The sequence below is a fragment of the Mesoplodon densirostris genome, chromosome 13 (assembly GCF_025265405.1).
Source record: "Mesoplodon densirostris isolate mMesDen1 chromosome 13, mMesDen1 primary haplotype, whole genome shotgun sequence".
In the NCBI taxonomy this organism is placed as follows: domain Eukaryota; kingdom Metazoa; phylum Chordata; class Mammalia; order Artiodactyla; family Ziphiidae; genus Mesoplodon; species Mesoplodon densirostris.
In genome coordinates, this window is record NC_082673.1 from 22,043,530 (window position 1) to 22,165,425 (window position 121,896).

Below are 121,896 nucleotides of genomic sequence, written 5' to 3' on the forward strand. Positions count from 1 at the left end.
GATTCCCTTGTGTGTTATTTGTTGTTTTTGCCTTGCTGCTTTTAATATGATTTCTTTGTGTTTAATTTTTGACAGTTTGATTAATATGTGTCTTGGCATATTTCTGCTTAGATTTATTCTGTATGGGACTCTCTGTGCCTCCTGGACTTGATTAACTATTTCCTTTCCCATATTAGGGAAGTTTTCAACTATAATCTCTTCAAATATTTTCTCAGTCCCTTTCTTTTTCTCTTCTTCTTCTGGAACCCCTATAATTCGAATGTTGGTGCGTTTAATGTTGTCCCAGAGGTCTCTGAGACTGTCCTCTGTTCTTTACATTCTTTTTTCTTTATTATGCTCTGCATCAGTTATTTCCACTATTTTATCTTCCACCTCACTTATCCATTCTTCTGCCTCAGTTATTCTGTTATTGATCCCATCTAGAGTATTTTTCATTTCATTTATTGTGTTTTTAATCGATGCTTGATTCATCTTTAGTTCTTCTAGGTCCTTTTTAACTGTTTCTTGCATTTTGTCTATTCTATTTCCAAGATTATGGATCTTGGAAATAGAATCTTGGATCATCTTTACTATCATTATTCTGAATTCTTTTTCAGGTAGACTGCCTATTACCTCTTCATTTGTTAGGTCTGGTAGGTTTTTATCTTGCTCCTTCACCTGCTGTGTGTTTTTCTGTCTTCTCATTTTGCTTATGTTACTGTGTTTGGGGTCTCCTTTTTGCTGGCTGCAGATTTGTAGTTCCCATTGTTTTTGGTGTCTGTTCCCAGTGGCTAAGGTTGTTTCAGTAGGTTGTGTAGGCTTCCTGGTGGGGGGGACTAATGCCTGTATTCTGGTGGTTGAGGCTCGATCTTGTCTTTCTGGTGGACAGGTCCACGTCTGGTGGTGTGTTTTGGGGTGCCTATGGCCTTTTTATGTTTTTAGGTAGCCTCTCTGCTAATGGGTGGTGTTGTGTTCCTGCCTTGATAGTTGCTTGGCATAGGGTGACCAGCACTGTAGCTTGCTGGTCGTTGACTGAAGCTGGGTGCTGGTGTTGAGATGGAGATCTCTGGGAGATTTTCGCTGCTTGATATTATGTGGAGCTGGGAGGTCTCTTGTGGACCCGTGTCCTGAAGTTGGCTCTCCTACTTCAGAGGCACAGCACTGACTCCTGGCTGCAGCACCAAGAGCCTTTCATCCACCCGGCTCAGAATAACAGGGAGAAAAAGCAGAAAGAAAGAATTAGTAGAAGAAAGAAAGAGAGAGGGAAAGAAAGGAAGAAGGGAAGAAAGGAAGGAAGGAAGGAAGAAAGAAAGAAAGGAGGGAGGGAGGGAGGAAGAATGGAGAGAGAGGGAAAGAAAGGAGGGAGGGAGGGAGGAATGAGAGCAAAAGGAAGAGTGAATGGAAGAAGGGAGGGAGGGAGGGAGGAAGGAAAGAAAAAGAAAGTGGAAAGAAGAAGGGTGGGAGGGAGGGAGGGAGGAAAGAAAAAGAAAGAAGGAAAGGAGGAGCGGAGGGAGGGAGGGAGGAAGGGAAGGTAGAAAAAAAAGAAAGAGCAGGTAAAGTAAAATAGAATAAAGTATGAAATATAGTAGCATTATTAAAATTAAAAAGTAATTATTGAAAAAAAAAAAACAGACCGATAGAACCCTGGGACATATGGTGGAAGCAAAGCTATACAGAGAGAATCTTACACAGAAGATTACACATACACATTCACAAAAAGAGAGCAGGGGGAAAAAATCAAAAATCTTGCTCTCCAAGTCCACCTCCTCAATTTGGGATAATTCGTTGTAAAAAGAGGAAAAGGGCGAGAAGTCTGAAATCTTGCTCTCTAAGTCCACCTCCTTAATTTGGGATAATTCGTTGTCAAAAGAGGAAAAGGGGGGAAAGTCTTAAATCTTGTCCTCAAAGTCCACTTCCTCAATTTGGGATGATTCGCTGTCCATTCATGCACTCCACAGACGCAGGGCACATCAAATGGACCGTGGAGCTTTAATCCGCTGCCTCCGAGGCTGCACAGAGAGATTTACCTGTCTCTGCTCTCACAGCTCCCGGGTCTCAGCCTTGGACCTGGCCCCGCCTCTGCGCGTAGGTCGCCGGAGGGCGTCCGTTCTTCGCTCAGACAGGACGGGTTTAAAGGAGCCGCTGATTCGGGGGCTCTGGCTCACTCAGGCAGAGGGGAGGGAGGGGCGCGCAGTGTGGGGCGGTCCTGCGGCGGCAGAGGCCAGCGTGACGTTGCAGCAGCCCGTGGCGCTCCGTGCGCTTTCCCGGGAAAGCCGTCCCCGGGTCCCGGGACCCCGGCAGTGGCAGGGTGCACAGGCCCCCCGGAAGGCGGGGCGGACAGTGACCCGCGCTCGCACACAGGCCCCGCGGCGGCGGCGGTGGCGGCAGCCCCAGCGTCCCACGCCCGTCTCCGAGGTCCGCGCCTTACCCGCGGCTCGCGCCTGTCTCCGGCGCTTCCCCAAGCAGCCCTCTTAATGCCCTCTCCTCGCGCACCAGGAAACAAAAGGGAAAAAAGTCTCTTGCCTCTTCGGCAGCTCCAGACCCTTTCCCCGGACTCCCTCCGGGCTAGCCGTGGTGCACTAACCCCTTCAGGCTCTCTTCCTGCCGCCAGCCCCAGTCCTCTCCCTGCGCTCCGACTGAAAGCCGATACCCGAGCCTCAGCTCCCAGCCCCGCCCGCCACGGCGGCCGAGCAGACAAGCCTCTCGGGCTGGTGTGTGCCTGAGGGCACCGATCCTCTGTGCCAGAATCTCTCCGCTTTGCCCTCCGCACCCCTGTTGCTGTGCTCTCCTCCGCTACTCCGAAGCTTTCCCCCTCCGCCACCAGCAGTCTCCGCCCGCGAAGGGGCTTGTAGTGTGTAGAAACCTTCCCTCCTTCACGGCTCCCTCCCACTGGTGCAGGTCCCGTCCCTATCCTATTGTCTCTGTTTATTCTTTTTTTCTTTTGCCCTACCCAGGTATGTGGGGAGTTTCTTGCCTTTTGGGGGGTCTGAGGTCTTCTGCCAGCGTTCAGTAGGTGTTCTGTAGGAGTTGTTCCACGTGTAGATGAATTTCTGATGTATCTGTGGGGAGGAAGGTGATCTCCGCGTCTTACTCTTCAGCCATCTTCCTCCTGGGCCTCTCGTATATATATTTTTAGCTCTCTCTGATGAAAACACCATGAGGTAGCTTGGATAGCAATGAGTCCACCTCATACCAAGATTCTGGTTTCTGAATACCATTATTAATGCAAGGAACAAGAACTCCATGGAGAAATGACTGATTCAAGGCTGAGACAGAGGAAAATAAAAATGGGTCTGGAGCATTTTGTGGTGTCAGAAAGTAAGATATTACTCCAAAAATTGTATGACCATGTAGGAAAAATATAGGAGACGGCTTGAAGGAGTACCAGTGACCAAATATGGAACACTTCAAGAAACAAAACAATTAATGATAGTAATAAATTTTAACCCATAGAATAAAATAAATATCCACAAGTTCACACTGATATATGTATACATATAAACAAATAACCAGATAAATACATAAATGAAGGAGAAGAACAGCTCTTTCTTATACTCAAATTATAGTTAATAAATGTAGAGGGAATGATGGGAATAGAAAATGAACAATCATCAAACACCACAGTAACTGGTGGAGCCAAAAATTACTGATGGATGCTAAAATTAGTATGGGAAAATTAAACAAGAAGCAGAATATTTAAACAATCTCAAATAATTACAAAGGGAAAAATAGTGATTTTTCAGCTATCATTATAACTAAGTCATCAAAGTTAGCATCACCAGTAGTGAGACATACAGATTTTTTTGTACCTCTAATATGTACAGAAGATGGCATAATATCTCTCCTGAAGTGTTCTTGTCAAGAAATACATATCCTCAGTCTAACCATGAGAAAATATCAAACAAACCCTATTTGAGAAAAATTCTACAAAATGACTGGCTAGGATTCTCCATTAGTTCAAGTTCATAACAGACAAAAAACAAAGACTGAGGAACTATCCTAAATTAGAGAAGAATGGGGAGATGTGACAAGCAAATGCAATAAGTGATCCTAGATTTGAATCTGAACCACAAGACAATAGGCAATATTTGAATACGAGTCTATAAATCGTTAGTAGCATTGTGACAATGTAAACTTTCTGCTTTCAATAATTGTACTCTGGTAATATAAAATGTTAACATTTGGGGAAGCTGAGTAAAGGGTACACGGGAACTCATACTACTATGTTTGAAGTTTTTTGATAAATAAGATTTGATAACACAGTTTTATAAAAACTTAGTTTGGACATTTCTGAACCTCTTTTTTGTTTCCTTATGGAAGAAAGCTGCTTGTTTAGGGTTAATACTAATTCAATGGGGGTAAGATTTACACAGGACCAACCCTAGCATTCATAGTGTGTGGCACAGGAAACAACTTTGAATAGCCATTTCAAGGAACAATATAATTAAGTGTATACAATGAGTAAAATGGATGAACTACACAAATTTATGAATTGAAAAACCATAGAATCATAGAATTTTCTCACTGTAAAGGCTCTTACTTTTCCAACTGCTTAACTTCAACCTCTGTTAAAGCACTTCAGTAACAGGGAGTTCTTGAGCTTAAAATGCGGTCGGTCCATTTTATAGTTGAAAGGCTCTACTTGTCAAAATATCCATCCTTTTATCAACCTAAACCTGTCTACTTGGTCTAAAATCTTCAGTGTGGGACAGTATAATCCCTTTTTCATAGGACAACTCCTAAAATAGTTTAGAGCGACCACCTACTTCTCTCCTGGTCTTGCTTCATCTCATCTATTCCCAGTTCCTTCAGTTACTTCTTATATAACAATATTTTAGATTCCAGACACTTTACTGAATTCATCACTTTTTTCAGTATAATAACTCATTTGCTGAATGTGATATTTTAAGCTTAAAAGGATTTGTTTACTGTTTTCTGTAAAGAATTAAAACATAAAATGTCCAATCAACCAATCATTCTTCACCTAACATGATTCATATACACCAAGTGATAAGGAAAATTTAAAAATTCAAATTACTTCACTCTTAAAGAGTGATCATAGTATGTACTTATTTATAATGTGCAGGAAATATGAATTTTCTTTCTGTGCATCTATAACATTGCCCTCTTGCAGGGTACAGAGGATACTCCATTGATGCTGTCTAATGATGTGTATGTGATATCCTGATATTTACTAAGAAGTTAGACATTCAAGAGGATTTTTTGTTCCCAACAGACATACATATATGAATTTTTATTCTCTATTTTTGTGTGTTTCTAACTTTTATTATTCATCTATTGACACTTAAGTACATTCACCAAACTGCATCATAAACATCAAAGCAGATTACTTCACTTTACCTTTTATGAGGTTATTATACTTATCAACCAATGTTTGTGCCCTTAATATGGGCAAATCGTCCTAGCCTGTTAAGCACAGAGGTACAGAGCATGGAGTTGAAAGGCCACACACCAAGATTTGAACAAATTACTTAATCTCTCTAAGTCTTCATTTTTGTATGTGAAAAATGAGACTAATTACAATGATTGAACTCATAAGGTGGGTGGTAGAAAACACCTAGGTGCTACATGTAAAGAACTTGTTTGACTACCTGGCAAAAATATCCATTCTTTATTAACTTGATGGTGATGATGATGACGATGATGATGAGGAAGATGAAGCTACCAGCAGGTGTCCTTATTAGGTCGGTAAGAATGGTGAGTAAGACACAAGATCATGTCTGTGAACATTTGCATTCTAAGACTACACTGCATTTGCCTTCCCAACTCTGGCTTCACTCCTCATCTGTTTAAACATCTCCCAAGATAGCTCAGGTCTTCTCTATGAAGCTATTCTGAACTACTCCTCTACAATGAACTTAAAATACATTGCTTGCACTTATATTAATTTATATCAAGTACAAACTTCTGCAGTGGAATTTATTATGCTTTATTGCAATTTTTGTCTCTATATCAACTTGCAACTCTTTTGAGGAAAGAATCTGGGTCTTATTCCTAGAAACTAAAACAGTGACAAGCAAATAAGTCATAAATGTCTAATTCAGCACATTGAAGTCATTTTTTTCTAGAATGTTAGGGAAATCACTTAAGGGGAAGTCAGATTCATGGTTGTTCACACAGTCCTAAGAATGGACTTTCTCATAACTTGTATAATTCTGTATGTAGCAAGTGAAGATTAATCAATGGCAGGTTTTCCTTCATTTATATTTATATAAACTTAAACTAATTTAAGAAAAGCCATCTCATCCTTCTGAGTTAAGTTACAAACATTAAGCATTTTAATATTTAAATAAGAGTGAGACTAGCTTTCTTCACAATTCTGTGTTCTCATATTTTAAAAGGATGTCAAAATTTAAACTTTTTTGACTATCATCTTCTTCCAGATTCAGTTAAAGTGTGGTTCTTAACATAATCCCAAGTTCTGAAACTAATGGAAGAAGGTTAAACAACTAGTGATTTCAACCTCTTTTGGTCAGCCTCAACATTTCCCTCAAAAATAATTCCCATTGTGCTTCCATGGTGGCGCAGTGGTTGAGAGTCCGCCTGCCGATGCAGGGGCACGGGTTCGTGCCCCAGTCCAGGAAGATCTCACATGCTGCGGAGCGGCTGGGCCCGTGAGCCATGGCCACTGAGCTTGCGCGCCCGGAGCCTGTGCTCCGCAACGGGAGAAGCTACAACAGTGAGAGGCCCGCGTACCACACACAAAAAAAAAAGTAAATAAAAAAATAATTCCCATTGACCACAATATCTATGTTTTCAGTCTATTTTTTCCTAATAAACATAAGAAAAAATTCGTGGTGACAGTTCCAGATCCATCCATGAGGGGGCAAACATGTCTCATACACACAATGAAGGGAAAACTAGTAATAAACTAGTTACACTGGGAAAAAAAATGGACATGGTGTCAATAGAAAGATTTGGCCCATATTAGAAAGAAAAGTGATACATATCTGTTTGAAGATAATATGTTTGTTTAATTTTTACATTTTACTCCTATTTTCAATGCCATAGGAAGAACACCTGAAGGATGGAGCTAGGTGTAATAGTCAAACAAACGTCTCTTTAGAGAAAAGAAAAGCACTTGAAAACATTGCAAGCTCTGTTAAACTTATTTCTAGTCTAACAACTTTAAAATTAAAAGAAGTCTTATAAAATTCATTTCTGAAAGACTTTATCAAAAATGCATACCTCACCTCAGATAATGTCACTGAATTAAGGATCAAGAAATTACAGACAGGAATTCAGCTGAAAGAAACATGGAGAATTCCTGTGTAACAGAGTGAAATGTGGAGGTTCTAGCTGTGTTTGCTCTTACCATACCATTATCAGTCAAGATTTTCAGTTTTGTGTTCCAACATACAGTTAAAATCAAGTGTAGTGCTCAAGGCGTAATTCCTCAGTTCTCTGCTTACCCTGATTAGAGCCCATGGTCTGTCATTAGAATCATTCTTTTGCATAGACACTGTGAAGTCCCTTGGCCCTCACTCTCAGTCTTACTGGCAGTGCAAAATGCCAGCCCTAGTGAAATAGAACTTATGCCAATTCAGCATCTGGGCCAAACAACTAAACATGGCTGGAGAAAAAAATGAGCAACCTTTCTAATTTGCCTCATTTAAATTCATAATCATTTTACCCCATGTGAACTCTTAGTAGTTACTAGAAAACTGATTGCTTAATCAATTCTCTTTTCTTCTGTCCTAGAGAACAATTTCATAACTCCCCTTTCTTTACATCTCTAACATGTCTTCCTCTAAATTCTCAGCTGCTTCCTAGTTCACTGAGAACACAGGAGGGATCAAAATAGAATATCCGTGAACTCCAAACACCAAGTCTGCCATCCTACCTGGATCTATCTGAAACCACATGTTCTGCCTTCCTTCTTCCTTTGGCGGAAGAAATGTTTGTCCTCTCTTCTAAGGCCGAATCCTCTACTCTGCACTGGATACCTCCCCTCTTGCCTAACCAGGGATTTCTCTTCTACTGTGTCTCCTCTTCCCTGTATCTTCCATTATTTGCTCCCTACCAGATGCTTTCATTAGCATGCAAAGATCTAATACCTCCCATCTTAAAGGGAAAAATTCTTTCCTTCTTCCCATATCCAATTCTCATCATTGCCCCATTGCTTTGCTCCTCTTTATAGCAAAACTACTCAAAAAATATAGCTCTATTTAATGTTTCATTTCCTTATCTCCCACTTACCTAGTTTTGTCCTGTCCACTACATAGAAACTATTCTTCTTAAGGTTATTAGTGGTATCTATTATATGTTGCCAAGTCCTATATTAAATGATCTGTTCTCATCTTAATCTACCAGTAGGATTAATAATAACTCCCTCTTCCTTCTAACACCTACCACTTGGCTCATGAGACAATTCCTCTTATCTCCCTGCTCACTTCTTATATCCTTTGCCGAATCCTCTAGATAATGGAGTGTCTCCTGGCTCAGTCCTTCAACATCATGTATTCTCTGCCTACACCTACTTATAAAGTGATTTCATCTTTAAATCTAAAGACTTTAAATACCATGATGATTTACCGATTTTCATCTACAGCCATGATAATCTCTTGCTGCTGAATTTCAGACTAGTGTATCCAGTTGTCTACTTCACATGTCCACATATGCCATAACAAATTTAGTATGTCCAAAAACAAATTCTTAATCCTCTAAAGTTCTCTCTTGACCATTGCCTAAAAGACCCTAAGTGATTTTTCGCTAACCTAGCTTTCTAACCTTATCTTCTAACAATTTCCCGTTTGATCATTTCACTACAAACAAACTAACCTCCTAGTCTCTGGAACACATAAAGTATAAGCCCACCCACCTGCATACACCAAGCCTCTTTTTCAGTGTATTCATATGGTTTGCTCCCATACTTCTTTCAAATCTCTACTCAAATGTTCCCTGACCACCCTATATGCTTGCCCTAAACCTTGCATCATTACGCTGCTCCTTCATGGTCCTTCCACTAATTAACATGCTATAGTTATGTATTTATGGTGGTCTCCTTCCACTGGAACATAAGGTCCATAAAGAAGAGATTTATTTGTTCACTCCTAGATCCTAGTGCTCTAGTGCCTAGAACAGCAGCACATATTAGACACTCCATCAATATGTGCTGAATGGATGGACATCAACTTGCCTGATGACCAAACACAGTTCAATGAAACTTACTTTTTAATCAAATTTAAATTTTCTCTTCTTATTAACTTACATTTGATTTGAAAAGTTGGATATTCATTTTTATTAAAAAAATGAATAATTATAGAGACATAATTCTTTATAAATACTATTTAATAATCTATTCATTACAATACAAAAGTTTTATTCAAAGTATACCTTTCTGCAGAAGGGACTTTTAGGTTTTCTTAGATTCTTTGAAAACTTAAGGTTAAATTTTTTTTATCATTGTTTTTTTTCTGCTTTATAACAAATTTAATCAGTTATACATATACATATGTTCCCATATCCCCACCCTTTTGCGTCTCCCGCCCACCCTCCCTATCCCACCCCTCTAGGTGGTCACAAACAACCGAGCTGATCTCCCTGTGCTATGCAGCTGCTTCTCACTAGCTATCTACCTTACGTTTGGTAGTGTATATATGTCCATGCCACTCTTTCGCTTTGTCACAGCTTACCCTTCCCCCTCCCCATATCCTCAAGTCCATTCTCTAGTAGGTCTGTGTCTTTATTCCTGTCTTACCCCTATGTTCTTCATGACATTTTTTTTCATAAATTCCATATATATGTGTCAGCATACAGTATTTGTCTTTCTCTTTCTGACTTACTTCACTCTGTATGACAGACTCTAGGTCCATCCACCTCATTACAAATAGTTCAATTTCTTTTCTTTTTGTGGCTGAGTAATATAACATTGTATATATGTTCTTTATCCATTCATCCGATGATGGACACTTAGGTTGTTTCCATCTCCGGGCTATTGTAAATAGGGCTGCAATGAACATTTTGATACATGACTCTTTTTGAATTATGGCTTTTTCAGGGTATATGCCCAGTAGTGGGATTGCCGGGTCATATGGTAGTTCTATTTGTACTTTTTAAAGAACCTCCATACCGTTCTCCATAGTGGCTGTACCAATTCACATTCCCACCAGCAGTGCAAGAGTGTTCCCTTTTTTCCACACCCTCTCCAGCATTTATTGTTTCTAGATTTTTTGATGATGGTCATTCTGACTGGTGTGAGATGATATCTCATTGTAGTTTTGATTTGCATTTCTCTAATGAGTAAAGATGTTGAGCATCCTTTCATGTGTTTGTTGGCAGTCTGTATAACTTCTGTGGAGAAATGTCTATTTAGGTCTTCTGCCCATTTTTGGATTGGGTTGTTTGTTTTTTTGTTATTGAGCTTCATGAACTGCTTATAAATTTTGGAGATTAATCCTTTGTCAGTTGCTTCATTTGCAAATATTTTCTCCCATTCTAAGGGTTGTCTTTTGGTCTTGTTTATGGTTTCCTTTGCTGTGCAAAAGCTTTGAAGTTTCATTAGGTCCCATGTGCTTATTTTTGTCTTTATTTCCATTTCTCTAGGAGGTGGGTCAAAAAGGATCTTGCTGTGATTTATGTCATAGAGTGTTCTGCCTATGTTTTCCTCTAAGAGTTTGATAGTGTCTGGCCTTACATTTAGGTCTTTAATTCATTGTGAGCTTATTTTTGTGTATGGTGTTAGGGAGTGATCTAATCTCATACTTTTACATGTCCCTGTCCAGTTTTTCCAGCACCACTTATTGAAGAGACTGCCCTTTCTCCACTGTACATTCCTGCCTCCTTTATCAAAGATAAGTTGACCATATGTCCGTGGGTTTATCTCTGGGCTTTCTATCCTGTTCCATTGATCTATCTTTCTGTTTTTGTGCCAGTACCACACTGTCTTAATTACTGTAGCTTTGTAGTATAGTCTGAAGTCAGAGAGCCTGATTCCTCCAGCTCCATTTTTCATGCTCAAGATTGTTTTGGCTATTCAGGGTCTTCTGTGTTTCCATACAAATTGTGAAATTTTTTGTTCTAGTTCTGTGAAAAATGCCAGTGGTAGTTTGATAGGGATTGCATTGAATCTGTAGCTTCCTTTGGGTAGTAGAGTCATTTTCACAATGTTGATTCTTCCAATCCAAGAGCATGGTATATCTCTCCATCTATTTGTATCATCTTTAATTTCTTTCATCAGTGTCTTATAATTTTCTGCATACAGGTCTTTTGTCTCCTTAGGTAGGTTTATTCCTAGATATTTTATTCTTTTTGTTGCAATGGTAAATGGGAGTGTTTCCTTGATTTCACTTTCAGATTTTTCATCATTAGTATATAGGAATGCCAGAGATTTCTGTGCATTAATTTTGTATCCTGCAACTTTACCAAATTCATTGATTAACTCTAGTAGTTTTCTGGTAGCATCTTTAGGATTCTCTATGTATAGTAACATGTCACCTGCAAACAGTGACAGCTTTACTTCTTCTTTTCCGATTTGGATTCCTTTTATTTCCTTTTCTTCTCTGATTGCTGTGGCTAAAACTTCCAAAACTAGGTTGAATAAGAGTGGTGAGAGTGGGCAACCTTGTCTTGTTCCTGATCTTAGTGGAAATGGTTTCAGTTTTTCACCATTGAGGACGATGCTGGCTGTGGGTTTGTCATATATGGCCTTTATTATGTTGAGGAAAGATCCCTCTATACCTACTTTCTGCAGGGTTTTTATCATAAATGGGTGTTGAATTTTGTCGAAAGCTTTCTCTGCATCTATTGAGATGATCATATGGTTTTTCTCCTTCAATTTGTTAATATGGTGTATCACATTGATTGATTTGCATATATTGAAGAATCCTTGCATTCCTGGAATAAACCCCAGTTGATCATGGCGTATGATCCTTTTAATGTGCTGTTGGATTCTGTTTGCTAGTATTTTGTTGAGGATTTTTGCATCTATGTTCATCAGTGATATTGGCCTGTAGTTTCCTTTCTTTGTGACATCCTTATCTGGTTTTGGTATCAAGGTGATGGTGGCCTTGTAGAATGAGTTTGGGAGTGTTCCTCCCTGTGCTACATTTTGGAAGAGTATGAGAAGAATAGGTGTTAGCTCTTCTCTAAATGTTTGATAGAATTCGCCTGTGAAGGCTTCTGGTCCTGGGCTTTTGTTTGTTGGAAGATTTTTTATCACAGTTTCAATTTCAGTGCTTGTGATTGGTCTGTTCATATTTTCTATTTCTTCCTGATTCAGTCTTGGCAGGTTGTGCATTTCTAAGAATTTATCCATTTCTTCCAGGTTGTCCATTTTATTGGCATAGAGTTGCTTGTAGTAATCTCTCATGGTCTTTTGTATTTCTGCAGTGTCAGTTGTTACTTCTCCTTTTTCATTTCTAATTCTATTGATTTGAGTCTTCTCCTTTTTTTCTTGATGATTCTGGCTAATGGTTTATCAATTTTGTTTATCTTCTCAAAGAACCAGCTTTTAGTTTTATTGATCTTTGCTATTGTTTCCTTCATTTCTTTTTCATTTATTTCTGATCTGATTTTTATGATTTCTTTCCTTCTGCTAACTTTGGGATGTTTTTGTTCTTCTTTCTCTAATTGCTTTAGGTGCAAGGTTAGGTTGTTTATTCAAGATGTTTCCTGTTTCTTAAGGTGGGATTGTATTGCTATAAACTTCCCTCTTAGAACTGCTTTTGCTGCCTCCCTTAGGTTTTGGGTCATCGTGTCTCCATTGTCATTTGTTTCTAGGTATTTTTTAATTTCCTTTTTGATTTCTTCAGTGATCACTTCGTTATTAAGTAGTGTATTGTTTAGCCTCCATGTGGTTGTATTTTTTACAGCTCTTTTCCTGTAATTGATATCTTGTCTCATAGCATTGTGGTCAGAAAACATACTTGATACAATTTCAATTTTCTTAAATTTACCAAAGCTTGATTTGTGACCCAAGATATGATCTATCCTGGAGAATGTTCCATGAGCACTTGGGATAAATGTGTATTCTGTTGTTTTTGAGTGGAATGCCCTGTAAATATCAATTAAGTCCATCTTGTTTAATGTATCATTTAAAGCTTGTGTTTCCTTATTTATTTTCATTTTGGATGATCTGTCCATTGGTGAAAGTGGGGTGTTAAATTCCCCTACTATGAGTGTGTTACTGTCGATTTCTCCTTTTATGGCTGTTAGTATTTACCTTATTATTAAGGTGCTCCTATGTTGGGTGCACAAATATTTAAAATTGTTATATCTTCTTCTTGGATCGATCCCTTGATCATTATGTAGTGCCCTTCTTTGTCTCTTCTAGTAGTCTTTATTTTAAAGTCTATTTTGTCTGATATGATAATTGCTACTCCAGCTTTCTTTTGGTTTCCATTGCATGGAATATCTTTTTCCATCCCCTTACTTTCAGTCTGTATGTGTCTCTATGTCTGAAGTGTGTCTCTTGTAGACAGCATACATATGGGTCTCGTTTTTGTATCCATTCAGCCAATCTGTGTCTTTTGGTGGGAGCATTTAGTCCGTTTACATTTAAGGTAATTATCGATATGTATGTTCCTATTCCCATTTTCTTAATTGTTTTGGGTTCGTTATTGTAGGTCTTTTCCTTCTGTTGTGTTTCTTGCCTAGAGAAGTTCCTTTAGCATTTGTTGTATAGCTGGTTTGGTGGTGCTGAACTCTCTCAGCTTTTGCTTGTCTGTAAACATTTTAATTTCTACATCAAATCTGAATGAGATCCTTGCTGGGTAGAGTAATCTTGGTTGCAGGTTTTTCTCCTTCATCACTTTAATTATGTCCTGCCACTCCCTTCTGGCTTGTAGAGTTTCTGCTGAGAGATCAGCTGTTAACCTGATGGGGATTCCCTTGTGTGTTATTTGTTGTTTTTGCCTTGCTGCTTTTAATATGATTTCTTTGTGTTTAATTTTTGACAGTTTGATTAATATGTGTCTTGGCCTATTTCTCCTTGGATTTGTTCTGTATGGGACTCTCTGTGCCTTCTGGACTTGTTTAACTATTTCCTTTCCTATATTAGGGAAGTTTTCAACTATAATCTCTTCAAATATTTTCTCAGTCCCTTTCTTTTTCTCTTCTTCTTCTGGAACCCCTATAATTCGAGTGTTGGTGCATTTAATGTTGTCCCAGAGGTCTCTGAGACTGTCCTCTGTTCTTTTCATTCTTTTTTTCTGTATTTTGCTCTGCCTCAGTTATTTCCACTATTTTATCATCCAAGTCACTTATCCATTCTTCTGCCTCAGTTATTCTGCTATTGATCCCATCTAGAGTATTTTTCATTTCATTTATTGTGTTTTTAATCAATGCTTGATTCATCTTTAGTTCTTCCAGGTCCTTGTTAACTGTTTGTTGCATTTTGTCTATTCTATTTCCAAGATTTTGGATCTTGGAAATAGAATCTTGGATCATCTTTACTATCATTATTCTGAATTCTTTTTCAGGTAGACTCCCTATTACCTCTTCATTTGTTAGGTCTGGTGGGTTTTTATCTTGCTCCTTCTCCTGCTGTGTGTTTTTCTGTCTTCTCATTTTGCTTATGTTACTGTGTTTGGGGTCTCCTTTTTGCAGGCTGCAGATTCGTAATTCCCATTGTTTTTGGTGTCTGTCCCCAGTGGCTAAGGTTGGTTTAGTGGGTTGTGTAGGCTTCCTGGTGGAGGGGACTAGTGCCTTTGTTGTGGTGGATGAGGCTGGATCTTGTCTTTCTGGTGGACACGTCCACGTCTGGTGGTGTGTTTTGGGGTGTCTGTGGACTGTTTATGATTTTAGGCAGCCTCTCTGCCAATGGGTGCCATTGTGTTCCTGTCTTGCTAGTTGTTTGGCATAGGGTGTCCACTGTAGCTTGCTGGTCGTTGAGTGAAGCTGGGTGCTGGTGTTGAGATGGAGATCTCTGGGAGATTTTCACCGTTTGATATTATGTGGAGCTGGGAGGTCTCTTGTGGACCAGTGTCCTGAAGTTGGCTCTCCCACCTCAGAGGCACAGCACTGACTCCTGGCTCCTCAATTTGGGGTGATTTGTTGTCTATTCATGTATTCCACAGATGCAGGGTACATCAAGTTGATTGTGGAGCTTTAATCCGCTGCTTCTGAGGCTGCTGGGAGAGATTTCCCTTTCTCTTCCTGTTCTCACAGCTCCCGGGTCTCAGCTTTGGATTTGGCCCTGCCTCTGCATGTAGGTCGTCAGAGGGTGTCTGTTCTTCACTCAGGACAGGGTTAAAGGAGCAGCCGCTTCGGGGACTCTGGCTCACTCAGGCCGGGCGGGAGGGAGGGGCACGGAGTGCGGGGCGAGCCTGCAGCGGCAGAGGCCAGCTTGACGTTGCACAAGCCCAAGGCGCACCGTGCGTTCTCCCAGGGAAGCCGTCCCTGGATCCCGTGACCCCGGCAGTGACGGGCTGCACAGGATCCCGGAAGGGTGGCGTGGACAGTGACCTGCGCTTGCACACAGGCCTCGTGGCGGCGGCAGCAGCAGCCCCAGCGTCCCACGCCCGTCTCTGGGCTCCGCACTTTCAGCCGCGGCTCGCGCCTGTCTGTGGAGCTCCATTAAGCAGCACTCTTAATCCCCTCTCCTCATGCACCAGGAAACCAAGAGGGAAGAGAAAGTCTCTTGCCTCTTTGGCAGCTCCAGAGTTTTCCCGGACTCCCTCCCGGCTAGCTGTGGTGCATTAGCCCCCTTCAGGCTGAGTTCTCGCTGCCAGCCCCAGTCCTCTCCCTGTGCTCTGACCGAAGCCCGAGCCTCAGCTTCCAGCGCCGTCCGCCCCGGTGCGCGAGCAGACAAGTCTCTCGCACTGGTGAGTGCCGGTCGGCACCGATCCTCTGTGCGGGAATCTCTCCGCTTTGCCCTACCCAGGTACGTGGGGAGTTTCTTGCCTTTTGGGAGGCCTGAGGTCTTCTTCCAGCACTCAGTAGGTGTTCTGTAGGAGTTGTTCCACATGTAGCTGTATTTCTGGTGTATCTGTGGGGAGGAAGGTGATCTCCGTGTCTTACTCTTCCACCATCTTCCCCGGAAGTAAGGTTTAAAAATTTGAAGAGCAATGCCTAAGTACATTGTTTTATTTCATGACTTTCACATGATGATTTTTTTTAAAAAGGGTTTATTTGAGAATTACTTACACCACACTATTGAATGTATCATATGCCATTTACCAAGCATCTCACTTAAGTAAACATACATTTTGCAATTAAATCTAGAGTTTCAATTATAGAATACTACCTGTATTATATAGATCTGGTATTATATGTCAACTCCTTACCAGTAAAAACAAGGTGAATTCTTAGTGATGTCTAAAGAAACAGTTACTGTTCTGTTTGTAGTCATTTCCCTTCTTCCATTTTCCTATTTCTGTTACAGATATTCAATATGAAATATCAATCTTCATATGAATGATCATTTTCTTGTACTCTTGTATCCATGCTTTCATATTAATGCAGGAAATTTTTAGTCCAGCTATAATTACTTGAACGCAATTCTATTTCTATTACTATAGCTTTGTCATCCCTGGACTACATTTGTGCATATTTTACATGATATACATTCTGGCCTCATTGAAAGGGTAGATGTTTATCATAAAATTTTAAGATTTCTGTAGAGTATGATTAATCAACCTAAGCTGAGCAGCTACCACACGCGCGCACACACACACACACACACACACACACACACAAAGGTACTATTATTGTAGAAATTCTCCTCCTACCCTTTCTCATAAGTCAAAATTATGTAAAACAATATTGATTGTCATGCAGTGAGTGCCCAATTCTTTCCTAGTAAACTAAGTTCCCAGCTTTAGGCAGACCTCTATGTAGTGAAGAGGGCAGGAGACCTGGCAGTCAGTGGATGACAGATGCCTGGGCCAAATCACCCTGACAACTCCTCTCCATAATAAATCTAAGAAGCTAATCTCTGCTAAATTGTTAATGGCTGCTAATCAGATACTGGATACATGGTTACTCCTCTTGATAGTATATTTGCATTTAAATGAGTCCTTTCTGGAAGGACTCCTTAACCCAAAGGAGTGGTTCTAATGCTGACAGCTTCAGGCACCCAGGGCCTCTGGCTCAGGTTTTCATATTGTCCTTTGTGGAGACCCATGATATCATGAGGCCATTTGATCTCTAATTCCAGAATATCGGAAAGGAATTACTGCAGACCTCAAAGTCATGATCCGAAGATTGTTTTTTAAAAAGGAGCTGTTCAATGAAAAGTCATAGATTAAAAAACTGAACTATCTCACCTCACCCTAGCCACTATTCATTAAATTAACTTATCTGGCATACTGGTGTATGTCAAGTTCCAAGCAGATAGATTCAAACTGTACATGTTGACGTAAGACATTTCTCATTTCATTTTTTTTCTTTCTCTTCCCCCTATGTCTCTCGCCATGGTATAGTATCTGAAGCAGTTAATTCCTGCTATTTGATATCTTTAATTTTTGTTTTTTCCTAAGCACCATCAACACTGATTGTCTTCTATGAGTAAAAAGCACCTGGCAAGAGTAATTTCATGGATGAAGGAGCCTGAATTATCATGAGAAACTATCTATACCTCCAGTGAGTCTGGCTTCACGGAGTGAAAACTATACAAGGAAGGACAATCCAATATGTTATGTAACTGTCCCAAATCGCCACACTTAATCCCCACTGTCTCAAACAAATTGAAAGAAAAGATTAAACATCTACTTTCACTCTTAAGGACAAGCCTGTGTAATAGCCATTCTTCTCCTTATTTCAAAAATGAGACAAAGTCAGGCTGTGAATGGAAGGATCCAATCCCCAGTCTGTTCAACTACAAAACCCCTGACCTTCAGGGTCATCCTTGTCTTCTTCTCATCCTCCGTCAACCTTATATGGACCTTTACTTCCAACACTGATACCTAGCAAATCCTTCCACTACATTATAAATTATTAACCATAAGGTTTAGCATGTTCTCTCTTCCAAGGTATTTAGAACTTTAAAGGAGAAAGAAGCCTGCTCAAGTGGACAAAGCTAACACTTATCAAGCATGAGCTCCCAACATTTGCACCAGACAATTTCACATCATCTCATTATAAACTGACAATAATCTTTGTGAGGTTGAGATCCTAACCTTCTTTTTACTGTGGATCCCTTTGACAATATGTGTAGCCCATTTAAATAGTCTTAAAATAACACTTTTAAATTCATAAAATATAATATATAGAATCTCAAAAGAAACTAGTTACTATGTTTTAAATGCAGTCATTAGAATATTTTAAAAACCAAATTTGTGATATAGAAATGAATGGGTATTTAAACTCATTAAATAACAAGATATAACAGAGACTCTGTTAACTACTATACTTAAAAATAGTGATGTTGGGGTGATGGGTTAACAATTCTGATACATGTGTACTGAAATTGAACAATTAAATAAATAGATGGTGGATGGTGGTAGCCACATTTCTCAATATTGAAGTATGAATTTACAGATAAACAAGAGGAGGAAGCTAAAATAATATCAGCATTAATGGATTATAGTTGCAGACATCAGTATACACTCAGCTCAATATAGATATAGATAGTCATATATAGAAATATTTACTGATATGTGTATATACATGGGTTAGTATACATATATATTTCTTTGTTCTCTCAGTTAAGAGAGCCTAATCAAATAATACCCCATTAGCAACAGCACATCTAGAGTCCAGATCTTGGTTTCTATTACTACTCTCCAATAAAAGGAATCAGGGTCCCTCAGAGAAATGACTGATTCTAGGACTGGGGCAGGAAATACACAAAATGAGCCTGGAGCATCTTGTGGTACCAGAAAGTCAGAAAGTGTTAAACACACACATAAACATGCATGCTAAACACATATACACACAGATACACACACACACACAAACTCACACACCCCAAAGGGAGTATGTCAAAGAAGCACAGGTGCCAAAAGCAAAAGCTCCCAATGGCCAAAGCTGGAACAATTCAAACAACAAAATAAAGTAGTATTGGATTATAACCCAAAGGATAAAATAGATATCCATGAGTCTATACTGATATAAATAAACATCAATAATTGAATAAATTAATATTTAGGGGAAAATAGACAAATCTGTGCAGAAGAATTCCAAATACTTTATGTACATACTCTGTCCTCAAGGAGGTGGATCATAACTCTCCACTCTTTGGGTTTGTGCTTCACATAGTGACTTTCTTCCAGCAAGTGTAGTGTGGGAGGGGTGGAGGAGTAACTTTACAGTGGAGAAATCTGAGACACTACCTCAGCCAGGTTATCAAGGTCAACATCAACAGTCAAATCACATTGATAGCATGTACCCTTGATATGATGTTATAAAAAAGGCACTTTATCTAGTTGTCCTCCCAATAAACCATAATCCCAGTCTTACCATGAGAAAAGCATTGGACAGATTACATTAGTGAGGTATGCTACAAAACACTTGATCACTGCTCCTCAAAACTGTCAAGGTTGGGGCTTCCCTGGTGGCGCAGTGGATGAGACTCCGCCTGTCAATGCAGGGGACATGGGTTCGAGCCCTGGCCTGGGAAGATCCCACATGCCAGGGAGCAACTAAGCCCGTGCACCACAACTACTGAGCCTGCGCTCTAGAGCCTGTGAGCCACAACTACTGAGCCCATGTGCTGCAAGTACGGAGGCCCACGCACCTACAGCCCGTGCTCCACAATGAGAGAGGCCACTGAAATGAGAGGTCTGCGCACTGCAACAAAGAGTAGCCCCCGCTCTCCGCAACTAGAGAAAGCCCGCGCACAGCAACAAACAACCAACACGACCAAAAATAAATAAATAAAATAAATAAATGAAAAAAAAAACTGTCAAGGTTATCAAAAACAAGAAAAGCCTGAGAAACTACCACAGCCCAGAGGAGCCTAAGGGGACTTGATAACTAAATGTAATATGGTGTCCTGGATGGAAGCCTGAAACAGAATTAAGGACACTAGGCAAAAGCCAAGGAAATCTGAATAACGTACAGACTCTGGTTAATATTATTGTATTAATATTGACTCATTAATTGTAAAAAAAGGTACCACACTAGTGTATGGTGTCAATAATAGAGGAAATTGGGAATGAGATATATAAGAACTCTGTATTATCCCCTTAATTTTTCTGTATATCTAAAACCATTCTAAAATATATATAGTCTATTAGATAAAACAAAAAAGGTAATGATGATTTGATTGTAACATCAGAGAAGTGATACTTTGAGATATCTATAAAAACTGCCGTAGGAAATTGTCTGTGACATCTGCTGGTGATATAGTCACAGGTACTCCTAATATTATTGTGGTTTGTTGTCTGCATTTAGATTTAAAGGAAATGCTAAATACTAAATTCCAGTTAGAGGTTAGTGAAATTAAAGATGTAATATTCCCATCCAGATTCCACATACACTTTGATACATATTAAGAATTCCCTGCTCTTTGGTGAGGTCTACTTTTATGAAAGTGAAACTCAGAGAGATGAATTAGGTTGTCCCAGCTTTTAAAAAGCCCGCATTCTAGGGTCAAGAATTCTTACTGAGCCTTGTTGAAACTGTTTGCTAACACTACCTCCTAATTTTGGAACTGCTAAACAGAGAGTTGGGAACTCTTCCTAGATTAAAAGTACTGCCTTGGCCTTGTGCAATTATACTGTTTAGGTTGCTGGACAAATCCAAGGATAAAACTGGCCTGGACCTAGTGATGGGCAATTCCAAAAGCAAGCTGAATGTGAGAAGTTCACTCACAGAGAACTCTAGTGTCAAAGAGCCTCTCTACTTGGGGATGGCTCAACACTGGGAAAATAAACCCTGGTTCAGCTGTAAAGAGAGCACATCCTTGGCTTTTTTTCCCCCTTAAGTCCGGAAACTGATGATCTGGTCAGCTTAGGAGAGGGGGGGAGGGAAGGAGGGAGGGAGGAAGATGAGAGAGAGAGAGAAACCTGTTAATAGCTGGTGCCGATTTAAAGAGAGAAGGAAAGGGCTTATTATATACGTATATGCTAATATTATTCCTAAAGCCAATTCTGATAAATCCTTCGGGAAAGAAAGAGATGCAGCCATCTGTTCATGTGTCTTCAGCTTCTTTGTTTCCAAATGTTACAGCTGTCACCAGACCAGCCATTCCACTTGGGGCGGGGTCAGGGGGTTAGAGGGGGAACATCTGTCCACTAAGGACACCACTAAACAGCAACAAAATCTTGGGGAGACCCCTCTCTCTTTCCTCGAGTGCTTTCGCTAGCCGGTCCTACTTCCCCACTCCTTTGGGAGTTTCCTGTTCCATTACGTAGGCAAGAGGGCGAGAGGACCCAGCTTTCATAATTGTGAGTGGTTTGGCTGGGTGTGTACGTGCGAGTAACTGTGTGTGTGTGTGTGTGTTGGGGGAAAGTGGAGCTTGCTACAAGGGGCTTAGAAAAACTAGTCGCCAATTTAAAATATTTTCTGAGTGTTTGAATGATATCTTAAAAGCTAAGCCCACTCTCAAATTCAGCGAAATGAACAATACAGATAAGGAAGATGAAGAGGGTGGAAAACCCACACAGCAGAATGGAGCTGTCCATGCCGCGGGAGTGACAGGGGAGCGCTCAGAGGAAAGGCGCTCTGCAGAGAAAGTCACTCTGGCTCTTCTCTCTCGGTCCACCAGCCGGCGACGCTTCTTCTGTAAAAGCATTCCTAGAAAATAACCCTACAACCGGGAAGTGTAGCGATCGTTGAGCGCACTTTCCAGGAGCCGGTCCCCGCAGCCGGGAGAGGTCCCTCTCCCCCCGCGGCTGGCGCGGAATGTGGCGATCCGGCCCGGCGCGGGGGATGACTTCATGCGGCCGGAGCTCGGCGGCGGGAGCAGCTGCTGCAGCTGGCAGGTGGGGTGGGGGCCGGCCGACCTGACCACGCACAGACCCGGCGCGGCGGCACTGCGGCCCCGGGGCAGCCGGCGCCGGGGACATGCGCTGATTCGATCCCTCCGGAGAAGGTAAGCAGCCAGGCTATTCTTAGCCTCGGCCACACTGCGCGGTGCTTTCTGCTTGGTTAGTAATGGGGTTTGTAATACAGAGGGAAGAAGGGGAATATCCCTGCCGCCTTCTGCAATGGGAAGCAACAACTGGAATTGAAATGTTAATCAGCCAAGTGCTTGAGATTATTGGAGGAGCGGTGTTACTGGGCAAACAAAGAAGGCGGTCAACCTCTGTAATCTTAAAATAATCAACCATTGCTGTGCCACACTCGCTTAGATATTGAAGAGGATTCAGAATGTAAAATAATTTGAGTTGCACTTTTACGTTGCTACCTGCAACCTTCGCTTGGTTAATTTCTGCTTTGCGAGCAGCAGGTTCTTGTCAGCAGCCTGGAGAAGTAATCTGAAACCTTCTCTCTCCTTTTGCCTTCCTCAGTCTTCTCCCTTTCCAGTTATCAGAATGGGTCTGCACATTGCAACGTCAAACACCCACTTTAATACTGAACCTTAAGAAAGAATCTCAAATTAGAGGAGAAACTTACCTCCTGGAGTTCAGCTTGGGTTGAGCAGCACTTGTCCCCACTTCTCTCTTCATTTACCATCTTCTCTTGTCAATCATTTCATTGATTCCCCCCCCCCACCGCCCCCGGGGATGCTGTGCCCATTAACAAGCCAGGTCTTGTCAGCTCCTGTCCACCACCTCTGTTCCGTGACTGATTTTTCAAGGACCCAGAAAGGGCATTGCCTTATACCACGTTTGGACTATTATCTGTGTCCTTCCCCAAAATGCATGGCATGAAAAAGCCTTTAAGCCCAGTACCAACATGGTTTCCGATAACTCCCTTCATTGTAGTCACTGCAGCTACCAGATGGGTTTCGAGGACAGCAGAATCTGTTGGGGTGTGAGAAAGAGGGCTATACCCACATATTTTGCTCCATGTGCATAAGAATAGGTGGAAGTAGAAATGCAAATGTCAGTCTATCCCGTTTTTCTTGAAGCTTTTTTAGTCCAGCTAGGTTTTGAGACACCTAGCTGGGTAGGATATGGGGCAAGTCCTCCTGCAAAAGCAAGCAGTGTGTTTGTCCTAGGATTCCCCCAATAACCTCAAGAGTTTCCAGAGAGGCTTTTCCCACAGGCAGTCAGAAAGCCAGGGGAGGTGGCCAAGGTAAACCTCAGGTTCTTTGGGCATCCTCAAGTTAGTCTCCCCTTTTAGGGGTTCTGACCTAGGATTTCCCCACAAAAGCCTTGCTGCTGAGCTCAAGTGCCCATTCTTGTTGCCCACCTAGGGATGTACAGTTGAATGCTATTCTGTGAAATGTTGAAGATTGCTATGGTGGGGATTGCAAATGTGCCACTTCACCAACAGAGAACAGTTGCAATAAGCCAGACTGTGTGGTGTCTATGTGCCAATATTCCATTTAAAAAGAGATTTGTTATCTTTAAATCTGAAATTAAAGAGACAGTTTGACTCAAAAGGCCATGGATTTTATTTTAACAAATTAAAATAGGAGATCAATGAAAAAGAGGGCCAGGGTTTATAGCTAACCTTCTTATCTTCTTTTTTAAATATTGCTTTTAGAACAAGATACTGGTTCTGAAAAATCATGTTACTTCTATTATATATCGTTATTGTTTTTCTGATTACATATTCTCTATTTATAAGTACACCTTGGAAAGATTTGAGTTGGTTTCTTTGTCTCTATCTTCAGTATAGGAGGCAGAAGGAGTGGAGGGGGTTGGCAAATCCCAAATGAATGGCCCACTCAAGGAACTGTTCCCCGGACCATGCAAACCTCTGGACCGAAATTTTTTTGGCTTGTTGTTATTATTATTTTTAAATGTGGTTTGGGTTTGAAATATTAAATTTTCAATATTCTAAAATTTTGACTCAGGCACACCAAGTAGAAGAGAGAACAAAGAACAAGAATAGCAAAACTATTTTCCACCTTTCTTACCTAATTGTAAAATATTTAATTATATGAATAATTATTCCAAATAATAAGTGAAAAACATATTAAAATAATAATTCATTGTTAATAAAGTAGCCCAAGGTTTATGAAATAAAGGTTAGTGCAATTGATCTTAAGTACAGTAAAAATTTCTGTAATTTTAAAAGGTGTTTTTATGTTGAGTATTAGTACATGAAAATATGCTAATGATGGTTAGAAATTGAAATGTCTGTTACTTGGTTTCTGAAGAAACTGAATTCTTTGGCAAGAAATGGGTCAGGATTAGGGGACTGGCCTCATACCTGCCAGTGATTTTATAGGTGAGATGAATGCATTAAGTTATGGATTAGGGTTGGAGAAACCTTCTGGGGAAGAAAGAAAACAAGATAGAAAATATAATTTGTTATTTTAGTGCACCTAAGAAAATTAGATTTAAGGTATTTCTGAATTTGGACTTCGTTATATTTAAACAATTTCTGAGGAAAGTTTCTAAATTCAAAGCCCTAGGTAGAAATAGTTGTATGATTTCCTAACCGAAACTGATTTATGACTTTATTTCCTTTGTTAAAAACGTTTCCTAGAGAAAGGAAAAATTAATTGCCCGGTGTTAAGGAGGAGTAATACCAAATAGAAGGATGTACGCTATTAGATGCTAAATGAACTGTAGGAACTTTTTTGTAGATTTGACAAGATAGAATTGAAATCAATCTGTTGCTTGCCAATCACATAAAAAAAACAGTTAGTCTGATGGGTGGTCAGTGTTATCAGTAATTTAAGACTTGAGTACCGATTTAGGATTCAAAGTTGCCCTCTCCTTACAAAAGGCATTTTCTGGTGCTGCATTACTGCCATTAGCTACAATTGAAATAGACTTATCCTGAGATTTTGAAAAACAGAAAAAGAAATAGTAGGATTAATAAGGCTTTGCCTGCACTGAGAATGGGTAGAAAAAGTGCTATTTTGAAAGTTATCAATGGCCTCTTAATTGCCAGATTTCTGCGCTGTTTCAACCTGTTCTTTATGTCTTTATTTTTAAGTTCTCTTCTAAGTTATTTTTAAAAAATTTTACTGCTTAGTGTTTTATTCACTAAAATAGCATTTTTTTTTTTTTTTTGCGGTATGCGGGCCTCTCACCGTTGTGGCCTCCCCCGTTGCGGAGCACAGGCTCCGGACGCGCAGGCTCCGGACGCGCAGGCTCCGGACGCGCAGGCCCAGCGGCCATGGCTCACGGGCCCAGCCGCTCCGCGGCACATGGGATCCTCCCAGACCGGGGTACGAACCCGTATCCCCTGCATCGGCAGGCGGACTCTCAACCACTTGCGCCACCAGGGAGGCCCCCTAAAATAGCATTTTTAATTGAAGTATAGTTGATGTGTAATATTATATACGTTACAAGTGTAAAATATAGTGACTCACAATTTTTAAAGGTTATACTCCATTTATAGTTATTATAAAATATTGGCTATATTTTCTGTGCTATGCAATATATCCTTATAGCTCATTTTATAATAATAGTTTGTACCTCCTAATCTCCTATCCCTATATTGTTCTTTTTTTTAATTAAATAATTGTGTTCAAAAATATTAATAATAAGTAATATATAAAGAGATGTCTCTTTAGCTAGTTTCTCACTAATCCCCTTAAATTACTTCATGACCAGCCTAGAAAAAGTGATATTTAGTTCTACTTTGTGCCTCATGGTATCACGACTATATGTCTTCATTTGTTCCTTTCACTCACCCTGCTACACGTTGAAACCTTGCTCACATCATACATTGCCTCTTCCATGAACCCTTCCCCATACCCACCTTCCTTCTCATTTCAGATGTGTTTCTCCCTTGTCTGAATCCCTATGGCACTTTCTATTTTGGTCTATCCTTTAGTTTGAACATGATTTGCTGTTCTAAAATAACCATAGAGAGCAGAGTCTTTGACTAACAACTTTTTATTACCTGCAACTCATAATACAGTGCCTAGCTCTGTATATACAAAGTAGATGTTCAGCAATTTGATTTTAGTGAAGAAATTAGCTAGTATTTTCCAGGGGTGTATATCCACCTACTCTAGTATCCAAGTTAGGCTCTAAATACTGTGTGCAATACATTTTAGTTTAAAATCCCTATATAATAATATAGTGAAAGTACATTCAGTTATATTCAACAAAAGTTACTGTGAGCTTACATGCCCTTAAGTGGATATTGGCTCATCCGTATCAAAAAGCATAATAAGCATTATCAAACAAAACTTTAAAGAAGAAATTGTACCAGCTTTCAGTATGCTTTCATTCTACCGAAAACAAGTAAGCAGGGGAAGATGTCTTGCATAAATAAGTACTAGTTTTAAAGCACTCTGCTAGGTACTTGCATCTATGGTATATAATTTCATCTTTCTACCATATGCTAATTTTACACTGAGACTCAGAGATCTCACCTAAATGGCAGAGATTCTTTCCACATTAACATGCTGTTCTTTGAAGTGTTAACAAGTGAAGGAAAACTATAAAAACATAATCAGAAGAGTTTAAAATTGTTTTGTGATCAGGGTTTCCAGTGCTTTTTAAATTTTTGGGTCTTAACATCCCCTTTAATAATTCAATAAAGGCTATACATCCACTCCCCAAGTACATACACAGCACACACACATAGAATTTTGCCTGTAATTGCAGGTGTTTACGGACCTGATAAAGCCCTCCTTTGCAAATGCTTTAAGGACATCTACACTGGGCTCAGTTTTTCTTTTTGCTTGTTCTATGCTTAATATTTATTTTTGTACCTATTAAAATTAAACAAATTGTTATCTGTTATAGACTGAGATATAAACCTAAGCAGCTTCGTACTTTACAACTTTTCTTTTTGCATTTTTGTATTCTGTCCTTCTCTCTCACACAAACATACACATTTATATAAATGAGATCAAATAATACTTTTTTGTGAAGAGAATGCTTAGAATTTATTCTTAACGATTTTTCTATATACCACACATCAGTGTTCGCTATAGTCATCATGTTGTACATTATGTCCATAGTATGTATTTATCTTACAATTGGAAGCTTGTACCTTTGACCATCTTCCTCCAATTTCCCCTCCCCTGACCCTCTGTCTCCTGTAACCACAGGTCTGATCTCTTTTTCTATGATTGTTTTCTTTTTTTTCTTTTAGGTTCCACATATAAGTGAGATTATATAGTGTTTGTCTTTCTTTCTCTGACTTATTTAACTTAGCATAAAGCCTTCAAGGTCCATTTCTGTTGTCTCACATGGTAGCATTTCTTTGTTTTCTTATAGATGAATAATATTTCAGTGTGTGTGTGTGTGTGTATATACATATGATATGTATATATCTATAAATATATAAAACAACCTCTTTACCCATTTGTCCATCAATGGGCCCTTAGGTTGTTTCCATGTCTTGGCTATTATAAATAATGCTGCTATGAACATGGGGGTGCAGATACCTTTTTGAGTTAGTGTTTTCATTTTCTTTGGATATATTCCCAGAAGTGGAGTTGCTAGATATATGTAGTTCTAGTCTTAATTTTTGAGGACCCTTCATACTGTTTTCCATACTGGCTTTACCAATTTACAATCCCACCAACAGCACAAGGGTTCCCTTTTCTCCACATCCTCATGAGCATTTGTTATCTCTTGACTTTTTGAGGATGATTGTTCTAACAGGTGTGAGGTAATATCTCAGTGTGGTTTTAATGTGCATTTCCCTAATGACTAGTGGTATTGAGCATCTTTTCATGTACCTGTTGGCTTTTTGTGTGTCTTCTTTGGAGAAATGTCTATTCAGGTCCTTTGTTCATTTTTTAATTGGGTATTTTTTTTTTTGCTATTGATTTGTATGAATTTTTAATTTATTTTGGATATTAACCCTTATCAGATATATGGTTTACAAATATTTTTCCCATTCTATAGGTTGCCTTTTCAATCATTTTGTTGATTTGTTTTTGTTTTTGTTTTTCTTTGCTGTGCAGAAGCTTTTTAGTTTGATGTAGTTCCATTTGTTTATATTTTATTTTGTCATTTGTGTTTTAAGTGTCATATCCAAAAAGTCATTACCAAACCCATGTAATGAGCTTTATTCCTATGTTTTCTTCTGGCAGTTGCATAGTTTCAGGTCTTACATTTGAGTCTTTAATCCAATTCAAGTTAGTTTTGTGAGTAGTGTAAGATATTGGTCCAATTTCATTCTTTTACATGTGAATATCCAATTATCCCAGGGTTCCCTTGTATGTAACTTCTCTCTTTTCTCTTGCTGGTCTTAAAATTCTTTCTTTGTTTTTGATGATTTAATTGCAATGTGTCTCAGTGTAGCCCTATTTGAGTTCAACCTATTTGGGCTTGTTTGGGCTTCATGGATCTGGATGTCCATTTCTCATCCTAGGTTTGGGAAGGTTTCATCCATTATTGCTTTAAATATACTTTTTTTTTCCCTTTCTCTCTCTCTTTTCTTCTTCTGGAATTCCCATAACATGAACATTGTTTACTTTATTGTGTCCCATAATTTCCATAGGCTTTCTTCACTCTTTTTATTCTTTTCCTTTTTGTTACTTTCACTGGGTAATTTCTAATGTCCTATTCTCCAGTTTGTTGATTCTTTCTTCTGCATAGTCAAATCTACCTTTGAAACTTTCTATTGAATTCTTCAGTTCAGTTATTGTATTTTTAAAATCTAGTGTTCCTGTTTTTTTGATATTGCTATTTCCTTGTCAAACTTCTTGTCTTGTTCATGCATTGTTTTCCTAATTTCACTTAGTTGTCTGTGCTTTCTTGTAGTTCACTAAACTTCCTTAGGAGGATTATTCTTAATTCTTTGACAGTTCATAGATCTTCATTTGTTTAAGGTCAGTTATTGGAGTTTTATTACTATCCTTTGGTGGTGTCATATTTGCCTAATTTTTGTGATCCTTGATTCCTTACATTGGTATCTGCATATTTGAGTAATTGGGCTCTTCCTCCAGACTTTACTTGGTATTATATTCAGTAGTAGTAGTAGATGGAGCTATGAATTCGTTTCCTGGCAGAGAATCAGAGCCTGTATAGGACCTGGTTCTGGACAGGACCCAGAGCCTGTATAGTTCATTGCTTGGGAACCCAAATCAGGCCAGATTGTGCACTTAATTCCCTGGTCAGGTGAGGACACTGGTTTTGCCCTGCAGATGAGGGAGGCCACAGGCTGTGCTGTCTATTCAAGTACCACTGTATCTAGGGCTGTTTAATGGGCTGTACAGCTTCCCATGTTCTCTGGTTAGGTTCCCCAGTTGGACATGCTGAAGGCTGTATTCAGTGATGAGTAGGGCTATGAATTAGATTTCCTGCCTGGGTGCAACAGGAGAAGCAGCTCTAAAGCCAGTAAAGCTCTTTGTTGTCTTAACTCAAGCTGATCTACACCCCACGTTCTGTGGCTGAACAAGGCCACTGGCTTTGCTTTGCAGACTATCAGCTCTGCCTACCCTTCTCTAGGCTTGAGCACTGCTGGGCCACACAGTTTCTAGGAGTTGTCACCAATCCTTCTAGTCAGATGGGCCAGGAAGACACTCTCCACAGCAGATGGGATGGGGCTAGTCCCAGTTCCTTTGCCTGGGTGGGATGAGGAGGGGCCACTCAAGGCTACTCTTAATTTCTCAAACAGCCTCCTCAGTTGGGAGGAGCTGGGATCTACTCTCAGCCTTGGATATGAATTAATCTCCCTGCCTGTGCATGGTACAGGATCCCTCCACACCTGGTACTGGCTCTGCTTTGTACCAGAGCCAGTGATGAGCTCTGGCTGCCTGCCTCTTGGCTGGAGCATGACCGGGCCAAATAGCTTCCAGGAATTACTGCCAGCCCTTTTGGTCAGATGGCCAGAAGACACTCTCCACAGTGGGTGGGCTGTGACTCTGCTCTTTCCCTGGGTATGGGCAAACCAGGCTTAAGGGCCAGATGCGTATCAGGTGGATCTGTACCCTGCTGAGTTCCCTGGTTGTAGTGCCCCGCCAAGCTGGCTCTGTAGATAAGCAAAGATGCCAGTTGTGATCACTACTTGGGCACTGCAGGTATGAATTCCATCTGTCACAATCTATGTGCTGGCTGTTGCATGCCCCTTCCCCCTTCATGACCAGTCCAACTTTTACTGGTCAAACCCTGGAAATTTCCCTGCAATCCCAGTGGAATAGATTAGAGCAGTGGCTCCCACAAAGAAACCCCAATGCTAGTGGTGGTGCTTGCTGTCCCCCAGTTCTCTTCTCCTACTGGAGGAACCAGAGGTTCAGGGGAGACCTCACCCATGGTGCTCCACTGGCCTGGGGGAGGGGCAATGTGGTCAACGTGTAGCTCCTTCTCTCACCCTTCTAATGCAGTCTGTCTTGGTCTCTGTGGTGCACAGGGGTGCTTCAGCCTCGCCTCCATGTTCTAGGATTCTCTCAAATAGTGTCCTGTTTCCAAATAATTGTTAGTTGTTCCTTCTGGGGGCGGGGCGTGGAGCCAGGAATGACCTTGGTGATGTTACCCCACTCTGGGCTTACTTTGACAATATGTGTGTCCTTTATAGCCCAGACATTTCTGGTACTTGAAATGAGGTCCTCCTTTTATTGTTCTCCCTGCTTTAGGACCTAAAATGGGAGCTCTTCATTAGCAATGGCACAAAGGCTGCTGAGATGACTAGGAAACAAGTGCCAAGGAGAATAGTGAATCAAAGAACCTTGATTCATGGAAAAGGAATCCCAGAAGGAGCTCTAAACGTTACACATTCCAAATGATTTATTCAGGGTTTTCCAATAAAAACCATTTTTACAAATGAAACAGTTCTCAGACTTAGAGTACTATACTGCCAAGTATGTAGAAGAACATTGCCAGCAGTTGAGTGGTGTGGTCTACTTTGAAATATATTCAGTTTTCTTAGGATGGACATATGTCTACTTCAAAGTTACTATTTCTTTCTAGTAATGCTGTCTACAGTAATATATTTGCTTTTGCCAAGTTAAGAAAACAATATCCCTCCCAGGTTCTAAAACAATTACCAGCATAAAAATACATTAAAATTTTTAGCTGATACTTAAGGAAACCAGTACTAGCTAGCATTCCTACTGATGCTAGTATTCAAAGAGAGGCGTGACAAAACCATTAATCTAGGAAAACCCAGGTTGGAAAGATGGAGAGAAAGAACTCAAGAGGACTACTTAAGCTGTTGCTTTCTTTCTTTCTTTCTTTCTTTTTTTTTTTTTTTTTGCGGTACTCGGGCCTCTCACTGCTGTGGCCTCTCCCGTTGCTGAGTACAGGCTCCGGACACGCAGGCTCAGCGGCCAAGGCTCACGGGTCGAGGCGCTCCACGGCATGTGGGATCTTCCCGGACCGGGGCACGAAACCGTATCCCCTGCATCAGCAGGCGGACTCCCAACCACTGCGCCACCAGGGAAGCTCAAGCTGTTGTTTTCTTTACATGTCCCCAAATATGATAATAACCATATAAGCTCCTAAAATAAGTGCAATTTTATGCAAACTTCGTAATACGCCTATTATGAGGTAAATTTTTACTTTATTTTATAGTATATTTTTATTTTTTATTTTGGTAAAATGTCCCATAATGTAAAATTTACCATTTTAACCATTTTAAAGTGTATCATTTATTGGTATTAAGTACATTCACAATGTTGAGTAACCATTACCATTATCCATTTTAAGACCTTTCTTATTATCCCAAACAGAAACTGTACCCACTAAACAATAACCCCTTATTTCTCCCCTCCCCTTAGCCTCTGGTTAACTCTATTCTATTTTCTGGGTTTATAATTTGCCTATTCAAACTACCTCATATAAGTGGAATCATACAATATTTGTCTTTTTGTGTCTGGCTTCTTTCACTTAACATAATGTTTTCAGAGTCCATCCATGTTATAGAATGTATCAGCATTTCATTCCTTTTTAAAGCCATACAATGTATAGTGATTTTTAGTTGCAAAACACTTTTAGTACATTGTGTTTCTATTATATTAATGATATCTAGCATATATCACTACCATATTATCTTTAGTAGATGCCCAGTAATGTGTACTATGAGTGAGCCATAATTTCATTCAGTCAAAACACATTGATAAACATTTATTAAGTTCCAAACAGTTTTATGGTTTCAAGAGATGTGGTAATGGACATAGAGGTTCATGTCTTTATGTGCTGGAGCTTTTATGGTGGAAGAATTCTTGGAGTGGCATGGAATGGTATTGTTGGGTGAGAGATTATGCAGAAACATTTATAATTTGGATACATACATTGACTATAAAAACCATAAACTTCTTCAACAGATAGTATTCCTGTATTTTATGTAACCATTCATTTATGACTATCTTAAAAATGAATGCAAGTATTATAAGGGAATCCATTTAATGTGATTTGAGCAAGGAAACATTCTCACTTTTTTCATTTCTAGTTCATGGAAGAAAATTCCTATACACAAGTATTGAAATATTTCAAGTCTCTGGATCACACATTTCATCATTTCAAAAATATTACAGAGTACATCACAGATGTCAGTCAAGTCTTGTAACAACAGTGTAGAAAACTAGTAACATTTATAGCTGGTTTTTTTTTTTTTAAGCTTCAGCAATGGATCATTTCTATCCAGCCTAATCTGAAATTTTAATTAGATTAATTTTTAAAATAAAAAAGATTAATTTTTCATCTAAAACTATTTTTAGTTCATATTTATGTTCCTGCATTATGGTAAATATTTTATTTTGTTGGGGTTTTTTTAGTTTCTCTTTAGAGTATCTTTTAAAATTTATTTTTAAACAGAATAATTAAAGCCCAAAGTTGAGAATGTCTCATTTAAGCTAAACTAAAGAATGTTCGAGGGCTTCCCTAGTGGTGCAGTGGTTGGGAGTCCACCTGCTGGTGCAGGGGACACGGGTTTGTGCCCCGGTCTGGGAAGATCCCACATGCCGCAGAGCGGCTGGGCCCGTGAGCCATGACCGCTGATCCTGCACGTCCGGAGCCTGTGCTCTGCAACGGGAGATGCTACAGCAGTGAGAGGTCCGCGTACCGCAAAAACAAACAAACAAAAAAATGTTGGAATAGCTGAAGTATGAACACGATTGGCAAAACTTTTCACTACCCTCCTTAGAAGAAGACTGTTTTGATTTGCATGGTCCAAGAAAGGAGAAACAGATAACTTGCTGGGGATTGCATCCTGCTTTACTTAAATTAGACATTAACAGGCTAAAAGGGCAAGGATGAAGCAACATGTTTATAACATATTTTTGAAAAGCTACTTAAAGGTGAAGGGTTGCAAGAACCCAGACAGACAAACCCTAGACATTTCACAACAAAATTTTAAGGTATGCCTTTTCTTTGGTTGCTAGGGATGGAGAGACCTATTAATAAACATTTCTCCTATTTACTTTTGTCTTTATTGCTGTCTAATCAAACCCTCATTAAAAAACAGACATAAAACAAATAAGCATTCTGACTTTTGCCTGAATAAGCAACAACAAGCTCACATCTTAAACAATGGACTGCAATGGCTATGAGACTGAGGATCCTTGGTCATTGCAACAGTAGCAGCAACACAACCTGTTTTGTTCCTTCTGTTGTATACTGCAGAATCTGAGTAAATAGAGAGAAGTCAGTGATACCTTTAGTGCCATTTCTTACACTCCTCTCCATGATCTTTCACACTCAGGTTCTCTGGTAATCTCAATGTAGTGAAAAACAACCAGGATGCTAATACCCTCTATCCATTCACAAAATTTAATTCTTTTGAGACTTGCAGAAATAATGTTGAATCTGAATTGGTGGTACCCAATAGAGTCACTAAGAATAATCCGTCAGACTCACCAAATCCAAATTCAGATTTAAAGTCCATCAAATTTTAAAGATAACAAAGATTTTAAGATTTCAATATTTGTTATATATGGTCATATGTAAAAATTTAGAAAAGTAAAATTTTATGTATAAGTTTTTAATTATAAGCTTTATTCACTAGACAATTAATGCATTTTTAAAAGGATTCATTCTGAAAAGATTACATTAGCACTTTTTTTAAACTACTACCCTCAAAAATAAATTGTGACAAATCATTGTTCATCCAAGTTTATCTCTCATCTCAAGGAAGTGAGTTGTTCTTGGGGAAATTGATTTCATCTAATTTGTGCTTTCCAGCAGTGGATCAAGCTGAAATGAAATGGGGCTGACATTCTTAACTATTATTACATGCCCACATTTACCAGAATTACCTAATGATCAGTACCAAATAGTTTTATAATAAATAAATATGTACATACTGAGAGTCTCTACTGATAAAAGTTAGTTGAGACATGGCTGGTGATCCTGTAGAAGAGATATCCAGATTATATTTCTTACATCATCTCCATATTAGAAAGCAATCCAGGATTGCAAAGCAAGGCATGAGACAGCAGCATTTGGTGTATTTTATAAATGTTTAGATTTCTAGGGAGCTTATTGGTATCATATATTATGGTAAGCACTCAAATGTAAACTGTTACTTTAAAATAGTAAAATATCAAGAACGTAAAAATTTCTGCAAGTTAAACGGTCAGTTTGGTATTTGGCTTTATTATAGGCATTTGCAAGATATTTATTAAGCAACCAAATGAATCAATACCATTTAATTTTGAAAACTGCCTTCCTAATCCAAAAGAATTGGTATTCTACACAAGTTCCTCGTGATTATTTTTGTAGGTGTGGTGGGAATGAGTTATGGATGGCACTACCCTTTCTCCTGTTTCTTTTCTGAGGTTTTGGTAAGGTGGAAATTAGAGGTGATGGACCTTAAAGTTTGAGCAGTTCAAGACACTCAACCAGGAAGTCAGAAAGAGAAAGACAAATACCATATGCTAACACATATATATGGAATCTAAGAAAAAAAGAATGTCATGAAGAACCTAGGGGTAAGACGAGAATAAAGACACAGACCTACTAGTGAATGGACTTTAGGATATGGGGAGGGGGAAGGGTAAGCTGTGACAAAGTGAGAGAGTGGCATGGACATATATACACTACCAAACGTAAAATAGATAGCTGGTGGGAAGCAGCCGCATAGCACAGGGAGATCAGCTTGGTGCTTTGTGACCACCTAGAGGGGTGGGAAATGGAGAGTAGGAGGGAGGGAGATGCAGGAGGGAAGAGATATGGGAACATATGTATATGTATAACTGATTCATTTTGTTATAAAGCAGAAACTAACACACCATTGTAAAGCAACTGTATTCCAATAAAGATGAAAAAAAAAAAACAGTGAGTAGAATTCAAATAAGTACTAGTAGATATAAAAATAATAAAAAAGAAATTTTGGCAATTAAAAAAAAAAAGACACTCAACCAAGCACAGTCCATTTACTCAGGACAAGGAAACATATGACATTAGTCTTCTTTTTTCAACTACAATGGATTTGAACTTTTAGAAAATTGAAAATGCAAGATACCGATTTTATTTATTTTTTAAAGTAATTTATTTATTTATTTATTTCTGGCGGTGTTGGTTCTTCGTTGCTGTGCATGGGCTTTGTCTAGTTGCGGGGAGCGGGGGCTACTCTTCATTGTGGGCACAGGCTTCTCATTGCGATGGCTTCTCTTGTTGCAGAGCACGGGCTCTAGTGCACTCCAGCTTCAGTAGTTGGGGCGCACGGGCTCCTTAGTTGTGGCTTGCGGGCTCTAGAGCACAGGCTCAGTAGTTGTGGTGCATGGGCTTAGTTGCTTTGTGGCATGTGGGATCTTCCCAGACCAGGGTTCGAACCCGTGTCTCCTGCTTTGACAGGCGGATTCTTAACCAGTACGCCACCAGGGAAGCCCAAGATACAGATTTTAATAAGAAAATATTAGTCAACAGTTCTCTTATCTCTATGTCTTTTTCTATCTCATCGATTGTAAAGAATACAATCATAGCAAAAGCAAAATCTACATCCGTTGAAATTTTTTTCCACCTGCATGCATGTTATAGTGGATGTGTAACATCTTCACAGGGTTTGTGAAATCACTATTTCACCACAAAAATTAAATATGACACTAAAATGATCTGACACTAATTAGTCCATTGAATAAGGGGAGGAGGATTGGCATCTTGGTCATCATTTAGAAGAAAAGAAAAAAAATCATTAACCTGTTAGGCAAAATACTTGTCTTTAAATTATCACTTAATAAATATAATAGAAAATGAAATAAAATGGCAGTACAGTGTTATGAAAGGAAAGCAATTGGGTTGATCTCAAAGTGAGTGAGTATAAAAATCAGTGTTTTTTGTTTAGTTTGTTAATAATTTTATTCTTAGATCTCTCAGGCAGCTAGCTTTTGGTCATTTTTAAGATCAATCAAAAAGTTCTAAACATTATTTTTAAGGTATGCAGATCATTAGGCCCTCCTTCCCTCCTTTCTCTCTTTATTTTAATTTTTTAATTTATTTTGGGGAGTTTTGGCTACCATTTATGTTCTAATCATATTTTTCAGGAAGTGAATTTGAACTTTGAACCTCACTTAGTTTGAATCCTACCTCTATTGTTTTCTATCTCTATGACTTAGTGTAAGTTACTTAACCACTGTTAATTGTTTCTGGATATTTAAAACAGGAAAATCACAAGGTTGTTGCGAAGATTAAAGAAGATAACATAAAAGGGAACTTACTGCAGTGTTTGAGACATAGTAAGGGTTAGTAAATATTTCCAATTTTTATCTTTCTAATTCTCGTGAGCAGTTTACAATGAGATCTCATTACCACAGATTTTCCCTAAAATTATGAACCTTTTCCTACCCCTCTCCATTTTAAACCAAACCTTGAAATGACTGAACCTCATAGGAAGATGTCTCAATGCAGGTAATCCCAGTAGTAGGAGAGGTTGAAGCTACCACAATGCAAAGTTGTCAGGCTCTGATCTGGCAGTAGCTGCAGGAATTAGTCTTAACTTCTATTTTTAACTCTGCAAGGAGTTGATTGGATGACCTGGGAAAACTCAGTTGGCATCTTATTTTCTTTCTGAATTTCTTTCTGCATCTTATTTTCTTTCTGAATTGTACCATTTGTCTAATCACTCTTTTCACTGACTCATTATCAGAAATGATATCAAGGTTGTTGAATAAGGATGTTGATTTCAGAAGTAATGTTATAGAAAATGGGAATTGTTCCCTTTCTTAAAAGCAATAGTTGACAATTTTATTTTATTTTTTTCTGATACAGTGTTGAAGTTCCTGGGAGAGGGCAACTTTAATTTATAAAGAGTTGTTAACATTCACTTCCTGTAACAAAAGCCTTTAAAGGTAATACTACTAATTATCTGCCTTGTACCCCAATCTTTTTTTTTAATATGTAACTTTGAAGTTTTTTAATGTTAATCAATATCATTAAGTTGTCCAAAAAGGAAAATTAATCTGTTACTCCATTGTACATCATATACAAAGGAATCTTCTTGGTATATGATATCTTTCTATTTTACTGAATCTCAATGAATTTAGAGAGTACATGTAAGAATTTTAATATTCAGAGTCTTATTCATAAATGTGCACTACTAAGTAGATTCAATCACTAGCAACACCTTTAAACTGAAATCAAAACTAGAGCTTCAATTAATGTGAAAACTTTAGTACCAGAAACACCTGCCTATAAAAACTGCACTGTTAGTACACAGACGAGCTTTAGTATGATAACATTTTGTTGGGCTTAAAAAGCACATAATTTTACATTTTTTTCTTATTTGACTTTTTATCATTATGTGGACCATTTAGGTCTAAGGAAACAAGTACAAAAACTGCCTAAAGCCTTCCATTTCATATGTAAGCCATAGTTGTCCACAAGAGAGAATTTTGTGGTGATCAACAACTCTAGCCAAATCGGCAATAATTTATTTCAATTGGTAGAGTCTAATCATGTGTACCTATCTATGTTCTTTTAAGTAAAAAGTGTAAAACATTTTTAGTAGTAAGTTTGTCCTGAATTTCCAAATCAATATTTTTAATCCCTGTTTGAATACTGAATTCATTAGCTATTCACCAAAGGCTTGAGGCATAGGTTTTGGGCATAGTCTGCTTCTAAGATGAGATGTAGCAAACGGTCTAAATTCCTGTTTTAAATATAAATGTGCATACACGTATATGCATATATTATACAAAAATTTATATACAGACATTCCCCGAATTACAATGGTTCGACTTACCAATTTTTCAACTTTACCATGGTGCGAAAGCGATACTCGTTTAGTAGAAACTGTAGTGTGAAGTTTTTCTAAGTATACTTTGAATTTAGAGTAGAAACTGTACTTTTCCCAGACTACTGATATGCAGCATGATGCTCTCTTGTGATGCTGGGCAGCAGCAGCAAGCCACGCCTCCCACTCAGCAACTCAACTCGATCACAACTGACACACTTAACAACCGTTCTGATTTTCACTTTCAGTACAGTATTCAATAAAACAAATGAGTTATTCAACAGATTATTATAAAATAGGCTTTCTGTTAGATGATTTTGCCCAACTTTAGGCTAATGTGATTGTTCTGAGCACATTTAAGGTAGACTAGGCTAAACTATGATGGCTGGTAGATTGGGTGTAGTATAAACATTTACAATTTATGATATTTTCAATTGATGATGGGTTTATCAGGATGCAATGCCATAGTAAGTTAAGGGAGATCTGTATTTCATGTGTATTATATATATTAATTATACTTAGCCAATTATGTGTGTAAATATATATATATGCATGTATATATGTCTGTTTTCATGAACATTTGCCTTCTATTTCAAATATTTGATTATATTTATTTAATTTTTATTTTTATTTTTTTATTTGATTATATTTAAAATAAACACACAAGTTCTTGGAGAAGCATTTGAAGAACCTTTGTTTCCAGAGTCAAGTTTTTCAAAGAAAACTTATTTTTTCACTAGCTGTTTATTTTTTAATAGTTAAAAAAATATTTTTAAAATTTCAAAGTGATTCTTTAATATATGAATATGAACATGTATTTACTTCAGGTGCTATATATGTTACTTATACATATGTGTATTTATATATATTTAAATGTTTTTAAACCTGATCTTACTGGGTTATAACTACTATCAAATTATGTGAGAATAGTGATATTGTTCCCTTTCAGCTTGGGACATGCTTCTGTTTCATTTGATTATATTTTATCCATTAAGTGCTCTGGCCTTCCATTAGCTCTTTTGCTTTGAGGAATACATTTTATAGTGCATTAGAAATATTCTTCTATTTTTCATGCCATAATTTTCCAGTGTCTCACAAAATCCTAATCTGGAATGTTCTGACTTGAATAGTGTTTCAGAATAGAGACTTGTCCCTTTTGGAATCATCAGATCCGTTGGTTAGGTACAGTATTTCTTATTTTTTCTGTTGGGGAAAGGGAGGAGGGAAACTGCACTATGGAACTTTCCAGTTTTTTTTTTTTCTTACACTTATACCAAAAAAATGCACTCTTCTAGTAAAACTAGAAACACTAGAGTGGCAGTTATATAGTTCCAAATTAAGACATCCTAATATACTGTAATTTTTTCAAGTAAGAGAATAACCCAGGTAGTATACTATTAACTAGATTTTTTTTTTAAATAGCCATTTGTTGATTAATAATTCTATTATTTTTCCATTCTTAATTTCATAACATTTTTACACAAAGGTTTATATTAACAAATGCCATCAGTTGTATTGTTGGTTTCCTCCTGCTTTCTGATTAGTTCTATAATTTAAAAATGCTTAAAGTCCAGACTTCTCAACTAGAAAACATAAGCACAGTAAAAGCAGTGTTTTTAAAATTAATTCTGGAATATATTTCTCTTGATGGTAAAGACATATAAGATTACAGATGTGTATGTTTGGATGCTTTATAAACAAAAGTAATATGATTAATCATGTATTAATTTATACTACCAGAAATTCCCTCTAAATCCTTTCTAGGACACAAATATTTATGACATTTCTATATTGTTCTCATTTTATTATTTTAATGAAATATTACACAGGTAGTATTTCATAAAAACACTGAATCAATTGTTATACTAGTTTAGGAATTTTAACTTGGTATGTAAATATACTAACTTCTGTTGAAATTGCTATAGCTTAGGGTAAAAATTAATTTGAAGGTTATTAGTGTTATTATTCTGGTTTTTATTAGCTGCTGTCTCAAATTAATTATAAAGACAAAAATATCCCTGGCTTAGAGTTCCTGCACTATTAATGACATACCGAGATGTCTCTTGGGTATCAGTAAATTATATATTTTAGAGCATAACTTATGAAATGACTTGCTGGTTGGCAGACCACCTTTGACAATAAAATATATTTGATAGTCTACCTTTGCAAATTCATTGTATCACACAAATGTGATCTTGGTAATTGACATATGACTATGAAGCTTCAATCATTCTCCATAATATTCCTATTGCCAATTATTAACAGAATAAAAGGGAGATAACAATTCTATAGTATTTATTCAGAGTTTTATTTAAAGTCAAGTATAATCTATATTTCTATAGTGCTTTTTTTGTCTAACACCTCACTTAAGTAGAAGGAAGTGTTCTAGAGGTTTGTTATCAGCTTTTAAATGAAGTAATCTTTAACTATCTTTTATTTAAAAATACTAAAAAAAGTTTCATGGTCTTTAATTAAATATAAATATTGGAATTGTCTATGAAACTTTTGAAATGGTCAATCACTTAAAAACATAAGGATATCCTTTAAAGCAGAGGTCCCCAAACCCCTGGCTGTGTTAGGAACCGGGCCGCACAGCAGGAGGTGGGCGGCGGGCGAGCGATCAGAAGTTTCATCTGCTTCTCCCCATGGCTCGCCATCGCTTGCATTACAGCCTGAACCAACTATCCTCGCCCTCCCACCCTGTTGGTGGAAAAATTGTCTTCCACGAAACCGGTCCCTAGTTCAAAAACAGTTGGGGATCACTGCTTTAAAGCATATGAATTTCTAATATATTTATTTGGGTTATATATGCTGAACTTTTTTTTACATAATAACTCATAGGTAACCTTCACTATTAAGTATTTTATGATGCTTAGAATCGGAAACAATACAGAAACTAACAAATTAAAATTGCTTTTTTGTAAAATGTCAAGTGAGAAGAGAAGAATGGTAAATAATAAATACAGCATATTCACAACTTGGTTTTGAATATCACACACATAGAGAAAAAAGACCCAAAGAAAATCTAAAAATTATTTATCAATGGTTAACTCAAGAAATAAGAGAGTCAGGGTGACCTTTACTTCCTCCTGTTCTCATTCTGTATTTCCAAATTCATTGCAATATGTATATATTACTTTTAGAACTGTTTAAGAAGAAATGTGCCAGTTTGGGTAATTTTTTTTTAACATCTAAACATTGCTGAGTGTTGTTAAAATGTTCAGTTTTTATGTAGCTTTCTGGAAGATCTAGCTGGCCATAAAAACCTGAATATATTAGAGGAGGGGGAGTTTTCCCTCATCTTGAAATAATAATGATAAATAATATTTTTAAAGCATTAAATAATTTTCAAAGCATTTTTATATACATTTTCTCCTCAGACCATCCTAACTCTCTAGAGTTGGTAGAAAAAGGATTATACTCATTTTGCCCAGGGTGGGGGTTGGAGGGTGGGAATTGAAATTCATGAAGTTTAGCAAATTGCCCATTTAAGCTGTACACAGTTATTAAGTGGCAGGGCCAGAATTCTAACCTGTTTCATGCCATGGCCAATCTAGTGCTTTCCTCTATGCTGTAGAAACTGGACATATTTAAGAGGTAAGCACAAAAATAGAAATAGGTCTGAATCTTGCTCTAGTTACAAATTTGCCTATAGACCTCACTGGAGACTGAACCAGGAAAATCTATATGAATTTCTTTCTTCAACCCAAAGAAATGGCCATGTTAAATAATTCTTAGGTTTAATTTTAAAAAATCTATACTGTCTGTTTTTTCACCATATTCCAGTTTGTGTATCTTGTGTCTATAAACTTCTTCAAAGAACCATGCTTCCTACCTAAAGGATTGCATTGCTTAATAAGCAAACATTGACAATTCTGATGTTAACCTGAATTAAATAATATACCAATCATTTATGAGATCCGCCTTAGTATTTTTACGCTCCTGAAATATCATCTCTATAACCTGCTTTTTAAAATAGTCTGACACCTACCGAGTACTCTTTCAGTTTCTACAAGAAATCAAGAAAAAGAAAGCATTTGTGTTTTTAATTTTAGTGAAGGGTTCTTGATTTAAGAATTAGTCATTTAGTGTCATTTGAATTTCAAGTGTGCCTCAAGTACTTACTTGAGGTTCTTTCTGTATGACTTCTCCAGAGTTTTCACATATATATCATCATTAATTTCATCTTTCACTTGGGATTAGTAGAAGTTTTATTTACTACTATTTCTTAGTTTTCTTCATTTCAAATATTCAGTGCCTTGTCAAAAATAATATTATAGTCTTATACTGTTCATTGATAACAGATAATACCAAGAAATGGTGATTCTGGTTTTCAGTTAAAAAAACAAAATGAGAAACTAAAGAAATAATTACTTTAACAATTGTTTTCTTCATTTAGCAAATCAGATAGTCACATCAGTGACTGTTAGATTTTGAGATGATGAATCCCAATACTAAATGTTTTATATATTCAGAGAAGTGAAAAATAACAATTATTATCCTTCCTCTGTGCTAAATACTGTTTTAAAACCAATTGGAATCCCCCCTCACAACAATTCTAAGAGGTAGGTACTCTTTGCACCTATTTTACAGCCGGACAAACTGAGACACAGAATGATTAAATTATTCATGGTCACACAGCTAGTAAGGTGCAGATAGAATATTTAAAATCAAGTCTGTTTTTGTGAGAGTCCACATTCCCAACCCCTGTAATGAAAGCGTGTGATCCCTACTATTTGCTATATACCCATTTACTTGCTTTGTGAAAAGAAAGGGAGTGAGGGAAGAGGAGGGAAAGGGAGGGAGGGAAAGAGGAAAAGAAGGCGGAATGGAGGGAGGCAGGAGAATTGTCAGAATTCTGCCAGCTTGTTGATACTCTGTGTTATTTCTTACAATAAGGTTGAAATTAAGGACTTGTAGAGATTTACATAGAATAAATAATTTTAAATTTCCTTAAGGGAAGTCTCTGGTAATATTGTCAGATGGAGACAGCAAGTGAATTTGTTTAATTCTATTCATAATTAAAATGCTATAGCAGGCTCATATTTGAAACAAACACAGTTTTGGTAATTCTCATAGTAATAATTCTACATTTTCTTAAAATTGTTATCATATTTTTCACCCTCAACACTCAGCTTATTTAATTTTAGTACCTACTCTTTTTCAAAAGTCCATAAATTTTAGTTAGGCTTAAATCATAGGAAAATTGAAGAAAATTTAGAGCCTGTAACAGAAGGAAACCACCCCCTTCCCACCCCGAGAGCCCAGCTCTGTCCATTTCTATCAGAGCTACTCCACCAAGAAAGGAGGAATTATTCTGATTGGTCAGATTTATGACACATTCTATTACATAGGGTGACTGTGTTTGTTTAGAGGTACAGAGCAACAGTTCCCACATTTCTTCTTGTCCGTTGCCTGGTCCTGTGAAAGCAGGTAAGTGGAGTGAAGATCCTCAAAACCTAGACCTCAGTCTCTTGTTTCTGCTCCATTCCATTCACCAGGGTGAGCTTAATCCAGCAGAAGAGTGAGCTCTTCTGTGTTTCGCTGGATGTTTCCATGCAGATGAGTCAAGTTCCATTTTGAGCCTGGAAAATCTTGCATGCTCTCTCACCAACTTCTTCCTCTTCTGAGTATGTATTCAGAAAATGGTAACATACCCCCAGTAAGCCTTTACCACAGCTCTGACTCAGGGTTATTAGGAAGTAATTCCAAATCTCAGACATGTTCTGTATTTAAATCAACAGATAACTTGTACTTACAGTTAACATTTACTCTGGATTATTCACGTGTTCTTATGCAGTTGGAACCTATTTCTGTCTTCATGTGCTTAAAGCTAGGATGAGTATGGATATTAACCAAGATAATTTAGAAATTTTATTAAGTGTTTCTTATGTGGCAGGCACTATTCTAGGTACTGGTGATAGAGTGTTAAACAGAGTGGTTACAATCCACACTCTAAGAAAGGGTACTTAACATTAAAATTCAAATAGGAAAGATGTACAGAAATCATACGCAAAAAACAAGAGTTAGTTTAATATGCATGGTTGGCATTTTGGGGATAGAAGAAATCTAACACAAAGAGTTTTACAAGACGGATGATATATAGTCACTTCAGTTGAACTTTGTTTTATTTAAAACAAGGAACATTTTTTCAAACCAAGTAAAAAAATTATTGACAGTAATTGTACAACTTTATAGCTCCTTATTTAGTAAAGAGGGGGTGCTTTGACTTATGATATGAGGCAATTTCAGTATTTTGATAAACTAACCTTCAGCATTTTAGAAATTAAGCTTTTTCATTGATGGAAATTCTGATATTTGCCCATCAGTTTTATTTCATGCCTCCGAAATTAGATTAAATTTTCCAATTTTAAGTGGAAAACTGACATATTATCTGTTGACACTACAGTTCCAAGTTTTATCATAGGAAAAGGTGGGTGAGAGGAATCCCCAGCTCAAAATCCTATCCAAATTTGAATTCTGAAAGTCTGTTTTTGATTGATTAGTAGGTGTTGGTATCACATTATTTGCAATGACAGAGGACACTGTCAAGTTGTTATTAGCATTCATTGCAGCACCGGCTTCTGAGAATGTAGTAGTCTTTTTTAAACCACGTTTTCTCCTCTTGAGCCATGACTCCAACTCTAAAAATATCTTGACTCATTCATACATCATACATTCAAGAAATAATTACTGATCGCATATACTATTCCAGATACCAAGCTGGTCACTAGGGAGTCAAAATGACTAAGGCAGAGGCTTGGCTGTCAAGGAGACCCCAATGTAGTGAACCTTTGCTTCTTACTCTTCAAGTGGCATTGATCCTGTATAATCAGAAGTAATAGGGAATTAAGTAGCATTCATATTGTAATTAAATGTAGATTGAGCCAGATGATTTTCCAAAATCAGGTTTAATCAGAGATAGGGCAAGAATGTTCTTTGGGATTTTTCCTTGATGAGCATTGTTAACTATCCTTGAGATGCAATAATAGAAGTCAGTGAGTAATTTATCAGTTTGGTTTCCTATGGGAACCAAGAAGAAGGACGTTTTCTCCTTTAGTCATTGACTTTCTACAGAGATAGAGAAGGCGCTTCAACTTTCCCAGACAAGAAATCACCAGTAAACAGCAGTGATGGTAGATGTGGGTTATTTACTACCATGGGGTTGAGAATATTAGTGAGCTGCATTTTGACCACTTGTCAAACATTTTGACATCTTGGAACAGAAAGTGTTATTTAAATATAAAAAGCATTTTCTGTTGAATTGCTGTTAGTCATCCCTATGAGGAAATGATCTATTAAGTAATAGATCGGGAATAAGATTGATTTCTGCTAAAGAGTCCTTAAAGTAGCTACATGTTTCAATTTGTGGGGTTTTTTTTCAACCATTTGTAAGTTACTACAGTAAAAACCACATATAAAAAGCTATCTGAATTTACTTTCCAGCATTCTTTCCTGGGCTTTCTCTATCTTTCCCCCTCTCCCTCTCTCTCAGATCAGAAGGAGAGCAATAGGTTTCAAGCTTTAGTGAGAATCAGAAGGCTTGTCAAAACAATGATTTCCAGAGCCTCAGCTGGAAATTTGCATTTCTAACAAGTTTCTAGGAGAAACTTCTGCTGCTGTTACATATTTGATGGACCACTGCTCAAGTAAAAGGAATGAAGTACTACTTTCTACTTTCTACGAAGTAGAAAGATCCAGAGCTATGAAAAGCTGAAGTCAGCCTCTGACCTTCTTCACCAAGCTGCCCAAGCTATTGGGAAGATAATCACTACTGCCCCAGGGAAGCCTATTGAAAGTCACACGGATTAGAATGGGCATCATCAGAAAATCTACAAGCAACAAATGCTGGAGAGGGTGTGGAGAAAAGGGAACCCTCTTGCACTGCTGGTGGGAATGTAAATTGATACAACCACTATGGAGAACAGTATGGAGTTTCCTTAAAAAAATAAAAATAGAACTACCATATGACCTAGCAATCCCACTACTGGCACATACCCAGAGAAGACTATAATTCAAAAAGATACATGCACCCCAATGTTCATTGCAGCACTATTTACAATAGCCAAGTCATGGAAGCAACTTAAATGCCCATTGACAGACGAATGGATAACAAAGACGTAGTACATACATAAAATGGAATGAACTTGGGTCATTTGTAGAGACGTGGATGGATCTAGAGACTGTCATACAGAGTGAAGTAAGTCAGAAAGAGAAAAACAAATATCGTATATTAACACATATATGTAGAATCTAGAAAAATGGTACAGATGAACCAGTTTGCAAGGCAGAAATAGAGACATAGATGTAGAGAAGAAACGTATGGACACCACAGGGGGAAAGTGGGGCAAGGGTGGTGGTGGTGGGATGAATTGGGATATTGGGATTGCCATGTATACACTAATATGTGTAAAATAGATAACTAATAAGAACTTGCTGTATAAATAAATTAATTAATTTAATTTAATTTTTAAAAAAAGTAATTGGCCCTCCTCTGAGTAAGTGATTGGCCGAGGGCATCATGTAGAACACTCTTGACTGTCCTACTCTTAAGCCCAGGTTTGCAGTGAATGAGCCATTTAACCCCTTTTTACCCCAGTCTTTCTCAGATTCAAAATAGTAACGGTAATTTCCCTTCCCTCTTGTTAAAAAACAAGACAAAACAAAAAACATGCAAATCCTGATGGTGCTTTTCCCTTTGTGGAAAATTCTTTGGATTTATCCATCTATTACTCTGATGCAGTAAAGAAGAAATTTAGAAAAATTTCTCTCTGTCCATAAAGATTTTAGGCTTTTAAGCTTAACTCTTTAGCGAAAACTACCAAATGCCTATTCTCCACTGCCTGGGGCTAGACATTTCCTTGATTCTGTCTAAGAGGTGGGGAGCCACAAGGGAACAAGTACTTAAAGAGACTCTTAAAAGCCCTATCTATTCTGCACCCCCTTCACCACCACCAGCTATCCAGTTTATCCACTGCTCTTCTCACTCTTTCCACACCAGGAACACCAGCCTCTTAGCTTGTACTTTCAACACTCAACGTTCTCCCATCCAAAGGCCCTTGCATTTACAATTTCATCTTCTGGAAATGTTCTAGAAAAGTAATCCATACACATATAAATAGAATATGACACTAGAGGTTATGATAATAGATAGGATATGACTACCTTCAAGTCTCTGGTCAAATGTCACCACATCAGTGAGACCTTGATCACTCCATAAAAAACAACTGTTGTGCATCTCCATGCAGGTGCACACATTAACCTACACATGCTCTATTCCATCTCTGATATATTTTTCTCCATATGTTTGTTCCCATCTGCCAAATAATATATCAATATTTTCATATTGGTTTATTTTCTATCTCTTCCCTAGGTAGAATGCAAATTCCATGCAGGTAGAGTCATGGTTTTTTCACTGCAGAACCTACAACAATCATTGGCACATAAGAGTCACTCAGTAAATATTTCTAGAGTGAAAGAAAGAAAGGTGATATATCTTTACCTTAGATTATCCACTGCAAATTTTGGTATCTTTTGCATTACTTGCTCAAATGATCTTATACTCCAGTCATACTTACCTATTGGCAGTTCTTTAGAACCACCATTGCTCTTTATGCCCTCTTGTCTTTTTTAAATTTTTATTTTATTTTTTTAACATCTTTATTGGAGTATCATTGCTTTACAATGGTGTGCTAGTTTCTGCTTTATAACAAAGTGAATCAGCTATATATATACATATATCCCCATATCTCTTCCCTCTTGCGTCTCCCTCCCACCCTCCCTATCCCACCCCTCTAGGTGGTCACGGGACATATATACACTCACTACCAAATGTGAAATAGATAGCTAGTGGGAAGCAGCTACATAGCTCAGGGAGATCAGCTCTGTGGTTTGTGCCCTCTTGCTTTTTAAATCTTGCTGTAGCCTCTGCCTAGAATGTTCATTTCTGAAACTTTTTTGTTGTCTTTCACACTTCTACATTACCTTCAAAACACAAATCAGGTGTCCTGTTCTTCAAAAATATTTCATGATAAACTCGTTCTTTCTCTGTGTCCTCCTTCCCACCCTGGCACCCTGTCCTGGCACTTATCTACTCATTATGTTATACTATTCTGTCCAGTTGAAACTCCTCCCAGCTTTAGCAGAGACCACTTGAAAGCAGGGACTGCTTCTGATATCAAAAGCACAATGTCCCAATGCCTGGCATATGACAGCTACTCATAAATAATCAATAAATGAACAACAATCCACCTTATTCTTTTTTCTTATCATAAGAAGTTACTCTTCATTGCTTTAAACTTCTAAAATTGCCCTGAGCGATATAATAGTAATAAGTGTTCCTGAAAATCAAGAGAATGGGCACTTATGATAAGTAGCTTGAAGATCAGCCAAGTGAAAACTGGAATAGCTCTCAAACAAGGAAGAGGAGTGAAGCATTCAGGCTCCTTTAAGAGTAGCAAGTAACAGTGATGCTGGTGTTCACACTGCCATGAAGAAAACCACTGTCACTTGAAGCTCCTAACACGAGTAAATATGTAGTATCTCTGAGGTATGTGATAGTATGTGATAGTAGATCATGACAAAACTCTTCAGCAACCTTGTTTCTGGATTTTACCTCATCCAGCATCACTTGGTGTATGTTGAGGTAATGCACAAATTTTACTAGGTAATTAGTCTAGGAATTATTCCTCTAGGGTAGAAAGATGCTATCTTACTCCAATCGTGTTGCTATAACAAAATACCACCAACTGGGTAGATTATAACAACAGCAATTATTGCTCACAGTTCTGGAGGCTGGGAAGTCCAAGACTGAGGTGTTAGCATGTTTGCCTTCTGGTGAGGACCTTCTTCCTGGTTCATAAGCTGACACCAACTCCTTGTGTCCTCACATGGTAGAAAGGACAGGGGATCTCTCTGGAGCCTCTTTTATAAGGCATTCATTTAATTCATGATGGTTCCACTGTTACGACTCAAGCACTTCCCAAAAGTTCACCTACTAATACTATCACATTGGGCATTAGAGTTTCAACATAGGAATTTCAACATAGGAATTCGACATATAAAACATTCAGACCATAGCAGATACTTGGGAGTCAAAGCTTGTTCTAAACTTTATAGCTGGGAAGACTGTATGAAGGTAGTATGTGTGGCTGAGTCATGCATGTTTGAAGATGATAAAAGACCCATCCCAGCTGAAAAATCCTACATACAACTGAGAAACCACTGGGCCTTGTGAATGAGTGTATTCCTTGGCAGAAAGATGTTACAGCTCTTCCTCCTCACATCTGTGAGTGAATTATGCATGATATTGCAGGAGGACTTTTTAAATATGAGCAATTTGAAACAAAAATGACAGAAAAGAGAAGTGCAAAGAAACAAGGTGAGTGAGTATTGAAAGGCAGAAGTGGTATATTGGTAGGCCTGGAAATCAACTGTCAGTAATTTAAATTGATTAAATGTAGCATAGAAAATGTACAAGGAAAGGTTGACGGGATCAAATTAACAGGCAAAAGAAACAATTTTCTCAACAGTAACATTTTTGCTGTATCAAAGTGAAAGCAATCCATAAGAGATTGAGAAAATGAGTATATTTTCTCATTCCTTTGTCATGTGACAAAGGAATAAAATAATTCCTTTGTCACATGACTAGATCTAAGGTGAAAATTAGAACTTTATCTCAATATAAGGAGGCAGTCATTCTTAGGAAATGACATTTAAATTGAACAAGAAAAAGGAGATCAGAGTCATGAACCAAGAGATAAGAACTTGTCTCACTTATTCGTAAACTATGGGGCCCAACTGTCGAACAGTAATCAGTATTGAGGCTGCAGAGAACAAAGTTTTATTTGGGGTCTTAATAATTGCAATCCTGGAGACTCAGATTCAGGTAAAACCCAAAGATGTTTTGTGGAAGAGAAAGAGTCAGGGACTTATAAAGATAAAAGGTACAAGGTTGTTAAAGCTGTCTGGCAGGAATTATGATTCTGACACAGGAAAGGAAACATTTGTCCTTAAGGGATTCTCTGTCACAAGTTATTTTAGGGTAAGGGTCCGATAAGTATCTTGAGTTTCTGGAATGTGGGCAGATGCTCTGGATGCCTATGTCAAAGCAATAGGCATTCAAAGTTCAGATTCCATCTCGGCTGAGATGTGCCTAAGTCACACTTCCTCAGTGGCTTCCTCAGAGGCTCCATTTGAGAGAGCTCTCCACACCAGTAATGACTCCATTTCTGTTTTCCTTTCACACAACTTACCTTCACTCCTCAGATGTGTTGGGAACTGATAAGCATATTCTCACCATAGTACTTGTCGCTCACTTGCATTAAAGTGTACCATATCCAACATCAATAACTGATGATTGAGTTTTGTTGTATTTCTCTCAAATTCAGAGTTATTTATTTTAAAGCATCAGTAAGCACACTATGGCCCACAAGTCAAATCTATCCTTGGGCTAAGAATGGTTATTACATTTTGAAAAGGTTGTAAGAAAAGAAAAGGAAAAAAAGAAAGAATATGTGTTAGGGAACTATGTAGCTCATAAAGACAAAAATATTTATTACCTGGAGGGCTTAAATTTAAGGGGATAAAGTTGATATTCTCATTCATTATATACATATGAATATAATAAATATATTATGAATAACAACTGAATATAATAAAGGTATATAATGAATACGAAGGTTTATATATACACAGTTAATTATAAGAGAACAATTTTGTCTTACACACTGTGGGATTTCACACCCTAAAGGGTGGATTTCTAGATAAGAGAAAGAGAAGATATATATTTACCACTTCATAGTTCATTGAGGACTAGAAGGAAGAGGATTGAGGCAAGTTCACTTAATTTTTACAATTACAACATTACAGAGGAAAATGAAGTAAAAAATGTGAAACAGAAGCCTGATTGTGGAAGATGCATGAAGGGAATGAATAAGGTAGTGAAAGGGTATAAACTACTTTGAGAGCTCTGATACCAGGAGGAAAGTGGAAAGTAGTAATGTATGTCCCTGCAGGTATTTGTAGATTGTCTTAACACTCTGAGATTTCTCTGCTGCTCCCTCTCCCCTAAACAAGTGTCAGAGAGGATTGGAGCTCTATCTTCACAGCGCTTGCTGACTTTTCAAGAGAAACATCGTACAGATAGACCCACAGACATACTGAAATAGATATCCACAGCTCTATTGGATGTGTAGTATTTAGCTTCTTCAGTCTGTGTGTGAAACACTTCTAACATGCTTCCCCTACTCCAATGCCCGCAGGGCCACCAGTTTTCAACCTGTTTTCTCTGTCCTGTTAAACACACCTCTTTTTCTAGCAGCTGAATGGGAAGGAGGACCCCCCCCCCTTCAGTTGTTATATTCCTCGAAGCTGTTCATTCTAAACAAATTCTAACATTTCCCTTCTGAATCTATTTACCATCTCCCTCTATGTCCAAACTCCTCCTGATAGACAAATTTATTGAGCGCTTAAATGTATACCAATTACCGTTTGTCAGTGACATTTAACCCTCACAAATATTATCCACATTACACAGTTAAATATTGAGACTTAGAGAAAGTAAGAAACTTGCCAAAAGTTGCACACTTAACAAGTGACATGTCTAGGATTCAGGCACAAAAGATTTGAGCCCAGAGGCCATGCTCTTAACCATGAAGTTAAACCCTCTAGGAAGAAGTTAACACCTGTTCAAGGGAAATGGAGAGTCCGAAACTAGCTCCCTTATTTATACCAGCCGCCAGAGGGGAAAGGTTAACAGAAAAGTGTTCCCATTTAATTTTTCTATTTCTTTAACCATTGATTAAACAATAACACATCCTTCCTAAATGTAATCTCTCTTTGATTCAAGCTTTCTGATTATTTCAGAAACTTCAGTGAATAGTTTATATCTTCATAATTTTTTTCTTTAATTTCAGAACTTTGTGAGAAGGATAATGCTATTTTCTTTTAAGTGATTAGATAATTTTGTAATTTTCTATGCTAAAAAGTATACTTATAGATATAGTATAGTATATATAAAATTCTATGTATTTAATGTATACTTTTGTTAAAGCATTGTAAAATAACAACTGAATTGTACTCAAAAAAATACATCATTTTCCTCAACATTGACTTAATGTGCACTATAGTTCATATTTTTTTCTGATTAGTTCAGAATTATCAAATTAGAGAATTATCATTTCGAGACTGGTTTTTACTACCTCTAACTTCCATGTTCCTAATGAATAAACTAAGCATTATTTATCCTTAATATTTTCTGACCTCTTCACTTCAATTGAAATCTGGATTGTTTCAAATGATTCCCCTACCATCTCCACCACAAATTTAGCTTTCTCTTTCTCTAGTATAAGAAGAGCCAGCCTGCTTCTTACATTTATGCTACTTTCTGATTATTATTCTATAATCTCTGTATTCCCCTAATTTTCACTTACTGTTAGGAAGTAAAGTTGGCCCTCTCTCTATTCAAACCACTCCTGTATCCTCCAGAACCAGTGCCCACTTATACTTTCCTGAACGAGGTCAACTACAGTTCACCAAGCTTACCATTTTTTAATTTTATTTAATTAATTAAAAAAATAATTTTATTGAAGTATAGTTGATTTACAGTGTGTTAGTTTTAGGTGTACAGCAAAGTGATTCAGTTATACATGTACATATATCTATTCTTTTTCAGATTCTTTGCTCATATAGGTTCTCATAGACCAAGCTTACCAATTTTATAGTTTCATTGCCTGTCCTCATCTGTGCCATGACCTCATTTCTCATTCACAGCTCAAAATTAAACTTTCAGAACTCTATTGCAACAATGATCAGTGGCCTAATGAACTTGTATAAGATGACCAGAAGTTGAAGTATTGTAAGCATTAGTAATATAAAAGTCCAACTACTGTCTGTTCTGCAAATGAATATGTTTAATACTAAATATATGTTTAATACTAAAAGATTCACCATGGTAGTGTGAGTCTTTCCAAAATTTATTACATTCCTATTATATGCCAAGCACTGACTTACTCTTTGATTTTATTTTTCCCCCAATTTTGTTTTCCAAACACAGAATGACAACTTGGTGAAAAAAACCCTGCAGTATATACCAAATACCAAGATGTGCATCCTCTGCCCATCTTCATTTCTGTATTCCCACTGATCCCATCGTAATTAGATTCTGCCACTTTTCTCCTCAGCCCTATAATAGTCTCATGTCTACTCACTTCCCATCTCTTCCCCGTCTTTTAATCTCAAATACAGTTCATACATACAGAACGTCACCTGAATGATGTTCATAACTGATGGCTGCTTGCTTTCTTAAGAATGCTTAAAAGATGCAGTGTTGGAAGAGAAAGCTGTCACCACCTGCTGACTTGTGCCCAAAGTCTCAGAGGCTGAAACTTCTGCTTTCATAAATGGGGAGGCCCAGCACAGAAGTGAAATGAAGAAGTGCCATAAAAGAGCTCATGAGCCTTTTAAAGACTTCCCAGGAGATACACACACACACATACATGTACACAAGATGTTCAGTGTGATTTCAGAGAAATTCTCAGAGACCTCATATGTCTTGAACACTGGGTAAGACCTCTGCTTCCAGACATTCTAAAATTTCCCCTTGAATAATGCAAGCCAGAGAGCTGTGTACTTGGACCAAATTACTTATATCCCTTATAGTATTATTTCTGGCAAATTACCCCATCTGCTTTTGGCTTGCATAACAGACAATTACAAGAATTTCTTTTCTATCTATTAGTAGAGGTCCCCTTCCATCACATCCTTTATACAAACACTATATAAATGCACATAATGTCTTACATATTATTTCATAGGGTTAATAGATACTTGGTGTCCAATGTAGAATAACATGGACGATGGGCTAACAATGTTCTATAAAGAATAAAGTAGTTCTTTGTAAACTAGACTGTTTATATATTTCATACACACTCCGTTTCTCAGTTATTCTATGTTATCACTTAATAAATTCTTTTGATGTCTTTTCTATAACATTTGTACTAAAGTAAAACAAAGAAAGATGTTTTTGATTGCTCCATACCTGGACAAAAGTGTTAGAATGGAAGCCTAGAGGCTGCTATGGTGGTAGTAGTCATAATGAAAATGAGAGAACCCCTAAATGGATGTGGTTTTCCTGCTTCAATTACCTGGAGATTGTTTTCTAGTGCTGACACCAGGATGTTCTGAATTTTGCTTTAGTGAAAGGAATTAGTGTTTCCTCTACAGTTTTAATTATAATTTTGTTTCCTCTAAAATTGCTACGTTATTTCATTGACCATTGAATTAATACAAAGTGGACTCCTTGGCCTGGCCCTCCAGGCACTCCAACTGTTCTAACCTATCACTGCTGTTCCATCACCTCCCCTTCTACACATGGGCCTGTGCTACCATCAAACTGCACAAACCTCTCTTCTCTCAAGTGCTGGGGAGTTTTCTAATCTCTGTGTCACTTTTCATTCTGCTGATTATGTCAGGAATTGGATTTTCTTAGATGTGATGCATATTAAATCTACTTTACATGTATAACATGCTTATATAGTTAATAAATTTTACAAAAAATATTAAATGATACCTAATGATGACTACGTTATAAAATCATATATATATATATGCTTTTTCATATATATTCATGTCTTTCAACACTAACCTCACCCTCTACATTCTCATAATACTTAAAATATGCTTGCTTTATGCTTTCCAGGCCATTGCATGTGGTACTCTCTTTGCCTGGAGTTCTCTCCTTCCTCCATACTTCTATTTGCCACCACTTCCCCATGTAATGACCCGATTTGGAGAAGACTTGTTTCTGCCCCTCTTATGGGTTCCCTTAGTACCCTATTCTAAGTTCTATTAATTCACACTGCATTGTAACTCCCTGTTCATTGTCTTACTTCATCATTGTGTCCCCAATGCCTATACAGCTCCTAATGTTTGAAAAGTACTCAAATAAATGAAAGTTTGTGACATTGAAATACATGTATAACTGGTTTAGAAGAGTTAAATGATAATTGTTATTGAAAGTCATAAAGATACTTAACCCTTTGACCCAGTAATCCAGGAGTCAAAATTCAAATGCTTTCAAGTTCAAGCAAGTAATCTAAATGTGCAATGCTGGCCTGGCGGAAGGCAAGGGGGAATACAGGTTACTGTACTTGTCTCACCTAAACACATTCAGATTTACACTTTTATAAATACTGTCGATACAAGCCAAACAAACCATAACCCCTATCTCATTCTAAAGAAACAATCCTGTAGAGGAAAAAAAAAATATTCATAATAATGTTATTTGTGAATCTATCTGTAATAAGGAAAAAAATGAAGACAAATAGCTAGTAATAGGGATCTGATTAAATTAAATATATATTGTATCCATTAAATATCATGTATTCTTTAACACTAAAATAATCCCCCAATTGTAATATATGAAAAATGCTTTCGTTACTGGAAATAGCGAAGGAATAACACAAAACCCTGTGTTTGCTGTAATTACAACCATATAAAAATGTACATCCTTGTTTAAAAAAAAAGGATTATGCAAATTGAAGATAACTGTGTTAGGGTGCTCAAAATAGAAATGATTTTTTTTTAAATTCAGCATTTAATAATGCCGTCAGTTTTCCAATCCCAGTCTCTGGAGAAAACTTCAGCAATATCTCTTGGAGTCTTAGAAGATGATACCTAGCAAGCAGAACCAGGTGACTTTGGGTAAAAGCTGAAGAATATGAATTGTGGGCTGAGCTACAAATAACATTGTCATAGCAACCTCCAAATATTTCATAGAAAAGGCATGACATGGATTTCTCTTTTTTTTTTTTAAAGAAAATGACTAACAAGATCCCTTTTGAAACAGTTCCAATATAGTGAGGGATAAGATACAATACGTTTGCTAAAGAGTTTTGTTGAGAAATTGGGATAAAGTGGCATAACCTTGAGATCAGAAGTGAGACTCCCTAGTGTAGCCTTAGCACATTTTTTGTGTGTGTGTATTGATTAGTTTTCAGTGACGTAACATTTATGTGATGCCAATCTGCCTTCCCTGCAGATAATAATTATTTATTTAATAATAAAATATTAGGAACAATATAATAATTCTATAATGATAATAATGGTTATTATAAGTAAAAAAGTTCAATTCTCCTTGTTAAGAGACATTTAATATATTTCTCTGATTCTTTATAAAGGCTTGATTATCTATTCTCAGGGTTCTTCTGTGATACTATGTATAAACTCCTGGAAACAGAGGGCTGTGGAAATACTGATAGTATCAATGGAAATCATTGTAACTTCTTCCTTGGAAAGGGCATATTCCATCAGTCTCATTGTCTCATTTGTTAAGCTGAATCGCCATCCTAAGTGACAGATCTTTTCAGTGTCCAAACTTCCTGCAAGGATTTATGTATTAACCTCATTCTGTTTGAGTTTAGATCAGGAGTGTCCCTTAGGTTATTTTATGAACCCAGGTTTCCTGTAGTTTGCAAAAGCTGGCCCAGCCCACTGGCAGAAAAGCTGCTTCTGATAGCATAGTCCTGCGGTAACAACTTTGGTATCTTGCGCAAATAAGCAGCCTTGATATAGGTCCATGTGGTTAAGGAGGAAGACATTGTCAGTAATTACTTTTACGGGGGAAATTCTAGTTAGCAATTTTTTTCCAGTTCGAGGTAAACATGTAAATCTGGGCTTATCATAAATAACAATATGTCCAAAGTATCATTCTCAGACTACACACAAAATTTCGACTCTAGCTTTCTGTGTAACATTAGAAAAACAAACAAACAAAAAAGCATAGTCAAATCACCTATTACCTCAAAATAAGGAGCTGTGTGGCAGCATCTGGAAGCATAATGAGTTAAGCCAGAATTAACAAGTAGCAGGGCTGAGTGTGAAACCCCTGCAGTTCGGGCCTTATCATTGAAACTGGCACCTGATTGCCCTTACAAGTAATACCTGTTCACTCAGTTCTTGAAACAATCAAATATATACCATAAATATCATGGTTCCGCTAACACCTTTTGATGTTTTCTGAAGCCACTGGTAGAACTAACCTTTTTAACCATATGCTGAGGACAGAAGTCACGTTATAAGTCAAATGGAACTTTGAGTTCTATTTCCATTTCTAAACATTGGACCACAAAATAAACCTCAGATTCTTAAAGAAGAATTCAGTCTTCTGTGTAAGTGGGATCTGTCCACTCGTTCATTCAACATTTACTGAGCTGCTGCTTCATGTAGAATGTACAAGTCGGTTAAAAAATGTTTGAGGAGATTACTGTCTCATTAGCCATCCAACTAATCATCACTCATGCTGAAGTTCTGAATCAGAAAAAAAAAAGAGTTGAACCAATATTTGTTAAATTTTGCACACAAATAGCCCTAGGGAGCACAGAAGGGAAGACTTTTTCCATTGAAAAAATGTATGATTTTTCTGAATAAATTAATATGTATCTTAATCATCTATGTTTCAAATGAGGAAAAAATTAATTTAACAGAATCATTCTGTAAAACCCCTACTGCTTTGAATCATATGAAAACTTGTTGCTAATTTGAGGCTTTCAAATTTAAAGTCATAAGATAAGCTGAGCAATCAATAACCTTGAAATTTAGGAAAATGACTGACATGGACTAGCCAGAACGTTTTTTTCAGTAATTTGATATATAACTCTGCCCTAATCACTCTTAAAAACCAGCTAGACAGCAAAAAGTTCTCTACCTTCAAACCACTTGATGAAGTTTTGCAGATTAATCTGAATGGGTTTAAAATGTGATGAAAGGATGGAGAGCATCTAAATTTAGTTTCTCTGGATAGCCACATGCAAAAGAATGAGACTAAACTACTATCTTATACCATACATAGATATCAACTCAAAATGCATTAGAGACTCCAATGTAAGACTTGAAACAATAAAACTCCTAGAAGAAAACATAGGCAGTATTCGCTTTGACTTTGGTTTTAGCAATATCTTTCTGCATATGTCTCCTCAGGCAAGGAGACAAAAGCGTAACTAAACAAATGGGACTATTATCAAACTAAAAAGCTTCTGTACAACAAAGGAAACATCAACAAAATGAAAACCTACCAAATGGGAGAAGATATTTGCAAATCATGTATCTAATATCCAAAATATATAAAGAATTCATGCAACTCAACAACAAAAAAGCTAACAATCCAATTAAAAAATGAGCAGAGAAACTGAATAGATATTTTTCCAAAGAAGGTATATAGATGGCCAAGAAGCACGTGAAAAATTTTCAACATCACTAATTATCAGGGAAATGTAAATCAAAACCACAGGGAGATATCACTTCACACCCATTAGAATGGCTATTATCAAAAAGACAAGAAATAACAAGTGTTGGAGCGGAAGTGAAGAAAAGGGAACCCCTGTGCACTTTTGGTGGGAATGTAAATTAGTGCAGCCACTATGGTAAATGACATGGAGAGTCCTCAAAAAATTAAGAATAGAACTATCATATGATGTAGCTATTCCACTTGTGGGTGTTTATCCAAGGAATACAAAAACATTAATCTGAAAATATATATGCACTCCTGTGTTCATCACAATATTATTTAGAATAGACAAGATATGGAGACAACCTAAGTGTCCACTGATGGATGAATGGATAAAGAAGATACACACACACTTACAATGGAATAATAGCCATAAAAATATGAAATCTTGGCATTTGGGACAACATGGATGGACCTTGTGGGTATTATGTTAAGTGAAATAAATCAGATGGAGAAAGACCAATACCATATGATTTGACTCATATGTGGCATATAAAAACAAGCAAAACAAAATGAATGAACAAACCAAACTGAAAGAAATAGATACAGAGAACAGAGTAGTGGTTACCGGAGGAGAAGGGGGTGGAGGGAGGGCAAGATGGGTAAAGGGGGTCACCAATATGATGACAAATGACAACTAACATTTTGGTGGTGAGCACACTGTAGTGTATATAGATGTCAAAATATAATATTATACACATGAAACTTATGTGTTATAAACCCATGAAAATATAAATAAATAAAAATTTAATAAATAAATTTACTTTCATTAACTTATGAAACAACAACATACTTTGCCCAGTTTACTTAGCTTCAGAATTTTCATTTGCACAATTTGAACAAGAAGAAGTACGTTTACTGGTCTATTTTTTTCTAAAATTCTAAGACTAAATTGTTATTACAATGTCTTCATAAAATTATTAATAGAATGCTTTCATGATTATCTAACATAAATATTTAGATAAATAGCTATATAATAGCTGAATTTTCTCAAACTGTTAAAGTATTATTTCTAAAGGTATATTTCAAGTTAAGAAGGATTAAGCTGCACAGATATAATGTTTAATGATATTTCTCAAGTGATAAGAACTTACTATCAGAAGCATGTAATATATTAGTACCCTCATTATGGAGTTCAGATTCTCTCTTCAGCAGAAGATGCTCAGGGCATATATGAGTGATGATTTTTTTTTTCTATGCCTATATTCCTATAGCATTTCTTATCATGATCTCATTGTGTAACTGAATTTAAAGTGTGCTCTTAGGGACTTCCCTGGTGGCGCAGTGGTTAAGAATCTGCCTGCCAATGCGGAGAACACGGGTTCGAGCCCTGGTCCGGGAGGATCCCACATGCTGCGGAGCAACTAAGCCCATGCGCCACAACTACTGAGCCTGCGCTCTAGAGCCCACGAGCCACAACTACTGAGCCCTTGTGCCACAACTACTGAAGCCCACACACCTAGAGCCAGTGCTCTGCAACAAGAGAAGGCACCGCAATGAGAAGCCCACGCACCACAACGAAAAGTAGCCCCCACTCCCCACAACTAGAGAAAGTCCGCGTGCAGCAACGAAGACCCAACGCAGCCAAAAATAAATAAATTTTTTAAAAAAGATGATTCTTTAATAAATAAGTAAATAAATAAAGTGTGCTTTAAGCATTTGCCAATTAAAGAAACAACATAAAGACCCAAAGACCCCATCTGAGTTTGCTAAGCGATGCAGTGTTAATAAAACTGTGGCTCATTGGAATCTAGTGTGTTACAGGATTTTTTGCACACTTAGTTCTTCAACTGATTTAGTTTGGATTCTAGTCAAATTACTTGGTACCTTGGTTAAGTGGGCTTGTGAAAAATACCTGATGTATACAACCACTTCATATGGAGCTAATAGCTATGTATTTGCTAAGTATTTGTTGAGAAGAAAAGATCAGAGAGCAAAGAAAGCTGGATTTCCTTAAAAGCACTGAACTGTAACATGTATGTAAAGACTGGGTAATTACTGGGCAGAAACAGGTCTGCCAGTAAAAGCCAAATATATGCAGCTCCCTTCTTTTGCTGAAAATCTGTCCTAGTTTCATGTTAAATTATATAATAAAAGAATAGTGCATTTTTCTCTAATGATGTTTTTATAATATAGAGGGTATGTTTCTGACCAAAGACTCTACATCCAAAATATATGATAAAAGCAAAGGTATAACTATAAAATATCATACTCAGCTCATTTAAGTAGTAAAGTATATTCTAAACCTCATAATGGACAAATAAAGGCACTGTGAGGTGGTTATATAAGTTTCTAATATATTTTAAAAAGGTATATATCATGTTCAAACCAATTTCTACCATATCTTAAATTATAACTATATAAAATGAACACATTAACTTTCATGTAGCATGAGGAGGTAATCAAAATCATTCTCCCATATTTCCTTAATTCTAAGGTGCCATATGTTGTATACATCCTTAAGTTAGTGAAACTTTTTTTGGAAAGAAAAAGCAAGTACACCAAATGCGCACATTAGAAGGAAAATTCTGGTTTTATAAACTTTATAATGAAAAAAATGAAAATGGAATACATATTTTTATTTACCTTAGAATTAAATTTGAATTTAAGCTTAATTTCTACAGTAACCTTTAGAAATTTTTATTATGCAGTCTTTCTTGATGATAATTTGTAATTTGCTATGATTGATTTAGAATTTCCAAATTTCCATCAATTTTTAGAATTCAAAATTTTGGCTAAAACCATCAATTATTTGAAATCCTCTCTCAATCTAGACTGAGCATGAGGCCAGTACCTGAGCTGATCCTCTAGAGAGCTTCCTGGAGAGTATAATAAGGGGAGCCCTTGTTGAGTAATTTATACTTGATTAACATCATCATGAATTGCTCCCAACTTTATTCATGATTCTGAACACTTGAGATAATTGAAATACCAAAAGAATGAGTATAAAGCTATTAGGACAAGTGGATACTTGAGCATACTCACAGTCTCTTTGAGGCAGAGGCTCATTTTGTGCATAAGTGTAAAGAAATATATTTTTGGAAAAATAATTCTAGTTCCAGTTAGAAGATGGTGAACTCAGAGATTTCATTTATCACTGCTCAAAGTGTTTAGAGCCACTGAAAACATTTCCCCCTAGACATTGACATGATAGACTTATTTTAATCAGCAATTACAAAAGTTGACCAAGTGCCAGGCATCAGTGAGTAGATTATTGGGCAAAAATCAGTTTTTTCCCCCTTGTACAATACCTGGATGCATCCTGTCCAAGGACAGACTTAAACAGGCAAGGAAAAGTTTATTCAAAACTATTGCAATTGGAGAGAGAGATTGGACTAAATTCTGCTGAAACAAAAAGTGGGAGAGTTTATCAATTCTGGAGTGAGCTAGTGGACTGGTACTGGAGGACATTAGGAGGAGACTGGTTAATGTGATTAGGCCATCTGTGTTTGCTAATCAGCACTTATTGAAGTTAGACTCTTGCCCTCCCACAGAGAATGCAGTGCTATCTTTCTTGATGATTACCTTTCAAAAAATGGCTCCCATGTCCTTGAGAAAGACATTCCTGGGTTGTAAATCTGGCAAGATTACTAGAAGAAGATTTATGTGTCAAAGGGGTGAAAAAAGAATTTGCATGTTTTTTAGAGTAAATGTTCTAAATAAGGGGAGGTCAAGGGCCTATAAGTCAGGAAGAAACCTGTCTAAAGTTTTATTAAGCTGAAAGGAATGTTAAGGCTGTCTTGGTCAATCTAAACCTTGAACACAGGTACAGATGTTTGCCAACTCTAGAGAAAAGCCAACAAGTATGGCAAGCTCCTTTACCTTTAATCTCTCATCCTCCCTAATCTGATTTAGATATTTCACTTGTGTTGTCACAGGCTTACCAATATCACAGAATTTATCAGGTCAAACTGCATTTTTTTGTCTGTTTACTACTCTTGACACTAGACTATAAGGTACCTGAGAACAGAGATCCTGTTTACATTTGTAACCACAGGACCTACTGTAATTCCCCTTACCTCAATTAATGCCTGCTAAAATAAACTGAATTCTAAAAAATTAACAGAAAAGTAGCTGAGATAGGAAATAAGAATGTGGGAATTACAAAAAAATTAAGAGACTTTAGCTTAGTAAAATGAAGATGGTAAGGCAATATGATCAGAAGCCATATATTCCCAGAAGGTATGAAATTTTCTAGTAAATCCTAGAAAACTAGAAGTTGACCACACCCAGTGGAGATAGGAAAGAGGGCTCACATTTAATGTACACTATATGGTAGACACTATGTTAGCATATCAAATTTAATCCTTTATCTGTGAAGAAAGCACTGCAAACCCTATTTTATAAGTAAGAAAACTGATATCTGGAGTGGCCATATACCACCTACAAAACAGTGAACCAAGATTTAAACACTCACCTTTATGGCCCCAAGTCATAAAGCTATTAAACTTGGCTGCCTTAAACATAAATTATAATAGTTTAAGTTTAGGAGAGAAAAATGATCAATACTTTTAACTTTGCATATGAGATGATATCCCTAAGAAGGGATCACCCTCAAAATATAAATAGAATCAATAAGTATCAGATGTATCTTTAAATACTAGAGACAAGCAAGGTTGTAAAGAAAACTGGTGATGTTTGGGGGTACCTTCCAAAATTTTTGAAGGAGGTGTCACCACAAGGAGACTCTGTCTCTTGGTAGCACCATCAGCTCTGCTTCTGGATTGGATGGATATTGAGATGACATTAGAAGTGCTCTTCTCTTAGAGTTAGGACATTCTCTGATTCTTTAGTAATGAAATACCTTTGATTCTTTGCTTTATCACCAAAAAAGATTGTTTAAAGGAACAACCTTTTTGTTTTTCCAGATACACACTGGGAATGCTATTTACTAACTCTCACTACATGCTAGAGATATGATGGTAGTCCCCTTATATATCCCAGAATACCATACAGAAAATATTAAGGCTACTGGCATCAGTCCCATATGGTTAAGTAAGCTATTTAAAGGAGGATATTCCTGAACTGGAGAGGGATGTCTGGGACAAGAGCAAGCAGGATGGAGAGGATTTAATCAACAATTTAGTTTTATCTGGAAGCCTGATAAAATTCAAATACCCATGTCTCGCTTACATGGGACTTATTTTTCAACATAATATGGCTTGACAATTTTTCTTAAGAATTTGGGATGAGAAGGAAAAAATAATAATTTAATCTAGTCAATAAAAGGAATATTAGTGTTCCTCATATTTCTTTGAAATACTTTGGTAAATTTCTTGACTTGTCATCTGACTGATTTTTACCCTTTTCTAGAAAAAAAGCATACCAGGAGGAAGTAAGACCTAATGCTTTTCTAGTGAACTCTTGGCATTCTCCCAACTCTTCTGGAAAACATCATTCTATCACTTATATTCCTGTAGAACTGAAAGTTGAAATGAAGAACCCTCTTACACAGCCTCTTAGACAAAAGTATCAAGATATTCTTAAAAAGACCCTATCCAAACATAAAATAATTATTAGTTCATCATCATGCCCCAACAAGACTGCAAGGTTGCTTAGCAACAGAATCAGGCACCCTTAACAGGAACATGCATGGGAACAATAGTAAAAAGTGATCGAGATCTTACAAAGGCAAATTCTTTGAATTAAATCTTTGTGAAAAGACATCATGGGGAAAATGAGTTTTTTAACCTAAGAATTGTTTCCTGAGATTGATACATTATTTCATAGCTAAACATCAACCACTTTCCATAGAATAGATAGAACAATGGAACTTTTAGTCTTTACATAATTTAGGGCACTTACAAAACATTTATCAGTGTTAGCTTGAAAATGAATAATATTTCTGTGTCATCCCATTATCTTTAAAACTGTATAGATATATAAAGAAAGGAAGTTACTTACAAAAATAAATACTACAAATATATTTGATTAACGGCATGTTCTATTTTTGTGTCATACATAATTAGACTATAAAAAATTGTATTCTTTTAAATTTGAACAAGATATAAGTGTATATATATATATATATATATATATATATATATATATATATACACATACAAACACACAAACATGCATTATCTATCTAATTCCCATTTCCAGTGGAAAAAAAAAAAGAAAAGAAAAAGCCTACAAAGCATTGTCTCTTTGGGACTGCTAGATTGACTAATTTTTGACTAGTTTGACTGATTTGGGCTGATTTTATACTACAATATATGTAAAAGCACTAACTTGCTTCTATTAGTAAATGGAAGAAAATCCAGTACATATGAGTTCTCTTGATGCAATATGTAAACACCCAGCAAGTTCAAAGAGTAAGCTCAACATCCTGGCAGAAGACCTCAACTTTGCCCCTAGTCCCATCTCTGGCTTGAACAATTCACTTAACCACCATAGACCTCATTCCTCATCTATAAAAGGAGGCCTCCAAGATTATTTTCATCTCTAGAATTCCTAAAGTTCATGTCCATCAACTCTAAGTAGCATCACTTTTTTTTCTCATAGAAGAATTGTTTGTTTTACTGTACTGGTTATTTGACTACTGTCTTTATGTAAATATTAGAAGTAGCAGGCTTGTTCGCCAATACATTCACATATCAGGCAGAAAATTTTCAATACTGGCTCTTTGTTTGTTTGTTTTTTTCTTAATGTCTGATTGCATGTTGCACAGCTGATTTTTAGTTTCTGGAAGTTAAAAACATGCAGGTGCAGATATAATATGCTGTGGCCATTTATATCACCAGCCATAATGTTTTAAAACAACTGGCTTTTTTGCATAGTCTTTAGAAGAGGGTTAGATGAGCACTTCTGTTTTCCTTTTCTTGAGAAGTTTTATAACAACACCAAAAGGTCATCTTTAAAATGTCAGACAAGATTAACAACAAAATCTTGGAAGACAGCCAGTCCACCAAGGAAACAAACCCAAAGGACTACTTACAGATGCACACCTTAAATAAGCAACAGAACCTGAGAGTGGGGTGAGGGCAGGGGAGAAAAATACTTTGTAGCAAAGAATTACTTTCAAGAGATGCCCCATGGCATTGAACTGTTGGAAACCAGTAGCAGTAAACAAACCTGGCCCCCAGCAATTGCTAAATGGCACATTCATCAGGAAGTTGGAAGCAACAAGTCTAAGATCATGAGTCAGAGAAGCAGAATCATGAGCCGCACCCACACTGGGTTCTATATGTTATTGTTAAAACAAAGAGAAGTTGATGTAAATATTTTAATTGCAAGGAATTGAAAAAGTGGTTTTTAATCCCACTAGTTGATGCCAGGCCAGGTTTTTGATTATACAACTGAGGATGTAGCTCTATAGTCCTGACAGCTGAGTAGTAGAGAAGATGCTGTTTTCTTCCCACAAAAATACTACTTCTCCTACTAACAATTCTAAAGGGAGAGAAAGCCTTTAACAGAGAACACATTAAAGGAGAGTCACAGTTATTTAAAACCAGAAACTTAAATATTGGTGTAAGAAGCAAGTAGGTTTAGGAAGAGAGCAAGCTACAGAAATTGATAAAAAGCTTTGCACTTTTAGTTGACATTTTTAAAATTATAAACAGAAATGGAGAATTCTCTGCAATTTGTATTTTATCCAGTATTCAACTAAGTGGCCTATTAGTTTAGTAGGATGAAAAGTATCTTGCTGGCAAATGTGGAAACAAATACTGAAACAAAAATATAAGGCAGAGACATATTTTTTGTAGCAAAGGATTTCACCAGCTTTGTCAAGGTTGACACCAGAATCATATTATAGTTATACTTAATATAAATGTTAGATTATGAAATACATAAATGTATATTCAGGAGAAATAGTCAATAAATTGTACATAATGTACTACAGTAGTAAATGTTAGGTTCTTTTCAATGAATACTTTATAGTGTTTTTGTGATCTTTTTAAAGAGCCTAGTTTTTAAATAAATACTGTTTCAAATTTGGGGAATGAGAAGTTTAAAATAAGATGAACCAGATTTCTACAATCCATTTTCTGATGCTCAAAGTAGGCAGACTACAAAATGGAGCATGGCTGAGGCCATGTGGTAATCTGTGTGTTCCTTGCACTCTTTGAATTATATTATACATCTGTAATATGAGGGGCACAAATCACTCATAAGTTATGCTTTTTAGGTAAACTTTTACACATGAATAACAACTAATTAGAATAGACCTTAGCAAAACCGTGATGTTTGCTTGTTTCATCAAGCTCCACTTTCTGAGTTTCCCCTGTGAGTCTATTTATTGCTCTGTCTTCTCTATTCCCTAATACCCTCTACAGAACACTTATACCCTCGAGTTCTCTTCCCTCTTACACATCATCAAAACTTGCTTTTGGATCATTCAGGCTGGGGTAAAAATGGCTACAACCTTAAAGCACAACCAGTATTTGAATTTTAATGGGAAAAAAAGATTTAAGGTAAAGGGATGAGATTCAGAGATAAAGGGATGAGAGTTGAGTGCCAACCATCAGTTAGTAGATGAGAAGACATTTTTAGGCAGCAAAACTTTTCTGCATCTCTAATCATAATACTAATTCTGCAAGCTATATAGTTGGAGAGATGCAATCATATGAAAGGCTCAAGATACCAGAAAATAGAAACCCAAACTATTTCTTCTTAGTTCATAAATAGGGTGTAGGTTTACTAAAGAGGACATTAAAATTGCTCCCTGTTTCCTGAACCCAATCCATCCAGCAAGGGAAAGGAGTTGAGTAATGTGACATTTGAGTTGGTTAATGGCAGGGAGAATTCAGAGTGGAATTACAGATGTAAAATGGATATCAGGATGTTATTTGTGTGTATGTGTCCATTGTGTATGTGTATAGAATCCACCTCTGTCATCTAGGAAAATACATTTAAATCTTCCAGAGTTATTAAGTCACTGAGAAGAAACAATAAACTTCAGCATCATTTTGTTGCTAAATTGGGTCATATTTGAGGGATGAATCAATAACAATGATTTCCTTGAAAGGACTCTCAAGGCTATTGATTTTTTTTATGGCACTGGTATGCAATGGGGTTGTTCTGAAAGGACACAAACAGGTAATACTCTTTCAAGAATTTTGGTCGTAGTAGTTGAGCAAAAACTACAGTATGATAGAAAGCAGTTAGTTTCCTTTGTCTCATATATAGAGTTAAAATAAAAAAGTGAAAAGACCCTACGTTTTATCATTTTATATTTAACACTTATCTACATAAGTGTTAAAACAAATTGATCTTACTACCCATTATGATTATTAAGGTACCAAAAATATTCACTTTGTAAACGATTCCTGAATATGGATACATTTTGTATTCAGAATCACATGGAAAAAGAAGCCTCTTAACTTACATGGGCCAGTGTCCCATAGTTATTGATCATCATTCATGGGAAATACATTAATTTTCTAACATTCCATCATTCACTCTTTTGTTAACAAAAGAGGGATTTTATTGTTCAGCACAGGGAAATATAGCCATCATTTTATAATAATTAAATGTAGTATAATCTATAAAAATATTGAATCACTATGTTGTATACCTGAAACTAATATAATATCGTAAATCATCTATACATCAATAAAAAAGAGGTATTTTAGTTTTCTTATCAGCTGTTCTCTTCTTTGTTAAGAAGTGAGAAAAAAACACTTACTGATTCTAAGGAGGTCAGATCCTTGATTTGCCTGATGATTATGAATATGAAAAATGTGTTCTCTACAGAACAGTAGCTCTTAATAAAAAAAAAGCCAGCTCTAACATATTCTACAAAGAAGATTGTGCCAAGATATAGCAATCCTTTTTGATTTTTTTGAAGTTTAAACAAATAGTGTACTCTGCATGAATTTTATCTTCAACTAAATCATTCTACTGTGGAATTTATGATGCTATAGTATTAGTTTATGAAGAAAGTGTAGTAGGCTTCACATTATCTCCATATCTTATATTGATGGCATTTAAATTCTAATACCAAACTGTTATTGTTTCATAAACTAGAAGAAAATTGCGCTGATAACAAGCAGGAGAAGTTGGCAGAAACAATAGATTTTCCACTCTTTGCTTTCTATTGTTTGTAAGCTTAATTACCCTAGTTGACCAATTAATGAAAACACATGACAAAATTTTCCTGACTGCTAATTAATTAGCTCTAATTTCACTAGTTTTGTTACTGCTAAGGCTTCCACTAATTCTTTGCGTGAATGTCTTCTTACCCTACTCATCCTATTTTCCTCTTTGAACTTCCTCATATGTAGAGAACCCATTTGATTGGCTTAAGAGTCAGAAGATACTTATAATCAGAGAAAAAGCAAAAAAGAATGACTATAATGCCAATTAGTATAACTATTAATTAGAAATTATGTTTTGAGGATTTTCAGACAGAAGAGGGGTAGAAATAATACTAGTTTAGTTTCAGGAAAGCTGTAGTACACAAATAGGACCCCAAATCACACCACAGATAATTTTCCAGGAATTAAATATACCTGATATACACTCAATTTGTGCCCATGAATGGTGGGCAACTAGAAGTAAAGGAGAATCACATAGTTACATTTCTGGACAAATCAGGTTATCAGAATGATGTAATAATGGCAGTTTACCTCGATCACTTCTTAGGCTTTCTTATTTACTATGCTAAATGTTAAATGAGATTTCTGAATAAAAGTAGTACAATGACTTCAGCATTGTGGGACATGAAACACAGAGAGAACTCAGAGCAGGGAAGAAAATAAGTCAGGTAAGAAGAAAAAATAATTGAAAGAGCTGAAAGGTGCATTACTTGGCTGTCAGGTGTTAGGAGAGTTTATTTGTGCTTTTTCTTAATCTTCATAACGCTCTTGTCAGAATGGTAGTAACATACCCATTTTTTTTTTAGATGAGTGACCTTTAACTATAGGTTTCACTTGATTGTCTGCCAGGTTTTCAAGTCTGTGATGGGGACAGTAATGTCAGAAATTTCAATCCCACTCAAATCAAGACCTGGTAGAAACACCATTATGGAAGTGCATAGTTTTGACCCAAATTTGACCGCATTAAAATGTTGTTCTTTCTTCTCCAGGATGATAGTCTATATTTCAAGAAGAATTATAATTCTTGCCCATTAACAATTTCTCTGAGCTCTTTGTGCCAACTAAAGCCTTTGATTGATTTTCATATTAGCAAAGCCCTGGAATTATATGCAAAATACTATGAATAGTTGTCTACCTATCTAATTATTTTTAGCAAAAGGATGCAGAGCCGTTACCAGATTCTCAAAACTCAATCAGATTATCTAACATTAAATGAGGTAATGAATGCCCTTTCTGGATCCAAACATTATAATATTTTTAATCCTTACTGTGGTCCCTGAAATGTCTATTATCTCTAATTATCAGTAAGGGAACTGAGGCGTAGTAAAGTCTAAGTAAGTGAGAGGTCTGGAATTCAAATCCAGGTCAGTTTCAGTCTTGAACACCACTAATTCTATAGCCTACACTGCATTCTATACTCTCACTGTAGATAATCAATAAATGTTCATTTATTTCCTTTACCCCAGTTGGGGACAAAGAACATGGGTGTGTGAAAGAAAGTACAGATTAGTTTTAATGTAAATGACATAATAATAATGCTAGTCAGCAGTTACGGAATATTCATATTGTGCTAGAAGTTGAGCATTAAGTACTTTACAGGCATTCTTTTATTTAAAATCTCATATATATAATACCTACCTTAGGAAGTAGGTAATATAAATGTGCCAAGGTGATTGAAATAACGTGGTCATGTACAGGCAATGAAACTGGGAAAGAGGTTTCTGGGCTGATGGTTGAATTTTGGCCAAGGCATTAATGGGAGAAGGGATGAGCATTGGTGGGGAGACTGAAAACTTATTCATCGTAGGGAGAAAGCACTGGTGGAAGGATTGTACTGCTTGCTTAAGAACTGTTACCCTCATAACCCGAAAACTGAGGTTTTGCTGAAAGCTGAAGGCAGATTTCTTGCAGTGTGAAAAAGAATTTACTGATATCTATTCATATCTATTCATCTCTTCATGTTTGAACATGACTGTTTTGCAGATTTGTTGGAATGACTCAAGTTCTCTTTCAGATCTGGACTAAATGTCTGTATCACAGCATTAGGGCCCATGGAGCAGCATCTGCAAGCCCATACTCACCTCCCACCTTTTTAGTGTTTTGCACTCTGGAAAAGCAAACAACAGCAACAACAATATCTTATTTCCTTTTATCTATAGTTATTATTAATCTTGTCAAGAAACCCAATTTGATATATTTATGCTAAAATATAAATGAAATTTTTCCAGTTTTATTGAGATTTAATTGATATATAATATTGTATCTGTCCAAGGTGTACAATGTGATGATATATATATATATATATATATATATATATATATATATATATATATAGTGTGAAATGATTACCACAATAAGTTTAGTTAACCTTAATTCACATAATTACAAATTTTATTTTTGTGATGAGAACTTTCAAGATCTACACTCTTAGCAACTTTCAAACATAAAATATGGTATTTTTAACTGTAGTGACCAAGCTGTACATTACATCACCATTACTCACTTTTCTTATAACTAGAAGTTTTTATCTTTTGATCATCTTCACTCATTTTCCTCACCTCCAACCCCCAGCTCTGGCAACCATCATTCCATTCTTTCTATCATGAGTTCAGTATTTTAGATTTCACATATGAGATCATAAAGTATTTATCTTTCTCTGTCTGACATTTCATTTAGCATAATGCCCCCAAATCCACCCACGTGGTCAAAAATAGCCAGATTTCCTTCTTTATCATGGCTGAATAATAGTAGGTTATATGCACCCCATTTTCTTCATCCATTCATCCACAAAAAAAACACTGAGGTTGTTTCCATGTCTTGGCTACTGTATTGAGTTGGCCAGAAAGTTCATACAGTTAATGAATACACTGTTCAATAAAACTTGGTGAAAATGAAAAATGTGTCTTCTATTTTTACTTAAAATAAATCTTTGACAAAGCCAGCTAGGCATCCCTTTGAGTAATGACTTATATCACATTGAAATATTTTAAACATATGAACAGTAATAGCTTAAATGACAAATGTTACTAATATGGACACAATTTATCAAGGAGAATATGTTAGAATATGTTAAAATGCAGATGGACAGTGAAAGAACAAATATAACTTTTAACTAAATATTGTCTTGATATTTAGACCATTGGTTAAGAACATGATAACAGGTTTCATCCATTTCAAGAAAGTAGAATATTTGCAGATCACTTAACATTTACTAGGTATGTTCTCAGTCTGGAAGGATATATTTCATTTACATGTGTCATTTAATTTAACCACATCCCTCTGTAATAGATAGTGTTTTCCCTATTTGCAGATAGGAAACAGGCTCAGAAAGATTAAGAATGTTACCTAATTCTAGTAAGTAGCCAAACCTAAACTGATCTAATTCCAGGGCAAAGCTCTTTCTGACACATCAGTGTGGGTCTTTATCTCTTTGAGAATTGTTGAACATTAAAAGCCTTCCTCCAGGTAAATGCATAAAGCAACAACATGAGCAATGATATAACAATACAAGTCTCACTAAATAATTGGTGTGTTTGGCCTTGCTTTTGCTGATGGATCTTTTGCAAAATTGCTTTTCTCTGAGATAGTGGACTTTAAATATTTTCTTTGAAGACTTTCCTAAATTATACCTATCAGAAAGCTACTTTGCTTTAAGGCTAAAGAAAAATGAAAGCTTACTTAACTACACTTAGGTGCCAGGGTCATACTATGAACTCTACACCTGTCAGGATTCACGCTAAGATAGGGTGGCTCCGCAAACTGTCCATAGTACTGTGATTTCTTTCTGATATTTTGAAGTAGAAATAATTTAATAACTATTCACAAAAGAGAGAAACACTGTTTCTTGGTTCTCAATATCATACTGCTGTAGGCTAATTCTTTCTCTCTTTTGTTGCCCCTTGGTATAGAGTGTGTTTTGGGGACCCTCCTTCATGATCTTCTCCATTCCAAGAGCATTTTACATAAATCCAGGACTTCTCAAGCAGCCAGTTTTGCCAGATGGTCTTAGGGTTGGTTGTACCCATGTATGTATAATCCTGAACTTCTCAAGTAAGGTCCTTATAGAGCATAATGGCTAAGAGAATTGGTGCTGATACTAGACCCGAGTCCAAATATTGCCTATGTCCCTAACTAGCTGTGTAACCTTGGAGAAGTAACTTAAGCCCCTTAAAGGGATTAGATTTCTCACCCGGAAAATGGTATAATAAATGCATCTACCCCATATGGTTAGTGTGCAAATTAATGTAACTTGAGATGGTGCATGTTAAGCATTAGCACAGTGCCTGTCTCTTGTTAGTAATACCTGCTTTTATTATTAATTATTCTCTTTATATTCCCAGTTTCAGCTAGGTGCCTGACATATAATAGTTGTTCAGCAAATATTTACTGGATTGAACTAGCTCAGAAATTTAAGCATTGGGTCAACAGCAAAGTAGTCACTCCACCATCATTTCTCCCACAGAAGGGGAGAATAGATGGAAGCCAGCCATCATACTTTCTTTTCTTATTCTAAACTTCCCATCCAGCCCCAGAAATAAAATAATCTTCCTGAACCCCAGCAATTTCGAGAATTTTTCAACTCACACTATTTCAAAATAGCTGGGTTTCCCTAATCTAATATGTCCCAGTACCCCAAGGTCACCAAGCTTATATTAATGAAGTCTAGTTAAGATAAATGATTACAGTTAGTAAACCAACTGCTTATGAGCTCATTGGGCTTTTTAAAATTTACCATCTGCACTTCATAGAGACACAAGTATTTTGCTTTTGTAGGACACTCAACAGTCAAAGTAGTCTTTTAAAAAGCACAAATCAGATGCTATTATTTCACTGCTTCTAACCTCTAAAGGCTATCTATTGTAAAGAGATTAAATTTTCAACTAGTTAGCCAGGCTCACAGGGACCATGTGCTCTGGTCACTTACTACATCTTTCCCTGACTTTCACGGGGTTCGAGGCACAGTCGTCTTTTTCAGTCCCTCAGATGCAACAAGCTCTACTTCTTGCTCTTCCAGCTTTAGATTGGCTAATCCTTCTACCCAGACCAATTTCCCTCTGATAATTAAGGTCTCGGTTCAAATGCCACCACTACTATCTTGACCAAAGAGACCTGCCTCCTCAGTTCCTCTCCACCCCATTGTCCGGTCGTATTTCTGTCACTGTACAAAATTTATTTACATGTTTACTCTGTCTTCCTCCACCACTGGACATTTGCATAAGAGCAAGGACTTTGTAATTTTTTGCTCACCACTGAATCTTCCAAGGCTTGCAGCAGACACTGGCACATAGAAGGTGTGTAGGAAATGTGTGTCTAATAAGTGAATAAATACGTGAATGAAAAAAAAACTGTGAAACACTAACACAAGAATATTCTTCTTTCAAAAGAATAATGAAAAATAATTTCATTCAATAAGAGTCATTCTTAGTTACTGATACATGACTTAGTAGTTCCCATTCAATTTAAAATGTTCCATTTTTTTCTGATACTTCACAAGTCATTAATTAAATGTTGCTCACTTTTAAGACCAATCTGTGAGACATTATTTAACTTGTCTACTCTAAAGTTCCAGCATTAACTCAGGCGGGGCTTCGCCAAGTACTGATCATGTGACCTTGACCTCTCATTGCCTCAGTTTTCTCATTTGTAACATGGGTATAATAATAGGCTTATTTCATAGGCCTATGAGGAGGAAAACCTCATATATATATATATGTGTGTGTGTGTGTGTGTGTGTCTATATATATGTATTTAAACAGTGTCTTAGAATAGTGTCTGGCACATGATAAGCATTATAGAGTATTGACTGCTGCTACTAGTACTGTTATTATGAGAACTAACTGTTGAAAATAATCCTTCATATAGTGGTTTATTCCACTGAAGATAAAGGAAACTAATAGAATATTAGAAATCAGATTAAACACAGAAAGCCAGTAAAATATACCAAGACAGAAGATGATGAGTGTGTGAAAGCATAGAAGAAAAAAAAAACGGTTTTTGTTTTTCTTTTTCTTTTTTAAAGAAGGAAAGAACCTAGAAATAGGACAAAAACTATTCATTGGCTATACTGACACAGAGATCGCTGGTGACCTTCATAAGTAAAATTTCAGGACAGTGGGCAAAGAGATTACAGTGAGAGAAGTCAGATGGATGTAAATTATAGAGTAAATGGGACGTGAGGAAATGGAAACAATATATGAAGATAACAATTTTGAAAAGTTCAGACATGAATTGGCTAAAGAAGATATGCAGGGATTAGGGGAGGAGGGAGGCTTTCTTGTTACACGTATAGTTTTTAACATTTTAACTTGGAGTTACTAGTCTAGAATGAGGTTGAATTTTGACAAGAATCATTCATAAGGAGTAGATGGGTTGTAGAAAATGCAGTGCTGTGACGTACTTGAGAATATGAGAGAAAATGAAATGCTATCTGTAGTGCACATGGCCTTTTAACTTTAACTCCTGTAGTAAAAGGGAATACAAAGATCAATGCTAATGTTAATGAATTAATGGATTTGGCAGTGGACTATTTACTGACTTCTATGTTCTTAATGAGTTATGAAGCACCGCACCAGCTCAGAGTGAAGGAAGTAGACAGGATGGAGGAAAATTTGAGGAGGGTAGGTAAAGCTTCTAAGAAAAGAGTCCTTAAAGGTGAATTAGAAAGAACTTACTGTAAGTCAGAGCAATATTTCCAGTCTTGAAAATCCATTTGAAGTTGGTGATTATTAATTTATTGGAATACCAATTTGCCCTGTCACATGATTTTTCTCCAGCTACCTGGATATATGTTACACAGAGGCAGAAAAGAGTGAGAAATAATAATCGAGGGAAAATACAATTAGTATTTTTTTTTTACCTTTTTCCACTTCCCCGCTCCAACTCTGGGAAGCCTTCACGGACATGGCTGCACTCCCAGCCTCCAGCAGCACTCTGTTATCAAAGAATTCAAAGAAATGGAACATAGGTTTCCAACTTATTAATTTAGCAAAATCAAAAATTATATATAATGTCTTCTGTTGGCAAAGATTTTTGCAATATAATTTGGTTCCATCTTTTGACAAGTAATTTGGTAATGTCTAGCAAGATAAAAATGTTAATAGCTTTTTACACATTAATTATAATTCTGGAAGCTTATGCCAATAACTAAGTTATAATCCAGAAAATTATTATATAAAGATGCTCATTGTCATGTCATTTGTAATAACAAAAAATCGGAAACACCTTTAATTGTTAACAATAGGAAAACAGTTTAGGAAATTATATCCACTTAGTAGAAAATTACAGTTACTATATTATAATTACAAGATGATGGAGCAAAATAGAATAATGCTGAATAAAGAAAGAATGAAGAAAGCTGACTTAAAATTGTGTCTTCCTTATGACAGTAATTATGTAAACATATAAATATTTATTAAAACTTAAAACCAAAATAAAGTTTTAAAAGCTCTGTGCCAATAATGGGGATTTTATGTTTGTTTCAAAATATTTTTTAACATAACTCTTAAAATTCTGTTTTTTCTACTCCTTTTCTTAAGAATTTCTGATTATTACCTCATTTTTCATTTCATAGTTTCAAATAAAGTCAGCAATTTTATCATCAGAGAAGATTAGACTTATTTGACAGTTCATAATTCCAAGTTATTTGGTATAAAAAGACCATATATACTTGTAGGTGCTTTCAAAATAAAATTTCGAGAATTTCTTTTTTTTTTTTTTTTTTTTTTGCTTAGTCTTTCCTAGTACGGAGATTAAGCAAACTACCTAAAATTGCTAGCTATTCTTTTTTCATTTTTCTCATTTTATTCATTTATCTTGCCCTTCACAGAAATGATAACAAATGAGTCTGCAGTTGCATCTGCCAATTTCTTAAATCCTTTATTATCCACATTATGAAATCATACTAATATGAATGCTTCCAGGATTTTCAGAGCTCTTTAGTTATTATACTTTAGCATTCTGTATGAAGTATCTTATGTAACTGTAAAATTTAGACTCAACTTATGGAAGCTTTTGATTTCTTAGTTCAAAAGTGAGAGATCCTTAGTTCAGCCATATGATTAACAATTACTTGTATAGTAAGAAGCTCCTAAATTATTGTTTTATGGTTACCTGGCAATTTTCTTGCCATTTCTCAGAAGTTCTCTATTAAACACATTATCTTTCTTTCTTTCTTTCTCTCTCTCTCTCTCTCTCTCTCTCTCTCTCTCACACACACACACACACACACACACACACACATTGTGATTAAAAGCACAGACTTTGGCATTATGAAGTCTAAGGTTCAATTTCCAGTTCTGTAGTTTCTGGGCCACTTCACTTTAGGCAAGTAACCTAATGTCTCTGAACCTTGTTATTTTCATCTGTAAAATGGAGATTACAGTTATATCAGACAATCCTCAGAACATCCATAATGATTTTAGAGTTTCAGAGTCAGGTACAAGCAGGCACTCAGTAAATGGCTAGTGCTTTTATTACTTTATTATTATTTAGGTCTTGGTTTTCCTTGAGTCTGTGAGTCCCCATAATGAAATGTAATTTCCAGTAGATTGAGTAACACCTGTTTTCACCAAAAATTTTAACTGAGTTCATTACTTTCTGTGCAACCCAGATTAGTTTTCTGCCTTTTTTTCTGTGCCATATGTATGTGTTCAATAGATTTATTTAATAAATGTATGAATGCATGAGCACGTAGATGAATTTTTAAATGCTTCTTTTTGAGAAGGTAGAACAAATGTGACACAGTAGAACAGATAAGAAAATAGTCCATGGAAAAAATGGCACAGTCACGTATGTGCCCAGGGCCAGCCTAAGAAGAATTGCTTTTTTTTTTTTAAAGGAAAAATGTGTTGAATAGCTTATTTTAATTATTTTTAAAAGTTAAGTACAGGGACTTCCCTGGTGGTCCAGTGGTTAAGACTTAACCTTCCAGTGCAGGGGTTGTGGGTTCAATCCCTAGTCGGGGAGCCATGGTCCCACATGCCTCACAGCCAAAAAAACCAAAACATAAAACAGAAGCAGTATTGTAACAAATTCAATAAAGACTTTAAAAAGTGGTCCACATCAAAAAAAAAAAAGTTAAGTACAAAAATTTGCTAATGATTTACATATTTAGCACCAATAAAATAATGTGAGCTTAGCTGTACTAAAACAGAATGTTGAGCTACATTCACATTAAGTGACATTATATACTCTAAATTTATGGAAAACTTCTGAGATGGCTGATAAAAAGTAAGATAGTGAGTGACCTTTGAGCAGAAAAACACAGAAAGAGAAATGGCCTTTTCTACATTCGATTGTGCCTCTAAGTAAAATGCTTGGTAATCTAGCTACAAAGCTATATGTCATTTGGCTTTAGGCACCTACTGTGATTTACCTTGTGAAGATCAGATTTTGCCATGGAGAGGATTTGTAAAAGTATCACACATTCCAGTACCATTGGCAACCACAGCTACCAAAAACTCCTATTTAAATTGATGAACCTAATATCAGATGATAGTATCGTTTCCTTGTGGGTGTTTTGGGAAAAGGTGGGTAGGAAATGTATAAAAGTGAATACTTTATTGACTGAAATAGCAATTCATCATTTTGAAATCATAAAATACATTAAAGTTGTTATAGCATCATGCATTAATATTTCACTGTACTTTAGACATTGCCTACAATCAATGTTTTCTGCCCTTGAAACAGAATCATGCTTGTGGTATGCATTAATCATATAAAAGATTAAACACTGAAAAGAAATTCAGCCTTTAAAGACAATTTGCTTTGATTTATTCAGTGGGCTCTTCCAAAAAGTTAATACCAAGAATTATTGCTTGTTGAATCGGAGTTACAAATTCTTTCAGAGTTACTTAGTATTTTCTTTAATATCAGTATCAAGGAAGGTAAAGCAAGTTTACATATTTATTAGGAAATACAGGCACATAATCATAAAACAAGAAAACACAACGTTTTTATAGACTTTATTTTTTAGATGTGTTTTAATTTTACAGAAAAATTGGAAGATAGTATAAAGTGTTTCTATATACACTATACCCATTTCCATCTATGATGATCAACTTATATTCGTAGGTTACATTGTTACAATCAATTAACAAATATTGATACATTATCATTTACTATAGTCCATACATTAGTCCAGTTCCTTAGTTTTTACCTAATGTCCTTTTTCTATTCCAGGATTTCATCCAAAACATCACATTACATTTAGTTGCCATGTTTCCTTAGGCTCCTCTTGGGTTTGATAGCTTCTCAGATTTTCCTTGGACGACCTTGACAATTTTGAATAGTTAGGTTTTTGTAGGATGCCCACTACTAGAATCTGTTTGATGCATTTTTCATGATCATATTGGGATTATGTGTTTTGGGGAGGAAGACCACAGAGTAGAAGGGTTATTTTGTCAGATCACATCAAGTGTACAAAGTATCAATATGCATTATAAATGCTGAGGTCGACCTTGATCACCAGGCTGAGGTAGTGTTTTTCAGGTTTCTCCAATGTAAAATTACTGTTTTCCCTTTTTCATACTGTACTTTTTGGAAGGAAGTCAATATGCTCAGCCCACAACTAAGGAATAGGGAGTTATGCTTAAAATGGAGTACTACATAAACTATTTGGAATTATTTTGCACCAGAGATTTATCTATTCTCCTGCATTTATTTATGTATCCAATTATTTATTTATATCAGAAGAACTCATGGATTTTTATTTATTTATTTATTTATTTTTTGCGGTATGCGGGCCTCTCACTGTCGTGGCCTCTCCCGTTGCGGAGCACAGGCTCCGGATGCGCAGGCCCAGCGGCCATGGCTCACGGGCCCAGCCACTCCGCGGCATATGGGATCCTCCCAGATCGGGGCACGAACCCGTATCCCCTGCATCGGCAGGCGGACTCTCAACCACTGCGCCACCAGGGAGGCCCTATGGATTTTTATTTTATACTTTGGGTTATAATCTAATTCTACTTTAGTTACTTTGTTCCTCAAATTGCTCTAGTCCTGACCCTTGTGAACTCTTTTCACTTGGCTCTTGTGCCACTCTGATGTATCCCCATCCTCTATTTTTTTTTTTTTGGAACTTCCTTACTTTCTGACACTATAAGACGGTCTTGTATATAAATCTTGTATATTTACTGCCCCAGTCCTAGAATCAGCTATTTCTTCAAGGATAACTAGGTCTTTTTAGTGGAGAACCGTATTAGACAGCAGGATCTGGGTGTGGGGTGTGCTAGTAGCTGCTCGGATGTCATTGCTTCTAGATCTTCTCAGCTGACAGAGCAAAGAGATAATATGTGTGTACATTACCCATGTATATGCACATATCTATAAGTATCTCTCTACATAACATTTGTATTAAGGTAATATGAAGCAATATTAAGCTAACCATGAATGTATATTGATGTTTCCAACTTTAATCTGTTACCACATAGATCATCTTAGCCTCATCTCTTGCTTATCTATAAATTTCAACTCCAGCAAAACATTTGACTTTTAGAAGTATGAAAATCAAATTGTAGCAACTTTGGGAAGCCACATCATCTAGCAGGATAATTCTTAAAGGACAAGGTGTATATCATCAAATTTTAATTTACAGTCAGCAGTACTTTTTAACATCAATAGGCCTCCAGACCTCTGCTTCCAAGAAGATGAAGTAGCCCATTTCTCCCGGTTTCTCCCACTTAAAACTAAAACCCTGAACATAACAACAAACAAATATAGGAAGACACTGAAAGGTGGAAATGAGAAGGCAGACTTAACTAGAGATTTTGGGACTTGAGGAATAACATGGTGATGAGTCCCCTGTGTTTCCTGTTGCTTCCTATACATCCTGGAGAGGGTATTACAGGAACCCCCAATCAATAACCACCAACAGAACAACAGACAAAAAAGCTTCAAAAAAAACCCTGTTCCCCCTAGCCAAAGTATGAGGAAAGGGGTTGCTAAAGACAGAAAACCATTTGGGCAATAATATACACACTACTCAAGCCAAGTGCCAGTGGAATATTGCACCCATCCCCTATGTCCTGTGGTTTCAGTTGGGCCAAGCTAGGATTTGATCTTCCACACCACCCCACTCCTGCCCTCCAGAAGAGGCAGCACTCTGATTCTCCACCAGGTTTGTTTCAGTGTGGTCCAGTGGTGAGCTGAGCCTCCACCCCTTTCCATTAGCAAAGAGACTTTAAAAGGTGGTGCCTGACAGGCTAGTTAACACTCGGCTGCCCTCACACAGTCGTGGGGTCCAATGGTGGAACTTAGCCTCTGTCTCTCCCTGACATCAATAAGAATAGGATGTTACAGGTTGGAGGGAGTAGGCACCCCACTAACCCCCAACACGTGTCAGTGAGACCCACTGGGGTGCTAAATCCTCATAACTATCCTGAGGCAGTAAGACAGAATGAGATGGCACAAACAGGGCTAGTTGTCAGTTCTCTTCCTCTTACCCTGGTGTCAGTGGGGCCAGCAGGTAGCTGACCCTCTACTCACACCTGGCATCAACAAGAAAGAATGAAGTGGGAGGAAGGAGAACAAACACTTCACTTCTCCCCTCCCCTGGTGTCAAGAAATCTACTGGGGAGATGAACTTCCACTCCTAATAAAAGGCAACACAATGATATTAATGTTCCCACTTTTGGGGGGAAGGTGTCAGAGGGCCAATAGGATAGCTGAACTTCTACTTGATCTGTCTGCAGTGAGAAAATGTAAGTGCCCACTTTTGCTAGGGTATTGTCAGTAGGGCCCAATGGAAATCTGTACGTAAGCCCCCAGTCCTCATACTACACCTCAAATAGGATGACTTCCTTCTAAAAGGTAATAATAAAATTAAATGGGATACAGAGTCATATAATAACTCACAATGTTTAGAATACAATTGAAAAATACTCATGACACCAAGAACCAGGAAATCACAGAATAAATGAGAAAAGACAATAAACATACACCAACACTGAGATAAAACATCTATTGAAATTATCAGACAAGGATTTTAAATAAGCTGTCACATAAATGCTTCAATTAGCAATTATGTGTTCCTTGACAGAAATGGGAAAAATAGAAAGTGTAAACAAAGAACTAGAAGTTATAACAATAAAAACAAATGAGAACAGTAGAACTGAAGAATACAACAGTCAAAAAATTTGCTCAAGAGTAGAGTGGAGATTACAAAGCATAGAATCATGAATTTAAAAGAGACCAATACAATGTACCAAATGTACAGAGAAAAATAGACTGAGGGGTAGAGATGGGAGAAAGAACAGGATCTCAAGAACCTGTAAACAGTAACAAAAGCACTAACATTCATATCATCAAAGTTCCAGAATGAAAAAAGAGAGCAAGTAGGACTGACAAAGTAGTCAAAGAAATCATGACTAAAAAGTTCCCAATTTTTTAGAAGACATAAACACAAATTCAAGAATCTGAGCAAACCCAAAGAGGAAAAACACAAAGATATCCTTGCCAAGATGTGTCATAATTAAACTTCTGAAAAGCAGAGACAAAAAAAAAATCTCGAAAGTGGACAGGCAGAAACAATGTATCACTTATTGAGAAACACCAATTCCAATGACAGCATATTTCTTGTCTAAAACTATGGAGTCAGAAGCACTGACATAACATTTTTCAAGTACTAAAAGAAAAGAACTCTCAGCCACAAATTCACACTTTTTATATCCACTTTCTTGTTTGACTTATATTAATGGACTACTAACTCATCTTTCTATATCCGGGACTGTCATCACCCTTCTCCAAAAATCTAGTCACAGTATTTCCAGAGTGATCTTTCTGAAAATGAAACAAATTTTTCTTATAAAAATACCTGATTGTGTTATGAAACTTTTCTCTCTTCTAAGTTACCAGTTAAAATCCTTCAATGGATTCCCATCTTTCTTGGAGTAAAATCTCACATCCAAACTCTCTTTGTCCTTTTGGGCTGCTGTAAGATTATACTGCAGGATGGGTGGCTCATACACAACAGGATTTTTTTTTCTCACAGTTCTGGAGGCTGCAAGTTCAAGAATAGGGTGCCAGTATGGTCAGATGAGGGCCCTCTTCTGAGTCACAGACTTCTCATTGTATCCTCACATGACAGAAAAGCTTAGGGAGCTCTGTGGGGTCTCTTTTACAAGAGCACTAATACCATAATCATTTCCCAAAGGCCCCACCTACTAATACTATCAATCACCTCTGGAAATTAAGATTTCAACGTATGAATTTGGAGGGGAACACAAAGACTAGACCATAGCACTTACTATACATACATGGACCATTCATGATCTGGCTTCTACCACCCTCTCCATTGTCTTCTTTTCTTACACTCCAGTGAGCATTTCTTTTTCTTTTTTTTTTTTTTTTTTCCGGTACGCGGGCCTCTCACTGTTGTGGCCTCTCCCGTTGCGGAGCACAGGCTCCAGACGCGCAGGCTCAGCGGCCATGGCTCACGGGCCTAGCCGCTCCGCAGCATGTGGGATCTTCCTGGACCGGGTCACGAACCCGTGTCCCCTGCATCAGCAGGCGGATTCTCAACCACTGCGCCACCAGGGAAGCCCCAGTGAGCATTTCTTATACTGATTATGAATGGAACTCTTTTCTGGGCTGATCCTTAACCATTCATTTTCTGGCAACCATGAATTTATCTTCTCTTTTCCTCAAAAATTCACCCTTCCTTCATGTTACATATCCATTTCAATTGCCTTCTACAGGAAGCCCTACTGATATCCCCCATATACTACTGTCCACATCATGAATTAAGGTCTTACCGTGTCTTCCTATAGCACTCTGTAATAATTTTTACAGTAACTATGAATCTTCTTATTTGAGTGTCACAATACATTGAATTCTAGGTGGCACAATAATGATTTTAGTAACAGTAACACTGGTGCCTAGTTTAACCCATGGCATACTTTAGGTGTTCAATAAATGTTTGTTGAATGAGTGAATGAATGAATGGTCAATTTGAAATCTTAATCATGTTACTTTTCAAAAATCTGTTAAAAGATACCCACAGTTTTCCAGAAGATTAGGGACTTAGGATCTTCAACTTGATTTAATAGAGGAAATTTTTACTCATACATCATGCTTAAATACCTCAAAGTAAAACCATTAACCCAGGAATTTAAGGTTATCCATTTGGACTTGCAAGCCAATAATTAATATCTCCTGCCCCGACTGTATTAGATTGTTTCAATGCTCCACTCATATCTCCCCAGCACTCATCATTCCAGTATATGCTGATAGAATCATGCTACCACCTGCAACTATCCACCTTAGGGCAGTCCAGAAGTTACAGGAGTTAATGTATCTGGGTGTAGCTTTCAACCAAGGACAGAGGGGTCTGGAAGATAAGTACTTCAAGTTTCTCACCGATTCTTGGGATAACTCTGAGATATGTTCTATAGAGTTTGACAGAACTGCCCTGAAGTACTGGCAGCAGTTCCTTGCAGGAGTAATTTATTCAGTAATCCACCTCTGTTGGCTTCCTTCCATGCCTCCATTCTCAATTCCCACTCCACTTCTGAGTTTTCTGGAAGCACATCCCAGATGAACAGTTTGCATTCAAATTATTGCCTCAGGTTCTGCTTCTAGGGGAATTCAATTTATAGCCTCCTAACAATCCCGTGCTCCTTACAGAGCCATCACTGGTACAAGTATCAAGGCATGGCACATTATGTATCACTCCTCCTAAATCCTAATATTTTTAAACAGATAGGAAAGAGCATGACCTTGAAGAGAAAAATAGTTTATATGAGAATGGCCAATGGATAAAGGGAAGGAGAGACAGTGCCATTTGTTTTCCATTAATGATAGTGTGAAATTTATGGGCAGATGGTCTAACAGGTGTGACTATAATTTGAGGAGCCTGCTCCCTTGGTTACAGAAGACTGCTGTTGTTATTATTATGGAACCACAACCTCATGACTTTATTGCTTCACTTGATGTAGCCTTTTCCTTTACCCTTAAATCTTTCTACATCACTGAATTGCAGCCAATAGATTTATTTTCTCCCTATGGCTCCATCACAAAAAAAGACACATGCACACACACACACACACACACACACACACACATAGTTTTGTGTATGCCAGTGCTAGAAAAGACAAGCTCATGGTGCATGTATGCAATGGATATTGTACATTATGGATCTCTGTGAAATAGTCTTCTGCAGGTTCCTATGTTTATTTTATGAGTAATTAGCTTTAGTAAAGTTAATTTCCTGAAGATCTTGATGAAGACTGAAGAAAGGAAGTAAATTTTAAAGAAAAAGACTTAGAAACTTGCCCTTTTTGCCCTCTCTTTGTGTCTTAATGAACAAAGGATAACTGGGCCTTTTTTGAAGTCTTTGCTTGAGTTGAAGACACAAAATGCAACCTGTACTCTTATCATAATATGTTCAGTTTATGAGTACACAAACTTATAAACCATGAATTTCCCTAAAGTTATTATACCATTTAGAAGATGTTTGCTTGGACGTTTACTTAAAGCCAAACAATTGAGGTCTATATGTCCAAATAATTGCCTTCTCTCTTGCTGTCTCCATTTCAGTTTCCTGAGTTTCTGGGAAGGCCTGGTTTCCCCAAAGGAACGATTTCCGGTAGAAGTCTGAAGGTCTGACCCAAGAAAAATAATCCAGTATAGCCAATGAATTGAGGACAAGAAGGTTTCCAATCAGGTAGGAGCATTTAATCTCATACATTACAATCACCTTAAGCTGGATATGATTTACCTGCTTGGAAAAAGATGCATATATAACCTACCCCACAAGAAAGCTGTTCTCAATTCCCTTAGAGGTTGTGGTGTTTATCAGAGAGTGCCTTGGGGGAAAATGAATACAATAACAGTATGATGCGTTTTTTTTTTTCATTTTTAGCTCATTGTTGCCAAGTACACTTGGTGATCTTGGTGCCTGTGGTTTAATCCCAGGAGGTTAGACATGTGGAACAGCACATTAACCCTTTTTAGTTATTTTCTCCCAAGACAAATCATTCTTATAGGTTGTCTCCATGGTCTTCTAGTTGCTTATCAAAATTAAGCATCAAGTCTTCTAAGTGAGCAATAGCCACAGTCAGTGTGAGGAAATCAGCTTGGTTCTTATTGGGGCACATCTTCTTGGTCTTGGAACAAAGTGAGTTCACATAGGGAGTTAGAAGGAGGAGAATGGGGCATGTGAAAGGGAGTTATGTGTTCTCACTTACCTATGCATGTTGAAACTCCACTAACAGTTTTATTTTCATTAGCAATTTGTGATAAAAACTTAGGGTAAAGGGAATAATGAAGCTGTCCCATTATATGGCAGGACAAAAGATAGTAGTGACATCAAAATCAGGGCCTATCCATCTCATTTGCAGTTATATACTCAGTGTTTAGCATAGCATTTGACCCCTCATCAGTATTCAATAAGAAGATGTGTGTTGAATGACTTAGGGATGAATTAATGAATGAAAAAAGTTAATATGGTAGAAAATGTGTTTTATCCTTGTATTTTCGTGTGTTGACTTCTGTATTTCAAGGCCCAGCACTGTAACTGACACATAGAATATAAGCAATAAAATTTGTTGAAAGAATGAATGAGTCCCCACAATTCTAAGAATAATTTTAAGAACAACACAGACCCCATATCTGCCAAGGTCTATGAGAGAAGTATCCAGAGATGGAAGCCTGGATCTCAGCTAGTGGTAGAGCTGACAGAATTTATCTAGTTTTAATAATTTACAGCTCATCCCATTACATTTAAGCATAGTACCTACATGAGCCATACAATTAAATGTTGAATGCACAACCTAAAAGTTGAGAATTATGTTTTATTTGGAGGACATACTGAGGACTTAAGTCAGGAGACAGCCTCTCAGATAGCTCTGAGGGACTGTTCTGAAGAGGTAAGGGAGGGCACAGGATATTTAGGGGTTCTTGCAAAAAAAAAAAAAAAAAACAGGTAGTTGGAACATCAAAAGATTACTGTTAATTAAAGAAACTAGACATCTTAAGTTAATAAATTTAGCACTTTTCTATATATGGTGAGATTCAAGAATCTGGTCTCATGGAAATCATTCCCTTGATATGCACTTTAATTATCTAGGGCCAGTATCCTGTTTTCTCCATCCTGAGTCCCCTCAGGGTGAAGCTTTGGGGGTGGCTTCAGTGGCTGATGGCTTGATGGCTATGACATCCTTTGTTACTGATAAGACAGGCTACATTCTTTGTCCACATAAATGACTCGAATATGGATAGTAAATCTGTGGATTTGCAAAACGTAATTCTTGGAGCATTTTTATAAGGACAAAGTTAAGGGCAATTTCAGAATCACTAGCAGCTAAAATTGTTATTTACACTTTTCCACCCGTAGGTAGTAATCTGATGTTGCTATCTTCAGTATTCCCAAGGGATAACAAAAGCCATTTAATTCAAGAAAGAAATGTAAAATTTAGCACAATGCAGCTTCCACAAAACCAAACACACAAACACACACCCAACTCTCGCAGATATGAAGTAATAATCTAAAATAGAATCCTGGAACTAATTGCAAAAAAAGAGCAAATGCACTCATATTGGATAATGTTATTCTTTTATTAATGTTTGATATATATGTATTTATTAATAAAATTCAGAGTTGCTATATGGAGAAATAGCTTTGTACCAATATTGTCTTTGTATGTGTTTATGAATAATGTATGAGATTGCCTCCTATGCTCCTTTTCCTTTATTCTCTTGCAGGCAGTAGATGTAGTTATCAGTTGTTTTTAAAATTTCTAGGCAGCCAAAGGACTAGTATCACTTAAATAAAGAAGGCAAATTGTCCCAAAGTAGGAACAATTTTCCTTCATTATGGAACATAAAGTCCTCATATGAGGGGGGAAGAATTTCATAGCTAAAAGCTTTCAACTACAGAAGAGTTATGAGTAACTATGTATGTTGTTTCAAAGTGGACTCTCTATAATTAATATCTAGTGGTTATCTTTGGTATACAATGGATTTCGATTTTTTAAATATTATTAGATAATATACAAAAGAATATATTTAATTGTATGTAAGTTATGAGAAATAATAAAAAACTCCTGCAAACACACCACCAAAACTAAGAACTAGAATCGAAACTGCTGAGTCTTCTCTCTGTTCTCTACCCTGATCCCACCTTCCTGCTTTCACCAAAGAAATCACTCTGATCTTGGCTTTATGTTCAACATCCACATAATTTTTATCTGATTTTGCTAATTATTGAGATTTATAAAATTGATATCATACTTTAGTCTTCTGTGCTTGCTTTTTTTACTCAACATTATGTTTCTAAGGTTCATCCACTTTGCTTTAACTAGTGTTCATTCATTTGTACTACTGTATAATATTTTATTGTATAAATACAAGAAAATGTGTTTATTATTCTATTAATGATATTTGGGTTGTTTTGGGCCTATTATGGACAGTACTTCCGTGACCATTTATTTTAATGTTTCCTGGTACACATGTGCAAGATTTAACATAAGTAAAAGAGTAGACATACTAAGAGTAGAATTGCTGAGTTGCAGGGAATTCAAATATTCAACTTTAAAAAATAATGTCAAAATGTTTTCCAAAGTTATGGAATCAATTTTCAGTCCTTTTGCTCTATAGCTTCACCAGTTAGAATGGCCAGTCTAGTCTTTTGTTCCTTGTATTGGTCTGCTCAGGTTGTCCTAGCAAAATACCTCAGATTCAGTGGCTTAAAAAACAAGAGATTTATCTTCTCACAGTTCTGGAGGCTGGAAGTCCGCGATCAAGATGTTGGCAGTTTTGGGTCCTCCTGAGGCCTCCTTCCTTGATTTGCAGATGACCACTGTTTTCTTGCTATGTCCTAACATGGCCTTTCCTCTGTGTGTATACATCCCTCGTATCTCTTCCTCTTCTTACAAGGACACCAGTCATATCAGTTAGGGACCCACCATTATGACCTCATTTAACCATATAATGTTTTTAAAGTCCCTGTCTCCAAACAGCCACATTGGGAGATGGAGCATCAACATACAAATTTTAGGGAACACAATTCAGTACATAACAATTTTAATTTGTATTTCTCTAATGAACGATAGGTTGAGAATCCTTTCATTTGTTTAATAGTTGCCTATGTTTCCTATTCTGTGAAAGTCCAGAGAATATCTTTTGTCCATTTTTCTACTGTTTATCTTTTTCTTACTTATTTCTATTGTTCTTTAAATACAAGCAAATAATCCTTGGTCAGCTATATATGACACAAGTAAGTTATTTCATGCCTTCTCACTTTTTTAATGTTGTCTTGTGATAAATAGCAGCTCTCAATTTTAATGAAATCAAATTTATCTTTTAGCTTAGTGTCTTTTTGTTCTACTTAAAATGTCCTTCCCTCGTTTAATGCTACCCAGATATAGTATATTTTCTTCTGAAAGTTCTAGTGTATCTTTGTTTTATATTCAGACCATTAATGCACTTACAATCGACTTGTCTGTATTATCCAATTTCTTTGTTTTCTTATGAATAATTAAGTTTTCCAGGACCATTTTGGAATGAATGGATTTTTTAGGTGTGTCTCAGCTCTTCTTGACCATTCACATAAATTTCAGAATTGGCAATCCTGTAAAACCTCTATTAAGTATTTTTATTGTAATTGCATTGACTATATAAATTAAGTTGTGGAAAATTTATATCATTATGATGAGTCTTTTCTATCCATAAACAAGATGCATCTCTCCATTTATTTAAGACTTCTCTAATATCTTTCAATAAGGTTTTATTTTCTTCATAAATGTCTTGCACATTTTTATTTAGATTTATTCCTAGGTAGTTATTTTTTTCCATTTTAAATAATTTTTAAGCTCTCTCTCTTTGTTCCTGGATTATAGAAATCCAATAGATTTTTGCACCTTGAGCTTATATCTAGCCATCTTGCTAATATCGTTTTTTAGTAAGAGAGAGGATTTTCTTAACAAAGAGGAATAAATGTAAAATTAAATAAAAATGTTATGGGTCAGCTCTGGTCAATAGAACTTTCCATGATAATGGAAATGTTCTTAGTGCTGTCAAAAACTATAGCCATTCGTCACATGTGTTTTAAAAATTTTAAATGTAAATTCAATAAAATTCAATAAAATTAAAATTGCAGTTCCTAAGTCAAACTTGCCCACATTTCAAGTATTTAATAGCCACTTGTGACTAATGGACACTATACTGGACATTGTAGCTCTAGACTATTAGACTGTGAAGCCATGGCATCCCAGGATTTTATCTTTGTCAATGGCATAGTGAGATCTTTCATGTGACAGTTATTCTGTTATTAAAAAGAGAAGCTACTTAACCTAGTCGTCCCTAACTTTTTGAAATAATCCAACATAGCTTTCACCATTCATGAATTTCTTGAATCATATTTATGTTTCTAAACTATTTCTTGCATCAAGTGTTCACTTTGTAGCAAGTTCATTGTCCTAAAATGGCACATACCAAAGTATCAAGAGGTTCCCTTATTCCTGATAAGCTGTGATTGGATGAAGAAGACCTTGTTACCCTACCTACCTGATTTTTGTTATAATCAGATGTTAATCTGTATCAGTCTCCATATTCAAAATTCACCTTCAAAATTATATGTTATTCACATGATGGTTGTCTTTATTTCATTTAGCTAGTATCATGACCTTGTAAATGCAGTTTTGGTCATTTTCTCCTAAAATCTCATATTTATCCATGTGGAAATACATCTCCTACTTCTTTGCCCTCTTATAAACTCTTCCTGTAATTTAATCCTCATGAGCTTTATTTCCCCTAATTTTAATTCCTTAATATTTTTTTTTGTAAAATATTTAAGAGATCACTGGTGTGCTCTTTTTTTCAATCATCTATACATTTAAACAGTGTGTTGCAATAAGAAATAGTACTGGTAATCGTAAGACCAGAGTCCTAGTTTTACCCATAAAAATGAACTATATGTGCATTTAAATAAGGTTTATATAAGGTTATATAAGGTTTATTCTGATTCTAAAATTGTTATGATTATTTAGAAAATTATGTTTGAAATATGACATTCAAAACCAATAAAGGTTTGAAATCTATTAAAAATTTACAAAGAATTCAAGTATTTCACCTTTTTCCCTGATTTGATATTAAACTGTAATAATTCATCTTTCACTTACAGCATGCTGTAGCTGCTGTTGACACAAGGACAAAATATAATGTCTAAATATTGTGTACTTGTTTTTTAAATGAATACTTTTGTTTAAAATTGTCTTTTACATAAATTCTTGATTTCCTTTTCACAACTTTTCCATTCCCTATGTTACTGCAATCAATCACTCATGATAGAAAAGTATTCTCTTTTCTGTTTGCTAAAGCTCTTTTTAAAATACCAAGTTTCAAATTATCATCAATTCAAAAAACTTTGGAAAATGAACTTCATAATTTCCAGAATGAATATTTTGTTTCACTGGCTACCAGGACACCATCCTCTCCTAGATTTCTCCCCTCCTCACTCACCATTCCTTGGCAGTCTCCCTTGGTGATGCCTCCCATCCCTCAACGTCTGTTAGAATGCCCTATGGCTCATTCCTGGCCCCCTTCACTCTCCACCTACCTTAACTACTCATAAGTTTTAATCTAGACCCATTACTTTAATGGGAAGATGACTCATGACTCCCCAATTCATACTTCTAGCCCTCACCACTCACCTAACCTCCAGACTCCTAATTACAATTTCCCACTAAATATCTCCAATCTATGCATAATAGACATTTCAAACTTAGCAAATAAAACTAAATATTTTGCTTTGATCCATCCATTGCACTCCAGTTTTTCCTGACTCCATAACTCATCCAGTTGCTCAGGCCAAAAATGTTAGATTCATCCTTAAACTCTCACTTTCCCACAATTCCTATGTCCAGTCCATCAGAAATTCTTGCCAGCTCTAACTTGAAAATACATTCTGTATCGACCTGCCTCTCACCTTACTCTTGCCATCTTTACTTACTCCAAGCCATCATTGCTTGCCTCATCTAATGCAATAGGCAGCCTCTTACACAACCTCCTTGCTTCTTCCCCTCTTGTCCCAATCCTTATAGTCTATAACCAACACAATAGCCAGAATAATCTAAAAAAATAAATAAATAAATAAATCATATCACATTATTTCACAAAACCCGTTCCCATCACTTTAGAATAAAAATTAAACTTTTTACCTGTCCTACATGCTTTATTCAATATTTCTCTGCCCTACTCTCCAAACTCATTTACTACTACTATTCTCTCACACACACACACAGATTTTCTTTCTGCAGTGGCTTTCCCAACATCAGGGCCTTTGCACTTGCTATTCCCTAAAACCTGGAAGATTTAAAAAATCTGTAAGATTCCTCCAAGCAAGATCTTAGAAGGTATTTACATTTCATTTTGTAGAGACACTTGGTAGAAGACATTTTTGCAAAAGATAGATACATTTTACTTTGGCGGCTATTCACACATCTAGCAATGTCCAAGTTGGTTAAATAACAAATGTGAATTGATGAAGCTAAAATAAAAGAACTGTAGTTGGTGAGACCTATGTGTTTTAAACCGTGAACTTTGAGGAATTGTAGACATGCAAACTACACCATGGTTTCAGTGTTAATGTGTTAGAATTAGCTAAGGTATTTTCCAAATACTCATTACTCTCTAAAGAGCTTCTGAGCAGGAAATCAGAACAGGGCCTGTGGACCTGAATTTTATCAAGTACCTCAGTTGATTCTGTTGCAAATGGTTTTCAGTCAGCCCTTTGAGAGACACCAAGCTGGGGTATTTGCCCAGATATGATTACCAATGGTCATGCAAGTCACCAATGAGATACAATTGAGGATCAACAAATGACTGAAAAGAGTGACAAAAGAAGAAGAGGATCCAGTAAGGACCACTAGAGATGCTATCCCAAGCACTCTTGGCTAGGAGTTTTACAAATCCATTCATATAAATAGACTGATAGTTAACAGCCAAATGGCACTGCATATATTTTTAAGTTGCTGAGCATTAAAGTGTATGGATAAACATCATAAGTTTTGTTAAATTATATTTTGGTTGCTATAAAATTAGGTGTACATTGTGTGTCATAGATGTAGGGATATGGATGTGTAAATATATGTCGTTGTTTCAGTTCTTCAGCTGATACTTCATAATGTCTTTGTAACTTCTAAATGAAGGACCTCTTCAAATATTGTTTAGAAAAAAAAGATACCTGTTCATCCCTGTCCACCTCCCTTTCTTCATCCCCTTCCTTGTCCCTTCCCTTCCTTTTTTTTTATATATCTTTATTGGAGTATAATTGCTTTACAGTGTTGTGATCCCTTCCCTTCTTGAACAAATTAGCCCATTAAGTGAGGTAAAATAACCCTTTGTCAGCATGGGGGAGGTGGACATTCAAGGAACCACATGACTTGGCATTGGGTCTCAGAGTCTGAGAAAGGGGAGAGGATGTCTGCATAAGTGAGCCTGGAGTTGACTGCTGAAGTCTGATTCGTGTGAAAGGGCATCCACATGAGGAAGTGGCCTTGGCAACCACTCTGTACAGAGAGTCATAACCCGTGCCAGGTGGAGAAAATGTGTAGATGGGAAAGTGGCAGCTACAAGAATTTACTTAAATACAGGAAGATTGATCAAATAAGTAAGGATATTAAGGATATGGTAATCAGTGTTATTTTAATATCTGTGGAGGGAGCTAAAATATGAAAAGGGCAAAAACTAGAATGAAAGGGTGTTGAAAGGGAATGGAGGATGTTAATGTGAACACATGATTTTCAATATAAAGGCATTATAGAAATAAACATAGACAATATGTATGCATATGTTTATGAATATATGTTTATGAATATGTGTAAATGGTTATGAATATGTGTTTTCATATGTGTGTATGCATATATGTACATAAATCCCCTAGCTCTGCCTATTGAGAGTACCTGGGACCACTACTTCCCAAGAGCAATGAATACACCTAGTGTCCAGATCCTGGTTTCTAAATACAGCTCTCCAACTGAAGGAACTAAAGCTCTTTGGAGAAATGGCTGATTCTAGAGCTACTACAGGAAAAATATAAGATGACCGTAGAACATATTATTGTTTCAAGAAGGGATCAGCCATAAAAAGAAATGAAATTGAGTTATTTGTAGTGAGGTGGATGGACCTAGAGTCTGTCATACAGAGTGAAGTAAGTCAGAAAGAGAAAAACAAATACCATATGCTAACACATATATATGGAATCTAAAGAAAAAAAATGGTTCTGAAGAACCTAGGGGCAAGAGAGGAATAAAGACGCAGATGTAGAGAATGGACTTGAGGACATGGGGAGGGGGAAGGGTAAGCTGGGACGGTGTGAGAGAGTGGCATGGACATATATACACTACCAAATATAAAACCTATAGCTAGTGGGAAGCAGCCACATAGCACAGGGAGATCAGCTCGGTGCTTTGTGACCACCTAGAGGGGTGAGGTAGGGAGGGTGGGAGGGAGGGAGACGCAACAGGGAGGAGATATGGGGATGTATGTATATGTATAGCTGATTCACTTTGTTATAAAGCAGAAACTAGCAGACCATTGTAAAGCAATTATACTCCAATAAAGATGTTAAAAAAAAAAGAAAGAAGAAGGGAGATATCAAAGAATAATTGGGAAACATCAAAGGATATATAAGCCAAACTGACGGCGCTTCCACTGGACAAATCTTGAACCATCTAAGCCTCAAAATAAATAATGGTAGAAACATATTATAGTCAATTGAATAAAATAGGAGTCTATGAGTTCATACTGATTTAAATAATTAAATTAAATAAATTATGTTTGATGAGGAACAGGATATTTACATAATTACAAAGTGTCTTACCACAAAAATTATTAATAATGAAGGAGAAAAAAATAACTTTACAATGGAGAAGACTGGATGATACACCTTAATCAAATGAGTAAAATAATATTCCAGTAAGGTTACAAGTTAAAAGTTTGCCGAAATTGTTTGATAGGAAGCAGTGAGAAGGACAGAGCTTCTCCACTGTGTTATTCCTGCCAACTACACATATCCTGAATAATCATGAGACAAATACAAACAGCTAAATCCTACAAAATAACTGATCCATATTCTTTAAAATTTTCTAGTTCATGAAGTTCAAGGGAAGCCTGAGAATATTTTCCAGATTAAAAAACTAAAGAGACAGGACAACTAAATGCAACATGTGACGCTGGGATGATCCTTTTATTATGAAGGACATGATTGGGATAATTGACAAAACTTGAAAGGGATCTGAGGATTGGTAGCACTGTAGTTATGTATCAGTGTTAATTTCCTGATTTTCATGATTATATTTGGATATATGTTTGTAGGAAATACTAGAGGATTTGGGGGAGACATTGCATTGTGTTGGCACCTACTCTCAAATGGTTTGGGAAATAAATTATTTTTATTGTCATTTCAACCTTTCTTTAATTTTTGAGATTGTTAAAAGAAGGCAAAGAAAGAGAAGACCCCTGAGTCAGGTAATCCTCCCTTTCCTGGCGACTCCCATATTTAAAAGCTCAGTTTACAATGGTGGTCAGTTTTTCAGTCTATTTGTGGTAATTTCAGTTACTAACAACATAGCATCTTATTTTCTACTTGAGGTTTTTGGATTTTTCCTAATTATGCTTTTGCTTTTTATTCTATCAAATGTCTATAAATTTGATAAAGTCCTCGGTATTAAAACAAAATCAGTAAGATTCATAAAAATAAAGTTCTTGGAGAAATTTATAAATTTCTACCTGCATTCAAATTGGAGTAAGTTGGCAAGAAATTTATAAGGGGAAAATACTATAAGGAGCACTCTCATTCAGAAACTCAAAATGGTTGCATGTGTTTATCCTGTAAGAGGTCTGTGATGAAACAGCAGGATGAAGGCTATATGTCCAAACTTAAATGCAATCTTTTAAATCACCTTTCATGTCAGGCCATGTAAGGACTGGGCAATTCCATAAGTAAAGTAGAACAATTCTTATTTTCAATAATTTCTTAGGTCAACACTTAGAATAATGAAAAACTTATCTTTAACTCCAAGAAATCTGGACAGTTATTAGTTAAAGCAAATGTGTTGTCCTACTGGCCTACACCTGGTTATAAACAGCAGTACGACTTCAGAAAACCCTGGACACTGAGTGGACTTTCTAAATGTAGCTTTTTCTTTCTATAAAGGTGTTTTACAAGAATGCTATCTTTTGTGAAAATGTGGCCTTTATAAAGGGTACACAGACACTAAGATCTGTGACTTTTAGACCTAGAAAAGATTTAAAATATTTTCTTAGCCTGGGAATCCACATTTTAGAGGCATAGAAAGAGAAACCCAGTGAAATTAAATATTTTGCCCACCATCAAATGGCAAACAAGTAATAATGACAGCACTAAAGCCTCTGTCTTCTAAATCCATTAAATGCAGCATAAATAGATTGCAATAACTGCTTATTTTCATTGTCCTCAACACTACATTTCTTCTGTGCCTTATCCCTCTTCTTTTAAGAGGGATGACAACGTTATCTACAAACTTTATCTATAACTAAGTTTTTTTAATTTTGCTGTTTTGTAACTCATTTTTGAAAAATTCTGTTTCTATGTTGAAAATGTGTAAGGACATTTACCTTCTTCTTGAAACACCTTTGCCTGCATTTATCACATTTTCTTGTTGAACTATTGTGTAGTAATAAGTACAAAAGCACGTCTAGTGGAGGAGATAATGTCAGAGGCAACAAGGTGTGTGTATGGGGGGCGGGGTTAGAGTTGACATACCTTAAGGGAGATGAGGAGAGAGGGAAGAGAATAGAAATTTTATTTATTTGAAAAAATATGATGGCAAGTTAAACAATGTTTGGCTAAACTTAATACAATATAGCTTTCCTTAACTTAAATTCCGGGTTAACGTCCACTGTTTACATTGCCACAGACTAGGGAATAAACAAAGCAAAAAGATTTTTGGTACCACAATTTTGTGTTAATTTCATAAAGATTTCTACAAGACTTTTTAAAAATAAATTGAAAAACGGAAGTCTTGTCTTTAGCTCATTTTCCCTGCATGCTTGCACTTTAATAAGTTGATAAATGACATTTAAACTCAATAGTTATGATTCATTCTGTCCCACAATTTTTAAAAGCACTGGGGATTGTGTGCGCATGCATGTGTGCACCTTTACAACCAGTAAAATAAAGTTCTTGATCAAAAAATTATTATCATTTAGACTATTGAATAAAATCAGATATGATAGAGGGGCCAGCTGTTGGTAGGTTTAAAAGTCACTCTAGGTGATTAATTCATGCAGCAGTGTTGCAGGTCTCTCTTTAGATGAAGCACTTAGAAGTATAACCAAGCATGCCTCTAATTTCATATCTGAGACCTGTTTTGTTTAGAGTTCTTTGGCAAGTGCTTGCTCTATGTGTTTTTATAGTCTCTGGTTGTGCTATAAAAATATCAAAATTATGAATTAACAGATATGCAAAAGTGAAATCCTAGAAGATAGGATAAACATGGAGTCCTCTAATTATCACTCAGATAAGTTTGGTTGACACAGAACTGGGAATCAGATAAAGACATTAATAATTCATAATGCTGAAATTAAAATCTTCTAGTTACAGTACAAAAGAAATCCTAATTTGTACCACAAGGTAATGAATTCAGTACTTTTCATTTGTTAAATATTTGCTTATTACCCTGCACCATGCATATAACACTGTTCCAAAATTTGGAGGGCAAACAGGAAAAACAGAAACTCTCTACCCTCAAGTTGTTTATACTGTAGGCAGTGAAATTTCTCTACTTTGAGATCTTTTAATTCCTCAGTTCATTGTAACATCTTCTTCAGATGAATAGTTTTTTATTTGTTAAAACCAATGTTTAGCACTTTACATAGTTTCTTCAATGTTCCTGATAGTGAAATAGAGTCATAATGCTAATTTCCAATACTAATTATAGACTTGATAGGAGAAATGCTCAAGATTGATAGTAAAGTGATTTCGATAATCTACAAAATGTCTTGAGGTTTCCCAGATAACAACTTGTCTCCCAGACAAAAATGCACTTATTATTTATATTCCAAACTTATAAAATTTTTTGTATTTTAATCATACAGAGATTTTACAACATCTTTTAATTCACATTTTAAGATATTTTCTTCAGTAGATTATCTCATTTTGAAACTATTGATTTATATATACATACTACGTAAATATTAGTATATATTTCTCAATGTCTAGATTAGTGCTTTCTTAACTACTTAAATTTGTTTAATTCATATTGTTGTTCTTCAGCATTTCTTTTACTCACTGGAGCCTATTCTACTGACTTCAAAAAGCCTGAAAAATCTGAAAATCCCATTTAAAGTAACTGTATGGAAAATCTTTAACATAACATATAATAATGGTAGAGAAGAAGAGTATTTAACATTGTGCTGAAGATCATTCCAGTAATAAAGAGATTAATCAATAATTCTAACATTCAGACATATCATAAAAATGAAAAACATTAATCATAATACTGAGCAATGACATTTTAAATAAAGGGAGATATTTAATATTGTATAGGAAACTAGTATCTGCAAAGCAGATAAGTTGGCAATGATTATACATATATTTAAAATATGTTGAAACAGTCATAGACAGTTTTTCTTTTTGGCTGAAAAGAGGCATATTGAAGTGTTTAAGCACTACTTCAACTGGAATAGATATTTAGACACTATACAGAAAACACATGATTGCAGAAGAGCAGATATTAGCAGGTGTGTGAATGTGTATGTCTTTAATTAATTCATTTTCATTCATTCAAAAAGGAGAAGAATGCCAAATTTACTTTAAAGGTGGCATTGTGATATGTTAAAGTTCCATTCTTAGACTTTTGCTGCTGTTGCTGTTCCTTTAGCATTCACCAAAGAGTACCGTCCTGTCATTTATCCAAGTTAGAAATCTAGAAGCAATCCTAGGATTCTCATTATAGGGTCCCCTACCTTCAGGCTCCCCACTCAATAAGTAACAAATACTTGGCTCTCCTGTATAGGAAAGCTCTCTCCAATATACGCCTGCTCTGTCACTCTCCGGGTCCAGCATCTCTGCCTCAGCCTCCCATTGAAGTCACTTCTAGTTCATTCTGTGCAGGGCCATTTTTAAACCTTCCTCAGTCCTAGGCAATTGCCCTTTTAGAAGCTTTACCCTAAATGTTATCAAATGCATTAAAATGTGCCCAAGTCACATATCCAATATAATTTATAGATGACTATATGAAAGCTGAGTAACATTGCTGTTGTAGTAATATTAGTTGAAAATATTAATTACACAAGTTTTTATCTCAATTTTGCAGATTTTTTTTCATATTCCGGAGCCATTTTTTTCAGGTGTCAAACAATTTTCTAAGTCCTTCTCAAACTCCTAGTTCCTAGTAAGTGTGCTTTTACTGTCACAGGGTTGAACAGCCCAGACAGCAAGATGGCTGAAGATGAAGACCATCACATGGATGAGTAAATCAGATATGTGGAAGTTGGAATGCAAAGTGTTTGTAGAAAAAAATATACAAATCAAGGAAGAAATTGCAGTGTCAATTAATATGATGTATATCATATGATAGTATTAAAAAGCCAGGTTCTGTAGGGATGTCAATAAAATATCACCCTACACAGCAATGTCTCAACACCACAGTATGTGAACTTCTTACATATTAAAAAAAAAATAGGGATGGCAAATCATCAGCAAAAAAATTAAGTATAGTATGTTCCAAAATTAATGTTGGAAAATGGCAACTGGTTTTGTAAGTGGTTAAATCACCTATCAGTTTCATGACAGTATTTCTAAACCTTTAATATTCCATCTTTAAAACTAAGATAATGAACATTCGTCTTCGATAAATTTGTTGATGAATTTAAACTATACAATTCACATAAACTTCTTAGTGTTGTATCTGGCAAATACTTGATATTTTTGTTATTATTGATAAATAATTAGTAAACAATAGCTGTTTTGTTATTATGGTTATTATTACAACTTAGATCAGACCAGAACAGACCAGAAAATATTACTGAGATTGATTTGATCCTTCATTGTGCTTTTAAAGATGGAAAAGTTAATAATGAGTTACTTTGAGAAGAAATGTGTCGATGTTCTAACGTCCTTGCAAAAACTAAATATTTATTGGATGTAGAAAAAATAGTCTTAGTTTAATGAGAAGGTATAGATTTTAAAAGTATCTTGGACTCATAGAGAGCCAGAAAAGGAGATTAAACAAAGGATTTAGAAAGTATAATATAATAAAGAACAGCACCAGCTCTGGACTCTTTTTTTTTTTTTTTTTTTTTTTTTTTCTGTGGTACGCGGGCCTCCCACTGCCGTGGCCTCTCCCGTTGCAGAGCACAGGCTCCGGACACGCAGGCTCAGCGGCCATGGCTCACGGGCTCAGCCACTCCGCGGCATGTGGGATCTTCCCGGACCGGGGCATGAACCCACGTCCCCTGCATCGGCAGGCAGACTCTCAACCACTGCGCCACCATGGAAGCCCCAGCTGTGGACTCTTAATGCTTTTGTGGTTTTGATGTGAATAACCCCAGGTCCCCATTCTGACATCAGTACTACCACTCACTGTGTAAGACATGGTCAAGTCGATTAACCTCTCTCTGCTTTAGTTTCTTCATCTGTAATGTGCAAGTAATATTACTTGTCGGTTGCCAACCAGCAGTACTTCTTCAGCTAACTGACTGTCTCAGCAGGGATGCTGCAAAGATTAGCTAATAAATGATTTATAAACCTTTTGAAATATTAAATAAATGATGTAAAAAGCCTTAACAAAAGAAGGACAGACAAATCATTCCATGCATTAATTCGCTACTTTAGTCATGTATATTTTATAAAAAACTTAAAAAGAGGTAACCTTCCGTAAAGTGAAAATAGGATAGATTACTTGGAATTCTAGAGTGCTTTTTGTTGCTGTTATTTAAAAAAAATCTTCTGTCATAATTAAGAATACACAGAAGAGGGCTTCTCTGGTGGCGCAGTGGTTGAGAGTCCGCCTGCCGATGCAGGGAACATGGGTTCGTGCCCCGGTCCGGGAAGATCCCACATGCCGCGAAGCGGCTGGGCTCGAGAGCCATGGCCACGGAGCCTGTGCTCCGCAACGGGAGAGGCCACAGCAGTGAGAGGCCCATGTACCGCAAAAAAAAAAAAAAAAAAAAAAAAGAATACACAGAAGAAAAAGTGTATTAGAGGAAATGATTACAGTTCACCTCTTTATATTGATGATAAGTATTATGAGATAGGAAAATTAAATGAATAAGAATAAAGAAACATGCTTTCTGAGCTATCAATACTTTTACTATTGACAGTGGGATAACGTTGACAAATTTACTTTACCAATAAAGATCTTGAGTATGATGATTAAAAATAAATCTACAATATACTTTTTGTAGATGTAAGAACAACATACAAAGTCCTGTGTCAAGCATTCTGAGGGGACTCAAAAATCAAAGACCCAGATCTCAAGGAACATATAATATAGGAAGAAGAGCAACATGAAAATAATTAATTCTTGCATAGTGCCAAATTAAATAAATATTATAATAAAGTTATTTATTTTACCTGGAGATGGGGAGGTGTTGTGGCTTATAAACTGGGTTTGAAAGATGAGGAGGATTTTGTTGTCATTGGGAGAGAAGGTCACTCCAGGTTGAGAAAAACAGCATGAGAAGACCATTAAGAGAACACCAGAGATATAGCAAGTGTTTGCTATGATCTAACTTAGTATACATGGGAGAGATAGTATAGGGAAAAAAGCTAGTAAATTAGGTTGGGTTCACATTCTTGAGGGCCATGCAAATAAAGTTACAACTATGTTTTGAGGGTTCCCAGGAGCCACTGAAGATTTTTGAGTATTTTATGTTTAATAAAGTTAATTCTGGTGAAAGTGTAAAGGGTAACTTGGAAAAGGATAAGTTTAGACAAGTAAGTAGTTAGCCTATAATTGCAATAGTCAAGAAAGAGATGATGATGGGAGTGACCAAAGAACGGAAATGAAGAATACTTAAGAAGTATTGAATGGATAGAATTAAAACAATGAGGTTTGAGAATTGATTAGATGGGAAGAATTAGTGAGATGGAAGTAATTGAACACAATTCTAAGATTTCTATTAATATCATGGATACCTAAGAAAATACCTAACTAAGAAAATAGTAGTAATATACACTAAAATGATAAGGATAATAAATAGTTTGGGGGGTGGATGTAGAGATGCAGCAAAGAGATTCCATTTGAACTTACTGAATTTGAGTTTTTAAGGACAAACATGGGGGAATATCCAATAGGCAGTAAAAATTCCTAAGCTACGCTTCAGAAAAACATCAGGCCCCCAAATTATAGATTTGATAGCCGTCTATACACAGTTGGAAGTTAAGACAATTGGGGTAAATGGGATTACCAAACAGAACATAAAGAGAGAAAATATATTATTTAATAGTTAAGTGAGGGAAAGAGCAAGAAGAAATATAAGATTATGAGGGAATCAAGAGTACAGTTACTATCAGAGCCAAGGGAGAAAGATATTTCAAGAAGAGAGGAATAGCAATGTAAAATGTTGTACACAATTTGATATAGATGATTACTGTGAAAAGCCTATTGACTTTTGTGATTAATCTGTAATGGTTTTTCTCTGAGAAAACAATTCTGGTAAATTGATAGATATGTAAGTTAAATTGCAAAGGAATTAAAAATAAAGCATTGTAAAGGATGCAGGAAAATTACTATCTACCTCTTTTTCTGTAAGTTTGAGAGTAAATGAAAGTAAAAGGTGAGTGACAAAAAGAACAGAGCTAAAAGATTAAATATATTTTATAACAGGGAATATGTAAATAATCTTATAGGCATTGGAGAAGCAGGGAGAAGAAAGACTCCAGAAGCACAAGGCAAGATTGAAGGGAAAATAACAGGAGAGAAGATAGAATCAAGAGCACCAGTCAGGTATTAATGTTGGCAAAAAGACTCAAATAAAAAAATGGCAATTTTGATGTGATGATAAAGAAACAGCAATTGAAGGAATTTATGTAGGATGACCTAGAAATTCTACATAAATTCATTAGGCAAGATTTTCTATGGAGTATAAGAATATGAAATACAAGTGAGACTTAAGAAACACAAAACAATAAAGAAATTGCTGTTTTTAAGGATGGTGAATGGGTCAGCCAGAGATCAACAAAGGAATTTATGAATAGCTTTGAGGTCACTTGTTGCCTAATTAGACAGGGAAAATATTTTCTTAAGATAACCTGTGCTTCTGGCTTTATAACATTTTTAGGCTTAGATTTCTCATTACAAAGTTTTGATTTGTTAAGCACTGTGGAAAGAAAAAAAAAGGATTTGAATCTGGGCTAAAGGAAGTTTCAGAGAAGAAGTTAAGTAATAATACAATTGACTAGGTCATGAATTTACAAAAACAATATGAAAATGTGCCCATGTCAAAACAAGGAAAAATATATATATAATCTTGAATGAAGGCATAAGGATTGCAATTATGACATTACTGGGGATCAGAGATGAATTGATGAAGAGAGAGAAGATTGAGATGAATAACCATTAGTATCAAATGTTGGAAATTTTTGAACTTGAGAACTTTTATTATACACTGAAAATCGGGGAAGAAGTGACGAACTTCCCCCAACAAATGTAGATAAGTTATTATTTCTAGTAGTATTAGTCAAGAACTTACTGTGAAAACCATCAAAGACAGCTTATTTTTTCTCATATTAGGCAAAATTTATTCTAGCAATATTTTGTGATTTAAAAAGTCAGTGCTTTGGGGCTTCCCTGGTGGCGCAGTGGATGAGAGTCCGCCTGCCAATGCAGGGGACACGAGTTCGTTCCCTGGTCCGGGAAGATCCCACATGCCACGGAGCAGCTGGGCCATTGAGCCATGGCCGCTGAGCCTGCGCGTCCGGAGCCTGTGCTCTGCAACGGGAGAGGCCACAACAGTGAGAGGGCCGCATACCGCAAAAAAAAAAAAAAAAAGTCAGTGCCTTGGATTTAGAACAAAAGAGGGCTTGACTTCACAGAGTTAATATGTGTTGGCATCATTCTGTGATACAACTCAATATATGAGATTACTTTTTTTTAAGTGTGCTTTTGATAGGACACTATCCAAACTCTTCTAAAGGACAATACGTGTCCCATTATACCAAATGGTATTCTAGAGCATGCAATGTCATGATCTGGCACAGGATTTATAATTATGCCTTAACAGAGACTTCCATGGAAATTTTCAAATTGTTGCTATTAACAGGGAATGGTTCTTGATTTCTTCTTTGTTGCCACTTACTACAAAATGTGACTAGAATATAGCCCAATTCAAGGAAGAGGGGAACTAAGGTAGCATCAAGTTCTGGCACCCTGTCCTGAGCTCATGAGACTTAATTTGAAGCCCTCTGATTTGTGAGATTGGGGGGTTGTTCTTAGAAATAAACTATTAGATTGTTTGTAAGCCTGAATTAGATAAATAAGTAATATTCTTATACAGGAAAAGAAAAGAGAAAAAGATAGATAGTATTGTACTTAGCATGGAAATAGCTGATTATTTACAGAATATTTTAGGAATCAAAAACTTGCTTAGTTAAGTTCTTTACAAAAGGGTTCCCTTCTATAATCCATAGTGTTTGTCAGATAGCTTCCTGTTACTGTGTAGATCAACAGTTCTCAAAATTTGGTCCCCCAACTCCTGCATGTCCCCAAAACCCTTTCAGTCATTCCCTGAGATACTTTCAGTGGATTCACAAGTTTAAAATAATTTTCATAATAATACCAATGCTATTTACCTTTTTCACTTGGCTGCCATTTGCACTAATGGTGCAAAAGCATGGTGGGGAAAACTGCTGACACCTTAGCATGAATCAAGTCAGTAGCAGCAAACTACTAGTAAGCCTGGTATTCTTCACTGCCACACACTCAGAGTTAATATTTTTAAAATGCAAGATGTACCTAAGAATGTACTTGATTAAGGAGTAAAAATGTACTAATTTTGTCAAATCTTGACCCTTGAGTAGAGGTCTTTTTAATATTCTGTGTGATGAAATGGTAAGTCAGTGAAGATGTACCAAACTGCATGGTTGTCTCAAGTAAGTACTTGTGTGACTGCTTGGGTTGAGAGCTAAATTAACCACTTTTCTCATGAATCACCATTTTTACTTGAAAGAACAACTGACAAGCAAACTGTGTTTTTTTTCAAATTTGGATATTTGGCAGACATTTTCTTGAAAATGAACAAAGTGAGCTTGTCACTTCAAGAGAAGCAAAATCCTACTGTATCTGTTGCCAATGATAAAATCTGAGCTTTCAAATAAAAATTACAATTTTGGAAAACTTATTACCGGCCCCTGTGAACTTGTCAGTTTCTCAATTCTTAAAGAATTTTCTGTTGAGATAGGTGGCATTACTAACAAATGTGACATTGTATAATGAAATAAGCTACTATTTGGAAATTTTGCATAACCTAGTGAACCAATATTTTTCCAAATGACCAATACCTGATATTTTTAAAAATACACATGGGCAAAGGATCCATTTAAGTTGCAAAGTAGACAATAGATTTTAATAAAACAGTAAGGGAAGCATATTGATATGGTTTTAGATTCCACATTGCAAAATTTAAAAATCAATAATTATCTGAAAAAGCTATTAAAATTCTCCTCACTTTTCCAACTAAGAAATCTGTGTGAGGCCAGATTTTCTTCATATACTTCAACTGAAACAACATATTGAGACATTGAATGCAGAAGCAGATATGAGAAACCAGGTGTCTTTTATTAAGCCAGACATTTGCAAAACTAAGCCAGAGAATTTCAAAATTTAAAACAATGCCATCTTGTCACTATTTTATTTTGGCTTTGGAATATATATTTCATTTCACTAAAAATATATTATTTACTGAAATGTAATGGGCTTTTTATTTATATTTTAAGTGAATTAATAAATATTTAAAATTTACAGTCTTAATTTCACATATGGTAAATATTGGCAGATATAACTATATAAACAAGATCTCATTCGGGTTCTCAGTAAGTTTTGATAATGTAATGGATATCTGTGACCAAAACGTTTCAGAAACACTAATGTAGACCAAGTCTTAAGCACATAGGAAACTACTCAATGACTTTTAGCAAACTTCACATGATTTCATAAAGTAACAATGGAGAAGTCATGTAACTGCATTTGTAATAATGGTAGAGGAAGAATTTTCCTTCTCTTTTAAAAAAAATCATACCATTTATATTAGAGAGAAGACTTCAGTGCCTGCTGATGACATTCTCTCCATTCTTTCTTCCAAGTCTGTGAGTCTCATTTTCATGTGTCCCCATTTACAGGAGTAAAATTAGCATGTTATCCAGTCACCATTTGGTTCATGACTCAATGTCACTATAAAAATCATTTAAGCAGCTTCATAGACCCAACTTCTTTTAGAATACATCTATGCGGACACTTCAATTTGTTTAACACAGGAGACGTAAGTACCTACTTTTTCTAGCCTCTTGCAGTCTATCTAAATCTATAAATTATGCTAGGGTGAAATCTGGTTTATTCTCTCAATTTGTGTAAATGATATTTAAAAAGATAAAGGGCATAAATAAGGGAAAGACCAACACAAATTATGAATCTCAGTTTAGAAATCCATTATACATACAAAACAATTTTAGAATACCAACATACTCTCTCCTTTGTTAAAGAGGGAGAAAGTGAGACTTTTTTAAGAAGAGGGAAAAGAAAGCAAGGTTATTTCTTAGTCATGAATTTTGATTGGATTTTTAGATATCAATATTTAGAATTTTATGCTTTAAAATTTAATCTAATTTTAAATAGTACAGTACTTAAATAATAAAGTGTCTTTTCCTCCCTCTAATCAGACTTTGAATATTAGTATAATAAGCTCTTGTATATAACTAGATACAAAAAATAACACCATATTATCTTGTTTATATCCAATACTACCATTTTATCATGTCTAGAAAATTCTAATTATAGCAACATAAATAGGAAGCTTTAGTGAAGAGTCAAAGCCCACTTTTGGTACATTTTTCCAAGTTTTATTCTGATTAGTTTATTTTGCATAAGGCCAGAATGTGTGCTAAGTGCTACTCTATTAAATCTCTACCAGCTGCTGACACTTATCAGACTTTTTTTTTGACTTTCGTCATTTTGGGGTGAACATCTGTCAGCCATAGTCACTTGGCAACAGTTTCCCCAGAATTTCTAAGCTAACTACAAGTCCTCATACAGTGATTATATTGGTGTAAAAGTTCTTTCCAATCTCTGGTAGTCATGTCAATAAATTGAAAAGCTGTGTCAAGATGTTTAGCTGAAAGGAAAAAAACATAGCTGCCATGAATGTAAAAATTACTGTTTTTGAGCACCTAATGGGAATTCATTAAGGAAGTATAATCATGGAGAGAGAGAAAAAGATACAGAGTTTATAACATGTATATGTTTTGTTTCAAAATGTAATTATGTATTTAAATATGCGCTATTTGTCAGCTATCGTTCTTTTTACTGAAAATTAAGTTTATTGTCTGGAGAAAACAAATCTAATAAAAGTGAAATAGTACTTTATAATAATAACTATTATAATAATAATTATAATGGCTACCATAATTGAATGCCCAGTACTTTCTATGTTACTTTAGACGTTTACAATAAGATGCACATCAATCTAGCAGGTATATTTCATAAATGCTTAAGAAGAAAAGGAGTTTACAGAATAATCTATACTCACAATTCTCATTATTGGCTTTCACTAAATCCAATTGAAATCTAGATACACATATTTCAAAGGTGAACACAGTATACACATACGTCTCTCATAACCCTGTTTCTTCTTCCATGTGTTCATTACTTAGGAGTACCCTAAATGAAAATTCAAATTAAGTTTTTGGCTCCCCTCTTATAAATAGAATTACCACCATCACAGAAATTAACATTCCCAGAAATACAAATCATAACGCAGTACTCCTTTTAATTCATATCTTCTCATGGAAAATGTCACCACTTTTTTCTGTCTCACTCTGATATTTCAAATCTTCTTAAAACTATTATCAGCAAAGTGAATTAGATGTAAACTCCCACATACACGAGTATTATTATGACAGTCTACGTTTAAAAAAATGATAATGGCAAAAAACAAGGAACTTTATTGCAAAATACAGTGTTTATGCAAAACCCACAGACCTGGGTTCAAGTCATAGTTCCGTGTGTTATTTAGCAGTCACTTAACATCTCTGACTTATTTTCTTCAAATGAAAATGAGGATATTTTTGCCTACTTCATAACATTTTTATCAGATGAGAAATAATAGCAGTTGTGCTATTTTTAAAGCCTATGTTTTAAAAAGCCATAAAGAGACTAAGAATGAAAGACAATAACAATGACTTTGAGATGAGCTTATTCCTGTAACCTACTTCGCTTTTTTATCAGATATATTTGATAGATATAAGAAGGTCAATGACTGATTCTAAATTTCCACAAAATGTGCCCTTATTTCAAAATGTGACCATAGAAAGAAATCGGTAAAGATATCCAATTCTAAATCTTTAAAGTAGCATAGAAACTAAGTACTGCGTTGGTTAATGATAGTGGAGTAGGTAATGAAAATATCATTATAATAGCACCGAATTACTTCAAGGTCAAAAACTTTATGGGAATTCGTAGCTTACTCACAGACAGGCAACCTGGTAAAACAGAAAGAGTGGACTGGGATTTGAAGACCTTCATTCCAACTACTTAATTAATTAACTATATGAAGATGGATAGATCACTTGAACTATCTGGTCCTCAGATTTTTCACCTATAAAACCTTCCAGAGTTTTAGGATTTGGTGATTTAGTATAACCCAGTGATAGGGAAATTCTCTGTGGCTACTGATGCAAGGTGATTAATGTACTTCTTCCTCATTGTTCAGTTCTATTCAACATACTTTTTTTTTTTTTTTTTTTTTTTTTTTTTTTTGCTGTACGCGGGCCTCTCACTGCTGTGGCCTCTCCCGCTGCGGAGCACAGGCTCCGGACACACAGGCCCCGCGGCCATGGCTCGCGGGCCCAGCCGCTCCGCGGCATGCGGGATCCTCCGGGATCGGGGCACGAACCCGTGTCCCCTGCATCGGCAGGCGGACTCTCAACCACTGCGCCACCAGGGAGGCCCCAACATACTTTTATTCAGCAGTGATTATGTGCAAAAGGCTCTACTAGGAATTCTATGTAGTTAAAATATTAACAAAATGCATTTCCTGTCTTGTCAGAACTTGTGATCGGTCTAGAAGGAGAGGCAACCATGATGCCAGTTAGAATTTTAACGCCCTGTATGGGCACAAATCAAGGCCTGTGGGAGTGCTAGGTGAAGAGATAGGGGAAAGACGACAAAGAGAAGATGGCATTGGCTGAATTTTGAGGGTTAAATCCATTTCAACAAGTAAGTTTGTCAGGAGAAGGCATTCCAGGTTGAATAACAGACTTGAGCAAATGCACCATCAGAGAAGCTCTGGGAAAACACTGTGCATTTTTCTGTAGCATACCAAGTATGAGAGTGAGTGGTTAAAGTTAAAGCAGCAAAAGTGGGTTTTTCTCAGATTGTGGGAAAGCTCAGCAATAATCCTGGTAAGAGCTTTTTCTATGTTTCACAGAGAATATATATGAGTGACATCAAATAGAAACCAACATGACCTGGCAGATGATTAGACATGGATATCAAGTGAGAGAAATAAGTCAAAATATGCTCCAACACAGCGTATTAATGAAGCCAGTTTTCTCTATTTATGTGTTTTGTTGTTGTCTTACTTTGTTTTATTGAATTTGAAATGTTTGTGCAAAACCAAGTGGAAGTCCCTATTCAGCAGGCAGTTGCTCTTGTGTGTGAGGAGCTTGGGGGAACATTCTAAATAGCAGATGCAGACATTTGTATTATCCATAGTGAGGAATTAGAAGCACGGGGATTAGATGAGTTATTCAAGTAAGAAAGTAAAGAAGGTCAATGACTGATTCTAAATTCCTACAAAATGTGCTCTTATTTCTAAAGATGACCCTAGAAAGGGAAGTCTGTAAAAAATACAAAGATCAAATGGGATGGAACCAGGATAGTAAGGGATCATGAAAGCTAAGAAAGTAACAGTTTTTCTTTTTTTAAATCAGTACTTACCCACCATGTGCCAAACACTGTGTTAGTCTCTTAAGATACATAATCCAAGTAAATTCTCATAATCTTGAGAACTAAGTATATTTATCACAATTTATAGATAAAGAACTGAGTAAAGAGGGATTAGACATGGCATAACAAGTAAATGGAAAGTCTACATTCAAATACAGATAAGCCTGATTCTTATAATTATTTTGCCTCTATAACTTTTAATATATGCTAGGAGAGAGTTTCAAGGAGAATGTAACTGGCAGTGTCACATGAGCTCAAACAGGATAGACACTCACAAGAACATTTAACACTAAGCGGTTACTTAATGTTAATACAGATCATTTCAGTGATCTATATGAAAGTAGTCTCTGTAAAACATACTATATAAAGGCCAATGGAATAGAAAAATTCTAAAGGTTGGTTCAAGGAAAGTGAGAAAATAAAAGTAGTTGAACTCTTCTGAGAAGTTTAATGAAGGAAAGAGAAGGTAGTGCAAAGATTTATGAAGGTTGAGGAATGGGTATTTGGCTGAATGGTTGGTTCATTTTTTTTTTAGTAAGGAAAGACTTGAACATGCTTATGAACTTAAGGGAGAAATCCAGAGGAGAAAGAAGACTCAAATTATTGAGAAAAAAATGGTTGGAGAAAGGTCCTACAGGAGGTAATAGGAAATAGAATCAATAGCATGCCTTAAAAAGAAAGCAACTAGTTTATCTAGAAAAGAAACAATAGTGACTTACAGAGAAATGTATTTGAGAAAGGAAGAAATGTAAGAGAACTTGCAGCAGATGTCCTATATCTTCTCCAAGAAGGAAGATGCAAAATCACCTCTTAAGGCAGGTAGTGTCTGGTTGTGTGGACTACAAAGGGTTTGGAATCCTTCCCACAGAGAGAAGCCATACGGAAGAGTCAAATAGAGGTGAACAAAAGAATTTCCGTTCAACTCAGAGTGTATACTAATAATAGAGTAAAAATGTTTAGTTGAGCCAATTGGCACAATTTTGTGACTTTTTTGGTAACACTTATCCACCCAGTAATGAGATCAGAGAAAGTGTACCGTGCTGTTTTCCAGGTGAGGCTTAGGAAAGTCAAGGTGATGGTAGAGCAAAGGGACTTCTTGATGCTAATGAGAAGCTACACAAAATGGTGGGCAATTGATCCAGACAGGGCCTAGAGGAAACTAAAACAAAAAGGATTAAAGGAACTAAAGACATGACCAGTGTGAAGAACAGATTCATTGTGAGTAAGAGGAAAAGAAAAAAAAAATAGGTGGTTATGGTCACAGAAGGGAATTTCCAAATTCAAGATTCTAGAAATGATATAGTTTTGAGTGATCATTGTTTTTACACTTTCACTTAAAGTGCCATTAATGATTATGTCATCCAGCTGTCCTGCTTTACTTATTAGAAAATGGAAGGCCAGGAGGTCAAGTGATTTTCTGTCACTCCATGACCCAATGTCAAGGACAGGATTAAATCCAGGATCTTCTGAGGAGCATTTGGAAATTTTAAGTAACATGGTAACAACCATTAAATCTTATTACCATAAAAAAGAATGGTGGATATAGTCAAGTGATTGGAACCATAATATAGTCACAGTAAAGCATGCAGTATTCATATATTTCCTATTTCAAAACTTGTATTGTGCTATTCCTCCCTCTTTCCTCTTTTAGCTTCCTCTTACAGAAGAGAGAGTATAAAAGTTTTCCCCAGATTAAATTAATAGCTCCCTCATTATGCACTGGGAGAAGAACTAAGCTTTAAGGAAAGTGCTACTGACTGCCATCCTGGATTTCACTGTAAATGGCATCAATTTATTTCAGAGTGACAGTGTGCATGTCCATGATAGTGTATGGGTTCTACCATTTTATCTTCTTCCACATTTCGTATATTTTGAAAAGACTCCTTTCTCTTGATTATTGGCATGAGTTTTTAATCTTAAGCTATAATAAAATGTCATTGGAATGTTTAGGAATAGGAGGGAAATTGTGTTACTTTAAAGTCCTGTTTAAACAAAATTAATCCAAGAGAAATTCATTATTCATATCTTAGTATTCATCCCTCTTTTGACCTTCAGGAAAGACTACGAGTTTTTAACATAGAAAAAGAAATGAAAGATTTACATTTTTCTCCCTCAGAATGGGAGAAAATATTTGCAAATGAAGCAACTGACAAAGGATTAAACTCCAAAATTTACAAGCAGCTCATGCAGCTCAATAACAAAAAAACAAACAACCCAATCCAAAAATGGGCAGAGGACCTAAATAAACATTTCTCCAAGAAGATATACAGAGTGCCAACAAACACATGAAAGAATGCTCAACATCATTAATCATTAGAGAAATGCAAATCAAAACTGCAATGAGATATCATCTCACACCGGTCAGAATGGCCATCATCAAAAAATCTAGAAACAATAAATGCTGGAGAGGGTGTGGAAAAAAGGGAACACTCTTGCATTGCTGGTGGGAATGTGAACTGGTACAGCCACTATGGAGAACAGTATGGAGGTTCCTTAAAAAACTACAAATAGAACTACCATATGACCCAGCAATCCCACTACTGGGCATATACCCTGAGAAAACCATAATTCAGGAAGAGTCATGTACCAAAATGTTCATTGCAGCTCTATTTACAATAGTCAGGAGATGGAAACAACCTAGTGTCCATCATCGGATGAATGGATAAAGAAGATGTGGCACATATATACAATGGAATATTACTCAGCCATAAAAAGAAACAAAATTGAGTTATTTGTAGTGAGGTGGATGGACCTATAGTCTGTCATACAGAGTGAAGTAAGTCAGAAAGAGAAAGACAAATACCGTATGCTAACACATATATATGGAATCTAAGAAAAAAAATAAAATGACATGAAGAACCTAGGGGTAAGACAGGAATAAAGACACAGACCTACTAGAGAATGGACTTGAGGATATGGGGAGGGGGAAGGGTAAGCTGTGACAAAGTGAGAGAGTGGCATGGACATATATACACTACCAAACGTAAAATAGATAGCTAGTGCAAAGCAGCTGCATAGCACAGGGAGATCAACTCAGTGCTTTGTGACCACCTAGAGGGGTGGGATAGGGAGGGTGGGAGGGAGGGAGATGCAAGAGGGAAGAGATATGGGAACATATGTATATGTACAACTGATTCACTTTGTTATAAAGCAGAAACTAACGCACCATTGTAAAGCAATTATACTCCAATAAAGATGTAAAAAAAATGAAATGAAAGATTTATATGTGATGATCTTTTGTTATTACATGTATCTCATATTCTACATTGAAAATATTTTCTTCATTAAGTCTGTAATTATGTATGTGTGTTACCAGGTCTGTTTGGGGAAACTCACTTTCATTGAGCCCTTTGTAATTCTGAAGATTTTATTTCAAAGTTTCAGTCGAGAAAGGTTATTATTCCTCCCAAGGAATGACTTACCAACGAGGCAACAAGGGACCTGTCCTCCTAGACTGGGAGTGGTATTTGGTCACTGGCATTGTTTAGAATTGCTGGTGCATGATGATAATAAAAAGCAAACTGGATTTTGGTCAATTTCATTATTGTTCTTAGGTTCTCTGCAAACAATGCCCTTGCTTACTGCTTATCTCTAGGATGGAGCACTTCCACTCCACCTCCCACCACTTTGTTATGCTACTGATCTCAAGTTCTTCTTTCTGGAGTTGAAGACTGACTAAAATGGTATTAGAGAAGGAGAATTTTATGATCTAAACTGGGTGTCCACAAACTATGGCATGCAGGCCAAATCTGGCCTTATGCCTATTTTTATAAGTTTAGTTTATTACTTTTATTTAATGTATTCTCTTTGAGTACTTTTGTCCTACAACCATAGAGTTGAGTAGTTGGATAAAGACTATATACCCTCAAAGCCTAAAATATTTACTATCAGGCCCTTTACAAAAAATGTTCCCTGACCCTTGATCAAGAATCAAAGCATTGGGCTTCCCTGGTGGTGCAGTGGTTGGGAGTCTGCCTGCCGATGCAGGGGACGCGGGTTCGTGCCCCAGTCCGGGAAGATCCCACATGCCGCGGAGCAGCTGGGCCCGTGAGCCATGGCCGCTGAGCCTGCGCGTCCGGAGCCTGTGCTCTGCAGTGGCAGAGGCCACAGCAGTGAGAGGCCCGTGTACCGCAGGAAAAAAAAAAAAAAAGAATCAAAGCATTACTTGCTTTGTGGACATGTAAGCAAGACAGTTATTTCACATCCATATTATAGGCCAGTAATTTAACAAGTGTCTTTGTTAAATGTTTACCATTGACCAACATTATATTTACCTATTAATTTTTCTCTGTTTTGTAGCTCCTGCTATGTGGATATTTGTTAGCAATGACTGATGTGGAAACTACATATGCAGATTTTATTGCTTCAGGAAGAACGGGTAGAAGAAATGCAATACATGATATCCTGGTTTCCTCTGCAAGTGGTAACAGCAATGAATTAGCCTTGAAATTAGCAGGTCTTGATATCAACAAGACAGGTGAGTCGTTTGACATTCATCTCTATGAACACGGAATGATTTGCAGCACTTCACTAAGTAAGATTAAGTCATGAAAAAACACCCTTGAAAGTAACCTAATAGAAAGTTATAAACAGTCTAAGGCAAGATAAAAGGCAGGTACTAATCTCTTAATCACTCCCACTCTGTTTTCAGTGACTGCACCTTACATGGTTTCCCACTCAAATGCAGAACCCTTAATCTGATTTTATTAATGCAATCAATAAAACACATGAGGTTTTTTTTTTAATCCTAATCTCTATAAAAGCTCTGAAATATCTTATGTAGAACATTTAACAAAGTTGGAGCTCCTACCTTTGACAGTTTGGCCACCTGTAACATTTAATAGCATTAGATATTTAACAAGATTCACAGATGAGTCTGACGGATCTTGATTCCAAGAACCATTTCAAAATAAAAGGGTTTCCAGGACCATTTTTATTGATAATGGAAGTAAAATAGTCTACTACATAAATAAGTCTTAGGTAAGAAGTTCTTTTAGTTTTCCTTTCATGATAGACTGAGATTGAAAAACTTGTCTTACTATTGGGCCTTGAACTCCTACCCACCAAATCTAACTTTACCAATGAAAAAGTAAAAGAAGTTTGACATGTCAAAGTACTTCTGAAACCCCTGATGGCTCTTCCATCCATAGCTTTTGCAAATATCAAAGCTGAATGTATTTCACTGAAAAACATTTGTGCAAAAAATAATCTCTAAAAGTAAAAAGGAGTTCACAATTAAGGAACCACAGTGTTATATATGTGAAAAACACTGGTCAGTTTCTGATTCATGGTAACAGCTTGATAATTCTTTGCTATTAGAATTTTCATGGCAAAGCCTTCCAGTTATTGGAAAACTGAGTCAGAGTATATATATATGTATATATATATATATATATATATATATATATATATATATATATATATACATATACATATACATATATATATATATATATATATATGTTAATGAAATAGCTCAGCAACATTACCTTAAAACACCTACTGACAGAACTTTATTCAATTACTACAGGTCAGCAGGTCATAGATTGGTCTTTTAAAACTCAGGTTGAAAATAAAACTTTAATAATCACTTCCATGGAGTATATAGACTGATGCATATTTTAGGTTTCGTTGTTTCTCTGTTACTACCAGGAGTTAATTTTCAAAATAGCTCTGAGAAAGGCTATAGGGAATTATTCCAATTTGGTGGCATGAAGTAAGTAAATATAATTTTTCTGCAATCTTTGAGAATTTACTAACTTTTTTCATAAAATTTGTGTTTTATATGAATACTCTATTTTAAATAATCTGCATTAATTTTAGCCACTCTTACTATGAGGACATGTTTATTCATAGTGCAGTTTAATTTCTTCTTTTTTTGTTTTCACTGAAACTAAGACCCATTAACCTCAAGACCTTTCTTATACAAGAGACTATAGTCTCTCTCTTTTTTTTTTTTTTTTTCAAGTAGGTCTGTGTCTTTATTCCCGTTTTACCCCTAGGTTCTTCATGACATTTTTTTTTTTAATTCCATATATATGTGTTAGCGTACGGTATTTGTCTTTCTCTTTCTGACTTACCTCACTCTGTATGACAGACTCTAGGTCTATCCACCTCATTATAAATAGCTCAGTTTCATTTCTTTTTATGGCTGAGTAATATTCCATTGTATATATGTGCCACATCTTCTTTATCCATTCATCCGATGATGGACACTTAGGTTGTTTCCAGCTCCGGGCTATAGTCTCTTAACATAGTCTATTAGGCTATGTTAAAATTTAAATAGGTTGACATTTTATATTAATAAATAATTTTATATTTGATATTAATATGTTATAATTAAATAATTTAAAATAATTCAAATATCTTTATGCTTCCAGATGTATTCTTTTTCAAATATTTCTACATGTTAATTGCAATTCTGTGGGCCCTGGAAGAATTTTCTGTTTCTGTTCAAATCACAAAATCCAGAATAAGGCAAAGTATAAACAGCACTGACTTTATTTATTATTCTAAGTACAAAGAACTAAAAGTAATAACTGTACAATCAAAAGTCTAAAACATAAAAACTAAAGACAACTGTACAATGGCAAATTAAATATCAGGGCTTCCCTGGTGGCACAGTGGTTGAGAGTCCGCCTGCCAATGCAGAGGATATGGGTTCGTACTCCGGTCTGGGAATATCCCACATGCCACGGAGCGGCTGGGCCCATGAGCCACGACCGCTGAGCCTGCGCGTCTGGAGCCTGTGCTCCACAACGGGAGAGGCCACAACAGTGAGAGGCTCGTGTACCGCACACACACACACACACACAAAATTAAATACCACTAGCTGAGAATAGTGCGGGACTTCCTTTGTAATTCCTGAGTATTTCAGCTTCTATTTAAGTTTATGCTCAGCAATATTGTTGTCCCGTGTTTATCTTGACTTGTTAACAAGCATCTATTTAGCCACAGCTCTGTGTTTGCAGCATTATTCTGAGCCCTGAGAAGTATCTCTGGATACCTAGAAAGTCCCAAGCCCCATGGGAGTCAAGATCCTCATCTTGTATTTATGCAGTCACTTTCATCCTTAATATTCTGCTGTCTTGCATCTGCCCTAATATGACTTCATTCCTTTGGTTACAGAGCTTCTCCTATTTATCAATTTCTCATTTCATGCTAATCTACATGTCTCAGATTCAGGCCATCTGCATACCTCGGGGGCTTGTTCATTTCTCTAATAGTGAAGATAGTACATGAAAATTCTATATAATGCATCATGATATTCTTGGAACCCCTTTAGAACAGAATATGATTTTTATGTGGAAAAACTGCTTTCAATTTCCCTAAAGTATGGTGCATGGTGAGGTGTCTTGTGTGTACTTGTTAAGTGTATAGGAGAAATTACCTTCAACATTTCCATCTGGATAATGGACAGCCTACTTACCTCAATTAATTTGAATTATGGTAATAAACTCTTAGCAAAAATTAATATAACACACATTATTGCAACACCCCCAAATATTTTGTCCACTAAGCCATATTGGTCGCTTAATAACAAGATAACACATGCAAATATTTGCATCTTTGAATCAAGAATTGTCTTCAGCTTGCACCCAGGTAAAGTGACCTAATATGGAGAGAAAGCATTGTTTAATTTTAGTGTTGCTATGGCTGAGATTGTTGCTAAGGGTACAGTTATGAAAGTGGTTTTATTGGATTTGTACATATGTTCTGTAAGGGCAGGCCAGAGGCCATCATAACTATTTGACAAGGGACTAACCAGCTGACATAATGTCCTTCCACTGTTGCTTTTAATTTAAATTAATTAAACCTATGAGAAGTCAGCTAGGTTATCATCAAGTGTTCAGAACAATGTAAAACATAATTTTAAAATATTTCTTAATATAAGATAGTCAGACATCAAAAGGTAAACTTGTTCCCCACTTCTGATTTCTGCCTAAAGACACATCTGATTTCTGCAACCTATGAAAGTACAAATGCCATGCCATGACCTGGCCATGAGATTTCCCAGCTATTATCAGAAGCATAGAGCATCACTAACCATTCTAAAAATTCAGTTATTATTTTGTTTTAGAGCCATGCTGTTCCAGAACCAGAATTAGCCCTTGAAACACTTAAGCTGTTTTCTTGATGGGGAATTGATTACCAAGGAAATACACTTGTCTCTATGAGAATTTCAGACTTGAGTATTTCTGAAATTTCCAATATGATATACTGAGAGTCAGTAAATATAAGCAATCATTTTTATTTTGCCTTTATCCTTTTTTATGTCTCTAACAGAAGGTGAAGAAGATGCACAGCGAAATTCGACAGAACAAAGTGGGGAAGCCCAGGGAGAAGCAGCAAAATCTGAAAGTTAACACCCCACTTTGATCTTCATCAACAGCTGACAATGTCTCAAATCTCCAGGCCTGGCTGGAATGCATTTATTTCCAAGAGTGAAAAGGGGAAAAAGAAAATGGCTGTGCTGCATTGCAGGAACCTGCTCATTATGTTAAAAATGGGGGCAGAGGCTGTGGCTGCAGACAGACTTTTCTCTACCTCTGGCATCAGCAATGGTTGAAATCATGTGGCTTGTGTTTGGATGTCATTTTTGTACGGATCCTTTCACTTGACCATATGATTAAATGCTTGTAGAGAGTAGCACCGACCTAGATGATGATTCTTCCTGTAGCATCTGGCCCCTCACAATGTCAGAGGATTTAATTGTGTCTAATCGCAAAGGGTTGGTTGAACCCCAGAGTTTAAATATCTCTGGCCTAAGTACTCACCCAGTAAAAGAACCATCCAGAAAGCACTGTTTTTAGCATTATGTATCTGTGTGTTCCTGCTGTGTTATTTACACTGTTTTGTATTATACAATATAGATGCTCAGCACTGCCCCCTTCTTTGATTGCTTATGAAAAACAAAAATGATGTATGTTACTGTGAATTTTTATACTACTCATTTTTAAAAGGGCTGCCTAAAAATTCTGCTCCATAGTGCGGTGGTGTGCACAGGATAGAACACACATTTTTTTTTTTTTTTTTTTTTTTTTTTTGCGGTATGCGGGCCTTTCACTGTTGTGGCCCCTCCCGTTGCGGAGCACAGTCTCCGGACGCTCAGGCTCAGTGGCCATGGCTCACGGGCTCAGCCGCTCTGCGGCATGTGGGATCTTCCCGGACCGGGACACGAACCCGTGTCCCCTGCATCGGCAGGCGGACTCTCAACCACTGTGCCACCAGGGAAGCCCAGAACACACATTTTTTAAAACTTAATCTTTCCCCTTAATGCACAGCTGATGAATTAAGTCTAACAGATTCATCAAGACTCCTTTGCTTATTATACAGGCACTTGAAAATATCCATTAATGTTAATATTACCTGAATTCAGTCTGTTTGGTGTCTACACAGACCAGAATTCAAACTGCAAATTTTGTCTTAATCCCAAGTGGAGAACTTTTTCCAACGAATGTTTTTATTTCCAATTATGAGGATTTCTGAGAATTGGGGAGGTGGGAAAGAGAATACAAGATAATACTAAGCATGGGAAATATTTTCTTCTATGGAATCAAATTTATCACAGTGCTGTATGATACTATTAAAATTTGGAGGACAACTTATCTCCACGGAGCAGCAAAAGATGTAGAAAATGATCTTGCAATCATGTGGACACCAATCACAAAAGTAAAGCCCTTGTGTTGTGTTTTTCATGTCTTTTTTCAGCCCTATCAGATCCAAATGTTATTATGCACTTTCTAATGTTTGTAAACTTTTACTAATAATTAGTGTGAATTACATTCTGACACAATAATAATCATCATTAGAAGCTGACAAAATCCTCATTAGTACTGTTAGTGGCCTCTGCTGTGTTTTGACATCATGGTTCTTATGTGGAAAGTTTCTATGAGCTGTGTAATCCCACTGGTCAGTATTATGAAATCATTTCTCAGTGGTAATATATAAGGCACCAGTAATATGCCAATGGCTCATGAATTACTGGTCAAATGGCAGGCAACAGGAAGACCCTTTGCAATAAAGACCCCACTTAACTGTCCTTGAGGTCTTAGATACAATCCCATGTGAAGTATGTTAAGCAGCGTTTCAACAGATAATCTATATGGATATACCAGGAACTCAGCCCTCCTTTGTAGTTACATAAAGGATGAAAGGTAATTCTGCCCTCATCTCCCTTTACAGTACTTTTTGAATGAGTGGAATAAGGGCATGGGTATCACATCGTCCTCAATCACATATTACTAGAAAAAATGTTAACAGTGTGAGTCTTTGAGACAATAGGAAAGATTAAATTTTTGAGTACTTCCTTCTGCTTAACCCAGTAGGATCTAAAATGTCCAGTTAATGTTCAAACAAATCCACATATTATTAATAGACTCGCAAGTGGGAAAAGAGGTTCCTGGGGCTATTTTAGACAATTTCTGCTAGTCTATTTAGCACATCCAACCCATACAATCACTTTTTAATATTCTTATTTATTATCCTCATAGCTTTCTTGTGATTCTAGGTAAAATTCTCTTCATCCTTAAAATTGTGGAATCCCAAACTGATGTCATGTGATTTTGTAAAGTTTAGGACTAGTGCTGAGTATATGTGAAGGATTTATATTCCTGTGTGATATACTATTATTAATGCATGTGGTATCATGCCTGTCTTTGAATATATAATAGTTGCTAAATTGTGAAGTCATATGGAGCTTTTGAATTATTTTTGAGCTCTTACTGCTACTTTGTCTGCTATATTCAAATCCAGAGGTATTCCCAAACCAGAAAATAAAAATCAGCTTTCTAAAACATTCACATCCTACAAATGTTGTTCAGCAAAAGTCCATAGTATCTTCCAAATTTTATCATAATATCTTTTACTTGCAAGTCAGTAACATACAAGGAATTGAATTTTTAAGGAGAGGAGGAAAGAGTAGAAAACTAAGACACTGATTTGATAATACACATTGAATTCCTGTTAACCAACTGACTTTATGCTATTCACTTCACAGCACGTATTATCCCATTTAATCCTCAAACAATTCCATTAAAGAGGTAGCATTATTCCATTTCATAAATAAGGAAATTAAGGCTCAATAAGGTATAACTTTTACAAGCTTGAAAAGCTAATAAATGATGAATAAAATGTAAAACTGTGTTTATCTGTCTCCAGGGAGCTTTCTACTGCACGCGCCCTAAAGTTGAAGCCAATTACAGAGCATGTTTATCTGGAAGGGAACTTTTAGAGATGGACTGGATCAGCCTCCATATTTTAGAGGAGGAAACTGAGTCCCAGAAAGGGCAATTGTTTTTCTCAAGGTTACCTAGATGAGCAATGACACAGATGTGAGTAGCACTTTTATCTAAAAAATAATAATAATAAATTTAATTTCAACTTATTTTTTTGTGTTATACTCCCCAGAAGACATTTTTCTGACATGGAGCCTGTAAACTTAGCATGGTTCAGACTTTTTTTGCTCCATGCTACTCATTTTGTTTAATTAACTAGAAATTGAAATTTTACGTTTTTCAACTTATTTGCAACAAGCGTAAACTTTTCAAATTTACCTTTAATCAATTGTAAGTATCCTATGCTGACATATTGATATCATAAATTCATAGAAATGTTTTTCCAACAGATAATAGACAGGCAGCCTCCAATTTTTAGGCAATATCCCCAGAGCTGTGTACTGTAAATGCCCAACACTTGAGTCTTACTCAGGCACAGTGGAAATACACCGTTTTAGAAGATGACTGATAATGGCTGTTTCTCTTCAGAGAAGCATTAAGGGGTAAAGAAATGTAACAGCAGGCAATAGAGTTTCTGAGTGAAGCCAGTAGTAATAGGGTGAAAATGTATAGTCATCAAGTTAAAACAGGAATGGATCTATGTTTATGATGTCTTAATAGGGCCTAAATTGTTCTTTAATTGCAAGTGGCAGTCTCTGAAGTCATTTGTGAGCTTGTATGACTTTTGTATTTAGCAATGTTGCATGCTCACATAATTGATATTAAAAGTAATACATTTTTCTGAAATGTACACAGTCTATTAAGAGTATTTATTGAACACACACTATGTACTTGATGCTCGGGAAAGTGTTGCAGGTAATAAAGGAGAAAGCCAAAACTCAGCCACCCTGTGGTGGACATACCCAGCATTCCAGCCTCATTATTCCTGGCCTCTACTCCAAAACTTTTCACTTCCGTTCCACCCTGGTAGCCCACTTCCTGGACTTTATCACCTACCAGAGCCATCCCACCTCTCAAATAGTAAACTCCAATGTCACTCCTGTCTTCGTACCTGCTCACCTGTAGGACAGTGATTTTCAGTCAGAAGAAAGACAGGTGTTTATCAGTACCCTCCAAAAGTCTTTATAATGCTCCCTCCTCCCCCTGCACACACAGAGATATGAGCACTCTCTTCCCCTTGGAAACATTCCCTGGGATACTTTCATATCTTTTTTTTT

The 121,896-nt window shown here is 36.4% G+C and overlaps 1 protein-coding gene across 3 annotated transcripts; it reads left to right on the top strand.

The window, feature by feature from the left end:
- Positions 1 to 21,775: 21,775 nt before the first annotated feature.
- Positions 21,776 to 121,587, top strand: PKIA (cAMP-dependent protein kinase inhibitor alpha). 3 transcript variants are annotated; one of them, XM_060116347.1, is made up of 4 exons: positions 21,776 to 21,919; positions 84,835 to 84,961; positions 113,742 to 113,919; positions 117,729 to 121,587. In XM_060116347.1, exons 3-4 carry the CDS (start codon positions 113,769 to 113,771, stop codon positions 117,806 to 117,808), a joined length of 231 nt encoding a protein of 76 aa, XP_059972330.1. In that variant the 5' UTR covers positions 21,776 to 21,919; positions 84,835 to 84,961; positions 113,742 to 113,768; the 3' UTR covers positions 117,809 to 121,587. The 3 variants fall into 3 exon arrangements, with proteins under 3 accessions (XP_059972330.1, XP_059972332.1, XP_059972331.1); XM_060116348.1 differs by lacking the exon at positions 21,776 to 21,919 and adding an exon at positions 37,025 to 37,090; XM_060116349.1 differs by lacking the exon at positions 84,835 to 84,961.
- Positions 121,588 to 121,896: the final 309 nt, after the last annotated feature.

Coding starts and splice junctions, on each gene's coding strand:
- PKIA (XM_060116347.1), top strand. CDS start 113,769: ATGACTGATGTGGAAACTACATATGCAGATTTTATTGCTTCAGGAAGA. Junction 113,920..117,728: donor TCTTGATATCAACAAGACAG/GTGAGTCGTTTG, acceptor TGTCTCTAACAG/AAGGTGAAGAAGATGCACAG.